General features: G+C 42.3%; 1 protein-coding gene across 2 annotated transcripts; it reads left to right on the top strand.

Moving 5' to 3' along the window:
- The first annotated feature begins 29,851 nt into the window (after positions 1-29,851).
- LOC126281732 (uncharacterized) lies at positions 29,852-92,496 on the top strand. 2 transcript variants are annotated; one of them, XM_049980913.1, is made up of 2 exons: positions 29,852-29,971; positions 91,494-92,496. In XM_049980913.1, exon 2 carries the CDS (start codon positions 91,514-91,516, stop codon positions 92,426-92,428), a length of 915 nt encoding a protein of 304 aa, XP_049836870.1. In that variant the 5' UTR covers positions 29,852-29,971; positions 91,494-91,513; the 3' UTR covers positions 92,429-92,496. The 2 variants fall into 2 exon arrangements, with proteins under 2 accessions (XP_049836870.1, XP_049836868.1); XM_049980911.1 differs by having other exon boundaries at positions 91,509-92,496.
- The last annotated feature ends 51,683 nt before the right edge of the window (positions 92,497-144,179 follow it).

Consider the following 144,179-nt stretch of genomic DNA (forward strand, 5'->3'; position numbering starts at 1 on the left):
TAGATTGAGCCTATGCATTCCCCTTTTCAGATTTTCTACCACTTTCAAGCGTCTGACATTCCATGTCCCGACTCGCAGAACGTTATTATTTAGTTCATTATTCAATTTTTTTCTCATGGTAACCTCCCGCTTGACAGTCTGCTACTATCAAATATGGGCCTTAATTTCTGGGAATGTAGGTTTGGAGCATAGAAATTTATGGTAGTGGAACATGGATTGCGAGAAATTCTGACAAGAAGAAAATCGAAGCAAAATGGTTCAAATGCTCTGAGCACTATGGGACTTAACATCTTAGGTCATCAGTCCCCTAGAACTTAGAACTACTTAAACCTGCCCGAGGCAGGATTCGAATCTGCGACCGTGGCAGTCACGCGGTTCCGGACTGAAGCGCCTAGAACCGCACGGCCACCGCGGCCAGCGAATCGAAGCATTCAAGATGTGGTGCTACAGAAGAATGTTAAAATTAGATGCACTGATAAGCAATGAGATGGCCCTACACAGAACGGCGAGTAAAGGAATATATGTTAACCACTAATAGTAAGAAGGAACAGGATGACAGGACACCTGGTAAGACATCAAGAAATAACTTCCATGGTAAGAAAGGGAGCTATAGAGGGTAAAAACTGTAGGGGAAGATTGGATACATAAACACCCAGAAAATAATTAATGCTGTCGGTTGCAAGCGCTACTCTGAGACGAAAAGATTGCCACAGGAGAACAATTTGCAGTTGGCCGCGTGATGCAAGTCATAACACTGTTGACTCAACAACAACAAAAAAGGAGCCATTCCGTTTAGTTTTGCAAAGGACCTTCATGCAGACAACACTCTCACATTACTGTTGGCAAAATAATTCTATTCATGCCTATTAATATAAAATCACGACTGCCTCCCTTCTCGATTCCCGCCAGCCCCATGAGAAAATATGCTCCCATGATCGCAACGGTGTGTTCTCCTAAAGTTAACTGTTTATCTGTTGGATATACCAATAAACATATCTATGCGAACAATATTATTCGAATGGTAGACGTCACACACTCTTCGGCTGCCAGTAATGGCTGGGCGAAGACCGAATAGTGTCTCGTAGAAGTCCCCCTTCCACGTTTTGTCTGTCCTCTGGGCACGTCAGATGGTTATGGATGCTAGTAATGCCAACGCTTGTTTATTATCACTCAGCGGTGGAAGGTGAGGATGCGATACAGTGGCAGTGCTGTATCAAACACAATGTCCGCTCCCGGTAGCTGAGTGGCGCCGGCACGGTAGCTCAGCGTGTTCGGTCAGAGGGTTACGTGCCCTCTGTAATAAAAAAACTGAGTTAATCGATCAACAACGAACTGAAACGGGTGTCTTTCGACGTCCGCCTAGAGCAGATACAACGAACTAAAACGAACAAAATGAGATTAAAAAAAAAAGTGGTCAGCGCGACAGAATGTCAATCCTAAGGACCCGGGTTCGGTTACCGGCAGAGTCGGAGATTTTCTCCACTCAGGGAATGGGTGTTGTGTTGTCCTAATCATCATCATTTCATCCCCATCGACGCGCAAGTCGCCGACGTGGCATCAAATCGGAAAGACTTGCACCCGGCGAACGGTGTACCCGACGGGAGGCCCTAGTCGCACATTTTATCAGACACACTCTCTAATTCTCGGAGAACTATGGAAAACTGGCAAGTACGCTTATTTACTTGTTGTTTATTTCTTTGGTTTAACGTTTATGTTACTTTGTGGTTTGTAACGTTGCTAGCTGCGCTTTGGTGGCAGTATAAAACTTTTGTTGCCTGCAAAAATGTGATTCTTAGCCACTGACAGTTAACATTGTAGGAGGCTTTCTCTAAATCAGTCAGGTAATATGAGATTTGGTACTCATAGGACCAATCACCATGTGGACTCAAAGAGGAATCCAAGGAGAGACGACGTCCTTCTTTTCATAAGGATCGGTAAAGCTGACATTTGTTGCTGAGTACGTCCATCTTGCGTAAGATAAGAGACTTCTGAGCTCAAACAAAGGCATATTGATAGTGATTTTTATCTATTGATGTATTTTTTTTTATGTTTGTGGAGTATGCGTGTTCTAAGATTTAGGGAGAGATGTCATTATAAAGTGTCCAAATTACATGAACTAAAATATTAACAGAGACATTAAAACATCGTAAACCTGCGACATGTGTGCAGAAGTAGCTAGCATCTGTCTGTTTCTCAGTTCAGTCCGGTAATGTTCTGGTCATACGGCCACTTAAATTATTGCCTAGATACCCATCTCTGCAGTAAAAAGGGCCTCAGTCTATTCCTCCGAGGGGCGCTATGTGGCCTCCCCAGCATCATATGGTGGTCTGTCGAGTTTGTGTGCTCTAATCTCTGACATGTGTGTATGAGCATTCGCTTGATATTTCTGCTGAAAGATATGTAGGTAAACAATGGACTGTCTACCTACTTTAACAATAAAATAAGTTCCCTTCGAAGAATAACGACAACTTTCTCACTAGAATTATAATCCACATCTATTAATACCAACTGGTAAGTGTCTCAGGCTTTCGCGCAAGGGAGTATTTTTTTATGTAACACACCACGAAAACCCGAAACGTATTATGAAACTGACAAATTACAATTATAAAATACATAGAACATGATTTACAATCATAGGTAGTTCCTGACTGCATATTGACATTATCGCTACATATTGCTCCACGCAGTCGACACCCAGTTTCGCACTGCAGAAAAAATGTATGTTTTCATGATTAAATTATATAAAACAACTACTCTGACAAAATAAAAATTCTCCCTCCATTGCTAAGAAGTACATAGTATCATCTCCCCCCTCCCCCTGCCCCCATAGTAGGGGATAGCAAATTGTAGAATGTTAGAAAAATGCACTTTATTTAAAAAGTTAATGCACATATAGTCACCTCCACACACCTCTGCAACTTGGCTCGTGAGAAACAACTGCCAGCAGCGTCAATGAGAGCATGAGTGAGATAGAAAATATTTCTATTTCACATGCCCACCCACATACGCTTATTAAAGTGTGAGGCGTGGTGCCCTTATATCACTTCTGTCTGGAGCCTGTGTATTAGGAGAACGACTCATGCATGCCCAGTGACAGACGGTCTGAAGTGGCTTCAGTCGAATGCGAAGTTCAATTCCCACCCACCACAGGGAAGTAGCGGACAGAGACATTTAAGAAACAGGAAAAGAGAACGTTTTGTGAATTGTTCTGTTTATTTCTTGAAGGATATTTTGTTTATTTATGTTTCTACAGTTTTGTATATGTTTTTAGCAGTGTGAATAATGCGTAAATGTGGTCTAAAGTAAATATGTGGATCATTGTTATATCGACAAACGCTGTACGAACTAGTGTGAGAAATTCATAAGACAGTGTGAACGCAAACTACGGGGAAGTTTGTATCGTAATATGTTAAGTAAGTTTATGGCGAAAGGAAAAGCTAATCCGAGTGCAAACGAAAATAGTTAATAACGTAAAGTATAAATAAAATATCAGAATGTAAAATATTTATTTCATGAAAAAAGTACAATTGGAAAATGTGTTACTTGTTGATTGGTTAGCCATGAATAGCACAGACTAACGCGGGAGAATAATATTTCTCCAACCACCGTAAAGATAATTGACCAGTCAGAACGAAGTATTCTTCGTGCGTCTTTTCTCTTGGAGACGGAGAATGCTTACAGCAATCTAAAAGTAAGAGTCCAACCGTTCAATCATATGGTCGTATGTAGTATGTTTTGTGGTTGGCAGGAGAGCCAACACCGTGTTACTAGAGGAGGCCGAAAGGCACGCGATTTAGCTCACGCAGGCTGGCGTGAGGTCTGGAATAGGACAAGGAAATTAGAATTTAGAAACAACGGACGTAGCTGGTGGAATACTTAACTTTAATCCATTAATGATGAACGTCGCTCTTGACGGTACATAGTTCACAATATCAATAGTAACTGATAATGGCGCCTTGCTAGGTCGTAGCAAATGACGTAGCTGAAGGCTATGCTAAACTATCTTATCGGCAATTGAGAGCCTAAGTAGGCAGTGAACCATCGCTAGAAAAGTCGGCTGTACAACTGGGGCGAGTGCTAGGAAGTCTCTCTAGACCTGCCGTGTGGCGGCGCTCGGTCTGCAATCACTGATAGTGGCGACACGCGGGTCCGACGTATACTACCGGACCGCGGACGATTTAAAGGCTACCACCTAGTAAGTGTGGTGTCTGGCGGCGACACCACAGTATGAGTCATGAATGAAGCTGTAGTTCGCCGATTTTAGTTTTTCTAAGTGCCTCAAAAGTGCTTTAAAGTGAAGGCATACATATTCTGGTGAGTTTTCTAGAAAGTGCGGATTTTGTAAGTAATTTTGTGTATGGGAAAAAACAGTCATTCCAGGTGTTGTATTGAGCAGATCGGTTACCAAAAACTTGAGTGCATTAGACATCAATAAACTTAATAGTTGGCGAGCATTTTAATTCTAGAACAATCCGTGTTTAGTAGCTGTTCAGATTTCTGGAAATACTTTACCATATACTTGCTAAGGTGAATGAAAGGGTTGGTGCATGGCTGTGTTAGAATCAGCATGAGCTTGGCAGTGAACCGCAGCACTGCACATGGTGCAACTATGGCGGGAAAACAGTTAGAAAGCCGTGTACATTGAATCTGTGGGTGAGAGAAATTTTGTGAAAGACCTCATTTTTAATGATCATTCTTAAGTGTTGTAGAGAAAATAGGATCCAGCTATTCATTATAAAATGCATGACAGTATATGGAAGAAGCAATACCTATTCAATTTCCTAAAATTGAAATTCAACTCACCTCTCATACTGAAACTAGGAAAATAATAAATCCACTCAAAAGTAAAGGTTCACATAGAACTGATGGCATTTCAAAAAGAGTACTAAAGGCTTGTTCGCAACAAATGAGTAGGGTTCTGAGCCACAGATGTAGTAGCTCTCTGAAAGAGGGCATTTTTCCAGATAGACTGAAATATGATATTGTTAAACCATTGCATAAAAAAAGGGGATAGATCTGATGCTAACAACTAGTGCCCAATCACACTTCTGACAGCTTTAGCCAAAATCCTTGAAAAAGTATTGTATTCAAGAGTAGCATCACATATTTGTAAAAATGAAGTACTATCAATATGTCAGTTTGGTTTTCACAAAGGATTTTCAATACAAAATGCTATATATACTTTCACTGATCAAATATTAAAAGCACTGAATAACCAAACATCACCCATTGGGATATTCTGTGATCTCTCAAAGCCTTTTGATTGTGTGAATCATGAGATTCTTCGACATCAGGTTAAGTATTGTGGTTTGAGCTGGAAAGTGCGCAAATGGTTTAATTGATATTGAACTGGAAGAATGCAGAAGGTTGAAATTAACAGTAAGTTTGCAAAAACCAGCAGAGTCCTCTAACTGCGAAGGGTTCAGTCATAGGTCCCTTATTGTCTTAATACATATTAACGACTTGCCACTCTATATTTATGAAGATGCAAAGTTAGTTCATTTTGATGATGATACAGGTATAGTAAGCACACCCAAAAAGCAAAAATCAACTGGGGAAATTGCAAATAATGTGTTTCAGATAATTACTAAGTGGTTCTCTGCAAATGGACTGTCACAAAATTTTGAGAAAACACAGTTTATACAGTTCTGCACAGTAAATGGCAAAACACCATCGATAAATATAAGCTATGAACGGAAGTCTGTTGCTAAGGTAGAATAAACAAAATTCCTGGGTGTATTCATTGATGAGAAATTGAATTCGAAGAAACACATTGATGAGCTGCTGAAACAGTTAGGATCAGCTACATATGCTATTTGGATTACTGCAAATTTTAGTGATAAAGATATCAGTAAATTATCCTACTGTGCCTATTTTTATTCACTGCTTTTATGTGGCATTATATTTTGGGACAATTCGTCATTCAGAGAGGAAATATGCATTGCAAAGAATATGTCATTAATAACCCATCCCAATCCAAAATAACAGCGACGTGCATGGCTACAAAACTAGAAGAAAGGACGATATTCACTATTAAGGATTAAATCTCATTTTGGGAAAAAAATTGGTGAATTATGCTGCCACAAAAATTTTGGGTCATTTGCCAATTAGTATTAAAAGTCTGACAGGCAGCCAACCAACATTTAAAGGGAAATTAAAAGAATTTATGAATGACAGCTCCTTCTAATCTATAGATGAATTCTTAGATATGAAATAGTAACTGTAAAAAAACTTTACAGTTAACAAACTTAAAATAAAAATAAACAAAGAAAACTGAAAAAATTAATTAAATATTTTGTGTAAAGAAAACGTATGTTAAAGTAACATGTTTCACATCAATAAAAGTGTCATATTCATGATCTATGGAATAAGGATTAATGTATGCATTTATCTAAAAGAAATGTGGAAAAATGATTTGAGGTCGTGAGAAAGCAAAGTGGATGGCAAGATATTTGAAGTTGAGAATAACTGCCAACAGTCTATTATAACTGTAAAAAGTGAATTAACAGATGCCTTGAAAAAAGTTGCTATTGGAAACAAACAAAGGGTAGATGTGATAAAAGAAAGTGTGCAGAAAGTAGAAGCCATAATAACGGCAGTAGAGTCTATTTGTGTAAATGATGAGAAATTATTAGACTGTAAAATTAGTGCTGAATATGCCAAATGTATGAATGAACTATGAGTAAAGTCTGTGTCTGACCGAGTAGGTGTGTCTCAAGAAAATGCTCTTCAGCTAACTAATCAGGTAGAAGAGGTTGAGCCGGCCGGTGTGGCCGTGTGTTTCTTGGCGATTCAGTCTGGTACCGCGTGACCATACGGTCGCAGGTTCGAATCCTGCCTGGGGAATGGATGTGTGTGATGTCCTTAGGTTAGTTAGGTTTAAATAGTTCTAAGTTCTAGGGGACTGATGATTACAGATGTTAAGTTCCATAGTACTCAGAGCCATTTAGAAGAGGTTGAAAATAAGTTGGATGAGCATAGCAACAGATTATGGCAAGTTGAAACTAACCTCAGACAAGAAACTAACAGTACTGGGCGCAGTTTTTAGTAGTACGTCTGAAATATCATATGTCGCTAACAGGCAGTCTTTACGTTTTGCTCCAACAGAAAATGTACATAAAAAAGAATTTTGGAATGACTTTGAAGGTGTTCTACCTAGTTTGCGGTCAGACAGACAAACAAATAGTGTAAATTACGTCTAAATTCTTGGGAGAGTCTAGAATTTGCAGGATTATCGCTACTGAACAGTAGGAGGTTCTAGATAAATTTAAAGAGCCGTTTTTTAAAAGAATACTTGGGTAAGGAAAAGCAAATTTAGGTGCTAAATAGCTTTTGGGCTGTGGAAATGTTTAATCCTAGAAAGGAAAGCGTAAGAAAGTTCGGATTTAAGTGGTGAAAAACTTCTCATATTTAAACAATAAAGTAGATCCAGAACAATTTATTGTGGGCTTGGAAGGAAAACTGCTCATGAACTGGCGAAAGAAAACTATTGCAGCTCCGACAGATGACGTTAATAAATTCGTTAGTTATTTCAAAAGATTTGAGAAGTTGTTGCATGGGGAGAAGCATGAAAATCGAAAGTCAGACCACCAAATAATGCAGAACAAAGGCAGAATGTAAACTTTAACAGAATTACTTTGTACCGTGGAAACAGTAGGAGCAGAGGTGCAGGGAGGTGGAGCTATCCAGCAAATGATAGGCGAGATAATGGGGAGCAGGTGCACAATTATCGATCGTATTCTCCGGTGCAAGAGGATGAAGTTGCACCAAGGCGACAGCAAATGGGGTTAAACGCAAGAAATGGTACAGGATCCCAGAGTCAGTTGAACTAAATGCCGTCTATCAAAGGGTTAGCCTTTACAAGATGGGAAGTAGAACTTGAAACTGCTAGCAAAACCCTTTGAAAACGTAGAACTGAACAGACTGCAATTATAAGTGAGGAACAGAAGAGGGTAGTAACAACACATGAAAGGAACTACATAAAAATCTGTAAATTTAACGGAGGTTTAGAGGAGTTTTTGGGCAGACATAAACAAAATAAGCACAGTATAGCAGCTGTCATTAGTGGACAGAATAGTTAGTATGGGGGTAAAAAGTGATGTGGGTAACCCTGCAAAAATCTGTCATTTCTGGAAACAGGGAAGGTTTTGATAGAAGAGAGGTTGTGAACGATTTGTTGGAAGAGGGTTCTGACACTAGCAATGAAAGGAAGGTGTTGAGTCTGCCAGTAATTAGTCTGGAAATGTGTAATGAAGAAGTACAGTGTTTAACAGGTAGTGGCAGTGATTTATGTGCTGTGAATAAAAGTCTGTTAGAATCGTTGCCAAATGGAAATCAACTTGTATTAATGCCAGTAATAGGGGTGCAGATAACTGTAAGTACAGGAAAAGTTGAATACCTGTTAAACAAGAAGTTATGTTACCAGTGAAAATAAATGGTGTGCAAGTACTCAATAAGTTCCTTATAATCAAATGGTTTAAATGGCTCTGATCACTACGGGACTTAACTTCTGAGGTCATCAGTCCCCTAGAACGTAGAACTACTTAAACCTAACTAACCTAAGGACATCACACACATCCATCCCCGAGGCAGGGTTCGAACCTGCAACCGTACTGGTCGCGCGGTTCCAAACAGAAGCGCCTAGAACCGCTCGGCCGCTCCGGCCCGCTCCTTATAATCCCTGATCTATGTACAAAAACGCTAACTGGAGTAGATTTCTATAACCAGTACAAAGGAAGATCAAAATTTAATGGAAGTGTAGTAATTTTTTAAAATAATTAGGAAAGCCGTGGTTGTACCATTTTTTTTTTGAAAAAATTATTTGACGAAAGAAGAAGTAGCCAGTGTACCAATTAGGTATTGTAGAAGGATGGTAGACGTAGAGTCTACAATGAGTATGGGGATGATGTGGGGGTTGACCCTAAGGAAATGAAGGTGGTTCAAGATAACATAGCGAGGCCTCAGAAGTGTTGCGACCTATGCAATGCTAGGTGTTAGATGAACACCAGGTGCGCGAGTTATTGACAATGCTATTTCAGTTTCTTTTCGTATAGTCAATCTTCCACTTCTGTCATTCTGAGCTGAATCTATCATCTTCAATTCGCTCTCTATCAGTGAAGGTAAAGTGTTTGAGAGCGTCAGAGGGCGTTATGGTGTCTTATGACGAAATTAGTTGTATGGTGAGAGAAATGGGGGTCCAATTGTAATGGATTGAAGTGATGACATAAGTAGCTTAATGAAGGTAAATGACATTAACTGGATGTGACAAGTACAGTTAATAAATGAAATTTTGATGATGGACACAAAAGTGTAGTGGTCAGGAAAACGCATGCTGTAATGGAAGTTTAACAAATATGACGAAAAATATACCTGGATAAAGCTGAAGAACATTTACTATGAAAGGAACATGAATGAATGTCGAGATCATGTATATATATTGTGAACGGAAAATTTTTGATTTGTGTTCAATAGTGGTAAGTATGTCTCATAAAATGTCTATAAATAATTGCTTCATATGAAATGTGTTTTTCACAATTAACTTTTCTCAAGTTGAGCTAAAGTAAAGAAAAGTTTAAGTTTTGTTTTAAATAGCACCTAGTTTTTTTAAAAAAACCTCCTGAAGTCTTCTAAAGCAAATAAATTCTTGAAAAAAGTATATTAGTAGATTTGAACTTTCTGAAAAAAAGTAATACTCTCTTAATTTACTTTTATTTGAAATTAAGTTAAGCAAAATATAAAATTTGTAAATAACTTCTTTTAATAATAAGTTATTGTGTATTGGGATATAAGTAAAGAAAGAAGTCTTAGACAGAACTATGATTTCAGGAACAACATTTCCTGTAAATCCTGGAAGGACTGATATGTGGAGAATGGAGTATTGTTATGGAAACTACAATGCAAAGGTGCCATAATCAAAAACCAGAGAAATGTATGCGATGACTTTAGTGATGTGCTTGTGTGACAAGGGAGGATAAAATACTATTATTAAATGGAAGCACACAACTTGCAGTGCCTTTAAATAAGAAAGCTAAAAAAAGGTAACTTCAAGCGACTTTTATGAAAAAGTTATTAAAGTGTTGAAAATTTGTTTTGAAAATTTGTATCAGTTTTGGCTACTAAGAAATGATTTTTCATAAATAAATTAAAAAATTAGGCTAGATTAATTGTAGACTGCCAAGTCTGGAGTAAGATGTTTGTAATTTTAGTTTATAAGAATGAGAATTTGTTGATAGATTTAAGATTGAAGCCAGGATCGATAATTTTGTTTAATTCTAAAATTTTTGGAAAAAAAATTTATAATCATAGGTGATGTGAGGCATGGCGCCTTTATATCGCTCCTGTCTGGAGCCTGTGTATTAGGAGAATGACTCATGCATGCCCAGTGACAGGAGTATTAGGAGAATGACTCATGCATGCCCAGTGACAGACCGTCTGAAGTGGGCTCAGTTGGGTACGTAATTCCAATTTTCATCCACCACAGCACAGTAGCGGACACAGACATTCAAGGAAAAGATCAAGAGAATGATTTTGTGAATTGTTCTGTTAATTTCTTGAAAGATTTTTTGTTTTTTGTGTGTTTACAGTTTTGTATATGTTTTAGTAGTGTGAATGATGTGTGAGTATGGTCTAAAGTTAATATGTAGATCACTGTTACACTGACAAACGCTGTACGAACTAGTGTGAGAAATTTTTAAGGCAGTGTGAACGGAGACAATGGGGAATTTTGTATCATAATGTATTTAACAAGTTTACGGTAAAAGTAAAGTTAATCTGAGTGCAAATGAATATAGTTAATAACCTAAAATATAAATAAAGTATCAGGATGTTAAATATTTATTTCGGGAAAAAGTACAATTTGAATGTGTGTTATTTGTTTATTGGTTAGTTATGTAAACTGCAGACTAACGCGGGAGAATAATATTTTTCTATTGGTCTTAAAGAAAACTGACCAATCAGAACAAATTATTCTTCTCGCATCTTTTCCCTTGGAGACAGAGAATACCTACAGCAGTCGGAGTCCAACCATTCAATGATACGGTCGTATGTAGTATGAGCTCCAAAGGAAGTTGTAGTTCACCGATTTTAGTTGTGCTACATGCCTCAAAAATGCTTTAAAGTGAAGGCATATTCATTGTGGTGTGTTTTTCTAGAAAGTGCGGATTTTGTAAGTAATTTTGTGTATGAGAAAAGACAATAATTTCGCGTGTCGTGCTGAGCAGGTCGGTGACCAAAATCATGAGTGCATTAGACACCGATAAACTTAATAGTGTGGTGATCATTTTCATTCTAGAAGTATCCATGGTTAGTAGCTTTTCAGATTTCGAAAAATACGTTACCATAAACTTGCTAACGTGAATGAAAGGGTTGGTGCATGACTGGTTTAGGATTAGCATGGGCTTGGCAGTGAACTTGTAATTCTCAAATTCAAAATATACAGAAGTTTTCTCAGTATTTTCATCTTTCATTCAAAATTAAGACCTTTTCCTGATTCTTAGAACAGTGACGTTGTATGCAACCTAGTGCGAGATCCAGTACGGTAGGTTTCTGCTCGGCTTTCCTACCCGTGATCTGCTGCAACAAGTTCACAGGTAGGTGCTGGTTTAATCCCAGAAAGGAACCACGGCACCGCAAGTGGTCAGAGGGAAGTAAGGGCCAGGGAACCTGGACACAGCCTCAGTAAACAGCAGCAATTCAGAAAAAAACTCTGACTGGTGCCCCTTTTGCATGACATTGTAACAGTAAATAGTAACAGATGTTTCTCAGCCTTGGTTCTGTAGAAAGTAGCCGACCCCAGTAAAGTGGCTGGCAGACTGATTAAACGAATAATCAGTCATCCATTTCCTTCTGTCATTAGGAAATGTAGTATTAAATCTGTGTTCTTGTAATGGTTATACATCCCCTACTGATTTATAACTGTAATTTCCTTATGACGAATAGACGATCAACATGCAGAACAACATAGAATTCCAGGCAGGTATATATTCCATAATACTGCTGTAAGTATCTGCGTTTGATAGTTTGTATAACCAATTATTGGTCACGATTAATCGGTCAGTATATACTTCTACAAAAGTCACCCATAATTGCCTTAATTCCCCAAAAGACGTTGGTCTGATGCGACATCAGTCTGTCTTAGAATTTTGGTACCTATCATCTTTGACACATCTAGTAATGGCTTCTTCTTTGTATGTGTATGGCAACCACTATAATTTGCACTTCCACCTTAAATATTTAAAAGTATGAGCAAAAAGAGCGTTGTACTACAACTCATTATCATTCATGATCGCCTGTAGTATGTACAGTTTAACGCAAGTCAATCATATTTACTTTGATTCTACAGAAGGTGGTGGTGTACATCCCTTATCAGTCAGTCTTAGTATTCATATATGTGTAGGACAAGCACTGGAATATATTTTAGCATAGCAATATGAACAGAATGTCCACCAACAACAAATGTTTTTTGGATATTATGATTATTCATACCAGTAGCAAAAAGCTTGGAGCAAAAAACCAAGATGACAACCCATCTGATATTTCATCTAAATGTGATTGTGCTTGCGGTCCAGTTTTATTGTTCCGTTTGTCCTATCATGTGGATATCCCAGGTACAGAGGTAGGCTGCAAGAGTGGACCTAGCAACGACAAGCAACAAGCATGTGTGTTTTGTATGCAGAGTGTTACTCTGCACACCTAACTGCATAATAAGGGACGAAATTTAGAAGCATATATTTTTTAAAGTATCAGCCCAATGTCTGTAAAATGTGGGATGCCTTACCTAATCTGAACGTATATATCTTCTGTAGTAATAAGCAGCTCAGAATACATTATTTTATATCAGTACACCAACAATTTGAGTTTGTGTAATCAATTTAAATGCTAAATAATTAAAAATAGAGATAGATAATACTTTGCATCTGATTCCCACCTCTCAAACACAGATTATTCATATGCAGTAATTACTTTACGAATGTGATGTGGGGTATAGATGGAAACTAATATGTGCATTTGTTGTGTACTTCTCTTATTTTTGTTGTGTTGTGTTGAGCCTTTTTTAAATGATAATATGGCGCTTATGGATAATATATGTATCATCTACATGAATTTATTACAGTTTCCATTGTAACACTGTTCTTGAACATCAACAAAATCCCCTTCATTGTAACAGTGTATTTGTTACTTTTAAAAACTAATAATTTATGACCGTTAAATGTTAAACATTAAAACCATAGGAAAGTGATAGGCACTTGGTAGCTAACAGATTATAGAGGGCTTGCTCTATTTTGTCGCTGATGGTGCACAATAAGACCCATCTGGTCTCAGTGATATACTGTCTCTGGTGGTGCAGAACTCTGTCACAGATGTATGTGTCCTGCAACCTGCCAGAGGTCTAGGTGGTCAGTCAACACTAAATATACCGATATATACAATAGGCCGTGATGTTGTTGGGCTGCAAAACAAAGTGAGATAATTAACGGATACCCTAATTGCGACTTGTTTGTCTAAACTGCAGCTGAAAGCCCACCCACACAACCAGTACACCGCCCCTGTAAGCACTCGCTGTTCTGTGAGGAAAACACGTCGCTGTAACAATTGTATGTAACCTCAAAACACCTCTTATAAGCGAGTATCTATTATAGAAAGAAAACACAATCGCGGCGATAATAAATGTGCTGTTTCCACGAAAATAGAAGAAGACCACTTTCTTTTAGTTTTATGAGGAAAATCGGAATAGTTTGAGAGCATTGGTCATGTTTAAATTACAAATTGTCACACACAAGGGCATTACATTGTTTTCAAACTGCATAATTATCAATATAGGACAGAATTTATGCAGCCATTCTTTTACATTCGAATTCAGGATACAATTCACATCTCTCTTTCTACCCCCTGCCTGCCGTTACTTTGCTACATCCAAAGAAGTAAAAAAAGAGCTACAGCACTGCTTCCGATTACAGGTGACCAAACTGCAGAGGATATGTTAGTTTATCTCACATCTCCTATACAAGCCAACCCTGCTTAAAATCGAAAAAAGCCTTCCATTATTTTCTGCAAAAACTACCAATCACTCTAGAATGTCCTTGTTATTTTGAAACGTTCATTTGACTACAGAAAACGTGAGAATTTAAACTCCAAAGAAAAAGCAAAGATCTGTGTTAATTGATGTCTTTCAATTTGATAGAGAAAATTACATTATTTGAGAGCATCCCAGGTGTTCAAATCAGAGTCTGCAAATATGAGGGTATTGAAAACAAATACCATATGTGCGCTGACATCTTACATATGCTGCTCCATAACTTGCCCGTAGCTACCTGTGCGTAAAATTTGTGACACACAGCAGACTATGATTTGCAATAGCAGCAGATTCTTGTGTCGTAGTTTTGTAAGAAATTTGGCCATCACAGAACAGCCTGTTTAACACAACCTACTTACATGTAGGGAAAAATACTGTCATTTATAGGTTCCACATTGAACTTTGAATAAATGATGGACCCGGCTTTATCTGACAGAGATGATCTGTTATTGTCTTTCCTTGCTGGGGGTCCATCAGCATAACGGTGACCAATGCTATGAAACGTGCAATAACGTACGGTCCGATGAAGCGCGGGAGGAGTTTTTTAGTAACCTTATCCACCTTGCTGCTCACGGCCTGAAAATTTGTTACATACACCGAATCTCCCAACTTATACGGGTTTGGCCGCCGCCCCTCGTCGTAACGCTTTGCGCGAATCTGATGAGCCTTAAGAATATTGCGCTTCGCCATTTTCCACTGATTCACCAGCTGCTGAGGCTCAATGTGCTCAGGTAGCAGATCCGCAATGAACCATAGGTTTCTCAGAGTGGTGGGAATCTTAAAGTTGAAAATGAGCTCCGTAGGAGTCAAATGGCTCTGAGCGCTATGGGACGTAACATATGAGGTCAACAGTCCCCTAGAACTTAGAACTACTTAAACTTAACTAACCTAAAGACGTCACACACATCCATACCCGAGGCAGGATTCGAACCTGCGACCGTAGCAGTAGCGCGGTTCCGGACTGAAGCCCCTAGAACCGCTCGGTCACCGCAGTCGGTCTCCGCAATAATCAACAAATGCGTTTCTTGCTTGGCCGTGTTAAACACCATTAGAAGCCACGGGAGTGTAAGATCCCAGTTCGCCTGGTCTTTACTCTGACAGGCAATTAATGCCACCCTGAGATTGCGATTTACCCTTTCGGCATACGATGGGTTCGAGTAATAGGGAGTCGTGGTCCCATGGGTAACGCCCATTCCCATGCAAAAGTTCTTAAGCTCTCATGAAGTAAAACATGTAGCACTGTCGCTAATCAAATACTGTGGAGGCCAAAACACAGTTCATTACCACAGAGTGCCCCAAAATTATTAATGCAAAATTCGGGGCATCCGGACCCCAACACTCTGCCTTTCTGTCCTTCTTGCTCGGTACTCTCCAACCCCCCTCTCCTCGTCGCCAGAGGTGCCACTTGCCGTCAACTCGGCTTCCCAGTATCTCTGGCGAAGCCAATATCGACCTTAACACTCGCGTCCGGAGCACACTCGTACCGAAAATCGCCACAACGCTGTAGAGTCCATGTTTACTACCCTTCATAAGCTGTGACATTGTCGCGAATAAAACAGCGACCCGTATATACAATAAGTTTGCTTTGATTTACGTCATTGTTTGTGACCATAAACGTAAATTAAAGGAAATTTACTTAGCTTCTTGCTTCGAATGATCTTTCCTGGGCCGAGCGGTTCTAGGCGCTACAGTCTGGAATCGCGCGACCGCTACGGTCACAGATTCGAATCCTGCCTCGGGCATGGATGTGTGTGATGTGCTTAGGTTAGTTAGGTTTAAGTAGTTCTAAGTTCTAGGGGACTGATGACCTCATAAGTTAAGTCCCATAGTGCTCAGAGCCGTTGTGATCTTACCTGTCATATCCCTGAATATTGACCTTTCCGCCTGGGACATCCTGTATAAATGATGTTAACAATATCAGATGTTGGGTGATCACTGTGAAGGACCCAGAGATGCCACGTACTTGGGTGAGGCAGAATTATCAGCAACTGACAGACTTTGAAATTTGTCTAAACATGGGTCTTACTTTGGCCAACTGATGAACTCGTGTAAAGTGGAGCGTTTATTTGTGGCAGTGACCCTGTTTGGGACTGCATGGGAAAGTCGGGACAGACAGAATCGTGATGTAGGTTCCTGTCGACCACGTCTGACCACCACAAAGGCAGAACGCTGTATTGTGCACCATGCAATCGCAACCCGAGTCATTTGCGCCTGCCATCCAGGAACACGTAATGGGCTGTTTACAACAATCTGCATCATCCTCCACAAGTGGCTGGACACTAGCAGCCAGACTAGGGAGTTACTGCCGCACACGTGGGCCTCCCTTAACACCACAGCTCAAACAGCTGCATTTGTAGTGATGCCTGGAAGCATGCACGGCTGATGAATGCCGTTGGTTTGTGTTCAGCGATGAATCACGGTTTTGTCTCACCTCAGATGACTATCCATCCGCAAGTATGGCGGAGACCATGCAAAGGGTCCCACTCTATCAATATTTAGGCGAGGTACAACAGTGTTATTCATGGTGTTACAGTAGGGTCAGCCATCGATATCAGTATCATTGTGCCACTTTCAACAGGGGAAGGCTCCCACAAACTGTCTGTGTGATCCTCTTGATTAATCGGGTTTCTGCCGGTTATTCGCGTCTTTCCTGCACGATATTTCAACTGCGTGACTTGCAGTCTTCTTCAGGTGCTGTCTGTTACTGATTCCAATGTGGAACGAGTCCGGCATTTATGCCTACGTTCTGCTAGGCGTTCCCTCTGCGGTCCGCGCCGCGTCTGGCGCTCTGTCCGTGGTGTGCGCCGACCAACAGCAACGGCTGTAGTGTTTTCTTCTAGTCGCGGCTGTTCCGAACGCTGTGCGCGTAGTTTGTGGTTATTATCCGTTGTCAATATAGCTGAATTAAGTTCTGAATGGCGTCCAAGCTATGCTAGACGTTTTATCTTCCGATTACCGTCATTTTAGTTCTTCCGCGATTTGTGACGTTCTCTTACCGTGCTTTGTCGTGTTAGGCGTTCCGTCCGGAGTTCGTGCCCGCCAGGAGCGGCTGCAGAGTTATTTTCTGGCCGATTGTACTCAAATAGTTGCTCGAGACTCGGAAGAGCGTCCTCAGATATTAAACAAATGATAATGAATTTTACATTTACGAGATGTAGGTATTTCAAATTGAACGAAAAAAAAGATGACAGCGGCGAGACTCTAACCATTCCACTATACATCTAATCTATATTAGTGTCTCAAATGTACCAAATACAGTCCCTCGGAGAACTTCGAAGACGATTTTGTTTCTGCAAATTTATGAAAAACATTAAGAACAACCTATTTCTCGGTACTTTTTAACCGTGTTTATGCTCATGTTTCACTACGGAACATCAAGCAGCTTCAGCCATTTTCACACCGCATATTAAAAGCGCGACAATCGGATCACATAAAAACTGCATTTGCATATTTGGCTTCTTTTCTCCGGTTATTGCATATTATATGCATTTACACGTTGCATATGTATTTTCATATTTGTCTCCTTTTCACTGGTTATTGCACATTATAACTAAAACCTACTGACGATGCATATTTTCACTCTTTGTTTATAATATTTTATAAATTTAGACGGGCAGTATCTAGTTCGATCTAGTTTTGATGTCTCTCAGATTGACCGTGATCTAGAACTGCGTTCAGTCGCTAACCGAGAGACCACTGCTTGGCAAAACCATTACAGAAGATGAACAGGAACAGGCAGAGTCAATGCTCCTGCGCCCGCGGCTCCGGTTAATACCCTCCTCTGTCACACCGTGCGCGTCGGCAACAATTAAATTAAGCCACGCAGCTTTTAGTCGCACGTCCATTGTTTCAGTTCAGCTTTCTATTCTCTTGTACACAGTTGAACCTGTTTACGAAGTGTAGTGTGTAACTTGTTGTGCGCCATGCCACATAAAAAAGAAACGTCGTTTCGTCGTTAGCTGACCTTCCTGGAACATTTACATATGAAGGAATTGTTTTCTATTGTCGAGTATGCAAGAAAGACGTCTTGCGAAATAAAAAAGTTTCAAGTAGACCAGCATTTCAGGACAAGCCTTCATGTCACAGGACTGCAGAAGAAAGGACCACGAGAACAGCTTCTGACAACAGCAAGTTGCAGTAACAGGGATTTGTCCAAAGGTAACCAAACACGTCGGCTTAACATGGATCTATGTAAAGCATTCATAGCAAGCAGTATTCTTCTTCACAAACTTACGCATCCTATCCTCAAAGGATTCCTGCGCAAATATTGTTTAAATCAATATATACCACATGAATCAACATTTCGTAAAAATGACTTACCGACAATTTACGTAAATGTTCTGGAAGAAATACACAATGAACTCAAGGACAGCATTATCTCTACTCCAGTTGACAGAACTACAGACACTTGTGGCCGTTACATTGCAAATTTATTTGTTGGTGCTTTAAAAGAAGAGAATTCTTCTTCCTATTTAGCGGGCTGCAAAGAAATTGAAAAATTAAATCAAATCGCCAGATTTGTGAATGAGGGTATTAGAAAAATGTTTCCCGAATTTTCTGCTGATGTAGGGGTGTTCGTGTTTATTTCAGATGCTGCTCTCTATGTGATCAAAGCAGGAAAAGCCCTCAGAGCATTTTATCTCAATTTGATTCATGCGACATGCTTTGCTCATGGAGTACATCGCCTTGCTGAAGAAGTACTTCCACGTTTCTGAATGTAAATAAACTGATTTCATCCAAAAGGAAGTGTTTCTAAAGGCTCCTGCTCACATCACGACCTACAAAGAAAAACTACCAAATGTGGTTTTACCCCCTGAACCAGTGGTAATTTGTTGGGGTATGTGGGTCGAAGCTGTGTTGTTTTACAATGAACATTTGGAGGCCATTAAATCAGTAGTAGCCGGCCGGGGTGGCCGAGCTGTTCTAGGCGCTACAGTCTGGAATGGCGCGACGGCGTCGGTCTCAGGTTCGAATACTGCCTCTGGCTTGGGTGTGTGTGATGTCCTTAGATTAGTTGGGTTTAAGTAGTTCTAAGTTCTAGGGGATTGATGACCTCAGAAGTTAAGTCCCATAGTGCTCAGAGCCAGATCAGTAGTAAACGACTTCAATAGCGCAGAGGCTTTGGCAGTTTGCCAGTGCAGGGAAGCTTTTACTGATTCCGGTGTTAAAGAAAGACATTGCTGTGATTAGCAATCATTTTTCCTATATACCTGCAACTATTAAAAAGCTTGAAACTCAAGGTTTGGCGTTGAATGAATCTATTCCGTTAACGAATAAAATTATTCTAGTGAATTGCCAGAGGTTTTCCCAAGAAAAAGTACAAAAAATTTGAAAACATTTGAAGCAAAACCCGTGCTTTGAACCCTAGTAACAAATTGATAGCTTTATTAACGGGACGGGTGAACTTTCACCAGAAACAATAAGCGCCAACATAGCACCATAATTCAGATACTGCCCAGTTACCTCAGTTGTTGTAGAACGGTCCTTTTCTGCTTATAAAAATGTTTTGAGTGATCGCAGGCACAATCTTACTGCCGCACATTTGGAACAGTACTCGGTCGTTTATGTTTACAATAGTAGAAAAATGTAAAACAAATTGTAAATGATGCTTGATCCAACAGCATTAATTAAAAGTTAATGCTGTTACTCACTCGCATGGCATCCCCTTGTTACCGGCAACAGCAGCAAAGAAGGAACAATTCTTGAAACACGATATGCATTCCCATTTTGCAAATTTTTAGAAAATAAACCAGACGGGTCCCCTTCCTAACATCAAACAGAAAGTATTCAGAAAACGATATCAGCGTTCTAAATGTTCCCCTTCTGCGCGTGACCGATGCCCCTCCTCCTAAATGATATGCACAGGTTCGACTTTGAGATATAATGCGCGCAGTAACTACCATGTTTTTTAAATTTTTGATCTTGCATATTTCGACACTTTTCATGCATTTTAAGTATATTTCATGCATATTTGCATGCATGTTTTAAGGTTTTTATGATGTATATAATCCGGTCTCTAGTAATAAGATATCTAATACATAAGTAGTACCTACTTCCAAGAGCGCAACACCACCAGTGTATGTGTGGTATGGCTTTGACCAAACACCACGTTTGTGTTTGTTTACATCAGGTTTAGTCTTATGATGAACAGAGTGTAGGACAATGTCTTGCCTTTCCTTTCGTTGTCTGCGTGCTGTTAAATGGGTTTCGGAATTCCTATGTTTATAATTTATTTCTCAGTAGTTTTAACTGTGCATGTTTACTTTCTCAAACTGGACAGACCGAATTACTACTCCATTCTTGAGAAATGTACGCTCCCTGTCATTTACTCACCCAACATTCTGCACATATTTACACACTGAGCAAACAAATCGCCTTCCCTACACACTAACCACTCATATTTCGTCATAAATTCTCTCCATGTATTGTCGTTCCAATAAACAGAATTAAAATAACAAGAAATTACTTCACATGATTAGCATTTTTCTTCAACACCTGTGCCGCTGCTACTATTCGTATATGAAGTAGATGGCCCATTATGAGCTTCAAGTTATTTCGAATCACACGTGCCATCTTCTGTAGCTGAAACCCCCAAACTAGATTTACTGAAAAAAACTACTATACTGCGTTTCATACTGAAATATTGCATCTTTCAATTACTCGCACTAAGGAAACGTAGTACCTAGAACCGAAAAGGTCAACAGAACTGTTCGCTGCAATGCCTATGACTTCACTGAAAACTGAACTACAGTACCCGTGCCTGCCGTGCAGTGGATAACGATGAACCCTAGAACGGTCGGACGAAAAATAATGTCAAGAACGGTCGGGCTGGGTCTGTGGGACCCAATAAATAAATCACTTGTAACAAATGACAAACAGTATGTTTGGATCAAATGTCGAATTTTTATTTTGATTAGGTACTACTACACGCTATAGTGACATTAGTTCAGCTTTCTGCATCTTACAACAGTTACTGTAAAAAAATTGAAACATATACATCTTGGTAGTACTAAATGTCAGTAAACTGAAAATACAAGTAAATTTGACTAAAATAAGAATATAAATGAGAGTAAGTTGTAGAAATAAGAAGTAAAAATGATGAAGTTTCGTTGTATAAACGGAAATAATGAATTTGAAGAATAGTTCATGAATTATCGTCCTCTGAAGTTATCACTTTTCAAAACAGTCGCCCCAAACCATTTCTGCATGCGCCAAGCGTAACCACAATTTGCAGACTTTGAAAAAGTATTTAGTTTTGCTGTCCTTGCATTTGAAGCATCTTCCCCTTTTCCCTGGTTGTGGATCTTCGATTATTCTTAGTTCTTCGGTACTGGAGAGGTTAGAGGCAAGCCTGCGAATATCGCGCGGGAGGTTTGGTTGCGTTGCGTGCATTGTCAAATATGGTGTATTCCTACTGTTCTGAGGTATTCTCGTCTAACTGATACATTTTTGCTGGTTTTGAACACAATGTAGCCATTGAGAGCTGCAATGTTCAACAACTGAAAAAAGAGACACAGAGACCACCGTCTTGTCCCTCTAGCAACAGTATATTCACCACACACAGCATCAACAGCGTCTACGATGCCCTTGAATTTGTTGTAGTACGTTATTATACTTGGATTTTTCTTTACAGCGCTGTCACTGTCAATTTCATCATCATGGTGCATTGACGACAAAAGGAGTACTGATTTGTTGCGTTTCGGTACATATGAAAGTAATGTGACATCTTCCTGAAATCCAAACATACTTGAGTACCCTTCTTAAGACTTTTTGGGTAAAAAGTCAAACGGAATTTCAGGCTTATTTTTGAACATACTAACAACAGTAATATTCTTTTCTTCTAATAGTTTTTTGACCATTGGGTAAGAAGTAAACAAATTGTTTATCGTCAGATTTCTTCCAGACCCTTTTATTGCGTCTACAAGACGGAAAACATTTACTGCCTTATTACTGACTTTGTACGGTCCTTGGGATTGTGCACCTGCATAAACTTCTAAATGTTTTACGTAGCAGGTTTTAGAACAAGCCAGGATGAAGACCTTGATCCCATACTTGGCAGGTTTTATTTGGGATATACATCCTGAACCTGCACCTGTCTCTGTGTGAAACGAGCATTTCGTCTAAAGTAACGTTTTCTGACGGAGCAAAATATGCTTTGCAGTTGGAGACAAACATATCAAGAATGGTTCTTGTGGCAGCAAGATTATCTTGCGCTTTTCTTTCTTCCCTGGTATGGATATTGTCAAACCTGATACAAGTCAAAAATCGGAACCTCTTCAGTGACATACGAGCTTCTATTCCATCTGCATTTCAAAAGTCTTCAATATTCATTTTACCGCCATGCAATGTTCCAGTTAAGTAAAGTAGGCCAAAATATGCCTTCAGTTAACCAAAACTGGTAGGCCTAGCCATGTTCGGTTTCTAACTGAATCAATATAGATATTGGTTGATTCAAGAACTGTATCAATCAATGCATTGCTAAAAAATAACTGCCATGACTCTAGCAGTGAATGTACATCCATCGCAGCTCGAATACTTCCAGGCAAATGCATTGCAATTATGTTGTGACGTCTTGTTCAAACGCTTTATGGGAAACACATTTTTCGCCATTTAGTTGCTTCATTCCTTCCTTTGTAATAGCGTATAGGTGACGTACCTGGGTCAGTTAGAGGGGCTATACTTGAATCAGTAATAGCATGTGCTTCGGTGTCGGCAGATGACTGAACGTCTTCCTCTTCATCACCACTTATTTCACTATTGCTGTCATGATAACTGTTTATTTCGAAGTCTGGGTCGGCATCAGAATCGTCTGCTTCAGTGTGATCATCATACAAAATTCTACAAATTTCACTGTAGGAAAGACTTTCTCTTGCCATGTTATACTGCAGACTACTGACAATGATAATTCGGTGTTAGGACATAACTTATAGTTCACAAAATAACTAGTTACTCAATGATACACCAAAATAAAAATGGGGTTGCACCGGCAGAAATCAGTTACGTAAATGGTCGGGCTGGGTCAAACAGACCCGCGCGCTTCTTGAAAGACTGCCAAACCATGACTAAACGAAGAAAAACCTTATTCACGACATAATGCTTTCTCTCGGATGTTTCACGAAGGTAGCAGGGCGCTCGAGTCAAATCAGCAACTATAAGAATATAAATTCAGAGAAACAAAAACCAGTCCGACCGTTCTAGTGTTAATACTGTAACAATCGCACAAACCAAAAGCACGCCAATGACTCGAAATTATAAATACACTACTTGAAATGGAAAAAAGAACACATTGACACCGGTGTGTCAGACCCACCATACTTGCTCCGGACACTGCGAGAGGGCTGTACAAGCAATGATCACACGCACGGCACAGCGGACACACCAGGAACCGCGGTGTTGGCCGTCGAATGACGCTAGCTGCGCAGCATTTGTGCACCGCCGCCGTCAGTGTCAGCCAGTTTGCCGTGCCATACGGAGCTCCATCGCAGTCTTTAACACTGGTAGCATGTCGCGACAGCGTGGACGTGAACCGTATGTGCAGTTGACGGACTTTGAGCGAGGGCGTATAGTGGGCATGCAAGAGGCCGGGAGGACGTACCGCCGAATTGCTCAACACGTGAGGCGTGAGGTCCCACAGTACATCGATGTTATCGCCAGTGGTCGGCGGAAGGTGCACGTGCCCGTCGACCTGGGACCGGACCGCAGCGACGCACGGATGCACACCAAGACCGTAGGATCCTACGCAGTGCCGTAGGGGACCGCACCGCCAATTCCCAGCAAATTAGGGACACTGTTGCTCCTGGGGTATCGGCGAGGACCATTCGCAACCGTCTCCATGAAGCTGGGCTACGCTCCCGCACACCGTTAGGCCGTCTTCCACTCACGCCCCAACATCGTGCAGCCCGCCTCCAGTGGTGTCGCGACAGGCGTGAATGGATTGGTGCCAATGATGGTCGTATGCGTGTTTGGCGCCGTGCAGGTGAGCGCCACAATCAGGACTGCATACGACCGAGGCACACAGGCCGAACACCCGGTATCATGGTGTGGGGAGCGAGTTCCTACACTGGCCGTACACCTCTGGTGATCGTCGAGGGGATACTGAATAGTGCACGGTACATCCAAACCGTCATCGAACCCATCGTTCTACCATTCCTAGACCGGTAAGGGAACTTGCTGTTCCAACAGGACAATGCACGTCCGCATGTATCCCGTGCCACCCAACGTGCTCTAGAAGGTGTAAGTCAACTACCCTGGCCAGCAAGATCTCCGGATCTGTCCCCCATTGAGCATGTTTGGGACTGGATGAAGCGTCGTCTCACGCGGTCTGCACGTCCAGCACGAACGCTGGTCCAACTGAGGCGCCAGGTGGAAATGGCATGGCAAGCCGTTCCACAGGACTACATCCAGCATCTCTGCGATCGTCTCCATGGGAGAATAGCAGCCTGCATTGCTGCGAAAGGTGGATATACACTGTACTATTGCCGACATTGTGCATGCTCTGTTGCCTGTGTCTATGTGCCTGTGGTTCTGTCAGTGTGATCATGTGATGTATCTGACCCCAGGAATGTGTCAATAAAGTTTCCCCTTCCTGGGACAATGAATTCACGGTGTTCTTATTTCAATTTCCAGGAGTGTACATCTTTGTAGTACTAAATGTCAGTAAACTGAAAATACAAGTAAATTTGACTAAAATAAGAATATAAATGAGAGTAAGTTGTAGAAATAAGAAGTAAAAATGATGAAGTTTCGTTGTATAAATGGAAATAATGAATTTGAAGAATAGTTCATGAAATATCGTCCTCTGAAGTTATCGCTTTTCAAAACAGTCGCCTCAAACCATTTCTGCATGCGCCAAGCGTAACCACAATTTGCAGTCTTTGCAAAAGTATTTAGTTTTGCTGTCCTTGCTTTTGAAGCATCTTCCCCTTTTCCCTGGTTGTGGATCTTCGATTATTCTTAGTTCTTCGGTACTGGAGAGGTTAGAAGCAAGCGAATATCGCGCGGGAGGTTTGGTTGCGTTGCGTGCATTGTCAAATATGGTGTGTTCCTAGTGTTCTGAGGTATTCTCGTCTAACTGATACATTTTTGATGGCTTTGAACACAATGTAGCCATTGAGAGCTGCAATGTTCAACAACTAAAAAAAGAGACACAGAGACCACCGTCTTGTCCCTCTAGCAACAGTATATTCACCACACACAGCATCAACAGCGTCTACGATGCCCTTGAATTTGTTGTAGTACGTTATTATACTTGTATTTTTCTTTCCACCGCTGTCACTGTCAATTTCATCATCATGGTGCATTGACGACAAAAGGAGTACTGATTTGTTGCGTTTTGGTACATATGAAAGTAATGTGACATCTTCCTGAAATGCAAACATACTTGCGTACCCTTCTTTAGACTTTTTGGGTAAAAAGTCAAACGAAATTTCAGGCTTATTTTTGAACATGCTAACAACAGTAATATTCTTTTCTTGTAATAGTTTTTTGACCATTGGGTAAGAAGTAAACAAATTGTTTATCGTCAGATTTCTTCCAGACCCTTTTATTGCGTCTACAAGACGGAAAACATTTACTGCCTTATTACTGACTTTGTACGGTCTTTGGGATTGTGCACCTGCATAAACTTCTAAATGTTTTACGTAGTAGGTTTTAGAACAAGCCAGGATGAAGACCTTGATCCCATACTTGGCAGGTTTTATTTGGGATATACATCCTGAACCTGCACCTATCTCTGTGTGAAACGAGCATTTCGTCTAAAGTAACGTTTTCTGACGGAGCAAAATATGCTTTGCAGTTGGAGACAAACATATCAAGAATGGTTCTTGTGGCACCAAGATTATCTTGCGCTTTTCTTTCTTCCCTGGTATGGATATTGTCAAACCTGATACGAGTCAAAAATCGGAAACTCTTCAGTGACATACGAGCACGAAAGATTTCTATTCCTGTCCCATCTGCATTTCAAAAGTCTTCAATATTCATTTTACCGCCATGCAATGTTCCAGTTAAGTAAAGTAGGCCAAAATATGCCTTCAGTTAATCAAAACTGGTAGGCCTAACCATGTTCGGTTTCTAACTTAATCAATATACACTCCTGGAAATGGAAAAAAGAACACATTGACACCGGTGTGTCAGACCCACCATACATGCTGCGGACACTGCGAGAGGGCTGTACAAGCAATGATCACACGCACGGCACAGCGGACACACCAGGAACCGCGGTGTTGGCCGTCGAATGGCGCTAGCTGCGCAGCATTTGTGCACCGCCGCCGTCAGTGTCAGCCAGTTTGCCGTGCCATACGGAGCTCCATCGCAGTCTTTAACAATGGTAGCATGCCGCGACAGCGTGGACGTGAACCGCATGTGCAATTGACGGACTTTGAGCGAGGGCGTATAGTGGGCATGCGGGAGGCCGGGTGGACGTACCGCCGAATTGCTCAACACGTGGGGCGTGAGGTCCCACAGTACATCGATGTTGTCGCCAGTGGTCGGCGGAAGGTGCACGTGCCCGTCGACCTGGGACCGGACCGCAGCGACGCACGGATGCACGCCAAGACCGTAGGATCCTACGCAGTGCCGTAGGGGACCGTCTTCCACTCACGCCCCAACATCGTGCAGCCCGCCTCCAGTGGTGTCGCGACAGACGTGAATGGAGGGACGAATGGAGACGTGTCGTCTTCAGCGATGAGAGTCGCTTCTGCCTTGGTGCCAATGATGGTCGTATGCGTGTTTGGCGCCGTGCAGGTGAGCGCACAATCAGGACTGCATACGACCGAGGCACACAGGGCCAACACCCGGCATCATGGTGTGGGGAGCGATCACCTACACTGGCCGTACACCTCTGGTGATCGTCGAGGGGACACTGAATAGTGCACGGTACATCCAAACCGTCATCGAACCCATCGTTCTACCATTCCTAGCCCGGTAAGGGAACTTGCTGTTCCAACAGGACAATGCACATCCGCATGAATCCCGTGCCACCCAACGTGCTCTAGAAGGTGTAAGTCAACTACCCTGGCCAGCAAGATCTCCGGATCTGTCCCCCATTGAGCATGTTTGGGACTGGATGAAGCGTCGTCTCACGCGGTCTGCACGTCCAGCACGAACGCTGGTCCAACTGAGGCGCCAGGTGGAAATGGCATGGCAAGCCGTTCCACAGGACTACATCCAGTATCTCTACGATCGTCTCCACTGGAGAATAGCAGCCTGCATTGCTGCGAAAGGTGGATATACACTGTACTAGTGCCGACATTGTGCATGCTCTGTTGCCTGTGTCTATGTGCCTGTGGTTCTGTCAGTGTGATCATGTGATGTATCTGACCCCAGGAATGTGTCAATAAAGTTTCCCCTTCCTGGGACAATGAATTCACGGTGTTCTTATTTCAATTCCCAGGATTGTAGATATTGGTTGATTCAAGAACTGTATCAATCAATGCATTGCTGAAAAATAACTGCCATGTCACTAACGGTGAATGTACATCCATCGCAGCTCGAATACTTCCAGGCAAATGCATTGCAATTATGTTGTGACGTCTTGTTCGAACGCTTTATGGGAAACACATTGTTCGCCATTTAGTTGCTTCATTCCTTCCTTTGTAATAGCGTATAGGTGACGTACCTGGGTCAGTTAGAGGGGCTGTATTTGAATCAGTAATAGCATGTGCTTCGGTGTCGGCAGATGACTGAACGTCTTCCTCTTCATCACCACTTATTTCACTATTGCTGTCATGATAACTGTTTATTTCGAAGTCTGGGTCGGCATCAGAATCGTCTGCTTCAGTCTGATCATCATACAAAATTCTGTAAATTTCACTGTAGGAAAGACTTTCTCTTGCCATGTTATACTGCAGACTACTGACAATGATAATTCGGTGTTAGGACATAACTTATAGTTCACAAAATAACTAGTTACTCAATGATACACCAAAATAAAAATGGGGTTGCACCGGCAGAAATCAGTTACGTAAATGGTCGGGCTGGGTCAAACAGACCCGCGCGCTTCTTGAAAGACTGCCAAACCATGACTAAACGAAGAAAAACCTTGTTCACGACGTAATGCTTTCTCTCGGATGTGTCAAGCAGGTAGCAGGGCGCTCGAGTCAAATCAGCAACTATAAGAATATAAATTCAGTGAAACAAAAACCAATCCGACCGTTCTAGTGTTAATACTGTAATAATCGCACAAACCAAAGGCACGCCAATGACTTGAAATTATAAGTAGGTCTACCATAATAATATCACAGCAGAGGGCCAAGTCAAGAGCCGGCATTCGACGTTGTGGCTGGATCATTGAAGACTGTAATATCAGCATAAAGAAGTTGGAAATGATTTTATTTTACTTATATTTTATCTTACAGATTAAGGTTTCAGATAGCAGTCAAGTTTTGTTGTATTATTTGCCTTAAGGCGCTCGCGCAATTTGAAGCAACGTTAGCGCTCGCGCAGCGGCATTTACACCGCCACGAATGGGTATTTGTTTTCGAATGCCCATACATAATTACACCGGGCTATAGTGCCAGATCATTCAGTGTGAAGAACACGCTCCGTAAGGTGAGCCGATAGGTAACGAAGTATTACCTGACAATCGAGCGCGTAAATAGTTACATGTTCAAGAGGCGGTGTAAATGCCTACCACGCGAGCGCGCGAAATGTTGAAGGATACATCATCACGGAGACGAAGAAGGGAATTTAGTATTTTCAGACATTACTATCACTCACGAGATGTGAGCATCTAAAGGCGAGTCGACATCGGATGTGCAACGCCGCGCAGCCCCGCTCAGGCAGGCGCAGAGCAGCACAGAACTGCCCAGAATGGAGCAAAGTCTTTGTAGGTGCCCAATGTGTGTCAACAATAATGCAAAACGAGAAATTCTGTGCAAACAGAGCGCGCAATTCCTTTGTTGTTCCGACATTGTACAGGACTGTACATTGTTCTGTAGAGCGGCGCGGTTTGACGTCCAAACTGAAAGCACTGCACCGAACTTCTTCTTGGGTTTGAGCGGATGCCCAACCCCAAGCGCCTGATGTTCATTGTTCTTTGTTATTGCGTTGTTTGTCTGGGCCATTTATCAGTGCTCAGTTGACTTCACAGCTAATATGTTCTATGAGTTATAACTCAGAATTAACGATAATTTAATTTAGAGATACGACGAAAGAGAATTAATTTAAAAAGAAAATATTCTCCACCTAAAACAGTAAGGAGACGGTGCACCCCTCGGAAAAAAGTGTGGGGCGTTGGTTCCCCGTCCAATACGGCCCTGGGTTAGCAGCTGACTCTCACATTGCTAAGGCAGTTAGAGCGCTGGGATTTTGTCTGTCGTTTTTCGTGGTGGAAGCCACTCTTTCAATTCCGTTGATTCGAAACTTTACCAGCTGTATCCCAGTGGTGACGTACAGCTCTACCTATCCACAATTCTTTGAACATGAAAAATACGTAAATAAAAAACAGAACTAGCTGAGGTTTTACAACAAACTGAGACATACGATGACCGTGTATTAAGAGGGAGATATAATAGATTTTGATAACTCAGGTAAGCTTCAGAAAATCTAAATCGGTATGTTCTGATGGGAAGCCAAACCATAGCCGGTCAAGCACTAACTTCCGTGTCACATTGCTTTGTTTTTGAATGTCAATTACTGATATAGATTTACGGCGCTCAAGAAGTTTATTTCGATTCCGATCTTCATTCGAGATAGTCGTTATCTGATACTGGGATTCCCCGGTATCACCACTTAACATTCCTGATAAAGCTATCAGTAATAACGCTTCACGTATATATGGAATAAGCTACAGTTTTATACTCAACGGTAGACTTTCTGTTTGATCCCAAAAGCCAGATTTGGTTTCTTGTATCTTCCATCGTTGGTGCACCAGGTCTGCGAATATCAACAAACAATACAAAGGTTAGTCTTATACTTTGTATGAGCTAAAATTTAATTCAGTAGACGCGAAGTGAAATATGAAAAGGAACATTCTCTGAAGCTAGCGAGGAAAAGTTGGTGATCTGTGGCTACTTTAATTAATATGTATGAATAGTTTAAATGTTCCGCAAGAGTTCCTGATGCTGTCTAACTGTACAGGGAAGTAAATCGGTATAGAGAGCGTTTCGCCTAAGGAAGAACACCTATTTTATTTACTGAACTGTTCAAGATACCGAAACGTTGTTTCCGACAAGTGACAGCATACAGACGCCACGTAGTTTTGTTACGTGTTTAACTCTATTATCTCGGGTATAAAACGAGATACTGAAGCTAGTATGTTGAATTTTTTTCGTACGTTTCCGAGAAATGTTCTAATTTGAGAGGTAAGGCAGCCGGAATCAGCTATTCTCATGTAAACTCCGCGAGACTCCGTCATTAAATGCCGCCAGTTACCTTATATCATTTGTGTGGAACAGTGGTATGGAAACTGTCGAGCTTTAGACATAAAAGACAACTTAAAACAATTATCTGTCAATAATTGTTATTTTCTCCCACAACACGTTTCCAGGGCTTGCACCCTTGTTCTCAGGTGGATCGATGAATTACATTACATTTTTTTTGTTCGATTTAGTTCAAAAAATGGTTCAAATGGCTCTGAGCACTATGCGACTTAACTTCTGAGGTCATCAGTCGCCTAGAACTTAGAACTAATGAAACCTAACCTAAGGACATCACATACATCCATGCCCGAGGCAGGATTCGAACCTGCGACCGGAGCGGTAGCTCTTCTCCAGACTGTAGCGCCTAGAACCGCACGGCCACTCCTGTCGGCTTCGATTTAGTTATCTATTTTGAATTTCATTTAGCTACAAATTAGGTATAGCTTATTATTTATGATTTCAAAACCTTATCCTGTATATATAGCGAAGACAGATTTATTTGGGGTGTTGTATCTAGATTAGGGTGACCAAATTATTTTCGGTGGAAATCGGGACACATTCACCTGGGTGCCAATGGACACCTCATTCCACATGTACCCAGGTTTCTTAATTTTAAATATTAATGTTTTGTTGATACATTTTGTTAACCCGATTATTATAACTAATAAGAGGATACAAAAGATTGATATAATCTAGATTATCTGTACAATTAATGACATTTAATAAACGTATATAGTAATAAAGAAATGTATTACGATTTTACAAATTTTACAGTCATTCAACTTTTATTCAATTAATATTAACATGAGCTTTAATATTACTGAGCACTTGTAGATGGAATTGACTGTCCTTGGAGAAAAGCGTATTTTTCACTGCCTCCACCCTTCTTGATCATGTCTTTGTTTTTTGAGACACAATGATAAAACTCGGCACAATCCATTTTGTAGTTGTACAGAATCTGCAGGATTGCTTCAAGAGAGTCCACCTCCATTCTGTTTCTTTCATCAGTCCACTGTATATTAATGAACGAAAATATTCTTTCCACATTGGCATTAGGAGCTGCGCTTGCAAATAAATACCTTGCAATTATTACCAAGTCAGAGTAATGCTGAACACAGTCACAGCTTTTTTTTAAAAAAACTCACCCACTTCTTATGACTTTCCAATGGTTTTTTTCCCACCATTCCACTTGTGAAGACTTCCTTCAACAAAATTTGTCAGTATGCCGAACTGATCAAAGAGAATGGAATCATCGATTTCAATCTCTTTACTCTTCAAATAAGAAACTGTCTCTTCAACACTTTCCCATTTTGGCACTCTCTTCAGTAACATCCAATCAAACACCAGCGATGATGGTAAGTATGAGGCACTCCACTTGCTGAGATATTCTACATAAGTGTCATATAACTAGTTAACTTTTTCTCTAAAACTCCTTTCCGCTGTTTCTGATACTTCTGCTCTTCTAAGGACAGATTTAAAATGGAAAGAAATGAACTGCTGTTCTCTCCTCTTAGTAACAGTTTCCAGAGTATTTTTCAGAACATCATTTACCTCTATTACACTTTTCGTGCTTCCCTCAATTTCCTTTATCCCATGCTGCAAAGTGCTAAGATGACTGTGAATGAACTATAAGTAGGCTTCACTTAAAGGGTTACTGAAAAACTGAACCAATATTTCGGGGGCTTTGTCTTCATTTAGGAAAAAATCTTTTAACGGTTCAAACAGGCGGATTACTCTTTCAGTTGCTGGAAACAGTGATAACCAGCGAGTTTTCGAGTGACACATTACATTCATGTATTCAGTTCCCACATAATCACAGAACTCCTTGAGCCTCTCTGTTCTAACAGTATATATGTAAAAGTGTGTGTATACACCTTCATGACGATAGTTTCAACATTACACCTTAAACTGTCAGCAGATGTCTACACGCTATTGTGTAAAACATGTGCAGCTCACCCTATGCCTTCAATGTTTTCATGCAATGTTGCCTTTAATTTAGTAAATACGTTGCATTTGTCTTTTTAAACCACCAAAGTTTGTGTTGGTGTTGTCTCCACAAAATGCCACACATTTATTTTTCCCAAGATCAAACATTTCAATAGTATTCATACAAAATCTTGAAATTTCGTCAGATGTTTCATTAGGTACAGAACTCACTTTCAAAAGTTTGGTCTGAATTCCCTGATTAATATCGAAAAACTGAACAACAAACGGAAATATTTTAGTGGCCTTATGATTGCTGGAATCAGTGGATATTCCGTAGAAAGAAGACTTTTTGATGTATTCAAGGCTTTCCCTTACTCACTGGGGAGCAATAACTCCTTTCACTAAGGTTGACACTTTAGTTCTTGCTGAACTGAACTTTTTTGCAATGGAAGAATCATCAAAAATAATGGTGTTATCTTATTAGTACAATCACTAGATCTGTAAGTTTGGTGATGTTTTACCTTGTGGAAGGCTAGTGTAAGCTCGGCTGCTCGAACTTTCGTATTTTCACTTGACTGATGTTTCACAAAATAATTTTGTAGAGTTTTACTACAGCTCGGTGCACTGTATCTGTTAATGTGTTTCTTTGACCTGATGTGATCAACTATGTCGGAACGTCCACCATGACTTATACTAATAAAACAGTTACATACGGAACATTCTGCTTCGTAATCAAAACGACCTTTTTTAATGAAATTCCATTCCTTGGAATAACAGTCACTTAACTTGCAGGCACGTTTCGGCATTGCGTTTCACAATGTTGCAGCAATAATACCACCAATATGAGAAAAAACTATTGCAGTTTGTCTGACAAAACATCAACTACTACATTGTTCTGACAATGAGTGTGTGAGTCAGTGACGCGACAATTGGACGGTTTCATAGCACTGTTACAATAATACACCTTGCTACTTGTTGGCCACAGTACCGCTCAAAGTAAATTATTGCCCGAGTGTATCAATAATGATACTGTGAATACTAGTATGGGAAAATGGAGGTTTTAGACAAATAAGCTAAAATATATTAATTTCTTGTGTTGTATTTCCTTTAATAGAGGGAAATCCCAAAGATTTGAGAAAGTGTCACGAAATGTATTTAAAAACTGAATTCCGTGACTTTTGAGCGTCCCGAAATAAATTTTCGGGACACAGGAACACAGGGATGAAAACCGGGACAATCTCGGTTTTCCGGGACGTTTGGTCACCCTAACCTAGATGCAATTATATGTTCCTTAAATTTAATTTGGAAGCTTAGTCCGGTAGGACCAACATACTGCACTGATTGAACATTCCGCTTTAACTTGTAGACACCTGAATTGGAAAATTTCTCTTTATTGCACTTCCCCTTGTGCGGCAGTCTATTACGTATTTTTGTTACTGGCGGGAAAAGCAACTCTTAACTTATATAGTCTTAACACATTAACAATTTTCTGTGAAACGTCACCAATGTAGGGAATGCATATTGTACTGTCCTGGTATCTGCCTGACAGTTGTTCATATTTTTGTTAACAGGTGGGCGTTGAGATTTCGAGGGGAGAGTACATTGTTATAAGATTTTTGAGGATGTCATTATTGACATTATGTATTGCTGCCAGATTTCTCAGTCCACCGTCCACTTGGACATAGGTCGTTTGCCCTATGTATAAAATGGTGGGAAATTCAAAAACTGGTGGGAATTCAGAATTTGGTGCGAAATTCAATAATATGCGAGTTGGTATAAAATTCAAATGATAATCAAGATGGCTGACCAAGGATACAGTTGCAGCTGTATCAAGTCAGAATCCAAGGTTCCAGCACATATGGCTCTCCAGCAATACTAGCTCAGTCTGCACTGTTGCCAGGCTTTATGGGTTTTCTCCAGTCTTCACGCCAGTATGAGCTTATGTGGGCTGCTATTCACTGGCAAGTCCAAGCCTGCCTGTTAGACAAACGATTTCTTCCTACAGCTGTTTGAGCCTGTTTCCAGGATATGTAAACATGTTTGTCAGCCCACAATCTGAATTTGCCTGCTATTTTTTTAGAGACATCAGTCTTATATCTGCTTTCATGTAGCCCACTACGAATTCATCTCATGTGCGAATCTTTTCATCTCAAAGGAGCATTTGCAATCTACATGCTGAATCAGTTGTTGGATGTGTCTCAGTCTCTATCTTCTTGCAGAGTTTTTACCCTGTACAGTTTCTTCTAGTGCCATGCAAGTTATTCCATGATATCTTAAGAGACGTCGTATCATCCTGTCCCTTCTTTTTGTCAGTGTTTCCCATATATTCCTTTCCTTGCCAATTCTTTGGACAACTTCCTCGTTCTTTACCGTATCAGTCCGACTAATATTCGACCGTCTTCTGTAGCGTTACATCTCAAATGCTTCGATTTCCTTCTTTTCCGGATTTCCCACAGTCTATGTCCCACTATCATTCAATGCTGTGCACCAAACGAACATTCAAATAAATTTCATCCTTCTTCCTACCTTCAGCTGTCATGGGTTACTGTGCCTCCTAGTTAGAAGAATTCCTTAACTTTATCTACTTCGTTAACACGTCCTAATGTTTCCTTTCTCGCTGTACTCATGTCTGCTACTTCTCACTATCTTCATCTTTCTCTGATTTACTCTCAATCCATATTCTGTACTCATTAAACTGTTTATTCCATTCAGAGGATCCTGCAATTCTTCTTCACTTTCACTGAGGATGAAAATGTCATCAGCTTAGCTTGTCCTTGATTCCTTTCACCTTGAATCTTTGTACTCTTAAACTATTCTTTTATTTCCGTCATTGCTTTTTCGATGTGCAGATCTTACGGTTCGGGTGGAAGTCTATATCACTTTCTTACACCCTTTTGATCCCGGCACTTCGTTATTGGTCTTCCACTTGTTCCCCCTTGCTTCTTGTACATATTGTAAGAGTACCCCTCTTTCCCCTTTAGCTCACCCATAGTTTTCTCGGAATTTCGAAAACCTTTACCGTCTCACCCTGTCGAGCACTTTTTCCAGGTGGACAGATCCTGTGTCTTGATTTTTCCTTAGCCTTTCTTCCATTATCAACCGCAAATTCAGAATTGCCTCTTGGTGTGTCTTCTTTCCTAAAACAATATTGATCATCCTTTAATATATCCTCACATTTTCCCACTCTTCTGTACATTATTCTCTTTAGCAGTTTGGATGTATGAGCTATTAAGCTGGTTGTGCTGATAATTCACGCACCTGTTGGATCTTTCAGTCTACGGAATTGTGTGGACGATTCTACACACCAACGTGAATAATAATTTTGTTGCCACTTCCCCCAACTATTTTAGAAATTCCTATGGAGTGTTATATGTCTCTTTTGTTTTATTCGTTCTCAAGTCTTCCAAAGCTCTTTTAAATTCTGATTCTAATACTGGATCCCCTATCTCTTCTAATCGACTCCAGTTTCCTCGTCTATCACTCACTCTTTCCCCTCTTTCCACCTATCCGTCCTCTTCTCTGCGTTTGAGAAAGGAATCCCCTTTGTATTCCTAATGTTGCAGTTGCTTTTAATTTCATCGAAGGTTGTTTTGACTTTTCTATATGCAGAGTCAGTCCTTCGAACAATAATTTATTTTTCGTTTTCTTCACATCCTTCATGGCGCCATTTCACCTTAGTTTCCTTGCTCTTCTTATTTGTTTCACTCCTAAGTGATTTATATTTCGGTATTTATGAATTTCCCTGAACATTTTTGTGCTGCCTTCCTACCCTTTTAAGAGATGTCCAGTCTTCTTCAACGGAAAAGCCTACTGAGCTGTCTATTATCTCAGTATACTTCAAGCGTATCTCTTCGTTCCTTCGTATTTCCATATCCCATTTGTTTGGGCATTGTTTCTTCCTGACTAGTCTCTTAAACTTCAGCCTACTCTTGATCATTACTAAATTGTGATACGAGTCTATATCTCTTCCTTGCCTTACGATCCAGTACCTGATTTCGGAATCTCTGCATGACCGTGATGTAATCTAACCGAAATCTTCCTGTATCTTCCTATCTTTTCCAAGTATACCTCCTCCTGTTGTGGTTCTTGATCAAAGTATTCGCTATGAATAGATAAAATTTACAGCAGAAATTTCATTCCCAGTACCAAGCCCGTTTTTTCCCTTAATCCTTTCTTCTACTCCTTGCCCTACAACCGCATTCCAATCCTCCATGACTATTAGAGTATGATCTCCCATTATGTACTGAATTACTCATTCAGTAGCCTCATATACAGTTTCTCTGTCTCTTTGTCTTCGGCTTGCGACCTCGGGATGTATACCTGAACTATTGTTGCCAGTGTTGGTTGGCTGTAAATTCGTAAAAGAACAACTCTATAACCGAACTGTTCACACTATCTCACTCACTGCCTTCCTTTCTAGTAATAACGAATCTTACTCCCATTATACTATTTCCTACTGCAGTTGATATTACCGCATACTTATGTGACCAGAAATCCTTGTCTTCTTTTCATTTCGCTTCACTGGCTCCCACTATATTTAGACTGAGCCTTATCATTTCCATTTTCAGGTTTTTTAGCTTCCCTACCACGTACAAACTCGTAGAGCGCTACCCTTCCGTTGGTTATTCAGTCACTTTCTTTTGGTCACCGACCCCTTGGCAGTCCATGAGATGCAAATGAGGCACCAGTCCGGAATCTATAGCCGATAGAGAGATCGTCTTGACACTGCTTCAATTACATGGCACATGTCCTGTAGATACACATTATGTGTCTTTAATGCAGTGGTTTCTCTTGCCTTCTGCATCCTCATGCCGTTGATCATTGCTCATTCTTCCACCCTTAGGGGTACTTTCGCACCCCAAGGGCAAGAGAGCATCTTGAATCTCTGTCTGCTCCTCCGCCCTCTTTCAAGAGGCCATTGGCTGAACGTGGGTGCCTTGTTATACCGGAAGTTTTCGGCCGCCATTGCTGATGATTATTATTCAAAATTTAAGCAACCCGGGACCTACTTTCAATGACATGAAACACCGCTTAACATATTTTCGTGCATGCAAGTAGACATTTAGGGATCTGCAGGGCCATTTGCTTATAGCAATAATAAAATTTAAAATTGCCTCTGGATTTTGTCCTGATGTCATACATACTGCTTGTCCCTAAGTTAAAATCCATTAGTGCTACATTTTAATTCATTTCAATTGATTTAAATAAATTGGAGTCCATTGCACTTAAGTTTAAAAATGTTGTCAGCCCAGTTGTCCAAAGTGTAGGAAATTGCCACGCTGACGTGAAAATTTCAAAATTTCCCCCTCCACCCCTCTGACATTATAATTTAAACAATTTCCTCTATCCCTGTCATCGAATATTTAAATGGAGCAATGTTAAAAAAATTCAAAATTTGAAGTTTTAAAGTAGTGGAAAATTCAAAAATACAGTCACTTAATTTTAAAAGTGGTCGGAGACTCTCTGTTTATCAGAACTAGAGGCCATATCATAACTTTTGAAACTATACAGCTTACTGGTGCACCCCGTATTTTAGTCAGACACTTGCCACTGCTGTGTCTGTAGTAGGATAAAGTGAGATGAGGGCAATTGCATCTTTATTTAAATATGTTCTGCAGTGCGCTGCAGAAAGTCACATGTAGAAATTTTACAACCACTACTAACACTACTACTACTAGTACTACGGCTAGCTGGGAATTTATTGGAATCTACAGGGTGTTACAAAAAGATACGGCCAAACTTTCAGGAAACATACCTCACACACAAAGAAAGAAAATATGTGTACATGTGTCCGGAAACGCTTACTTTCCATGTTAGAGCTCATTTTATTACTTCTCTTCAAATCACATTAATCATGGAATGGAAATACACAGCAACATAACGTACCAGCGTGACTTCAAACACTTTGTTACAGGAAATGTTCAAAATGTCCTCCGTTAGCGAGGTTACATGCATCCACCCTCCGTCGCATGGAATCCCTGATGCACTGATGCAGCCCTGGAGAATGGTGTATTTCATCACAGCCGTCTACAATACGAGCACGAAGAGTCTCTATATTTGGTACCGGGGTTGCGTAGACAAGAGCTTTCAAATGTCCCCATAAATGAAAGTCAAGAGGGTTGAGGTCAGGAGGGCGTAGAGGCCATGGAATTGGTCCGCCTCTATCAATCCATCGGTCACCGAATCTGTTGTTGAGAAGCTTACGAACATTTCGACTGAAATGTGCAGGAGCTCCATCGTGCATGAACCATATGTTGTGTCGTATTTGTAAAGGCACATGTTCTAGCAGCACAGGTAGAGTATCCCGTATGAAATCATGATAACGTGCTCCATTGAGCGTAGGTGGAACAACACGGGGCCCAATCAAGACATCACCAACAATGTCTGCCCAGACGTTCACAGAAAATCTGTGTTGATGACGTGATTGCACAATTGCGTGCGGATTCTCGTCAACCCACACATGTTGATTGTGAAAATTTACAATTTGATCACGTTGGAATGAAGCCTCATCCGTAAAGAGAACATTTACCCTGAAATGAGGATTGGCACATTGTTGGATGAACAATTCGCAGAAGTGTACCCGTGGAGGCCAATCAGCTGCTGATAGTGCCTGCACCCGCTGTACATGGTACGGAAACAACTGGTTCTCCCGTAGCACTCTCCAAACAGTGACGTGGTCAACGTTACCTTGTATAGCAGCAACTTCTCTGATGCTGACATTAGGGTTATCGTCAACTGCACGAAGAATTGCCTCGTCCATTGCAGGTGTCCTGGTCGTTCTAGGTCTTCCTCAGTCCCGAGTCATAGGCTGGAATGTTCCGTGCTCCCTAAGACGCCGATCAATTGCTTCGAACGTCTTCCAGTCGGGACACTATCGTTCTGGAAATCTGTCTCGATACAAACGTACCGCGCCACGGCTACTGCTCCGTGCTAATCCATACATAAAATGGGCATCTGCCAACTCCACATTTGTGAACATTGCACTGACTGAAAAACCACGTTCGTGATGAACACTAACCTGTTCATGCTACGTACAGATGTGCTTGATGCTAGTACTGAAGAGCAATGAGTCGCATGTCAACACAAGCACCGAAGTCAACATTACCTTCCTTCAATTGGGCCAACTGGCGGTGAATCGAGGAAGTACAGTACATACTGACGAAACTAGAATGAGCTCTAACATGGAAATTAAGCGTTTCCAGACACGTGTCCACATAACATCTTTTCTTTACTTGTGTGTGAGGAATGTTTCCTGAAAGTTTGGCCGTACCTTTTTGTAACACACTGTATAGTACGAATCTATTGGTACTACACTATAGTGGCCTGCACGAAAATAGGTCTTCAAGGTCATCTCGCCGTCTTACAGCATTGCCAGTTTATTTATAATGATAATTTGAAATGTACGTAAAAGTAAAAAAAAAAAAGAATGTTGGGCAGTTCTATTTTTAGCCTTCAATATGATGGAGTGCTTATACTGAATTCACCACAGGGCATATTGTTTGAATGTACTGAATGAATGTTGTAATACAACAGCAGTCACTAGCATTGAACCAATTGATCCACATCGACCACACATCTTTAAGAACAACTGTAACACGTTTTGAAAACTAACACCACTGTAATTGACTGCGTGCTAGAATGGTTTGAGGAGCACTCGCAGTGATGTCACAGCCATCAGATTCGTTTGATCTCAATAGATCGGAATCGTTATTGGGGCGTCATCTCTAAACCTGTAATTAACGTGATTTTTATGTAAACATACATGCTAGATACCTCAGGGAGGAAACCACTGTAGCGCTGATTCACCTGCATCGCTCCCTCTGCCGGCAGTCGTAGGCTTGCATGTGGCACATGGCGCAAATATTAACACTAAGCCTCTCTTTCGTGACCTTGGCCAGCGAGAGACTTCCATTCCAAGTGTGTTCTTGATGGAATCACATACTCATTAATAAAAAATGATTTTGAAATCTAGCGGAAACGTGTGATGTCAGTATATTGACGTGCGAGACATTTGCATTCCAGTATAAGGAACTATGCTGTACTTCCAGCAGGATGGGTGTCTGTGAAACAAGGACCGAATTGCGCTATGTTGGTCTGTTAGTTTAATACACACATATCTCTTACCACGTGTTTCACAGTTGTAAGAGAGAGATTGTGTTGAACTGTGTTCTGCTCTGTTAACGACATTAATACAGCCGTTTTCTGTTAATTTGAAACATAAAACTCTTCTGCCCTGCACATGTCTATTTCTGTCAAGGAATTCGCTTTTATGAAGTTGGTCAGCAAGATGTATGTTGACAATTGTCGTCTTTAAAAGTACAACTGTTTAAATGACAAGATGGCAACTTGCAGTAGACACTGCTTAAAATAAAAGCATGTCTGAAAAATATGAGCACTGTGCACAGTATCAGTCTCCAGATTTCCAGAGAACTGAAACGTATATCACCAGCTACATGTGCAAAGGTGCTAGGAAAACGTCATGTACTATAAAGGAAATAATGTGGAAAACGCTAGTACGATCAGTTTGTAGGGAGTGCTTATGAAGCAAGCACGACAACAGATATTGGACGAAATCAAAGGCACCCTGCTAGGATCATAACAGTTATGTGCATTCGAGACGAAAGAGGGATGGTATGGGCCTAGTCTGACGCGAAATTCACAGTTTTAGTTATAAATTTCATTGATTTCGGTACAACATTCGTTGATTTCAGCATAAAATTGACGTGAAAATTCAGTTATTTGCTGTAGATATATAGGCTGTCTCCATTTGGAAATGCTTTCAACACGTCTGGCATTATGTATGCAACGTGAAACACATAGAGAACAAGGAACACTTACATGTAAAAGTTCTGTGACATGGCTGCTGTCATGTTTAGAAGGTGTCTGTGATGATGTGACAATGAACAAAACCAAGTGTGATGTCACGGGATCTGCTACAGGACTCTCGCCAATGCTTCTCACTTCACTAGTGCCTAATGTGCGATAATTGCGTACATGTTTCACCTAGGCCATAAATATCATTGTATCAATTCAAGAACGTTAATAATGCTATTGATGTGTGAACTGACAACAAATCATATGAAATATCATTCTCTCCTACTACACTCGTGCTCATAAATTAAGGATATTGCTGATACATGGTGAAACAACACTCTGCTGGTTTAAATCACCTCGGGGGTATGACCATGCGGAGCATTTGACCTTCGGTCGTCGCACGATGGCGCTGGCAGCAGTCCACATACGCAGAGGTGTGTTGGTGTATGTCAGAGTACGGTGCAGCGAGTATGCGTGCAGACGTTTCAGACCTGCTTATGGTGACTGTGTGTTGAAAATGTCTCAAAGAACACATATTGATGACGTTATGAGGACTTTAATACTAGGGCGACTGGAGGCTGGTCAGACACAGCAGGTTGTAGCACGTGCCCTCCGTGTGCCACAAAGTGTGATATCAGGATTACAGCAACGATTCCAACAGACAGGAAACGTGTCCAGGCGCTACAGTACGTGATGTCCACAGTGTACAACACCACAAGAAGACCGATATCTCACCATCAGTTCCCGCAGACGGCTACGGAGTACTGCAAGCAGGACCTTACTGCAGCCATTGGAACAGTTGTCTTCAGACACACAGCCTACAGACGCCTGAACAGACATGGTTGATTCGCCCGGAGACCTGCAAGGTGCATTCCACTGACCCCTGGTCACAAGAGAGCCCGTAAAGCCTGGTGTCAAGAACACAGTACATGGTCATCGGAACAGGTTATTTTCAAGGACGAGTCCATGTATAGTCTGAACAGTGATTCTCGCCAGGTTTTCATCTGGCGTGAACCAAGAAGCAGACCTTAATGTCCTTGAAAGACAGCTGTATGGAGGTCGCGGGTTGATGGTGTGGGGTGGGATTTGATTGGTGCATGTACACCCCTACATGTCTTTGACAGAGGAACTGTAACAGGTGAGATGTATCGGAACGTCATTTTACACCAGTATGTCCGCCTTTTTAGGGGTGCAGTGGGTCCCACCTTCCTCCTGTTGTATGATAACGCATGGCCTCACCGTGTTGCCATCGTGGAGGAGTACCTTGCAACAGAAGATAGCAGGTGAATGAAGTGGCCTACCTGTTCTCCAGGCGTAAACCCCATCCAGCACGTCTGGAATGCTCTCGGTCGACGTATTGCTTCACGTCTTCAAACCCCTACGACACTTCAGGAGCTCCGACAGGCACTGGTGCAAGAATGGAGGCTATACCCCAGCAGCTGCTCGACTATCTGATGCAGAGTATGCCAACCCGTTGTGCAGCCTGTGTACGTGTGCATGGTGATCATATCCCATATTAATGTCGGAGTACATGCACAGGAAACAGTGAAGTTTTGTAGCGCATGTGTTTCGGAACGATTTTCTCAACTTACCGAGGACTTACAGATCTGTGTCATGTGTGTTCCCTATGTGGCTATGCTATTAGCGCCAGTTTTATGTAGTACCACGTTGTGTGGCACCACATCTGCAGTTATCCTTAATTTATGAGCATGAGTGTATACTGATACCTGTTAACACTGAAACACCAAGAAGGATAACACATAATAAAATTTCACTCATTGTGTGCATAAAATATAGTAGGAATAATACACGATTAAATCTGTTGCTGGTATGGGATGTGTGAGGTGCGAAATTTAATACACAGAGCTGTCATATCAGGGAGCAAAACTGTTTTAACCCGGCAGGGCAATGAGTCAAACTGAGCTTGGAGACAATAATGGGTAGGCCGTCCCAGACAGGACAGGGCAAGTCATCGATAACGTTATGTTCAAACTACTTCTTGGTTGTAACGAAACATGTGCACAGGTGCGTTATCTTGTTGAAAAATTAGACTTTCGCCTCCTAGGCCCTCATACATTTTATTCAGTTTGTCTCTAGCATCTCGGTGTACGTGTTGGAGTTCATTCTATTGTTCAGTGAAGCAGTGCGTGGTTCGGTTTAGCACAGAAAGCTGCTGACATCATAATACTTCCACCACGAAAATTTCTGCTCATTCTTACTTGCTGCTCTGTTCTCAGATCATGCCAGTACACTAAAATCCATCCGGTCCATCTAAATTAAACTTCTTCTCACTGAAGATCACTTTCCCCATTCTGAAGTCCATGACGTGCGTTTTACAGCAAACTCCAATCTAGCCTGTATAAGTTTGGGTATTAGAGCAGGTTTCTGCTGTCGTTTCTCGAATGCGAGATGTTTGTCACGTGACAAAATTTGTCGTACACGTCTGGTAATAACGGTTTGTGGCCCTCGCTTTTTGCGTAAGTAACCGTTTCAGCGCATTAAATAACTTTCTACTTTCCCCTTATTTTCCGTTCCCGTATAGCCCGCCCAGTCTAACGAAATTATAGTCATTGTACTTTAACGGTTCAGCTTCTTGGCTATTTGACACACAGAGAGTCCCCTTCCCTTGTACGCACCAATTTTTCTTGTTCATCACATGATCACTGTTTTCCGTGGGCAATTGTCACAATCGTGATTAACGCGTATGTACACAACACGCTCTGTCACTAATGGTGTGTGTTTGCTATCTGCAGTAGAGACCCATACGCACATACCGGCACCGTGCACAACTGACTGCCTTTATACCATGTTCCTCCCTCTGCCACCTGAATCGTTGATCCGTTGCTGTATACTGCACGACGACATAAAACGCGATACCACTTGGCTGCGTTTGTCAGTCTACTGCATATACACTGTGCACAAGTATTCAGTGTACAACGTTAATGTTCCTTCAAATATTCACGCCCTCATACTGGTTTCCGCTACTATATGAGAGTAAGATCGGGAGAGTACGCCGGCCACGACCACCGCCTAACACCTCCCGTATCGAAGTAGGTCAGGATAGTATGGGCAACATGTGGTCTGGCGTTAACTTGTTGAAAGATAACGGCACGGATATCTCGAAGATTGGACACATCCGTCAGCCTTAAGAAATCAGAAGCGTAACGGCTGCTGTCCAAATTACTGGCTATGCAAACCAGGGGTGATTTTGTTGTATACACAGCGGCACGCCTTACCATCCGGCAAGGTTCCAGGTCTGTATAACGATGATTAAGGAAAACTGAGAACGTTCGCCCTCTTGGAGCTTTCACATACGCACATGTAAATCGTGATGCTGTTTGAAAATCCGCTCGTGGTGTGAAATGCGACATGGTGGTACACCATTGTCCAATGTTCTCGTTGGGCACGCCACTGACAGCATATCTCTGTCTGCTGCCTGGTGCTCCAGACCTCATCACGCTGTCTTGCTGCGAAAAAGCCCACTTCCTGACTCAAGGCACGTGAAGTGACTGGTCAGTTTTCCATGGCCAAGCAAACAATAATAGTGCTTCAACTGTGTTGTATGTACGGGATGAATCGCGTAACATGTAACACCCCCATTCATTTCGCGAAGGGTTTAAGAATGCCTTTTGACTGTGCTGTAATTTCGCGGCAGAACTGAAGTCCTACCCCACTTGGCTGATGGTGTCAGGACTGAATGGTCTGCTTGCGGCGACAGAGGACGTGTGGAGTATGAAAGCAGATATGGACAGCGCCCCTGCTTCCGTGGAATCAGCGAGTGCTCCAACGATGGGGAGTCTTCTGTGTCGCCGGCCAGGGTGGCCGAGCGGTTCTAGGCGCTACAGTCTGGATCCGCGCGACCGCTACGATCGCAGGTTCGAATCCTGACTCGGGCATGGATGTGTTGATATCCTTAGGTTAGTTAGGTTTAAGTAGTTCTAAGTTCCAGGGGACTGATGGCCTCAGAAGTTGTCCCACAGTGCTCAGAGCCATTCGAACCATTTTCTTCTGAGTCGCAGCGGACTAGCTAGACCTTGGAGCCATCGCTGGGGAAGACAAAGGGCGGTAGGTAATCGACAACACTTAGAGAGCGACATTGAATGCACCGGGAGCGAGCTCTCCTGTCTTGGCTTGGTCTTTGTTTGGTCTGCGCCTCAAAGTGGGTTGCAGGCAGTGGAATGCTGGAGCTTGGAGCAGGGGCACTGGACGCAGCTGACTGACAAGATGTGGACAATGGCTCCAAGGGTGCGGGGGGGAATGCCATTTGGTGTTGTCTTGGTTCTGAGAGGTCGTTCCTGGAGTCTGTTAAGAGCAGCGGCATAGCCTGGACTGGTCCTGTACTCCTGCAGAGCTGAGTTGCAGGTGGCAGCTGACAGCACCAAGGAACTGGGAGCAAACACATGAATATTCGCCCGGACAGTGTTTGCCTAATTTCTGAGAAGACTGCATCTCAAGTGGTCTGACGCGACTGTGACTAGTGCTAGGTGCTACGTAGAAGACGTTGCTCAAGGAAGCTTTCAGGCCTCGAAGTGCTCAGTTAACTATCCCTGATACTTGTGGATTCCATGGAATGCCACAGTGACTTTGTTTGGTTGTGCACTAAACTAAACTCCGTCCGAATAGGCCTTGGAAGGCCCAACGGCACCGACCGGGCGCCGTGTCATCCTCCGCCCATAGGCAGCACCGGGGCATGTGGTCAGCACGCCGCTCTCCCGGCCATATGTCAGTTTACGAGACCGGGTTGTGGACTAGTTGTGCATTGAAACTGTGCAGATTATTGCACACTATTGACTGGCACACGATTGGAGACGCACTATCTTTCGCAGACGGTAAACTTGCCTACTTTTTCTTTCTTGTTGCATTTTATAGGAACACCCTGGGTCAGATTCGTATTGATGCCATTAAGACATCCTTCCTTAAAGTCTTGGGTGTGATATCCTGATACATTTCCAGACTGATGTTTAGATGTGTTAAAGGCTTCTTATAAGTTCGCTACTTTACATTATTCATTATGTTCGAGGACAGGTGTGAATGTGCAAGAAAGATGGCTGTCAGTTAGTGTATAGTTTAGTTCAAGCTTTGACTGCGATGTATCCCTTCGATTATTACATATTATATTCATCCCCCTCCCCTGAACCATGGACCTTGCCTTTGGTGTGGAGGCTTGTGTGGCTCAGCGATACAGATAGCCGTAGCGTAGGTACAACCACAACGGAGGGGCAGCTGTTGAGAGGTCAGACAAACATGTGGTTCTTGAAGAGGGGCAGCAGCCTTTTCAGTAGTTGCAGGGGCAACAGTCTGGATGATTGACTGATGTGGCCTTGTAACACTAACCAGAACGGCCTTGCTGTGCTGGTACTGCGAACAGCTGAAAGCAAGGGGAAACTACAGCCGTAATTTTTCCCGAGGGCATGCAGCTTTACTGTATGGTTAAATGATGATGGCGTCCTCTTGGGCAGAATGTTCAGGAGGTAAAATAGTCCCCCATTCGGATCTCCGGATGGAGACTACTCAAGAGGACATCGTTATCAGCAGAAAGTAAACTGGCGTTCTACTGATCGGACCGTGGAATGTCAGATCCCTTAATCGAGCAGGTAGGTTACAAAATTTAAAAAGGAAAATGGATAGGTTAAAGTTATATATGGTGGGAATTAGCGAGGTTCGGTGGCAGGAGGAACAAGACTTTTGGTCAGCTGAATACAGGGTTATAAATACAAAATCAAATAGGGGTAATGCAGGAGTAGGTTTAATAATGAATAAAAAATAGGAGTGCGGGTAAGCTACAACAAACAACATAGTGAACGCGTTATTGTGGCCAAGACAGACACGAAGCCCACGCTTACTACAGTAGTACAAGTTCATGTGCCAACTAGCTGTGCAAATGATGAAGAGATTGATGAAATGTATGATGACATAAAAGTATTATTCAGATAATGAAGGGAGACGAAAATTTAATAGTCATGGATGACTGGAATTCGATCGTAGGAAAAGGAAGAGAAGGAAACGTAGTAGGTGAATATGGATTGGGAGTAAGAAATGCAAGATCAACCCACCTGGTAGAATTTTGCACAAAGCACAGCTTAATCATAGCTAACACTTTGTTGAAGAATCATAAAAGAAGGTTGTATACATGGAAGAAGCCTGGAGATACTGGAAGGTTTCAGATAGATAATATAGTGGTAAGACAGAGATTTAGGAACCAGGTTTTAAATTGTAAGACGTTTCCAGAGGCAGATGTGGACTCTGACCACAATCTATTGGTTATGAATTGTAGATTACAACTGAAGAAACTGCAAAAAGGTGGGAATTTAAGGATATGGGACCTGGATAAACTGACTAAACCAGAGGTTGTACAGAGTTTCAGGGAGAGCATAAGGGAACGATTGACAGGAATGGGGGAAAGAAATATAGTAGAAGAAGAATGTGTAGCTTTGAGGGATGAAATAGTGAAGGCAGTAGAGGATCAAGTAAGTAAAAAGACGAGGGTAGTAGAAATCCTAGGGTAATAGAAGAAATACTGAATCTAACTGATGAAAGGACGAAATCTAAAAATGCAGTTACCGAAGCAGGCAAAAAGGAATACCAACGTCTCAAAAATGAGATCGACACAGAGTGAAAAATTGCTAAGCAGGGATGGCTAGAGGACAAATGTAAGAATGTAGAGGCTTATCTCACTAGGGGTAAGATAGATACTGCCTACAGGAAAATTAAAGAGACCTTTGGAGAAAAGAGAGCCACTTGTATGAATATCAAGAGCTCAGATGGAAACCCAGTTCTAACCAAAGAGCGGAAAGCAGAAGGTGGAAGGAGTATATACAGGGCTTTACAAGGGCGATGTTCTTGAGCATGTACATGAAGATGAGATGGGAGATATGATACTGCGTGATGAGTTTGACAGAGCACTGAAGGATCTGAGTCACAACAAGGCTCCGGGAGTAGACAACATTCCATTAGAACCACTGACATCCTTGGGAGAGCCAGCTCTGCCAAAACTCTACCGTCTGGTGAGCAAGATGTATGAGACAGGCGAAATACCCTCAGACTTCAAGAAGAATATAATAATTCCAATTCCAAAGAAAGCAGTCGCAGACAGATGTGAAATTTCCGAACTATCAGTTTAACAAGTCACGGCTGCAAAATACTAACGCGAATGCTTTACAGACAAATACTGACCCTAAGACTTATCTTAGAAGATAGATTAAGTAAAGGCAAACCTACGATTCTGGCATTTGTAGACTTAGAGAAAGCTTTTTACAATGTTGACTGAAATACTCTCTTTCAAATTCTGAAGGTGGTAGGGGTAAAATACAGGGAGCGAAAGGTTATTTACAACTTGTACAGAAACCAGATAGCAGTTATAAGAGTCGAGGGACATGAAAGGGAAGCAGTGGTTAGGAAGGGAGTGAGTCAGGTTTGTACCCTATCTCCGATGTTATTCAATCTTATATATTGAGCAAGCAGTAAAGAAAACAAAAGAAAAATTCGGAGTAGGTATTAAAATCCATAGAGAAGAAATAAAAACCTTGAGCTTCGCTGATGACATTGTAATTCTGTCAGAGACAGCAAAGAACCTGGAAGAGCAGTTGAACGGAATGGACAGTGTCTTGAAAGGAGGATATAATATGAACATCAACAAAAGGAAAACGCGGATAATGGAATGTACTCGAATAAAGTAGGGCGATGCTGAGGGAATTAGATTAGGAAATGAGACACTTAATGTAGTAAATGAGTTTTGCTATTTGGGGAGGAAAAGAATTGATGATAGTCGAAGTAGAGAGTATATAAAATGTAGACTGGAAGAGGCAAGAAAAGTGTTTCTGAAGAAGAGAGATTTGTTAACATAGAGAATAAATTTAAGTGTCAGGAAGTCGTTTTTGAAAGTATTTGTATGAAGTGTAGCCATGTATGGAAGTGAAACATGGGCGATAAATAGTTTGGACAAGAAGAGAATAGAAGCTTTCGAAATGTGGTGCTACAGAAGAATGCTGAAGATTAGATGGGTAGATCACATAACTAATGAGGACGTATTGAATAGAATTGCGGAGAAGAGGAGTTTGTGGCACAAAATGACTAGAAGAAGGGGTCGATTGGTAGGAAATGTTCTGAGGCATCAAGGGATCACCAATTTAGTATTGGAGGGGAGTGTGGAGGGTAAAAATCGTAGAGGGATACCAAGAGATGAATACACTAAGCACATTGAGAAGGATGTAGGTTGCCGTATGTACTGGGGGATGAAGAAGATTGCACAGGATAGAGTAACATGAAGAGCTACATCAAACCAGTCTCTGGACAGAAGAGAATTATCTGAGGCGTCGAAACCTTCTCTAACATCCAAAAGTAAACAAGTGGGACTGTAATTTGCTGAAAAACGTATATTGTGGACTACAGAATGGGGTAAAGTGACCTTCAGTGAAGAGAAGAAGTTTGATTTAGATGAATGAGATGGATTTCGTCTATGTTGGCATGATCTGAGAACAGAGCAGCAGGTAAGATTGAACAGAAACTTTGGTGGTGGATGTGTTGTAATTTGAGAAGTTCTCTATACAAAAGTTAAATCATGCATTGCTTGGCTGAATACTACAATGAGCTCTAACATGTATACTGATTTGACAGAGACGGAATTGATTAGGATGTATGAGGACCTAGGGAATGAAAGTCTAATCTTTAAACAAGGTAATGCATCTGTGTCCGCTACAACCAAAAAGTGGTTTAAGGGTGAAGTAAGGAAAATGCAACATTGTAAAGGAGTTTGGATATGACAGTGGACCAGCTCTAACTTGAAGTCTGTGCCGAAGCTGTGTGTGGCAGTCGACTGACAACATTTTGAGAGCGGCGTTGGATACATAAAGAGTGTGTTATCCATTGTTGTCTTTATTGCAGATTGGTTAGTTCTGGAGTTTTGTGTCGAGCAGCAGGGTGGTCAGAGCTGGAATGCATATACTGACAAGCCGAGGGATGGCTGCTGCCTATGCCGCGATAGCGGCACTGAATGCACTGCAGGTGCACAGACCAGTGTTGTCTTGCTTCCTGGGTGATTGGTTCCTGGAGGTTTGTTGTGAGCATTGGAACAGCCAGAATTTGGATTCAGGGTCATGAGGGTTGCTGAGAGGCAACATAAGAGCAGTGGCACCAGTGCCTGGTGGACGAGCTGTACGGTCCTGTCTCAATTCCAAATAGCCCATCCTGGAGTCTGTCACTGAGCAGTAGTATACTTGTATCACAGACTGGAAGCATACACTTATGCTGGCCGAGCTGGATAGCAGTCGGTGGCTGACGACAATGATAGACTGTCGCCAAACACATTGACGAGTGACTAAGCCAGTGTTTTCTTGGGTCTCAGGGGTGCACAGACGTAACGGCTGTTAGCGCTGTGTGCCGTGCTCAACGTAGCTTTCAGGTCTTACAGTGTTCAATTAAAAGTTCTTGATACTTATTACAGATTCCATGAAGTGCCACAGCGAATTTGTTTCTCTGTGTGCCAAATGCATGTTGATACTGTGCAGCGAATTGCTCACTATTGCGATTGCGTACGCACTCTCACTAGCACACAGTTACGTTGCCTATTTTTCTGTCTTATTGTTAGTTATTTGTGGCAGAGCCTTGGGGCAGACTTCTATTGATACTATTAAAACATCATTTCTTAAATTGCTAAATTCTTGGGAAATGTGTCCTGATGCCTCTCGGCATTGATGTTTAGATATGTTAAGTGCTTATCATAAGCTTACTTTTAACATTATTTATACTGTTGGATTATGTACGTTTGCTACGGTCAAGGTTTGTGATTACTGTAATAGTTTAGCTGAAGCGGTGCTTGTGGTGTGCATTGTTGGTTATTAAATATTGTATGTATCCTGCATAATTTGTGTTTTAATTGTGATGTTACAGGGTGTTTAAAAAATGACCGGTATATTTGAAAAGGCAATAAAAACTAAACGAGCAGCGATAGAAATACACCGTTTGTTGCAATATGCTTGGGACAACAGTACATTTTCAGGCGGACAAACTTTCGAAATTACAGTAGTTACAATTTTCAACAACAGATGACGCTGCAAGTGATGTGAAAGATATAGAAGACAACGCAGTCTGTGGGTGCGCCATTCTGTACATCGTCTTTCTGCTGTAAGCGTGTTCTGTTCACAACGTGCAAGTGTGCTGTGGACATGGTTTATTCCTTAGAACAGAGGATTTTTCTGGTGTTGGAATTCCACCGCCTAGAATACAGTGTTGTTGCAACAAGACGAAGTTTTCAATGGAGGTTTAATGTAACCAAAGGACCGAAAAGCGATACAATAAAGGATATGTTTGAAAAATTTCAACGGACTGGGAACGTGACTGATGAACGTGCTAGAAAGGTAGGGCGACCGCGTATGGCAACCACAGAGGGCAATGTGCAGCTAGTGCAGCAGGTGATCCAACAGCGGCCTCGGGTTTCCGTTCGCCGTGTTGCAGCTGCGGTCCAAATGACGCCAACGTCCACGTATGGTCTCATGCGCCTGAGTTTACACCTCTATCCATACAAAATTAAAACGCGGCAACCCCTCAGCGCCGCTACCATTGCTGCACGAGAGACATTCGCTAACGATATAGTGCACAGGATTGATGACGGCGATATGAATGTGTGCAGTATTTGGTTTACTGACGAAGCTTATTTTTACCTGGACGGCTTCGTCAATAAACAGAACTGGCGCATATGGGGAACCGAAAAGCCCCATGTTGCAGTCTCATCGTCCCTGCATCCTCAAAAAGTGCTGGTCTGGGCCGCCATTTCTTCCAAAGGAATCATTGGCCCATTTTTCAGATCCGAAACGATTACTACATCACGCTATCTGGTCATTCTTCGTGAATTTGTGTTGGTACAAACTGCCTTAGACGACACTGCGAACACCTCGTGGTTTATGCAAGATGGTGCCCAGCCACATCGCACGGCCGACGTCTTTAATTTCCTGAATCAATATTTCGATGATCGTGTGATTGCTTTGGGCTATCCGAAACATACAGGAGGCGGCGTGGATTGGCCTCCCTATTCGCCAGACATGAACCCCTGTGACTTCTTTCTGTGGGGACACTTGAAAGACCAGGTGTACCGCCAGAATCCAGAAACAATTGAACAGCTGAAGCAGTACATCTCATCTGCATGTGAAGCCATTCCGCCAGACACGTTGTCAAAGTTTTCGGGTAATTTCATTCAGAGACTACGCCATATTATTGCTACGCATGGTGGATATGTGGAAAATATCGTACTATAGTGTTTCCCAGACCGCAGCGCCATCTGTTGTTGACAATTGTAACTACTGTAATTTCGAAAGTTTGTCTGCCTGAAAATGTACTGTTGTCCCAAGCATATTGCAACAAACGGTGTATTTCTATCGCTGCTCGTTTAGTTTGTATTGCCGTTTCAAATATACCGGTCATTTTTTAAACACCCTGTACCTTGTTACTCTGACGTTATTGTGGTATTGATTTGTTTTTCACTAGTTGAAGATTCCTATGTAGCTGAGATGGAGCATCGTTGTAAGTTGTGAGATTTAGTGGGATGCAATTGAAACATTGCAAGTGACTGCCCTTAGTATGAATCTTTGTGGGTTATACTACCATACTATGGTTTTGTAAAATCTCCGTTGCTAGTCAATAAGCTTACAGAGTGTCTTTGACTTCGTGTACCTCCATCGTTTAAGCACGGTTATTGTGAGTGGCCTAAAGGTGCTGACAGAGAGAGTGGAGTTGAGATGTGTACATGACAAGGACAGTTGGAAATGAAAAATTTACGAAGTTGGTGTGACATTTAATATTTATGGTGTGGAATTTTGTGTTACCGAATGGTGAACGATAAACAATTAGAGTTGAAATCTAAATCTGTTCTTGATTATTTAATGTCATGTCGTACGCAAAGTGAATTTGATTTGGGAAAATGTTTGGAACGAGAGTAAAGTAGCTCCTGTATTAAGTGGGTGATTTGTAGCTGGTACCGCTACAATGACGGAGCTCTTGACTTAATAAACTGCGGAATTTAAAGGAGAGAAACATGGCCCATATATGCGAACGTGATATTGGTCAATACAGATATTAATGTGGATATGTTTGTTTGGATTAAGGATAGGAGGTTATTACACAATAATCAATAGTAAAAGATAATTGTAACGACGACAGTTTTGTTTATCATGGCGACAGTAGTGTCGAAAGATGTGTGCAGGTGTCTAGTGGGGAACAACAGGGTGTAAATCAGCAAGACTGTGATCGTAACTCTGAGGAACTGCAAGTGGTTCCCAAATGGGATATCTTGGTACACTTACCTGATAATTTTGGAAGCACGTAGACTCAGTTAATTCTGAAGCAAGTTCTGAATCTAAAATCTGTTAAGTTAAATCTCATATGAAAACCAAGTTCGAGTCAGTTAAATATGAGATGCTGCCTGTTAAGTTTGAGTTAAATTCCACTAGAGACAAGTTCAGAAAAGGTAGTGAAGCCATCAGAACCGCATGTGACAACACAAATAGTGAATTGGAGGTTAGAGCAGACAAGCAAATAGGGAAGATCGCTAACGATTGTCATAATAAGACAGAAGTATCAGCCAAGCAATTTTAAGTTGTTGGAATGTGTGTAGAAAAACAAATCAAAGAAGTACAGAGTCATTGTGATATGAATCATTATGTGATTAGGCTAAAAGTAAGGAAACTGTCCCCGGAGGTAGAGAATAAGTACATGAATGTTGTAAAGCATGTTATGGAGGTATGTAGGAAGGAAATTAGTAGTACTATTGCTAGTATTAGTAGTGCAAGTGAGCATGCCGAAGGGTTGCTTTGGCACTGTAAAATCGTTTTTAGATTTTATCCTACCAGAAATGAGAATCCTGTACAGTTTTTGAAAGATTTTCATACTATCTTACCCAAGTGTTGGTTGAAAATGGTTCAAATGGTTCTGAGCACTATGGAACTTAACATCTGTGGTCATCAGTCCCCTAGGACTTATAACAACTTAAACCTAACTAAGGACATCACACAACACCCAGTCATCGCGAGGCAGAGAAAATCCCTGACCTCGCCGGGAATCGAACCCGGGAACCCGGGCGCGGGAAGCGAGAACGCTACCGCACGACCACGAGGTGCGGACACCCAAGTGTTGCTCACACAAAGAAAAACTGTCACTTATAAGAAGTCATTTGGATAGTGAGGCATATAGCTGGGTCGCTGAAGTGGCAGAGTTACGTGAGCCAGTTTCGGAACTGAGAACCAATTTTTGACTGAGTTTTGGCCTAATGATAAGTAGCAATCCATGCTGAGGGATTTCTGGGGAAGAGAGATATACAACCCTCAGATATGTACCTTACAGGCCTTTTGCCAACAGTGGCTTAATAAAAGTAAATACCTTGACAATAAACTGCATGCTGGAACTATTATTCTGGGTCTTGACAATGAATTGCATAGCCAGGTGAGGCAAATGGTAGTTGTAGTATCTAGGGATAATGTCGAGAAATTTATTAATTTCCTGGAAAGAATTTAGAGAATGTACCCCAACAATGGCCCAAGGAACTACGATAGATTGAAGGAAATGGGTGATAGAGGCGAACATGGAATAAACTTAGTAGAAGTGAGTCACAGAAATGGTAGACAGAGGATGTCGACTGGTGGGGTAACATTCATGATAGAGGATGATCACCAAATATGGACAGGAGTGTTGAATATTTAGACAGAAGTGAAGGACAACTTCACCTGGGAAACAGGGATTAGCTCTTGCTTGGAGTCAGGCAGCAGTGACATTGAAAAGAGAGCCCAAATAAAATGAAAATTGGGAGGACGATACAGGCAGTACAATACTGGTTGGAAGGGAAGTGGAAATAAAATGGAAAGTTCTTTTGTAGGTAAAGGGGAGGAATAGTCAGGGTCAACGAGAATGGGACTAACCAGGTAACTGAAGGTGTAGCTTTAGATGAAGGAGAGAAAGGGAGATGAAATAGAGCAGACTGCTGAAAGCTGCTGGGGAGTATGTACCAGCAGGGGTTCTGAGATGGGACTAGATATAAAAAGCAATGTGGTAAACATAAAGACGTCGGTTAATTGAAAGCGTGGTCCAGTGAGAACAGAGAGGAAGAATATTTGACACAGGAGTGTGATGTGGAAGAGGAGAGATTGTCTGAAGGGGAAGAAGGAATGGAAAGTGAAGATGGAGAGGAAGGTGAAGGTATTATAAAGGAATCTGTGTTTCATAAAACGAAGCGTTAGTAAATCTGAATATGTTGGTGATAAATCAATCATGGACAAAATAATAGTGGCAGGCCAACTAAAACAATGTTGTAATCTGAATCTGTTGAACTGACTGCAAAGCTATAAACGATATGTAAACTTGAATGTGACGATAAGCAGGAGATAGTTGTGTGTGGTGTGAGACAGCAGGTTAGTGCCAAACTATCAGAAGGTTGTTGGATGAAGTAAATGAGAAGAACACAGTCATTCGGCTTGGAATAGTGCGTGAATGGTTAAAGAGTTTAATAGACACAAGGAATAAAATTAATGCTGTACCAGAAGATTACCTTTACCATTTCAAAGAGAAAATTAGGGCTGGTTGTACTAATGCCTCAGAGATTAGGACTAGGTAATTAAGTGCTTTCAAGGGATATTCTCCTTTTGGTGGATATGCAAGCCATTGCCGTTCAATTTCACTTTTAGTTTTCTGTATTGCTTCGTATTCTCCTGCTGTTGTATGTATCGGTCAGCGTAGTTGCTACTAATAGTCTTCCTAAAAGTAGAAAGAAAAGACTGTAGTGACTGAAAACTTAGTAATACCAAAATTGTGTTACAGAGAAGCCAGTACAAATAGTACAGGAATTAGATACAGTGTGTGTTGACTGATCTGCCTGACACTGAGTAGTGTGGATTAATTAGCTGCCAATAAATTATAAGAAAGTGTGAGAGACGTTCTGAAAATAAGTTTCGTCATCGGTCTGGAAAAAGAAAACGGGACACTAAGTGACACAAACAACCGCCATATGAATCCACACCCCTTGCCAGTTCAGTCGGGAGGACGAGGTTTCAAATCCACATCCGGCCATCCTGTTTTAGGTTTTCCATGATTTCCTTGAATCGTTTGAGGCAAACGCTGGGACTGTTTATTCGAAATTGTGTGGTTGATTTCTTTCTCCATCCTTCCATTATCCGATCTTGTGGTCCCTCTCTAATGACCTCGTTGTCGATGGGATCTAAAACGCGAATCTATTTCTCCCCCTCTTGCTGCTTCAGAAGAAGCGTTACTGGAGAAGAAATGATGCAAGTGCAGAGTTCTGAAGAGGAGAGAGCAGCAGTAGACTGCCATGCCTGAGCTTATTCGATTAACATCAAGATGTCAAGCGGCCATGTACTGACAGTGTGGTCGCCAATGGAAGTATGGGCTGTTATCCAGTATGGATGGGCACATGGGACTAGTGTGTCCATCATCCATGAATGCCTACAGACCATGTATGGTGAAGAGGTCATGTTCATCAAATCGATGGTTGCTTGTGTTGCTTGTTCAGAAAAAGTAAGGCAGAGTGTGGAGGTTGAAGGTCGAAGGGAGCATCCCTCCTCATCCACGAATAAAAACAACAATGAAGAGCACAGGACATGATGTTAGCAGACAAGCGCTTAGGGCATCAAGTTCTGCAAGAGTACTTGATTCAGACTGATTGCACAATGCTAGAAATACCTCAATGTAGGTGGCGACTATGTCGGAAAATAGTGAAAGTTGTATAGTTCATGATGTCATCATGTATTTGTTTTTGGCAATAAATTTTCTATATGGGACACAATAACGAAACTTATTTCTGGAATATCCCTCAAATGTGGTGCAGTATGTTAGAAGTAAAAACTTTGAAATATTAAGCTGATTTCATTGGAGAGTGAATCAAATGACAACTGAGAAAACTTGAGGTTTTTTTGGGATTTTGATATTAAGGAGGAATATGTACATATGTGATTGTTTTATATGTACTGTATTAATGATGTTGGTAAATGAGGAGGTATGAGGAGATACTTACTTGTGTTGGAGGAAAAGCAGAGGGTTACAAGGAAGGCCCAGGGGGTGAAATTTATGATAACTGGTGACGTAAGTTGTAGACTGATATGACTGTTAGGTTAATTTTATGGGAAACCTTGATAAAATGTAGAAATAAAAAATTTTATAGGGGTGAAGTGTGTCTCAGTGCTGAAACAGATTTATACAAGGAAAAAGAAGTAGATATTCAATTGAAAGTGATTAGGAGAAAGAAAAGGTAATATGATAATGAATCAACATGCATCACTTGAGAGATGTTTGAAATGGAATGAATTTTACTGAATAGGACATATGGTATAAGAAGGGGGGAGGGATTCCTTTGGAGATAAAGTTGGGAAATCCTTGAAAGCAGGCATTGTTTTGGAAAGATGACAGAATAGCAATAGCAATCTTTCTCCATGCACACTTTATAGTAATATAATGTACTAAAGAGTTAAATTTATGTAAATGTATTGGATAAAACATGTACTGAAGTGTTGAGGCAAAATGATATTTCATACAGCATTTCAGTAACTTACTTTGATAACATATATTGGAGACAAGTGATGATGTTTTCTTAAATAACAGTGAGGGTTAAGGTTTCAGTACATGTAGCTAAATGCACCTGAGAGTTAGGCTATGATATTTTATCAATTAGCAAGTTAGTGGAGAGTTCAGTTTTGATGAGAGTCCAAGTTGGTTTATCGTAGCAGAAAGGACTGCCTAAATAATGACAAAATGAATTTTTGTTTATTGTTTGTTTCAAATTTTTGTGTGTAAATATCAAAGTGGAAGCCTTCTAGTAAGATAAATATGGGTAGCATCTGCCTGGCTGACTCAATCATTTCCTTTAGTAAATTGTAACGAATTTTGTAACTAAGTTTGTGATAATCATTAGTGTCCACACATTTCTTTTGCAAACCTTCCACCGAGCGAGGTGGCGCAGTGGTTAGCACACTTGACTCGCATTTTGAAGCACAACAGTCCAAATCCGCTTCCGCCCATCCTGATTTAGGCTTCCATGATTTTTCTAAATCGCTTCAGGCAAACTTCGGGGTGGTTCTTTTGAAAGGGTAGGGCCAGCTTCCTTCCCTATCCTTTCCTAATCCGATGGGGCCAATGAACTCGCTCTTTAGTCCTCTGTCTCCGGCCACCCACCCACCCACCCACCCAACCAACCAACCAACCTTTCCTAAACTGAAGAAGATGGAAGTGCACGAGTTAGTTTTGGAATTTCATCTGTATATGCAGTTTTATTGGCATGATTTACTTACCTGTTCATTTGAAGGGATTTACTCTGTCTCTGAGTGGTTAAAAGGTCCCAACTCATTAAATGCCAGTAACACTGGTGGTACTGTTTAAGAAATGTCTGGCTAGGACAAGAGAGATTTCTATTCATCTGTGTTAGCAGATACTGATGCCAATGTTTGTTTTTGCTGTTTGTATTTCCTGTTTTTGGACTGCTGGACGGGGTGTGAGACTTAAATTCAGTGGAGAGCAAGCGAGTAGCACAATACCGATGACATGGAGGAGGCAACTAAGAACTCGTGTCTTCCAGACCGACGAGTTTCGTCGTATTGAGGGAGAAGAGATCCGTAATGGATGGACTTAGTTTATCCCTTTCGCAATGCCTTGTTAAATTTCACATTATTATTTCCAAAATAAATTTTTCTTGAAAGCAAAGATGTACGTTGCTTATACTTTGGGTATGCGTATTTGTTAGATGAAACATAAGGAATGTGTAGAAATTTAAACACTGATAGGAAATTTTATGATATTATTTAAAGTTTTCTTTGGTATAAGATACTAATTTTTTTCATTGGTGTGACGTGCTATTTTTCAGTTATATGACATCTGATCTGTGGACTGTTAGAAATATGTTTATTTGCACTGACTTCTGAAGTCTCCTATTTGCAATAGTCCTAAGTAAAAGTAAGTAGGGGGCAGTGGAACATGGCAAGTTGTTGCTGCCATTCTGACTCTAAGCATGTAATATTACTACGATAAGGACAGTTGGAAACGAAATTTGACGAAGTCGGTGTGCAATTTGTTATTTGTGGTGCTAAATTCTATGTCGGCGATTGGTGAGCATTGAATAACTTGAGTTGAAACCAAAATCTGGGCTTGATTATTCAATGTCGTGTCGAGTGCAGAGTGATGACGAGCAGTGAACCACATTTTGGAAGGGGAGAAGCTAGTTCCAGTCTTAATCTGCTAGTCTGCACAATGAAGAGTGATTTGGTTTCGCTGTTGGCTATTTATCGGCATTGCTGTGTCTCTCACTGAGCGATTTTTCGTGTTATTATCTTGGATGTTGCTATTGTTGAATGAGATCCAGTAAGGTTTGTCTTGTAATTGTTCTGCTCTTTTAAGTAATTATCTGTGGGACCATTTTACTTAATATTTTAGTGATTACATTCCATAGTAGTACTGTTAATAAATGGTATCACTGCTAAATTATAATTGCTCCTTTATAGCTCCCAATTGGATTTACTCAACAGGTTATGTTGCTACTAAATTCCATAGTATCATGAGATTATGCAATGTAGCATGAGATTTTATTGTGTGTGTTTGCGATTCGTCTAGTTTTGTGTCAGCTGAGATACTAAAGGCATCCTGCTATTTTTGACAGAACGACTTTCTTTTTTAAAACGCATTCGAAAGTTCTTGAAAAGGTAAATACTATTACATAAATCTTGCTAATGTTGGCAATGAAATGTACTGCATAAGAACCAGAAAAATTTGTTAAATTGAAATGAACTGTGGCCAGAATAGGCTGGGGCTCTCGTGCCAGGCTTCGTCGTTGTATCACGCATTTCGCCTCTTTACTTGTTTCCATAAAAGTTGTTCAGTTAAACATCGATACATTCACACTTTTCTTAAGCCACTTCTCATATGACAGATCTTAGCATGTACATTGCCTGGCAAAAAATGTGAAGGATCCAGGAGGGAAGCAGAAAATTAAATAAAACTCCACAGGCAGAGCGGCTGTGTGATATTCTTTTAGTGATTACAAAATCAAGTAGAATTTACAAAGAAATTTGCCGTATGAGTAGTTATCAGTATGATGTTGCGCTCCCTCTAGCCTGGACGCAAGCAATAATTTGGTTGGAAGGGTCTCAAAAAGCTGTTGCGTCCTCTGGGGCAAGCTGACCCAGAACTATTATAACTGTTCCTTGACATTCTGGATATTTTTATTCGGATGGAGTTCACATTCGGCCTGGTCCGACAAATGTTCTATCGGGGGCACATCTGGGGATCTTGCTGGCCACGAGAGTACCTCAGCATCACGCAACGGTTTATGGAGACATGGTCCCCGTATGAACGAGCTTTGTTGCGTTGAAAAATTGCACCGCGATACTGTCACTTGTGAGGTAAGACATGAAGACACAGGATGTCTGTGTTGTACCACTGTAGCGTCAGAGTTTCCTCAGTCACTACCAGCTATGAGGTGAAGTCATAGCCAACTGCTCCCCGCAAATCGGTAGCAGGGGTAACACTGCTGTGGCTCTCCAAAACATTGAAATAGTGGGACCTCTCTCCAAGTCGGTGTCGTACTGCTCACCGATGGTCATCCAGGACGGTGCCGAACCGTGATTCATCGCTGAATACAATGCGATGCCATCCGTCAACACTCTATGCTTACCAGTCACGGCACCGCCATTTGTATTAACAGCTTCCCACGTTGGGACGGTAATCCCCTAGTGCAACCGCTGCTAGTCTCCCACCAATGCTTCAGGATGGCACAGAATGCTTCAGGGAGTCCATTACTTGGTGCAGTGAGCCTCCCTTATGTAGGTCAGGCAGTACCTTGGTAACTTGTAAGCACGCCTTACATTCCTTTGCAGCACAGCGGAGTGCCCCGCAAATTAGCAAACTAACCAAATAGAGACTCATAATGGGTCCCTTAAAAACTGTTAGGTACTGATGACCCTCACACGAGTATGGGGCTTTTCTGTATTTTCACTGAACATCTGATGTACATATCTTACCGGACCTGGTACAGAGAATTGCAGCTCCAATCATTTACAAAAACGCTGATAGTATGTACATGTAAGAAGTTATGTAGACATCCGACCATGCCTTCTGGGTGCTTCTTTTTTGCCATGCAGTGTTATTCAATTTAGAAAATCGTAGCTGACCCTGTATCTATGCAGTATAATGTAGGTCATAAAGGGAATATATTTCACCTTGGTAGTATAGGCCTAAAATATAAATTAAAATTATTATTTATTGGTGACTCCATGGAGTGCTGTGTATTATCTGTCAGCCCCTTTTTTCTTTTTCTCACTAGACATTCGATGGCTAACAGTCTCATCTTAAGGTAGATCGATCGATTATATTAGCCTACATTTGACTTTGCTGGTTCTGCCAATCACCTGTTTCATTTTGCAACAAATAACAATCATAAATTTTTAACAATTCAATTAATTATCATTTATTCTAGAGAAGCTGCACGACCATCAATGGTATCTGTTATTTCGAGAACAGTTACTTATCTTCATACATGGTTAAAGGGCTACCCGGTCATTGGCCTTCGTATGTGAGAATGCCCACAGATTGCCCTAACTCTTGCGGAAATCATCACCTTAGTGTGCGCGACTAGTGAATGGATGGGCAAATATCTATTATGTATATTACGTGTGTAGATTGTGGACATTTGGGAATGTGGGTCTCACGGGAAGTGTGCAAGAGATAAGTCCCTGCAGTCGCGCTATTCATCTGTGTCCTCTGTGGTTCGGTGGCTCTGTGTCCTCGCTCTGTCAAGCGCTGGTTGGCCTCTTTAATAAAAAAAAAAACTGAGTAAAAGGATCAACAACAAACTTGAACGAATGTCATGTGACGTCCACAACGACCAAATACACGATCAATAAAGAACAAAATGCAAAAAAAAAAAAAAAAAATGTAACCAGGAGATACCGGGATCGAGCCCCGGTCGGGGTACAGACTTTCAGCTGTCCCCATCGAGATATATCAACAACACCTGTCGGCAGCTGAGGGTTCCAATTAATTATCATTTATTCTAGAGAATCTGCATGGTCACCAATGGTATCTGTTCTTTGGAGAACAGTTACTGTCTTCATAAATAATAAATCAACCTAGAGTACGTTTCAGAAGAAATAACACTGACATCACAAAAATATACACTTCATCTTTAGACATAGCAAATCACGAAAGTATGCAACATAAACAATCGAGAGCTTGCACAGGTGTCGAGATACAGTGCCTCGTAAGTCAAAGGGCATTCACTATCAGCTTGCACTGCGAATCAAACATGCAGATAACAAATGTAAAACTGATTGTTGAAGTATTCCCAATGTAGTGAATATTCTATGAGGTTTTGGGATTGGAGCCAGTACCGTGAACTAGCAGTCTCTAGTAGCGGACACCTGAAGATGACTGAACGGTTAGCAGCGGAAATATTGTGGTAAGAAGGCAACATGATTCGACTGCAATCCTGAAACCTCATAGAAATGTAAAAGAGTTTGAATTTTTTATCTCATCACTTAAGAATTCCGTTATTGATAAAAATAAAAAATATAAAAAACTTATAAACTTATATTTCAGCATATTTATTGTTAATATTTAGTAAGGAAAGGAATAGATGAAATAAAAGTAGGTAGAGACTGAGTGTTTGAGGACAGAGTGCATTGTTGCCACATTTCCAATTATGTCATTGATTTCATCATGCATTGGTGCCAGACTTCCATCTTCCTCCTCCTACCTCTACCCTCTGACATAGGCCGAAGACCCTATGTCTTGAATGGCTCTGGCTCTGAGCACTATGGGACTTAACATCTATGGTCATCAGTCCCCTAGAACTTAGAACTACTTCAACCTAACTAACCTAAGGACATCACACAATACCCAGTCATCACGAGGCAGAGAAAATCCCTGACCCCGTCGGGAAGTCTTGAATGATGGCATGTTCGAAAATTACGGGGAATTTCAAAAGTAGGCGAGAAATTAAAAAGTAGCCCATTTGTGTTTTCCCCCACTCCTATTATGTCACTACAAAAGTAGGGCTGTTGTCCTAAGTGTGAACTGGTGAGACATTAAAAAATCCAAAATGGTGCACTGTCCTGCTGGTGGAAAATTAAAAATACAATTCAATATGACCCACTAGGAACATTGCCACGGCTCTGTGACGTCAGAAACCAAAATGGGGATCCAAGGTGGCTAACTAGGGACACTACCACAGGTTGCAGTGTTGCAGATTGTCTGGATTTTCTGGATTTTTTCCAGCCCTTATGCTAGTTTGAGCCTCTACAGGCTGCTATTCAGAACCAGAACAAAAGTTATTTCATTTCCATGCAGGTCAAAGCCTGAGAGTTAGAAGAAAGATAGTTTTATCCGCTAATCTGAGCTTTTAGCTATTCCCAAGATATGTAAAAGTGTTTTCATCGTACAGAAAGTAAACAGTTTGAACATGCCTGCTAATTATAGCTAACCAGCTTTCAGTGACATCAGAAACCATTAAACAGGTTTTTCCCCAGCCACACAGAAAAGCTATTATTCACTCAGACATGAGGCGCTCTACATTGCTTTTTATTTACAGAAGTCGTGGTTGCCAGATCACTTGCCCTGAGTGTAGAATTCAGGATCCTCACTGGGTTTTCCCTTGATGTCACATATACCACTTCCCCTAAGTTAAAGTTTGTTAGTACTACAATTCAGTTCCATTGAATTCAAAAATTGGGAGCTTACTTTCCACAGATTTAAAAAATGTTGTCAGACCAGCAGTCTATAGTTTTAACAATTACCACTCTTATGTTAAAGGTTAACTACGTCCTCCTTCCTATCACTAACACCATATTTTAAAAGATTCTGCTGCTCCAGTTCTAACATATCTAAAATGTTGGGATACTTAAAAAGTTCACAATTCTAAATTTTAAATGATAGAAAATTCAAAAGTCAACTTACCTTAAGCTGCAGTCTGTACAGCAGTTCTACACTTGTCACTGCTGTGTGTGTAGTAAAATAAGGAGCCATGGGGACAATCACATTCTTATACAATAATATTCCACAATGCTCTGAAGAGAGCCATATGTAGACAATGCCTAGCCACCACAGTTGATGAGAACACGCATTGCAGTCTAACTACTAGACAATGCACAAGAACGTTGCTACACCAGGCCCTGGTTTGCCATTGCCAGCTGGCCACATGCTCAGGCAGATTCCAGTAAGTGCCTGATGTCCTTTCACAGCAGCACCTTATTGAAAAGCAACAAAGGAACATTTCCAAGTATAAATAAATTATCTTGATGAAACTTGGTGGATGTATAAAGGGGGGGGGGGGGGGGCAGAAAAATGCAATACATATTTTTTGGTTTGTGCCCTATTTCTCTCTTACAGGGTAAAACACAACATGAGAGGTAATTTCACATATTAGGTTTAGAGGGAATATATTCCAAAACAATGGTATATAAAAGCTGTTTTCACACAAAAAGTCGATATGAAATAAATGTTTTCAAAAACTATATAAAATGTTCAAATGTATGTTAGTTCCTAAGGTCATCGATTCCTAGACCTACACACTGCTTAAACTAACTTCAACTAACTTATACGAAGAACAACACACACACCCGAGCCTGAGGGAGGACTCGAACCGCCAGCGCCAGAGGCCGCGTAATTCGTGACATGGCGCCTCAAATCGCGAGCGTTCCCCGTACGGCCTCAAATACTATACAATCAGCTTTTGAAGTTAATCGAAATTTTGCAAAATGCCCTATGACCATTAATTAATTTCGAAAATGAAAACTTTTGTACAATATAAGTTAAAGAAACTTTCAAACGACATACGTCCATGTGTAACAAAGTTGGTTTCTGAAATACTATGTTTGGAAAGCAAGTTGTACACAATATGCTATTGGAGTACTTTAGACATGCCTGTTTTGAATATGTAAACATATATTTTAGTTATATTTGTCTTATGTTTTAACATGTTGTTTTACTTCTACATTTTTAATTCTTTGTTTTGTTTTTTAGTTAACCATTTCACATACATGTATCATGATGATTAAAAATAATATGTAGCTGATTATTGCTCCACAAAATCATTACAATAAGAATAATCTGTCAAGGAATGCTAAAAACATAACTTTTCTTTAAGCCAATGCACATAAAATGAACGAAGTTTCTTCGTGTAACATACACGATAGAGAACACTATATAACACAGATTTCAGCACGATCCTGATTTGTATCAGGCATATACATTATGCCTTCAAAAGTATCCGGACACCTGGATGAAAATGACTTATAAGGTCGTGGCACCCTCCATCGGTAATGCCGGAATTCCACACGCTGTTGGGCCACCCTTAGCCTTGATGACAGCTTCCACTCCGGCAGGCATGCGTTCAGTCAGGTGCTGCAAGGTTCCTTGGGGAATGGCAGCCCATTCCTCACGGAGATCTGCACTGAGGAGAAGTATCGATATTGGTCGGTGAGGCTGAAAGATGCAACCGCCATCCCTGAATTCCTCTTCAACAGTGGGAAGCAAAAAGGTAAGCCTGTGCTCTGATAGTGCCAAGCAAAACAACAAGGGGCGCAAGCCCGCTCCACGAAAACACGATCACATCATTACACCACCGCTTCCGAATTTTGCTGTTGGCATTACAAGCTGGCAGATGACGTTTACCTGGCATTCGCCACACCCACACCTTGCCATCGGATCTCAACATTGTGTACCGTGATTCCTCACTCCACACAACGTTTTTACACCGTTCAATCGTCCATTGTTTACGCTCCTTACACCAAGCGAGGCGTCGTTTGGAATTTACCGACGTGATGTGTGGCTTATGAGTAGCTGCTCGACCATGAAATCCATGTTTTCTCACCTCCCGTCTAGCTGTCACAGTACTTGCAGTGGACCATGATGCATTTTAGAATTCATTTGTGATGGTCTGAATAGATGTCTGCCTATTACACATTACGACCCTCTTCAACTGTTGACGGTCTCTGCCAGTCAACAGACGAGGTCGGCCTGTACGCTTTTGTGCTGTACGTGTCCCTTCACGTTTCCACTTCACTATCACAACGGAAACAGTGGTCCTATGGACGTTTAGGAGTGTATAAATCCCGCTTACAGACGTACAACAGTCCGTTAGATCCGCGGAGTGCCCCATTCTGCTCTCTCACGATGTCTATTGACTACTGAGATCGCTGATATGGAATACCTGGCAGTAGGTGGCAGCACAATGCACCTAATATGAAAAACGTGTGGCTTTAGGGATGTTGTGATACTTTTGATCACAGTGTGTATCGGTCCATTGGTAAGCCGTGGTGAAGAGAATTAATTAAGTACTAGTAACTGCAGCTCGATTACATTTTTCCTCAAGTGGAGATTGCCATTACGAGTGTTGTGGTTGGCAGGAGAGCCAACCGTATGGTTAAAGGGGGCCGAAATGCACGCGTCTCTGCTCACGCAGGCGTCTGGAACATGATAAGGGAATTAGAATTGAAAAAAAAAAAAACGGACGTAGCTGGTGGAATACTTAACTTTAATCCATTAATAACGAACGTCGCTCTTGACGGTACATGATTTACAACACCAATAGAAACTGATCATGGCGCCTTGCTAGGTCGTAGCAAATTACGTAGCTGAAGGCTGTGCTAACTATCGTCTCGGCAAATGAGAGCGTAGAAGTCAGTAAACCATCGCTAGCAAAGTCGGCTGTACAACTGGGCCGAGTGCTAGGAAGTCTCTCTAGACCTGCCGTGTGGCGGCGCTCGGTCTGCAATCACTGATAGTGGCCACACGCAGGTCCGACGTATACTACCGGACCGCGGCCGATTTTAAGGCTACCACGTAGCAAGTATGGTGTCTGGCGGGTGACACCACAACGAGCATTCAATAAATCTAGGTCTGACAGTCTTCTCACAAAGTTCATCCAACATGAAAAGCTGTATACATCCTATGGCTGAGCCTCTTCTGTTGAGGCTTTTGGGATCAATAGGTTTTCAATCAACATAATAGATGTATGTGAAACGATAAACTAAAAAACAAACCAAAAAATCATGAATGTGAAAATTAAAATAACAATTTGAAACATAAAGCAAATATAACTGCCGCGCGGTGTGGCTGCACGGTCTTGGGCGCATTGCTACGGTTTGCAGGGCTACCGCCGTAGGAGGTTCGAGTCCTCCCTAGGGCATGGGTGTGCGTGTTGTCCTTAGCGTAGGATAATTTAACTTAGATTACGTAGTGTGTAAGCCTAGGGACCGATGACCTCAGCCGTTTGGTCTCAAAGGAACTTATCACAAATTTCCAAAATTTTTCCAAATATAACTTAAATTATAGTTAGAGCGGTAATGAATGTTTACATATTCAAAATAGACGAGTCTAAAATACTACAACAGCACACTGTGTACAGCTTAGTTTCCAAAAATGGCGTTTCAGAAACCAACTTAATTACACGTGTATGTTTGTGGTTTGAAAATGTCTTTAATTTGTTTTGTAAGAAAAGTTTTCATTTCCTAAATTTAATTAATGATCGTAGGGTATTTTCCAAAATTTCCAACAATTGCAAAAGTTGATTATACTGTTTTCGGGAACGTTAAAAACATATCAACTTTTATATGTATAATCTTTTTCTATACTGTTGTTCCCAAGATATTCTCTCGAAACATAATTCACCAAATTACCTTTCCGGGTGCGTTTTACCCCTTAAAAGCCAAACTGGGAACAAACAAAGAAATACGTATTACTTTATTTTGCCGCTCTACACAATTGCCAAGTTTCACCAAGATCGTTCTTACGTACTTAGACACTGTATTGTTCCCTTGTGACTACGATGGCGTAGCGCAGTCACAATGAATGCCTCCACCACAATCGTCTGTGGCCGTTGCAATGCATGTACCTGCGTGCAAGATGTGCAGAATGTTTCTGTCGCTATACCACGTCATGAGTTAGCAATGCAGATAAAAACCTTGAGTTCGCCCCGGACAATACGTCGCATCATAGTCGGCCACATGGTTTCTCACATAACGTTACTCTAAATTTAGAACTGTACGATGTCAACTGTCCCGTGCGCTTTTACCGCGGCCAGTGCTGCGCGAAACCCACCCTAGTCGCGTTCGCTTACTGCGTTGTCATCGCGATGCCTTTTTTCTGGCAGGTTGGGGCTTGCAAGTCTATACAGAAGCAGGCATAGAGGTCTCTCAGAACGATATGCTGCCTATTTCGCGTAAGGACAGTGAAGATAAGAGAAATCAGTGTTCCTACGGAAGCATACTGTTATATACTCCTCACTCTACTTACGACTGGAACAGACCTGAAATCAATGAATATTTTATCGAGTACACTCAATTTAGCGTTGAAATAGCGTTTATAGTACCGAAATCAATCCATTTTCAATATAACGCACGGAATTTCTCTGTCAAATCTACTCCTCTGCTGTTGAATATGTACATCGAGAAAACGAATATAGTTACTCAGCGAAGAGGTGATGATGCGTCACGTGACGTGTGCTGGCGGAGTACCTTTAAATGATATTAAAGCGTTGTCCGGGGGCATTTTGTTCTCTGCTGCCATGGATATAAGAAGAGATTTATCTGAGCAGACTAATTAGACTACTGTGAGTCACTGTCATGGCTGCACGTGTCAATAGCGTCCGCGATGAATGGCGGCTATAACGATGTGTGAAAACCGTCACTAAAAAGTTCACAGCCGAGAAATACCACAGGGTTGAAGATGTCTGCATACTGTAACAGTTCAGCTAGAACAGTTGCTTGTGGTGGTCCTAAGTCAACACCCATGCTGAGGCGAGGCTTTGTTGAATTGTCTCCACCGTAACAAAGCTGAACTGGTTGTCGTTATATCTCTCATGAGGAGACATCACCAACTTGATCTCAACCGATAAGGAAAGAAAACCACACTTGCAAGATACAGTATAAGCCCCAGCAATCGATCCCACTCGAAATTTTTTTCATAATTCTAACAAAAGGCAGTTATGACCTTCTGGATGTCCAACTCTGAAACATGCTACCGCACCGGTTGTCACTCACTCCGCCCCACGGCAGCTGCTTAGTGCCCGAGTCCTTAGTACTACAGAGCGGAGTAGGAAGTTCGTGAAATACTGTTTTCATACTAGTGATAGGCTATGTTCATGCTGTCAAACTGAGCGGTTTCTAACTGGTAGTGTTTGCTGAGATTTCTTTGCTTGGAAAAATTTCATGTTTTTATTCACAAATTCAGTGTAAATGAATGAAAGGAATGACAGTGTCATTAAAGAACAAGTGCAGCGTTCTTTAACCACTAACAGCGCTCTTTCTATTATTTTCTGTGCATTTGAAGCTGGCACTGTTAAAGTGAGTTACACGTGCAGGAGACGCACTACTCTTCAACATGACTGGCAAGATTATATTGTAAATCGAAAATCATTAACTTAATTTCACGATAATGCTTCATTTTCTTATGTTTATTCAATTTTATTTTGAGGCACATGTATAGCTGCCAAATATCAATATGAGAATATTGTTAAAACGATATTGAAACAAATGTTGCACCAGGCTGATATATTACAAACTCATATTACTTCTTATTTTTTGCTTAGAATAACATATGTTCTCTAACAAGATTTCGAAACACCTCCCCACTCCTGTTCTCTCGAATTCTCGCGAATAGGAGGGCTCTGGTTGTCACTCCACTGTACAGTACTTCGTGCTCAGGCATTAAGCATCCGTAGTGCGGCAGAGCGAGTGACAAACAAACAGTTCACCCAAACGTCAAAAGGCGTATGAGTAATTTCAGAACGTCATACCTGCCTACTATCAGGATTAGGGCCCAAATTTTCGCTTGGGATCGATTGTTAGGGTTGATATCTCGCAAGTGTGTTTTCTCCTTCTCTCCCCCTATCCTTAAAATACGAGGTCAGGTTGAAGCTATGGGGTATCGTCTCAGTTGTGCGACTGGATTCGTGATTTCCTGTCAGGAAGGTCGCAGTTCGTAGTAATACACGGCAAATCATCGAGTAAAACTGAAGTGATATCAGGTGTTCCCCAGGGAAGCGTCCTGGGACCTCTACTGTTCCTGATCTATATAAATGACCTGGGTGACAAACTGAGCAGTTCTCTTAGATTGTTCGCAGATGATTCTGTAATTTACCGTCTAGTAAGGTCATCCGAAGACCAGTATCAGTTGCAAAGCGATTTAGAAAAGATTGCTGTATGGTGTGTCAGATGGCAGTTGACGCTAAATAACGAAAAGTGTGAGATGACCCACATGAGTTCCAAAAGAAATCCGTTGGAATTCGATTACTCGATAAATAGTACAATTCTCAAGGCTGTCAATTCAACTAAGCACCTGGGTGTTAAAATTACGAACAACTTCAGTTGGAAGGACCACATAGATAATATTGTCGGGAAGGCGAGCCAAAGGTTGCGTTTCATTGGCAGGACACTTAGAAGATGCAACAAATCCACTAAAGAGACAGCTTACACTACACTCGTTCGTCCTCTGTTAGAATATTGCTGCGCGGTGTGGGATCCTTACCAGGTGGGATTGACGGAGGACATCGAAAGGGTGCAAAAAAGGGCAGCTTGTTTTGTATTATCACGTTATAGGGGAGAGAGTGTGGCAGATATGATACACGACTTGGGATGGAAGTCATTACAGCATAGACGTTTTTCGTCGCGGCGAAACCTTTTTACGAAATTTCAGTCACCAACTTTCTCTTCCGAATGCGAAAATATTTTGTTGAGCCCAACCTACATAGGTAGGAATGATCATCAAAATAAAATAAGAGAAATCTGAGCTCGAACAGAAAGGTTTAGGTGTTCGTTTTTCCCGCTCGCTGTTCGGGAGTGGAATAGTAGAGAGATAGTATGATTGTGGTTCGATGAACCCTCTGCCAAGCACTTAAATGTGAATTGCAGAGTAGTCATGTAGATGTAGATGTAGATGTTAACCCTAGTTTAATGTGGTACGGTGTACTCTACCTATCTTCTCGCTTTGTCGTTGTCATCTGTATCATAGTTTTTGTCTGTGCGCTGGTGTATAGATGGCACAGTACAGAGTGTAAATTTTAAGTTGACAAACCGGAATAACTCGAAAAATAAGCTTCACACGAATAAAAATGTCTAGAATCCAAAGTTGATTATTTTCGAGGGGGACATCTGCTGGTGCTAAAATTAGCCTGCCATCCCAGCCCCTTGGGGGTGGGGGCGGGAGGAAAGTTTAAAATTTCAAATGGGAACCTACATTTTTTATTGCAGAATCAGATTCTACATAAAAAACTACGTACATTTTGTCTTAAACATTTGTTTTGTTTCTTGGTAGTTGGCGCTTTAATTCAAGGAAATCCGTGCTCTCATTTTTGCGTGGAAAATGGTTACGGATAAATGAAAAATACTTATTTACTTCGTAAACTTTGATTTGCTAAAACTAAAACTCTCTCCGTCTCTCCCTCCCTCCCTCCCCTCCCCCACTCTCTCTCTCTCTCTCTCTCTCTCTCACTCTTCACATGGCTTGAGGTTTGATAATTAAAAGTTGTGTGGCCTCATGACCACGAAACAAAGTAAACTCATCCGAATCTGCGGAAAAAATTAATACAGTATTTGGGTCAACATCTATAAACTCTAATTCCTCTCTCTCTTAAATTCCCCACCCCACCCCTAGGGGGCTGGGGTGTCGGGATAATTTTAGCACCAGCACATGTCCCCCCTCGAAAATAATGATCTTTGGATTCTACACATTTTTCCATGTGAAGCTAGTTTTTCGAGTTTTTCTGTATAGTGTGTGATGTATACACTGCCAGCGGAAAAATAATTAGTTGTTCCAGTTCACTCAAGATTTATTGCTGCAACAGTGCATACGGAGTGCATCAAATGATTACTTTACGGATCGATAGCACAAGCGGTTCTAAGGTATCAGGTATTACCCCATGCTGGAACACCCATATTAGTACGTGGTGTAGCCTCCATGGAGGCAATGCAGGCGATGACTCGGGCATCCAGTCGATTGTACAGTCGGTGAATATCATCCTGGGATGTTATACCACGCCTGCTCGACCTGTTGACGTAGTTGTGTAGGAGCTATTGGTTGACACGTTACATGAGTGGCTTCTCGTCCCAACATAACCAACATGTGCTCGATTGAAAACAAGTCCACAGATCGTGCTGGCCAGGGAAGTTGCTACACGTCTTGCAGAACACGGCTGGCCGGTGTGGCTGAGCGATTCTAGGCGCTTCAGTCTGGAATCGTGCGACCACTACGGTCGCAGGTTCGAATCCGGCCTCGGGCATGGATGTGTGTGTGATGTCCTTAGGTTAGTTATGTTTAAGTAGTTCTAAGTTCTAGTACTCAGAGCCATTTTATTTGCCGAACACGTTGAGTTTCACAGGCAGTGCTTGGGCAAGCATTAACCTGTTGAAACAACTCATCGCCTTCCCGTTGCAAGAACGGCAAAAGAAGGGTCTAGCAACATTCTGCATGTACCGAGTGCTGATTAGTGTTCCGCACAGAAACGCGAAAGGTGAAAAAGAGTTGTAGCTTATTGCCCGCAGACCATAAGGCCTGGGATGGGGAGTACGTTTCTCGGGCGAATGCACTGTACGAGACAGCACTCAGCGGGTCTACGTCATACGCCCAAATGACCATCACTTGCGTTTAGGCGAAATCTACTTTCATTGCTGGCGACCACGGCGTGCCCTTCCATCTTCCAAGTGCTCCTCCGACGGTATCAGTCGCGCCGAGCACGTCGATGCTGCGGTGTCAGTGGAAGACAAGCTAGACGTGTGCATACCTTAGGCCCACTGTTAATACCCGCTTCGCGACAGTTCGTCTGGACACGTCTGAGCTCACAAGACCTCTTCTCTGAGCTGTGGTAGCTGTGCGATCTGCGACGATTCTGCCTTGGGTCTGTGCCGCGTGGACGCCCAGAACCTCGTCTACCAGAGTGAGAATGTTTACGTGACCACTGATACGAGCATTGTTGCACAACGGACGCAGAAAGTTCTCCAAAAGAACCATTCCACCATTCGGAAGGCCCCAATTTGACCCCTTTCAAACTCGCTCAGTTGGCGGTAGCAAGCACGAGCGCGTCTCTATGGCATGCTTGTCTGCTTGCTTCATTTTTTATTAAAGCGCACACACAGATGGCAGTCTGGTAGCTACCAATACACTATCTGTCGGCGAATTATGTTGAAACCATAACCAGTACATCAACTATCCCCTAGGTGGCATATGTCGCCGTCAGATCAAAGTCGAAGTCGTCTTTCCTGGTGTATTCATTTTTTTGCTGGCAGTATATTCTCCAGATATCTCACCAACTGAAAACGTCTGCTCAATGGTGGCCTAGCAACTGGTTCGTCAGAATACGCCAGTCACTACACTTGATGAACTGTGGTGTCGTGTTCAAGCTATACCATCCAAGCTCTGTTTGACTCAACGCCGTTATTACGGCCAGACGTGGTTGTTTTGGGTACTGATTTCTGAGGATCTATGCACCCAAATTGCGTGAAAATGTAATGACATGTCAGTTCTACTATAAATTATTTGTCCAATGGATACCCGTTATCATCTGCATTTCTTCTTGGTGTAGCAATTTTAGTGGCCAGTAGTGTACTTTCTTCTTTATTCGAGAGAAGTTTCTTCTTTATTCAGTCAGAAGACTGATTTGACGAGGCGCTCCACGAACTTCTTACCTGTGCCATCCTCTTCATCTCAGAGTAGCGTTTGCGACCCTACGTCCTCAATTATCTGCTGGATATATTCCAATCTCTGTCTTCCTCTACAGTTTTTGCCCTCTACAGCTACCTCTAGTACCATGGACGATAGCCTCTGATGTCTTAAAAGATGTCCTATCATCCTGTCCCTCCTCCTTGTCAATATTTTCCACATATTCCTTTCCTCTGAGATTCTGCGCAGAACCTATCATTCCTTACTTTATCAGTCCGCCTAATTTTCAACATTCGTCTGTAACACCATATTTCAAACTCTTCGATTCTCTTCTGTCCCGGTTTTCTCACTGTCCATGTGTCACTACCATGTAAATTCCGTGCTCCAAACGTATATTCCCAGAAATTTCTTCCTCAAATTAAGGGGTATGTTTGATACTGGAAGACTTCTCATGGCCAGGAATGCCCTTTTTGCAGGCGTTGTCTGCTTTTGATGTCCGCCTTGCTTCGACAGTCATTGTTTATTTTGGTTCCAAAGTAACACAATTCCTCAACTTCATCTACTTCGTATCCATCAATCCTGATGTTAAGTTTCTCGCTGCTCTCACGTCTGACACTTCTCATTACTTTCGTCTTTCTTCGATTTACTCTCAATCCGTATTCTGTACTCATTAGACTGTCCATACTATCCAGCAGATCATGTAATTCTTCTTCACTTTCACTCAGGATAGCAATGTCATCAGCGAATCGTGTCATTGATATCCTTTCACCTTGAATTTTAATTCGACTCCTGAACCTTTCTTTTATTTCCATCATTGCTTCTTCGATGTACAGATTGAACAGTAGCGGTGAAAGACCACATCTCTGCCTTATACTATTTTTAAACCGAGCATTTCGTTCTTGGTCGTCCACTCTTATTATTTCGCCTTCGCTGTTGCATGTATTGTATATGACCCGTCTCCCCCTATAGCTTACCCCTACTTTTTTCAGAATTTCGAACATTTTGTACCATTTTACATCGTCTAACGCTTTTTGCAGGTCGACAAATCTTCCTACCATTATTAACCGCAACGTCAGAGTTGCCTCTCTCGTGCCTTTACCTTTCCTAAAGCCAAACTGATCGTCGTCTAGCGCATCTTCAATTTTCTTTTTCATTCTTATATTTATTATTCTTGCAAGGAACTTCGATGCATGAGCTGTTAAGATGAATGTGTGATAATTCTCGCACTTGTCAGCTCTCGTGTGGATGATGCTTTTCCGAAAATCAGATGGTATGTCGCCAGACTCATACATTCGACACAGCAAAGTAAATGGTAGTTAGCTTGCCACTTCCCCCAAGGATGTTAGAAATTCTGATGGAATGTTGTCTACCTCTTCTCCCTTATTTCATCTTAAGTCCTCCAAATCTCTTTTGAATTCTGATTCAAATACTGGATCCCCTAACTCTTTTAAATTAACTCCTATTTCTTCTTCTATCACATCAGACAAATCTTCCCCCATATACAGGATTTCAATGTGTTCTTTCCACCTATCCGCTATCTCGTCTACTTTTAATAGTGGAATTCCCGTTGCACTCTTAATGTTATCACTCTTACTTTTAATGTCAACGAAGATTGTTTTGCTTTCCTGTATTCTGAGTCAGTCCTTCCAACTATCATTTCTTTTACGATTTCTTTACATCTTTCATACCACCATTTCGCCTTAGCTTTCCTGCACTTCCTATTTATTTCATTCCTCAGCACGTTGTATTTCTGTATTCCTGACTTTCCCGGAACATTTTTGTAATTCCTCCTTTCATCGATCAGTTGAAGTATTTCTTCTGTTACCCATGGTTTCTTCGCAGTTACCGTTTCTAACATTCTGCGTGGAGTCTGTTTGTTCTATATCGTGTCTCCCTACCACTTTCGCTCTGAGCGTGTTTTTTAAGAAATTGACTAGTTTGAACCTGGGACCTGTTGCTGGTAAGGAGACGCCAGACCACACATGACATGTAGAGTTCAGAAGAGTTCAGTGAGACTAGCGATGATATAACCAAATACTTAATGATTCCAGCGTGAGCTCCACTGCACTCCCTGTAAAAAAATCTTAATACTAACTAAATTTAGTGGAATGGGTTCAAGGCTTTCCAATTTTTAGTAAGCTAGTAAAATAAGGTCAAAAAAGCGGTTAAGTTTACCACTGGAAATTTTATTCTACTCACAAAACATTGTTTATAAATTGCACTATTGATAAAAGGAAATGTTTTAATACAGGATGGTAAAAACCAACTGCGTTCAACAAGAATGTGAACGAATATTCCCTGAATGGGTTTCCAAGTTCAACAATGGATCGAAGGATGACCTATGCCATATCACATCTATAATCTAGGTTTCGCCCCCCCCCCCTCCCCCCCCCCCCCCCCCCCCATGAACCATGGACCTTGCCGTTGGTGGGGAGGCTTGCGTGCCTCAGTGATACAGATAGCCATACCGTAGGTACAACCACAACGGAGGGGTATCTGTTGAGAGGCCAGACAAACGTGTGGTTCCTGAAGAGGGGCAGCAGCCTTTTCAGTAGTTGCAAGGGCAACAATCTGGATGATTGACTGATCTAGCCTTGTAACACTAACCAAAACTGCCTCGCTGTGTTGGTACTGCGAACGGCTGAAAGCAAGGGGAAACTACGGCCGTAATTTTTCCCGAGGGCATGCAGCTTTACTGTATTGTTAAATGATGATGGCGTCCTCTTGGGTAAAATATTCCGGAGGTAGAATAGTCCCCCATTCGGATCTCCGGGCGGGGACTACTCAAGAGGATGTCGTTATCAGGAGAAAGAAAACTGCCGGCCGCGGTGGTCTCGCGGTTCTAGGCGCGCAGTCCGGAACCGTGCGACTGCTACGGTCGTAGGTTCGAATCCTGCCTCGGGCATGGATGTGTGTGATGTTCTTAGGTTAGTTAGGTTTAAGTAGTTCTAAGTTCTAGGGGACTAATGACCACAGCAGTTGAGTCCCATAGTGCTCAGAGCCATTTGAACCATTTTTTTAGAAAGTTCTAGGGGACTAATGACCACAGCAGTTGAGTCCCATAGTGCTCAGAGCCATTTGAACCATTTTTTTAGAAAGAAAACTGGCGTTCTACGAATCGGAGCGTGGAATGTCAGATCCCTTAATCGGGCAGGTAGGTTAGAAAATTTAAAAAGGGAAATGGATAGGTTAAGGTTAGATATGGTGGGAATTAGTGAAGTTCGGTGGCAGGAGGAACAAGACTTGTGGTCAGGTGACTACAGGGTTATAAACACAAAATCAAATAGGGGTAATGCAGGAGTAGGTTTAATAATGAATAGGAAAATATGAATGCGGGTAAGCTACTACAAACAGCATAGTGAACGCATTATTGTGGCCAAGATAGATACGAAGCCCACGCCTACTACAGTAGTACAAGTTTATATGCCAACTAGCTCTGCAGATGACGAAGATATTGAAGAAATGTATGATGAAATAAAAGAAATTATTCAGATAGTGAAGGGAGACGAAAATTTAATAGTCATGGGTGACTGGAATTCGAGTGTAGGAAAAGGGAGAGAAGGAAACGTGGTAGGTGACTATGGATTGGGGCTAAGAAATGAAAGAGGAAGCCGCCTGGTAGAATTTTGCACAGAGCACAACTTAATCATAGCTATCACTTGGTTTAAGAATCATGGAAGAAGGTTGTATACATGGAAGAACCCTGGAGATACTAAAAGGTATCAGATAGATTATATAAAGATAAGACAGAGATTTAGGAACCAGGTTTTAAATTGTAAGACGTTTCCAGGGGCAGATGTGGACTCTGAGCACAATCTATTGGTTGTGACCTGTAGGTTAAAACTGAAGAAACTGCAAAAAGGTGGGAATTGAAGGAGATGGGACCTGCATAAACTGACTAAACCATAGGTTGTACAGAGTTTCAGGGAGAGCATAAGCGAACAATTGACAGGAATGGGGGAAAGAAATGCAGTAGAAGAAGAATGGATAGCTTTGAGGTATGAAGCAGTGAAGGCAGCAGAGGATCAAGTAGGTAAAAAGACGAGGGCTAGTAGAAATCCTTGGGTAACAGAAGAAATATTGAATTTAACTGATGAAAGGAGAAAGTACAAAAATGCAGTAAATGATGCAGGCAGAAAGGAATACAAACGCCTCAAAAATGAGATCGACAGGAAGTGCAAAATGGCTAAGCAGGGATGGCTAGAGGACAAATGTAAGGATGTAGAGGCTTATCTCACTAGGGGTAAGATAGATAATGCCTACAGGAAAATTAAAGATACTTTTGGAGATAAGAGAACCACTTGTATGAACATCAAGAGCTCAGATGGAAACCCAGTTCTAAGCGAAGAAGGGAAAGCAGAAAGGTCGGAGGAGTATATAGAGGGTCTATACAAGGGCGATGAACTTGAGGACAATATTATGGAAATGGAAGAGGATGTAGATGAAGATGAAATGGGAGATACGGTACTGCGTGAAGAGTTTGACAGAGCACTGAAAGACCTGAGTCGAAACAAGGCCCCCAGAGTAGACAACATTCCATTGGAACTACTGACGGCCTTGGGAGAGCCAGTTCTGACAAAACTCTACCATCTGGTGAGCAAGATGTATGAATCGGGCGAAATACCCTCAGACTTCAAGAAGAATATAATAATTCCAATCCCAAAGAAAGCAGGGGTTGACAGATGTGAAAATTACCGAATAATCAGTTTAATAAGCCACAGCTGCAAAATACGAACACGAATTCCTTACAGACGAATGGAAAAACTAGTAGAAGCCGACCTCGGGGAAGATCAGTTTGGATTCCGTAGAAATACTGGAACACTTGAGGCAATACTGACCTTACGACTTATCTTAGAAGAAAGATTAAGGAAAGGCAAACCTACGTTTCTAGTATTTATAGACTTAGAGAAAGCTTTTGACAATGTTGACTGGAATACTCTCTTTCAAATTCTAAAGGTAGCAGGGGTAAAATACAGGGAGGGAAAGGCTGTTCACAATTTGTACAGAAACCAGATGGCAGTTATAAGACTCGTGGGGCATGAAAGGGAAGCAGCGGTTGGGAAGGGAGAGAGACAGGGTTGTAGCCTCTCCCCGATGTTATTCAATCTGTATATTGAGCAAGCAGTAAAGGAAACAAAAGAAAAATTCGGAGTAGGTATTAGAATCCATGGAGAAGAAATAAAAACTTTGAGGTTCGCCGATGACATTGTAATTCTGTCTGAGACAGCAAAGGACTTGGAAGAGCTGTTGAACAGAATGGACAATGTTTTGAAAGGAGGATATAAGATGAACATCAACAAAAGCAAAACAAGGATAATGGAATGTAGTCAAATTAAGTCGGGTGATGCTGAGGGAATTAGATTAGGAAATGAGACACTTAAAGTAGTAAAGGAGTTTTGCTATTTGGGGAGCAAAATAACTGATGATGGTCGAAGTAGAGAGGATATAAAATGTAGACTGGCAATGGCAAGGAAAGCGTTTCTGAAGAAGAGAAATTTGTTAACATCGAGTATAGATTTAAGTGTCAGGAAGTCATTTCTGAAAGTATTTGTATGGAGTGTTGCCTTGTATGGAAGTGAAACATGGACGATAAATAGTTTGGACAAGAACAGAATCGAAGCTTTCGAAATGTGGTGCTACAGAAGAATGCTGTAGATTAGATGGGTAGATCACATAATTAATGAGGAAGTATTGAATAGGATTGGGGAGAAGAGAAGTTTTTGGCACAACTTGACCAGAAGAAGGGATCGGTTGGTAGGACATGTTCTGAGGCATCGAGGGGTCACCAAGTTAGTATTGGAGGGTAGAGTGGAGGGTAAAAATCGTAGAGGGAGAACATGAGATGAATACACTAAGCAGATTCAGAAGGATGTAGGTTGCAGTAGGTATTGTGAGATGAAGAAGCTTGCGCAGGACAGAGTAGCATGGAGAGCTGCATCAAACCTGTCTCAGGAGTGAAGACAACAACAACAACAATCTAGGTTTAAATTAAGTTTCACAAAAGAGAAAACTATCAAAATGGTCTACAGTGACCCTCAATTATCTTTAATTACTTATCTAACTTGTCGTAAATTACAGTGGATGATGTGGCTTCTCAATAACTATATAACAGAAAAATCTTCGCGTTTCAGATTTTTACTTCAAGTGGCAAATGTGAACACCATGAGCTTTAATTGACGATCGACACTAGTATTACGCAAAAAGGGTGTGTAACAGATGAGACTTCTGCAGTTCTGATTGAAGCTTTATGTCCTGTTATGCGGCATCGCGTGCGTTCATTACCTTGTCGGTGTTCGTCAGGGGCCGGCTGGCAGCACAGCTCCGCTCACCTCGCCGTCTCGGAAGCAACTCCTCCTAACTTCTCCTTACTACAATTTACCGAAGTTGGTTTAAAAAAACTATCTGGCTGTGTTTTCATCTGACCAAGCAGGGTCTCAATGTTAACCTTAAGCTCCGCCTACAAAAATTCTGTCTATCGAATGAGAAACGTTAAACTTTTTGTGGTGGGGCAATGTTTTTAAAGTTTGCAACGTAACAGAGACACAAAAAAGTCTCACGCTAAAACTTGCAGCTGGTGTGGTCCTTTGAGTGTTATCGTAAGATCTATACTGTTCTTCTGGAGGGCTCTAGCTTTTAACATGGGCTGGGGAGTGGTCCTAGCGGTTAGCTGGCTACGTGGGTGTCCGTCCTTTATCGCAGGGCCTTCCAGCTTAACACGGTTCTGCTCTCGGCTTCTGTTCTCGTTTCTCCCCTCGGAACTGCGTCTGTTTCACGGTGGGAAGGTATGACCCCTTTAGGGGTAGTTTCCCACCCCAAGGACAAGACAGTGCCCTGAACCTCAGTCCGCTGCTACGCCCTCTTTGACAAGGGCGTTGGTAGAATGAGGGTGACTTCTTATTATACCTGAAGTCTTGGGCCGCCAATGGATGTTTTGATTACAAATTTTTTTTTAAAATAATGCCTTCTTCGGCGAACTTCAACGCTATAACATCATTCGTCGTAGACGCTTGTCGTTGGCGGTTCCTTCTTCGAAATCAAAGCATCCACCCATTCCATGTGAAGAAAAACACTGTACCTCTGGAGAGTTACAAACATTCAACGTAGAATGTTCAAATTCCAAAGGAAGCCACAGGCGACGAGTAACTAAAACCTTGTGAAGGTTCTTTCTTAAAACATGTCCGTTCAGGGAGAAAAATCACAAGTCAGTCTGAAGTCATAAAATGAGGAAATAAAAAGAAAAGAAATTATTGCCTCTTCCAAGTAATAAACGAAGTGCATTACTTCTTTGACTTAAAAAAAGAAACATGTCTTCTGTAGTGCAATCACTGTCACCGACCCATCCGAATCCCAGGCTCGAATCCAAATCAAAGTCCGCCCCCGGTAGCTGAGTGTTCAGCATGACAATGCCAATCCTACAGGCCCGGGTTCGATTCCAGGCTGGGTCGGAGATTTTCTCCGCTCAGGGAGTGGGTGCTGTGTTGTCGTAATCATCATCATTCCATCCCCATCGACGCACAAGTCGCCGAAGTGGCGTCAAATCTAAAGACTTGCACCCGGCAAACAGTCTACCCGATGGGAGGCCCTAGTCGCACGACATTTGTAATAAAATCAAAGTGAAAGGGAAAAAAAATTTCATATGTGTCCTCTTCATTCCATTCAATGTAGTATACTCAATGTCAATTATTCAGTGCCTTCGCGTATCCATGTTGTAGCGCTACCATCAGAAAATTAGCAAAACGATCCTTGTAAGTCTGGAGCCGGCGAACGTGTAGATGTGAATCCCTCAAGTATGCTGAGTAAGTAAACACATCCTTCACTTGGCAGTCGAGGATGGCGAAAACCGTGTGGCTTATGAGCCACACCATTGTGACGTGCTTCGCTCGAGATAAGGGTTTGAACCCTGGTGCAAGAACATCGGTGAGCGTCACGTTCAAGGGGGTCATCCTGTTAATCAGGGCCACCCTGACCCGGCATTGTTCCCAGACGGCCGATACATGTCGACATTCGAAACGGTGCTCTCGTGTGTCAGGAATTCCACAAGCCCCGCAGTTGGGAGAGGGGAGCAGGCGAATTTCCGATAGACGCTGATTCTTGGCCGCCGTATTGTTAACCAGTTTGCACCACTGCGATCGGACGCTGGAGGGCTGAGGGCTGAATATTAAGCCATACTTGCCGCTAGCTGGTCGTGGGCAAGCGATGTACCAGCTTGTGAGGGGGTGGTCTCCCAACCGCTGCTGCGTAGAGGCGGCGAACACTCCTATTCCTGCCCAGTGCTGTGTCGATGACGTATCTCCGGTGCAGGTGGTATGCCTTGATGTAGCCCAGCTGATAAGGGATGCCTGCCACGGACTCTGGTGCGCTCTCTGAAGGCGGCCGGTAGGCGGCGAGCAGAGCCGCTGTCGTTCCGTCTAGACCAGGTCAGGCCAGAAATTCTGCACGCGTGCGGTGCTCCTGCACATGTGCAACTTCCGGGTCACAATGTGCACGCCGCAGCCGTCAGCGTTCATGTAATGCATGTTTCTACGCACAGATGTCGCTTTATCCACTTGCTGGGATACTCTGTACCGGCGCATTCTAGTGCTCTTTCCACAGCTTGCAAGCCAACCATGGGAAGGTATTTCGCGTATTAAATATTTAAAATATAGTCACAGTCTACTCATTGAGACGCCTACTTTTATGTTAACAGTTTAACCCAGTAAGACAAGTAATACTGTTAACAACCGTGGGTTTTTATTAAGGCAGGTTGACTGACGGCACGTAAATACGCGTAATATTTTTGATCTAGTATTTAAGAAAGAGAGCACTTAGCGACTTCACCCCACCCTCACTTCCCTTGGCCTCACCATTGACCGTCACCTCACCTGGATCCCTCATCTCCACTCCATCCAATCCAAAGCCCACAACTGCCTCCGACTCCTCAAACTCCTCTCTGGCCAGACATGGGGTTGCACCCCTCTACAATCCTCCACACCCACAAATCCTTAATCCGTCCCATCCTGTGCTATGCCAGTCCTGCCTGGATATCTGCCCCTCCCCCCCCCCCCCACCAAAATTCCCTCCAGATCCTTGAGCATCATGCACTCCACCTCGCCTTCTGTATACACCTCCCGTCCCCCATGTGGATCCTCTATGATCTCATTCCTTTCCCCCAACTGCTCCTATTTCTTGAACATATCCGCATCCTCTACACCTCCCGCCGCCTTGAACCCCCTCACCCCCTGGTTGCTCCTCTCCTCTCCCATCCTCGGCCCCTGCCACGTCTTCACTGTTGTATCCCCCCTACCCTCCATCTCTACACCCTACACCTCCTTTGCCAAGGTGGCTTTCATCAACTCCCCCTCCCGGATGATGCCCTCTCTCCCTCCATTCATCCCTCCTATCAACTCTCATCTTCAACCCCCTCCTTTCCTTCGTACTTTCCCTGGGCTCCCTCTTCCTCCCCCTTCCACCCTCTGTTTTCTCCCCGCTTAACCTCTCCCTATTTCCCTTCTCACCCCCCCCCCCCCCCCCGAGTCCTTTTGTATTCCCCTCCTCTGCCTTCCCCATTCCCTGCTCGGCGCCCCCCACCCCTCTGATGGATCCTCATCCTCCATTGGCTCCTTTCCCCCCTCCCCCTTCACTTTTCCTCTCCTTCCCCCCCCCCCCCTTTGTTTCCCCGTCATCCGTCCAGTTTTCCCCCACCTGCTCTCGGCTGTGGTATGTCATATTTGTGCCAACTTTTTAGTATAGTGTTTAAGTGATTGTTCAGTGTTGTGCGCCTTTCCACAGTGTTGCGAACAGAAATCATGCTGTCGCTGGGTGTGCATTTTTTATCTCTTGTGAACAGAAACCAGACTGTCGCCATGTTTTTTTAATTGTCTGTCTATTATTTTTCTGCTTCCTGTGTATTTTATTCGCATCATCAACCCCGTGTTTTATGTTTGAAGTCCCAGAATTTTCTGCCATTTTACCTTAAGTCGCCGATTTTATCGCCAACTGTTATTTTTTATTATCTTCATCTTTTTAAAACAAATTCTGTAGACTGAAGAGCGGCGTAATAAGCTGCTGCCTGCCCGCCCCCTTCAGGAAGCGAAAACAAAGCAAAATAGCGACTTCCAACGAACCCTATTCATGATTTCAAATAACATTAAACTAATGCAAGGTTTCCTATAACTAATTCTCGGTGCACTCAGTTACACCGACATAATTTCTGTCTCACTGACCTTTGAACAGAATGATAACCGCAGACCTCTCGATGATCACCTGTTATTTCAATACCATTATTTCTATATCTTTCATCAGTTCCGTCTGCAATCTGCATAATAACCGACAATTAGATGAATGTTATGTTTTATCGACTTCAGCTGAGCGTAGCCCTCAACACATTAAAAAGAACCCCTAAATGTAAGTATACATGGGAACTTCGTACTGGCCTAACGGAATCAGTACGGTCTTCCGCTGATTCAACGCGGCACCTGACGCGCATTCATACCGCCACAACAAGGGCCGGGTTGTAAAGTTAGTTCGCCTCCACGCGGTGCACCCTGGGTAACGCTAAATGAACTAACAGAACTGGCGGCAGACCGAACGAAGAATTCCTGCCACACATCACAGTGAAATAGAACGACAGACAAAGCAGTATGCAAGAAACATACAACGGTCCTTTTAGGGACCAACTGACAAAGGATCTCGGACCATGCATCCGAATCTGCCATTTCAACATTGAGGGCATAATCAGAGCAAAATGTCAAGTACTGGAGAGAATTGACCTGGTAGCCATACAGGAAACTCATGCTGAAAATAGAGTCCAACTTGAAGCTTGAGGAAGGATACTGGGATAGTGTCTTGAAAGAGCGATGTGTAACATTCGGTACGTGTTTGCCAGTAACTTGCGTCACTACTGTCTGACTGCGCCGCCTTTCGCAACATCGGTTTGGCATGCTCCGCCCACCATTCGACGGAGGACCCATAACTTTCAAATTGGACCAAGCTCTGCTGCCACGCAACACGCATCTCAGCACGGAGTCCTGCGGCACTCAAATAGCTTGTATTCATTTTCCAAAATGCCGGAAGAGATTTTGGGCTGCAGCACTGCAGCCTCAAAGTATACACATAACCACAACGATCACTCATCTCGACAGGTATAACATCGGCGGTGCATAAAGCGTTTGTCAGGACTCGGGAGACGTAAATTCTATCAATTCTGCTGGCCTGCGTGAGTATCAAACACGCAATCCCTACACCAAGGATTTGACAGTGACTACCTATGCCCATAAATTCAGATGGAATGGCTTCTTGTCGAATTCAATTGCGAACACATATTGAGTGACCAGTTTGACGGCCATGTCACCATAGTCTTACCAGTAAAAACCGGACCTAATTTGTCATGATCCTTACGTGAGTTTTACAGAGAAGGTATCGTGGCAGAATCGTCGCACACTTCTCCTCAGAAAGAAATTCTCTAAATTTACTCTTGGGGGTTTCGTGGGATCGACAACGTTTTCCCGTTAGTATTTCGTATGGTATATGCTCACTGATTTCGATTCTCTGAGTAGGACCGTGTTTCAGAATTAGTACGAAATTCTCTCATGCTCACTTGTCAAGGACATCAAAAGGTAGAGCTGTAATAGCGTTAGCAACATGAATTTCGCATCGTATACAGATAAAACGCACTTTTCCTAACACATTCAAATAAACTAAAGCCTTCATTTTCCTTCTCCACTACCAATTTTAAATTTTTGTCCTATTTCACATTCCTTATTAGAACTATCCTTAAACATTAAAACTATTGACGACTTTGTGAAGTTTACCAGTAATCTTCTAATCGGATACTATCGAGTTCTTTCACATTTTTACTGGCATAGTCTTCCATTATCCACATTTAAGGAGATATTTTATTATGTTGATTGATTCTTCCGTCACAGATTACTAGAACAAGTTCATTATTAGAAAGAAAAAGCATAAAATAATAGACGTTCTACAGTAATAACGTACACCGCCTGATAAAAATTGTGAAGCACCCAAAAGATGTGGTCTGATGTCAGCGAAACTTCGTACATCTACATTTCTTCGGTGGGTGTGTCAATAATTAGTCTCCTTGACAGACAGAAAGGCTATAAAGTTCTTCAAAAAAGAAAAATTGAGAATATTTAATAAAATTATTCTGCTTTGTATGAAATACATTGAATGATGGCGAGTGCATACAAATATTTAAATTATCTTACCTGTAAAGTAGCAACGGTGGAACGGGATATATTCTGGTCTCGCACAGAAAAAATGCAAATATGCTAGCTGCAGGCTCCGCTGTGTGAAGTGCTGGCCATAATACTTTGGCTGATAAATTAAAACGTTTAAGAAAAATCTAAGTTCTTTGAAAAACATATAACCTGGAATAACCCGGATAGGGAAGCGGTACTGACTGTGGTGAATTACTAATACTATTTTTTAAGGAAAATTATAGTGCAAGTTAAGTTTTTCTTTTCAAAAACATTTGAAATTGAAGTTACACTGGTTAGAATAATATGACATATTTACTAATTAAGCCACAACCAATGAGATTTTTTTGCAGCAATTATTATCCAACCTCACTAAACCAGCATAAATACAAATCAGAGAATTACTTATAGCTCTGTTAATATATCTTAAAAACATTAGAAAACTTAAATATCTACATAGCCTTTTTATCAATCAGTTTACGTACATTCCGGAGTTACTCAACAATTACAAATTATCAGCCAACTCGTAAACAATAACGCGCTGGCATAAGATAAATTATATTTATTTAATTTCTTTACCTTGCTTATTAGAAGATTTCTGTTTACATATTCTCGTAATTCCTACATTAATCTAACGCTGGCTTCACAGAGCACTCTACAAAAACTGCCTACTCCATCGTCTTCCGCTCACAACCGTGCGCGAAGAGCTTACTCCAACGCTATGTCTCAGACCAGAAGCAGTTATCTTTGGCTGTGTGGCAGTGCACAGTCAGCGATCCGCTTTATAAAGGCCGTCAGACACACATATCGTTTGTAACACAATAGTTTCACTTTAGTTCACATTAGTATTATTATTGTATTCGGGTGCCACATAGAGGTGTACCCCAATAGACTCCATTCAAGACCACCAGAGTACGGTATTGTTGCTCGCGTTTAGCGCTGTTACCAGGTCTGGTGACGTATACCACATGGAGTGAGCGTCAGATGTTGAGTGGTTACTCTTAAGAACGCGTTGATGCCTTACTGTGAGTCTGCGTCTGGCCAGCCGTCGAATCGTGCGGCATCCAGATCTGTGGGGTATTCACATGGGACAGTGGCCCGATGTTACCTGCAGGGAATGTGACGACATGCATACTCGTCGTCAAGGTTCTTACTGACCACCAGGAAGAATCGTCATGTGTACACTAAGCACATGGTAACCGATTCACATTTGCGTCTGTCATCCAAGAACAAATAGTGGACTCCCTGGAACGGCCTGTCACATCCTGTAACATTATGAAGATGGCATCTGTTCTTTCGGACATGTCCGAAAGAATAGATGCCATCTTCATGTCGTTTAAGGCTAACCGGCTGATGAACTTCTTCAGTGCGGATGCACACGATTTGCCTGAACTCTTACAGGCCTTGGTGCATTGTCTGCCGCGAGTAATGGGTGCACTACGAATGTAGTGTATGAACTATAAGTTGAGAATGTGAGCCTCACTGGGAGCGTGCCGACGATAAATCCCTGCAGCCACAGTCGCACTATCCTCTGTGCCCTCGGTGGCTCAGATGGACACCGGCACGATATCTCAGCGCGTTCGGTCAGAGAGCTGGTTGGCCTCTGTAATAAAAAAACTGAGTGGAAGGATCAACAAACGAACTTGAACGTATGCCTTGTGACTCCGCAACGACCAAACACAACGACGAAAATCTAAAAAAAAAAAAAAAAAAAAAAGGATGGATAGAGCGTCTGCCATATAAGCCGTAGATCCTGGGTTCGAGTCCCGGTCGGGACACACATTTTCAACTGTCCCCGTTGATGTATATCACCGTCCGTCAGCAGCTAATGGTACTGATTTAACTGTAATTTCCTCTGACATTGGGTGGAAACCAGCAGCAGCAAGACCAGGAGGTTACCACCCATGCGCAGGCTGTCGGTAACACCACAATACGAATGGCTGCGATTGGAGCTGTTCTCTGATTGGCAGCATGGCTGCTGATGACGTCGTCGTATTATGTTCGGCAATAATTCGCGGTACTGCACTAACCTGAATAAACATCATTGGCAAGTATGGCAGGTCCACACTCGGGTTCCCAGGTTCGATTCCCGCCGGGGTCAGGGATTTTCTCTGCCTCGTGATGGCTGGGTGTTGTGTGATGTCCTTAGGTTAGTTAAGTTTAAGTCGTTCTAAGTTCTAGGGGACTGATGACCTAAGATGTTAAGGCTCATAGAGCTCAGAGCCATTTGAACCAAGTATGGCACGGAGTTGGGGAGAGGTCTCATTGATCTGATGCTTTGGTGAGCCACAAGTGCCGTTGCCTCATGGGGAGTCATTGCCACTGCTGCTTGTGATTAAGGGATCTCTGATGGCACAACGCAATGCATTTTTGTACAGGGCAATGCTCACCCAGACATGGCACGGTTCTGTATGCTTGATGCTGGGAATGCCCTGGTGGCCACAAAGATTCGCAGATATGTCGCCGACTCAATAAGTGAGCGATTTGCTCGGGCGTCGACAGCTTCCCAGTGCCATTCTCCATGATATCAGGGACCATTTGCAACAGTTGTGGGCCAGCCAGCGACAGGAGAGGATAAAGCGGCTTTAGGACATTCTCCTCAACACCCGTCCAGGCCAGGGGGATGCAACACCATACTGATAATTAGGCTCATATTGCCAAGATCTTCATAAATCTGACTCGATTTTCTAATCACTGAAATACCATCACACACCCTCTCAACTCTCGAAGCTTAATTCCCTTTTTCTCCTCCGCTTCTGGATACTTCACCTTCTTTGCTAGGCAGTGTAACGGATTTTTTACTTCTAGACCATGATTGTAGTATGACTGACTATACTCATCAAAGAGGATACAACGTAAATGATATCATTAGCTATGATTCTGAGTCAATGATACCACTATGAATGATACTCTTCACCCTTTTTCTCCATCGATGATATTTTTATTAATAGTACACTACGTGGTCAAAGGTATCCAGACACATGGCTGAAAATTACTTACAAGTTCGTGGCGCCTTCCATCGGTAATGCTGGAATTCAGTATGGTGTTGGCCCACCCTTAGCCTTGATGACAGGTTCCACTCTCGCAGGCATACGTTCAGTCAGGAGCTGGAAGGTTCCTTAGGGAGTGGCTGCCCATTCTTCACGAATGCTGCACTGAGGAGAGGTATCGATGTCGGTCGGTGAGGCCTAGCATGTAGTCGGCGTCCGAAAACATCCCAAAGGTGTTCTATAGGATTCAGGTCAGGACTAGGTGCATACAGGGTTGCTATTGTCGTGTAACCACTCCGCCACAGACCGTGCATTGTGAACAGGTGCTCTATCGTATTGAAAGATGCAGTTGCCACCCCGAATTGCTCTTCAACAGTGGGAAGCAAGAAGGTGCTTAAAACATCAATGAAGGCCTGTGCTGTGATAATGCCACGCAAAACAACTAGGGGTGCAAGCCCTCCTCCATGAAAAACATGACCACACCATAACACCACGACCTCCGAATTTTATTGTTGGCACTACACACTCTGGCAGATAACGTTTACAAGACAATCGCCATACTGACAACCTACCATCGGATCGCCACACTGTGTACCGGGATTCGTCGCTCCACGCAACGTTTTATCACTGTTCAATTGTCCAATGTTTATGCTCCTTACAGTAAGCGAGGCGTCGTTTGGCTTTTCTCAGCGTGATGTGTGGCTTATGAGCAGCCGCTCCACCATGAAATCCCAGTTTTCTCAATCCCCCCAGCCTAACTGTCATAGTAATTCAGTGGATCCTGATGCAGTTTGTAATTTCTGTCTGATGGTATGAATAGATGTCTGCCTATTACACATTACTGCCCTCTTCAACTGTCGGCGGTGTGTCAGTCAACACACAAGGTCGGCCTATACGCTTTTGTGCTGTACGTCTCCTTTCACGTTTCCACTTCACTATCACATCGGAAACAGTGGACCTAGGGATGTTTAGGAGTGTGGAAATCTCGCGTACAGACGTATGACACAAGTGACACCCAATCACCTGAACACGTTCGAAGTCCGTGAGTTCCTAGGAGTGCCCCATTCTGCTCTCTCAAGATGTCCTTTGACTACCAATGTCGCTGATATGGAGTGCCTGGCAGAAGGTGGCATCACAATTTACCTAATATGAAAACGTATGTTTTTGTGTGTGTGTCCGGATACTTTTGATCACATAGTGTATATTCCGCACCTTCCAATTGTAATACCTTTTAAAGCTTTTCTCGAACAGTCTTCTATCTTATTGATATCCTTAACTTAAAACAAACTTGTATGTAGGATTTTAGATTGTTTCACATCTTGTACACCTTCCCTTCCATTAACTGTAATTGGCTGAGATTATTGTAGCACTCCTCTTCCATTTCATCCTCACATACCGAAAAACACACATTTACACACGCACGCGGACACACACACACACACACACACACACACACACACACACACACACACACACTGTTTTTTCGAAGTTTAGTCTCAATGATTTTCAGTTACGTTAGCATTGCACTTCAAAGATGACATTTACTCCGTGTGTGCTCCTCATTATCCATGTGTTATATCTTTTCCGGCGCTGGTCGGTAGTGCCGTATCGTCTTTGACGACGATACAATACTGAGTCATAGTCTGATGATGATACTGTAAGCCGAAACCTGATTATCTAAATACATTAACAGTTCAGAGCTTCACAGTGCTCTTCTTTCAATTAAAATTAAGAGGTAATATTCATTACATCAGACTGAAATACTGAGCCATTCTAGTTTTCTTCATGCAGTGATAGTACATTGCTGTTGGCAAACGTGTCGACAGCTAACAAACTGAGAACTGATGCTATTTTCATTTCGGTCGGACGTTCGTTGTCTATTGTTGTGACCCACCCATTTTCGTGTCGTACTTTGCTTTTGATGTTTGACAAGTTTCATGTCATTTACATCTGTAGCCTTGTATTGTATTGTGCTTGTATTTGTATTTTAACTGGGGACCTATGGAAAGACGGAGAGGCTCCGTCCCCGCCGCAGCGGTCCACAGCCCCACGACGACTACTGCAGCCCACTTCAGCCCCCCCCCCCCCCAATCCCCGCCGCCCCGCACCAAACGCAGGGTTCTTGTGTGGTTCGGCCGCCGGTGGACCCCCCCCCCCCCCCCCCCCCCCAGGGAACGTCTCACACCAGTCGAGTGTAACCTCTATGTTTGCGTGGTAGAGTAATGGTAGTGTACGCGTACGTGAAGAACTTGTTTGCACAGATATCGCCGACATAGTGTAACTGAAGCGGAATAAGGGGAACCAGCCTGTATTCGCCGAGGCAGATGGAAAACCGCCTAAAAACCATCCACAGACTGGCCAGCTCACCGGACCTCGACACAAATCCGGCGGGCGGATTCGTGCCGGGGACCAGGCGCTCCTTCCCGCCCGGAAAGCCGTGCGTTACACCGCATGGCCAACCGGGCGGGCCCTTTGTAGCCTTACTTCGTGGTGGTTCTTGTTTTTCAGAGAGGAGACTCAGGTTGTTTGTTGACAGGCGACATGCTGCTGTGGGCCTTTGAGGTGGCGCTGTGTGTGCTGGGGCCCTACTTGACGGCCACGGGCATCATCCGGTTGGCCTCTGCAACGCCGTCTGCTGCCTTTCGCATCTTCGACGACAAAGGCTTCCCGTCTGTGACTCCCTATGTGATCTGTACCACCGTGGGGATATTTTTCATCGTCTGCGGCGTCGTCATACACTTAGTGTACGTAAGAAATGGAGAATTAAGGCCAGAGCTTGCCATGGGTACCTTCACGATCATGGCGGTGGGTCTCTTCTTTACGGCTTACGGCATCTTCTTGCTGGCTTTGGAGAATGATCCTACTATAATCGACGCGTACCGCGCGTTCTTCAGTGTGTTGTTCGTACTTCTTTGGCTTGCAGTACACTCTACTACAGGTGACCTGGTACCGAGGCCGTTGACGGTGACGTTGACCTTCCTGACGACCTGTGTGGCCGCCACATGTGTCATCCGGCTGGCGTGGGTGGTGGCGACCTCCACCCTCCGTCGCTGTGGCTCTGGCCTCGACGCCGTGTCGTTAGTGCTGGCCGACGTGTGGGACGCACTCTTAGGGGTGTTGTTCGCGGTGCTGGCGCTCGGCGTGCACTTTGGAACAGATGACAACCAGCCGCGTGAATTCACAGTGACGCTGAGCCTGATAGGGGCCTGCCTCATGGCCACAGGCATCTACCAGCTGGCCTGTGACATGGCGCCTGCGGTGACGCACGCGTACCGTGCGCTGTTCGGTGTGCTGCTCACATTCATCGGCCTCCTCTTGATCGTGGTGCACGATGCAGCTACGTATTCTGGACCATGGTGCCAAGCAGGGTTTCCCAGTACTGTGCAACAGAGTCCCACCTCACCAGAATGGCATTTTTTAAATTGTTTCTCAATTCACCGTACTGTTCATAGTTAATCTGATCCTGTGATAAACTTGCCTGTGATGGATACCTTAATGTGGTAAATGCATTTTGATTCCTTTCACACTTGTTGTTCGTTTATTTATGAACTACATTTCGATGGCCTAGTGATTACCGGTATAAACATCTGTTCACGTATCTGTGGTTGAAGATTTGAATGGCGTTCTTGGGAAATAGAAACTGAAATCATAGGAAGGCATGCTCCGGTGTCAAAGGGTTGGGGGTTGGGTTCGGTTGGGTTATGTTGCTTGGGGGAAGAGACCAAACTGCGAGGTCATCGGTCTCATCGGATTAGGGAAGGACGGGGAAGGAAGTCGGCCGTGCCCTTTCAAAGGAACCATCCCGGCATTTGCCTGGAGAGATATAGGGAAATCACGGAAAACTTAAATCAGGATGGCCGGACGCGGGATTGAACCGTCGTCCTCCCGAATGCGAGCGGAGTCAAAGAGTGGATAACATCGCATTTAACAGACTAAAAAGCCAAACAGATTCTGTTAAGGCCCTGATGAGAGCAAGCTAAAATCTTCTCTCCCTGACACATTGATGATGGTGACATAAATGAAAAGTTGGTGATATCCATCAGTGCTTCAGAGTAGTCGCCTTACCAGCATTATATGCAAATGGATAGACTGGATGATTCTGACTTCATACAATTCTCTGTTTTCTATGGTTTATAACGGAAAGTAACGCTAATAACCGCGAATTCTGCGCCTTCGATCACGGCCGCATTTTGCTTGTCCTTGTATTGGTTACGACCTTCGAGGTAGAAAACGCAATCGACTTTTCCTGTGATGTCGTATAAAAGAGTACTGCAAATTTACCGCCGTCATTTCGCAGCATTACCATCCACTTAACGTGATTGTGTACCCTTTGGAAGTAGCGTCTGCACGTTGCAAGAGCTGAACAACAGAAACAGCGGGGGTGTATCCGTGTCTTTGACTACAAATTGGTTCAGCTTTGTGTACCACAGAGAATGGCGGACACATTTGCTTTAATGCCCCTGCGTAAGTTGGTAGGTAGTACCAGTTCCGGTGGACTCTACAGTGTTGCCAGGTTGCTGATGATGTCATTGATGACATCATGCACTGTTGCCCAATCTCCAATCCCCCATTCCTGCTCCCACCCCCTCTGACATACGCCAAATACCCTGTGTACAAAACGGTGGGCAATTCAAAGTTTGGTGGGAAATTCAAAAATAACCCAACAGGTTTTCTCTAAATCCAGTTATATCACTGTAGAAGTAGAGCTGTTGTCCTTAGTATAAACTGGCACTGAACACAAGATGGTGCAAGCATGTCACTTACGCTGAGTACAGATTTGAAGATGGCCACTGGGTTTTCCCTGGTCACACACCATTCTCCGCCTCCATTCTGGATTTCTCAGCTCGTGGATGAAGGTTTAAGAAGTAGGTCACTTGTGATAAGTACAGAATCCAGCATGTCACCTGGGATTTCTCCATCAGCCCTATAAAGTCACAGTTCAAAATGATGACCTGCTGTATTCTGGGACAGCAAGCATTGTTCTGTTTTAAGTTTAAAATATTGGGAAATTCAGAAATGACCAATAGCCCAAAGAAGTGTCATACAGTATCACCTCACTTCAAATTCAGTTCAAAAATCAGGAGCTAGCCCAGTTCCCCATAGTTTAAACAATTTTTCCTCTAATGTTAAAGTCTAAATGGTTCAAATGGCTCTGAGCACTATGGGACTCAACTGCTGAGGTCATAAGTCCCCTAGAACTTAGAACTACTTAAACCTAACTAACCTAAGGACATCACACACATCCATGCCCGAGGCAGGATTCGAACCTGCGACCGTAGCAGTCTCGCGGCTCCGGACTGAGCGCCTAGAACCGCTAGACCACCGCGGCCGGCTAAAGTCTAAACAACTGCCCCTCTGACACAGCAGTTTAAACAATTACCACCATAAATTTGGAACTGACTTGTCCTAAGTCTCTGGCATTTAGTTTTAACAAATTCCCTCCCACACTAATTTCCATAAGTTTAAAATGATAGGACATGCAAAAAATCGGTAAGTCTAAAGTAAAGAAAAACGAATGGCGAGAATACAAATGGTTTGACGATAAGAACCTGTATGAAACATTATTCCAAATTATTAGATGAATGCGAGTTTCATGACGTCACCTGCATTGGATATAAATGTTTATCCAGTTGTGACACATGAAAATCTGTGCCAGATCAGGACTCAGACCCATGTTTCCTGCTTATCATAAGTGGTCGCCTTAACCATTTCAGCTATCCATTTACTCTTATCGGCCCAATAAAAACCTCCATATGTCACTATTAATTCCTTATATCTCAGTCTTATGTACAGTCGTGGACAGAACGAACGAGACTCCTCGCCTTTTCGTTATGCTGATCCGCACATCTTTAAAGTCTGCTACACAGCATAACAGTCAAGGCGACGAAGTGCTACCAACATACTATGCACAGGCGTGAAACTGACAAACTATCCGAACTTTGTCAAACTGTTTTAAGTCATGTAAGACTATATTAATACTGATTAGTGTGTTAAACACAACACCTAAATATAAGATATAAATGAAAAAAGAAACGCTAATTAGTATGAACTGTACTAATAAAAATGAATTTCAGCTTATCGAGATAACACAACTGTTCTAGTAAAATAAAGTACCCCAGATCGTTACGAATTAGCAAAATATTAACCGCATTCGGCCGCGAAACGGTTTGTGTCAACTTTCAGACGAGTCATAGTGGGTTACCGTTGCTGACCTACCATGAAAGCGTGCAAATTTAGCAATGCGTGAAGATTCATAACGAAATTCAGTTAAAAATCATTCAGTGCCACACGTAAGTCAATTCAATTACTGACAGAATCGGAAAAAGGAAGACAGTAACAAGTATGAAATTCTACAAGAGTTTCATATTGACATACACAGGGCGCCAGTACAGAATAAATGTTGCACTAAAACGTATTGGGGGTGCGAGAATTTCTTAAAATTGCTTTACTGATATTCTACCTGCCTCCATCGAGATTAGAACTGAAAAGAAACCAGACCTTCCTTTCACTACGCTAGCAGACAACCCAGGCAAACAGCCCTCTATTACACCCCAGACGTGAATAAGCCGGCAATTTCACAATGAAAATGGCAAAATGATCTGCAGTTTCTGTTGTATAGAGCTTTCTGTACTCTAAAACATGAATTTTCTACCTTTATGTCAGCGCTTATGTGATAATCTTTCGGGATGTTTATCGAAATAGCAAAATACTGTTATTAGCGAGTAACGGCAACTGGTTCTACATCACGCTGGTGACTACTTTGAAGGACAGTAACAGGTGCAAACATGTAACTCTTTTGTATCGGTTGTGAATAAATAGTTGCCACTAAGTTCCAACCATCGTATAGTCTTACAGGTGATTGAAAACATTCTGACAAAGTTTGGATAGTTCGTCAATTTCACGCCTGTGCATAGTATGTTGGTAGCACTTGGTCGCCTTGCCTGTTATACTGTGTAGCGGACTCTAAAGCCGTGCGGATCAGCATAACGAAAAGGCGAGGTATCTCGCTCGTTTTGTCCACGACTGTACATCTGCCGTTAAGCTCGCAAATTGCTTGATTCCTGCTCAGGGAGAACGACTTTACCACAAGGAATCGAGACCATTTTTACGCTCCATTTTATGATACATACAAATGATATGACAGCAGCTTTATGACATATTATTCCAAATTATTTGCTCTATAGGGCTCCGGCTCAGACTCGCACAGTCATCAAGAAAGAGCTGGGCAGGATGCAGTTAAGATGAACAAGCTATGCTCAAAGGCTGCAAGAAAACATCAATAGCAATAACACATTTTATGTACTCGAATTGTTGTCCTGCCAATGCAGAAAACGTCGGGTGCCGGCGGTTACGTCCGGGGCGGCCGTCGACCCGTGGAGGCCGTCGACCAGTGGAGGCCGACGGGCTGCGGCTCTATGTATCGAACTCCGAAGAGCTCTCATCGACGTCGAACGTTTGCACTCAGTCACGCCCCAAGATCCACCTGAAGTATTTGCTGATACCTGTTTAGGATTCCTGTTTAGGAGATAGATGCCAGCAGCATCTCTGTTGGCCTCAGGAACGGGATGAGCAGCGGCAGTGGCCATCCCTCTCGATGATGGATGATGGACAGCAACCTGGTCATGCTAGTTACGTCTCCACCAGGTCTGCAGGTGGCGGCGGACTCCACGCCCCACCAGGATTGCCTTCGAAGTTGGTAACGCAGCTGGCAGTAGCATCGTCCTTCCAGCCAGCCTTCCATAGACGATCAAAAACAGCTAGGTGTGCCGAGGATCGACCGCCATAGCCCCCACCCGTCTTACTGGATAGCTGCAACTGCCACAATGGCTGAGACCAGGTACTGGGCAGTCGGAAATCCACACTCAGCAGTCAGACATTTGTTAAGAAAGGTGGGGTCTTTATGCGGGCTCCTCTTCTGTGCTCTGCGGCGCTAATGATGCAATGACATCATGTGTCCTGGTTTGCTTTCGCTGTTAGCTCTCCTAGAGACATCAGACTTTCCCAACTTCAGGTTTCAGAGGCTCTTTTTCGCAGATTCAGCATCTGAATTCTTACTGTTGTGCTGTATCTAGGCCTCCTCTGCTTTGTCACTGGTATGACGGTATCTCTCGGCTTCCATGACGTCACGATGCTTCGCTTGCAGACTTGGACGCTCGGTCGTTCCGTTGTGCTGCAACAGCTTTCATGTGTGCAGCAACCTGCTCAGCATTTCCCCCTAGCTGGTGATCTGATGGTCACTGACACAGACGGTAGGACTTCCGGGAGCTGCCGAGGTAGAATTGTTAGTGTCTGTTGGGGATAGTATCCTGGGGTGTAACATCTCCCCCTTCCTTCAAAATTTTCGTCTCTAATTTTTCAGTTTCGAGTACCTCTGATATGCTCATCCTACACATTTTGCACCAGTAGCTACACATTGCACAATAGGAGTTATTCTTCCATTACCATTCAGCTAATTTACATGAAATTGAACGCTTCGTACGACAAATCGCTAACGTACGTCTTTGCAGAAGTCATTTCTTACACACTAACACAGTGTTTCGTATAATTACAAGTTCATCTGTTAGTTTACTTGTAATTTCCTTACTATGCCTGAGTTTTATTTATAAACCAATCAACCGGTATTTGGCACACAGGTAAATTGTGCAGTGTATTCACATTTGTCTAAAACAGAAGTAGATTACACGAATCACAGTCGGAACCACTACAGCAATGGTAGACGTTAGGTTTCTAGTCGTGATACTCTGATGTCTGTTGCGGTATCCACGTACTTTACAGAACATTCACAGGTCCGGAGTCTGAATCTGGGTCTGTCACACGGTTTTAATCTGAAACGAAGTTTAATATCTACATTGTTGGACGAACCAACTACTGAGGACCGCAATGAATGCGGAAATCGTTATCACTACGCAAGCCATCTGATTAACATGACTGCCGACAAAAGCCACATTAACCTCTCTGTCACAATCCGGCAGAGAAAACGACACTCGGTGTCAAGGAGCCGCATATCACAGTCGCGCCGGAAGCATTTCCGATTATGATGACAAGGAATTAATTTTAAATAATCTTTTGCCTGTGTTGTTATGATAAAAAACAAGTTGTGAAGCAACTAATAATACTCTTTTGACAAAGACTGGAATGTTAATTATGTCAAACCTCCTGGTTGTCGGACTGTGTGGCGGGGAACCGTCAGGTTGGTATCCCAGTGCTGTTCGGATTGTCTCCAGACACGTCTTCGTCCTGGAATTTCATCGACTGGAGTGGAATCGTCTTCAGTGAAGAGTCCTGCTTTGAATTTAGTCTCTGTGACCAGCAAAGATGTGTCTAGAGACGACCCAGACAGTGGTAGGGTACCAACCTTACTGTTGCCCACCACATGGCTCGACAAACAGGAGTGATGGTCTGGGATGCCACTTCATTTCACAGCAGGCCCCCTTTGTTGTCATTCGCGGCACCGCCTACAGCACAGCGGTACGTCGATGATATTCTACGTCCCGTTTTGTTGCCCTCCATGACAAGCCATCCTGGGTGCCCACACACAGAGAGAGTTTCTACTGCTTGTTTCCATACCTGCCAAACCCAGCCTTGTCCAGCAAGACCGCCAGATCTCTCCCCAGTGGAGGAGATTGGGAGCATTATCGGCAGGGTCCTCCAACCAGGTCGGGATTTTTGACGATCTAACGCGCCAATCCTAGGAAGTTCTGGTCTTACGTTAAATCAGTAAGTGGCTCGAAACAGCATATCCAGACACTCCGAGGTGATGATGGCATTGAAACAGAGGATGACACGCGTAAAGCTGAAGTACTAAACACCTTCTTCCAAAGCTGTTTCACAGAGGAAGACCGCACTGCATTTCCTTCTCTAAATCCTCGCACAAACGAAAAAATGGCTGACATCGAAATAAGTGTCCAAGGAATAGAAAAGCAACTGGAATCACTCAACAGAGGAAAGTCCACTGGACCTGACGGGATACCAATACCATTCTACACAGAGTACGCGAAAGAACTTGCCCCCTTACTAACAGCCGTGTACCACAAGTCTCTAGAGGAACGGAAGGATCCAAATGATTGGAAAAGAGCAGAGGTAGTCCCAGTCTTCAAGAAGGGTCGTCGAGCATATGCGCAAAACTATAGACCTATATCTCTGACGTCGATATGTTGTAGAATTTTAGAACATGTTTTTTGCTCGAGTATCATGTCGTTTTTTGGAAACCCGGAATCTACTCTGTAGGAATCAGCATGGATTCCGGAAACAGCGATCGCGTGAGACCCAACTCGCTTTATTTGTTCATGAGACCCAGAAAATATTAGATACAGGCTCCCAGGTAGATGCTATTTTCCTTGACTTCCGGAAGGCGTTCGATACAGTTCCGCACTGTCGCCTGATAAACAAAGTAAGAGCCTACGGAATATCAGACCAGCTGTGTGGCTGGATTGAAGAGTTTTTAGCAAACACAACACAGCATGTTGTTGTCAATGGAGAGACGTCTACAGACGTTAAAGTAACCTCTGGCGTGCCACAGGGGAGTGTTACGGGACCATTGCTTTTCAAAATACATATAAATGACCTAGTAGATAGTGTCGGAAGCTCCAAGCGGCTTTTCGCGGATGATGCTGTAGTATACAGAGAAGTTGCACCATTAGAAAATTGTAGCGAAATGCAGGAAGATCTGCAGCGGATAGGCACTTGGTGCAAGGAGTGGCAACTGACCCTTAACATAGGCAAATGTAATGAATTGCGAATACATAGAAAGAAGAATCCTTTATTGTATGATTATATGATAGCGGAACAAACACTGGTAGCAGTTACTTCTGTAAAATATCTGGGAGTATGCGTGCGGAACGATTTGAAATAGAATGATCATATAAAATTAATTGTTGGTAAGGCGGGTACCAGGTTGAGATTCATTGGGAGAGTCCTTGGAAAACGTAGTCTATCAACAAATGGGTGGCTTACAAAACACTCGTTCGACACATACTTGAGTATTGCTCATCAGTGTGGGATCCGTACCAGATCGGGTTGACGGAGGAGATAGAGAATATCCAAAGAAGAGCGGCGCGCTTCGTCACAGGGTTATTTGGTAACCGTGATAGCGTTACAGAGATGTTTAGCAAACTCAAGTGGCAGACTCTGCAAGAGATGCGCTCTGCATCGCGGTGTAGCTTGCTCGCCAGGTTTCGAGAGGGTGCGTTTCTGGATGAGGTATCGAATATATTGCTTCCCCCTACTTATACCTCCCGAGGAGATCACGAATGTAAAATTAGAGAGATTTTAGCGCGCACGGAGGCTTTCAGACTGTCGTTCTTCCCGCGAACCATACGCGGCTGGAACAGGAAAGGGACGTAATGACAGTGGCACGTAAAGTGCCCTCCGCCACACACCGTTGGGTGGCTTGCGGAGTGTAAATGTAGATGTAGATGTAGATGCAATTGGACAGAATCTTGCACTGTATCCCTGAGAACGACATCCAAAACTCTGCCAATCAATGCCATGCCGAATGACTGTCTGCATAAGCGCCAGACATGTATCATCGCGTAATTGACTTGTTCAGAATTGTCGGGATCTTTCTCTTGAATTAATCATCCAGTTTTTCTGAATTTATAATTTTTTGTCTGTATATGTACGTCGCATCTAGCGAATTCTGTCCCATCCAGATAACCCCTTCGTGGAACTTTATATATAACATTTGCGAAAACAAGCTTACTTTTTTCTACTACAGTATTACCAAACGATGCACTTACTAGTTGACAGAACAAATAAGGAGGAGGAGGAGATTAGTGTTTAACGTCCCGTCGGCAACGAGGTCATTAGAGATGGAGTGCAAGCTCGGGTGAGGGAAGGATGGGGAAGGAAAGTGGCCGTGCCCTTTCAAAGGAACCATCCCGACATTTGCCTGAAGCGATTTAGGGAAATCACGGAAAACCTAAATCAGGATGACCGGAGACGGTAGTGAACCGTCGTCCACCCGAATAACAAATAAGGAAGATACTGGGTTACTGACTGTGCAACGATTACACTCGTTCTGAAAACAGCGTGGTTTTCTCGAACTTATGTCTTACTGTGAGTAGCATCTGATTCCGACGACCTACACACGTTTACTAGTATCAAATGAAGAATATCGTTACATACACGATCGCTGACTGCAGGAGTGCTCGTCAACAGTAATCTTATACTTCGAATATCAGATATGTTATTTTAGGAAACCTGCAAAGTTTTTCTCAAGTTAATAGCCTGTTCGACCCCGTGAATTTACAATCGGTCTTGCTCAGTGATAAGGTTTATGGACTTATTCAATTTATTGTAGGTTTTCTAAAAGAACGTTACTGTTTTAGGAAACTCAGAATGACAAAAAACAGGGAGGTGTTAATCACATATTGCAAGAGCGTCAACATCCCAGTAATTACATACTTGTCGACTTTTGATGTACATTGCATCTACATCTCCGAGAGTCATTCAATAATTAAAAAGACAAATTGGTCTGGGGGGAAAAGGTGCTACTACGGCAAGTTTGTTACTTTTGTGGCTTTAAGCTGGTATCAATGAAAAGAGCCCTGATCAATGATGTAACAACATTTGAAACGTCCCCTTTTGAACAATTTATGCAAGGCTGGTCTATGTGAAACGTCCTCTTTGAACAATTATACACGACTGTGCTTAAACTGACACACAATATTTTTTTAGCGCAACGCAATCTGACTTCCGAAAGTCCCTACGAAAGAATGGCCCTGACTAGCATTAAGCTATACGTTTCACAAATCACTTACCTCACAAAAATCTTCGTTACTCAAGCTACTGCAATACAGCGAGCGCCACTACTGCCAGCTAAATAAAAGATTCAAACTACTGAAGGCACTAACTACTGATAGGCATAGTTAGCAAATGAAAGATTTTAATAGAGAACAAACAATGTATTTACCTCACTAGTCATAATATATATAGCAGTTCATGACACCAATTCTTACAAATTTCAAAACTCCGCCATCTCTCTCCCCACGTCCACCAATGCTGGCGGCTCACCTCCAACTGTGCAACACTACGCGCTGTTAGCATCCAGCTGCCGCTGCCCAACGCTACAATGGCAGACAACAATGCAGACTAAACACAGACTGCACACGGCACAGCCAGTGATTTTTTCATACCGAGCGCTATGTGGCGTTACCAATAAGAAAACCTAAACAGCCCACTTACATAGCCCCCATGCTCCCCACAAAAAATTTTTACAAATTGTTTTGGGCAGTGGCCAATAATGATTTGATAAAATTTTTCATAACTACTTTAACAAAGATATCAAATACACACACTTATTGATACAATGTTGGTCAGAAGCTAAAATTTTCTCACAGTCCATAAAGACAGTCCTGATCGTTCATCACAGTAAAATTGCAGTGTTTTTTTCAAAGTCTGAGCAATAAAAGAAATTGCACTTGGAAGTAGTGGATTTCTAAGCAGTCTTGAAGAAGTAGTGTTGTCCTTCCAGCAAAAAGACAGTGCTGACTCTTGACATGCTGACAAGTAATGGGCCACAACAGAGCAAACCCACAGCAGAGTCAGTCGGAGTTTTGAAGAATATTGGTAGGTAGGTCATCACAGAGCAGACCCACTGTAGTCCTGGTAGAGATTACTATTGGTGGGCCACCAGAGATGCAGACCCATTGCAGTCCTTGTAGAAATAATGGTATTGGTGGGTCATCAAAGGTGTAGACCCACTGTAGTCCTTGTAGAGATGGCCAACAGCCATCTGCTTGACTGTGCAGGCGCACAATCACCTTTGAACAATCTTGCGGATAATATAGCAAGTCCATAACCACCACTTGTGCACTCACAAAAATTGTTTTTGAAATGTCCTTACAACCAGCAATGCTGTTATCCAGTCCCTTACTGAATTATTAACACACGTGCAAACACTATCAGTCCCTACTTCTCACATATTGTCCATATACTATGACCAACAGAAACATGTGCAGTGAAATGTAATTTACAAGTTACTTAATTTGATGAACTGGTGTCAATTACAATTTTATAACATAAGAATACAATAACAAAGGTAAAAATACATCTTTAAAGAACATAACACTACAGATAACATTTGCAGCAGTATAGGCTTTACAAAAGAATCGAAATAGCAAATACATCAGTGTTACAAAAATTACGACATAAGTACATACATAAAAGATCAGAATAACCTTTGAAACATCAACTTCACACATGAGCATTAGAACAAAACAGAATAAATAATGTGTAAACATCTTTACAAAGTAAATAACATGTTATTAATGCAAATTATATTAGGGTTTGTTTTACTGCAGTATTTTGCAAACAAAACTTTCTTTACTTCTCGGAGATCTCCCTTCATTCTTCATTATTTCCAAAAAGTCATATCGAAGCCTGCTTTCTGTATTATGCTCACATCCTCTTTCAAAAATAGTTTTTCTCCACTATACACTACTTTTTTGGCCAAACCATTTTCTTATAGCTTCTCAATGCATTTCTTCCAGTTCATCATAGTTAGTTTCTTATATAGTCTACCCCCTCTTAAGCTAACTTAAATCTACTGAGCTCAGATGCTAAACTAAGGGACGAGGCAATGCAGCAGCACAAAACAATTTACACAAAAAGCAATGATAAAAAAATGGAAATTGGCAAAAAAAGGCAGCAATATTACAACTAATATAAGGCAATGCGCAGCAAACAAGAAAAATAAATCAGTAATAACATTGGCTTAACCTAGTAATAAAAAGTGACATTCAGTAGCACTATGAATGGCAAACAGCCGCAGCAAATGCTATAACTTATATGTAAACATGACAAAGCTCAAGCAGAAAAAAATGTACACTAAAGACAACAATGCAGATACGGACAATGTCCATTCACATCTTAAAGTCTATGTAATTAAAGTGGTGCACCACAAAAACTTATTGTAAAAAAATGTTACCGTGTACTTGAAAAGAAAATTTTGTATTCAGTTACTGTGATTAATCCCTTCTTATTGTTCTTTCTATTCAAAGTGCTCCTTTTTCGAAGAATATGGATCATAAAATTATTATTTAATAGATCTGTTGGCAGAAAGTGTTCACATTAGCAAATGCATTTAATTTTATTTTATAAAATCAATGATGCAACACAGCTGGAAAACAGATATCAAATGAAATAAGCAACTATGGACAAAGCATAAAAATATCATTCAATAGACATTTCATAAGTTAGTAGAATTCTCTCAACTCTCGTAGAAAGACGTTTGTTATAATCAGGTGTCAGATGTAAGTATCTTTCTCAGTAATGAGCGTGTCGTATTTGCGGTGCTTTCTACAAAGGAATGTCAATAGAGAGGATAATGGCCCTTTTTTTTACCTGTGCCTCTGAGAGGCACACACTAATGGCTTTCTTTTGTCAGGTGGTTGTCGCGCAGCTGGGTGCCCACGACGCATTACGTGCAGGTGGTCACTTAATTGTCTTACCGAAATATTTACGACACCAGTTTCCGCTACAGTGGCTGTCTCATATAAAAAATTTCACAGGTCAAGCATTTGCGTTACAAATATGTAGAAACAAAATCCTGTAAATATAACAGTGTCCAAAAAATTTTTGCGGCCTTGTGATACATTCACGCGTATACACACATTTCATAACTCTTAAAGTACAATTCTTGGTTTTCAACATCCTTTTTCAGAAACCAGAGTCCCTAACCACTACTCATTATTCCTTACCTTATTCGTCGACACTTCTTCAATATTTCATCATTACAGATACGTAGCATAATCAAATAACTCATATAGCATCAGTTTATTGATCATAAACATACCGCTACAGCGTAATACAGATAGTCATTGTAATAATATCATCATAACACCACAGTCAAATTCTCAAAATCCCGTAGCTTCCTCCAATAATTTCAAAACCTAAAAAAAAAAATCTCTGCTCATGTCAAAAGAGTCATCTGCCTCAAACGTACTCTAAAAATCGTGATCCCATACCAAATACATCATTCATAGCTCTCATAGTATCACAATGGTTCTGAAAAAATATGAACAGTTCACAAAGTACAGACAAAATACAGTTTCGTAAGTGTGAAGTTATCCAACTGTGTAATTACGTAAACATCTGTCACTGATGTAGTAAAATGAATGTTTGTCTCTCCCAGTTAAATGATCAGATAGCTGTGTAATTAATGTGTTAGAGAAATACGGTACCGATGTGTAAAGTTGTATAAGCAAATACGATATTAGCTAGGGCTCCTTGTGCTTGCCACACACATGGTACACAAAGTAAGCGTGTACCCCCCTGAGGATTAATGTAATTATATCCTCAGGTGTTACAGATTACAGCAATGGAATGAAATGTATCACGGAAAACTTTCTTTGTAATTCAAATATGTTGAAAAATAAATGGTTTAAGTACAAACTTAATCACTCAAATGCATGTCCTGTAGCGCTAAATGTGCATCTTGCTGCAAGACATTCTCTGTGGAAGTGTCGTAGTTATTGTCCTCCGAAAGCTAAGTTCTGCAGAAGTCAATGAACTTACCTCATGATAAACGAAATTGAAATGCTTTGCGTATAGATATCTTAGTTATTACGCTTATTGCCGTGATGAAGTAAGTACTGTACTGTACGTATCGTGGTGCTACAGAAAAGGCAGTCTCATTGTAGCTATACCACAAAGGTTACTACTAAAACATGTTTTCCTTTCCAGAAGAATTCAGAAAAACTGTGCAGATATAAAACAGATACAGTGCAAAAGCAACATTGTAAATTGTCACTCATTAGTAGCGTCGTGATAAAATCGTGTAGCTGTCACATAAACTAACCACTGTATCGTCTGGTATCTCACAGAAAGTACTTTAAATCCAGAATGTATTTTCAAGTAAACCAAAATGTTGCATTAAAATCTCATTAGCAGTACTGGTAAATGTTCTAAGTATGTGAGCCTTATGGTCGTTACGTAACCGTGCCACTAACAAGCAAGAATGTACACACACACAACAACACTGTGTCGTCTGTTCACAATAACAATGCACTCGTAAATACTGTCTAAATATGTTCCGTAGGTTCTAGACTGGATAGTAAACTTCAAACATTGTTGCATGTTAACAGTTTCTAAGTGTGACAAAGCATACTAGAAATGTGAAGTGAAATGTTTTATGGCAAAGACAAAGTTAAAAGGCAGATTATATTTCAATAAACCGTTTTACATGTGAAATGTGGTGTAAACCTGTACTCTTCCTCAGTATGCAGCAAATCAACTTGAAGTCAATCATCATGTGGTATACGGCAGTAAAGAACACTGGAATTTTGCTCAAGGTTAGCTTATGTTATTTTTCTCTGAGCCAGCCGGCGCACGCGGCTGCCTGCGGTGCGAGTCATTGTCTGGTTTGTTGGCGCGCGTCGTTATTGGGATTAGGAGGCCTAACTTCTACAAATTCATCTTGAGGAGGAGGCCCTGCCCTGTTTGAAGCTCGCCAGTTCTGATGCAATTCAGGTCTGTCGTTACGATCATATCGTCTGTCGTCATGTCGGTAGATCCTGTAGTTTCTTTCTTGTCGGTTAAGTGGTGGAGAATTTCTCCCTGAATCGTAACTGCGCGCTGGACCCTTGCGTCTGAAATTATTCTGTCTCCCGTGATAATAATAGTTCTGGTTGCCAAGTTGTCTGTTTCTATGATTGTCTCTGTCATATTCATTACTACGGAAATGCCATCTTTTTTCTCTGTAACTATTACTCTGCCAGTGGTTGTCATATGGGTGGTGTCTGTTTTGGTCACGATTTACGTTGTAAGAATAGCCTTGTCGTGTCCAGTTATTATTTCTGTCATCGCGGAATTGTGACGAATGTGATCTGTAATTGTAGTGTCCCTGTTTTCGCGTTCCGCGATTTTCAGTAACAATTTCCAATTCTTGTAACAGTCCCTGAAAAGCTTCAATGTCGTCTTTGCAACGCCCTGCCAAAATAATATTCCTTAAATGTTCCGGCAATTTCATTAAGCAAATGCGGATGAGTTCTGAGGGGCTGTATGGGTTTGAAAGATACTTATTCTTATGTAACATGTCTTAAAAATATTTGACAAGACTGGAAAATTCAGATTGTTCGAAATGTTTCATCATCATGATGCCATGTTTTACTCGGTCTTGTGTGGCTTGGGACCAATATGCTGAGAGGAAGGCATGGTGAAATTCTCCTTCACTGTGGCAATCGTGAATGACCGATCGCATTCTTACAGCTGGTTCATTCTCTAAGTAGCCACACATAAATTCTAATCTGTGCTCTAGTGACCAGTTGGGAGGAAAACAATGAGAGAATTGATGGAGCCACGCTTGTGGATGAATGTCGTTGCCAGAACTCTTAAATGTTTTGAATTTACGTGTAGTAATGAACAGCTTATAGTCAAAATCATCGTGTCGGCGGGTAGCATGTCGTTCATTGTTACGTCGTGTCGGCAGTTCCATCTCAAAATTCGGTGCACCTTGCCAATTTCTTTCATAATTTTCGAAGTGCCCTGTGTTATTATTTTGTGGCTATTCCGTATTTCTATGTCCCTCTTCCCGTATTGGAGGGCAAGTGTCCTCTGAAATACGTAATTGTTGTATTACCTGTGACAGCTGATCTTGTACTTCCCGGATTTCTCTTTGGTGTTGCGTACTAATTTGATTCAGACTTTGTTTGAATTTCCTAATTTGTTCGTACTCTTCTGTGTCATTAAAGACTACCGGTTTTGTGTCATTCAGATTATCATCTACCTTCGTAGATAAATTAGTGAACTGATCCGAAAGTTCGGCTACTTTCTCCGATAGTGAACACATTTCCTCAGTGTGTTTTTCTGAACCAAGTTTCAGAGTGTCCATTTGTGTTGAAATCGAATCTACTGTGTCCTTTAAGTTTTCCTGAGTTCTTGCAAGTTGCGTAACCGAATCGGTGGATGCAACTGAGTCCATTTTAGCTTGCAAGGTGTCGTGATTTTCACGAACAATAGTTTGCAATTCTTTTATGGCTGCTTCGTGATTCTGTAATGCATTTTCATGCCGCGAAAAAATGGGTTGGAAATGCTCACAAATTTGTGTTTTTACGTCATTACAGATTTTTTGACATTTCGATTCAATGTTATGTAACTCAGTAGTTAAATCGTCACGTGTTTGTTCAAGTGTGGTGTCTAACTTCCGAAGATTTTGTTCCATTGTGTCTCACTTTTGAAGATTCTGTCCCATTTGTTTCTGATTTTGTTCAAGCGTTGTGTCTAACTTTTGAAGATTTTGTTCCATTGTGTCTAACTTTTGAAGATTCTGTCCCATTTGTTTCTGATTTTGTTCAAGCGTTGTGTCTAACTTTTGAAGATTTTGTTCCATTGTGTCTAACTTTTGAAGATTTTGTTCCATTGTGTCTAACTTTTGAAGCTTTTGTCCCATTTGTTGCATTAATTGTAATAACAATGCACTGGTGTCTGAAACATGTTCCTTAGTCCTATTCGGCAATGCATTTGCACCGGCAATATTCGCAGTTTGAAAAACAGAAAATGTGTCTTGACTTATTTGAGAAAACGGTGAGGACGCAAAACCTGAATCTACAGTATTTGCAATATTGTGTCCTGTCATTTCGGAATCCTGAGGCGAGCTGTTGCCAACCGATCGATCGATAATGCTTCCCTGTTCACTAATTGTTTCACTGCCTACACCATTATTTGCAACCCGCTCCATTTCCCTATGCACAATTACCAAGTTACTACTTCGAACATTAGTTAATTCATTACATGGTGGCGCTAACACACTGCTTTCGTCTTCACTGTCATTTCTCAGTTTACTTTGGAGCCTAGTATTACGTTTTTCACACGCCATTATTGTCACAATATTTCACACGACAACACAGAAAAAAACACAATTTGAAGAGCAAAATAAGAAAACACATTAACATATCACTGAAAATAATAACTAGTTAATTGAAAGCGCAGCTGCGAAATACTTGGTGCAAAGTTACATGCGTGCCACACCTGTTTTACTGTACAACAATGAAAGACTGCAACTACAAAGGAGATTCTCTCTACAATTACGCGCTAGCAATAAACAAAATCTACACTAATTACACAAACTACAAGAAAAAAATCAGAAGATTCCAGTGAGGTATCCTCGGCTAAGGGTCGACATATGAAACGTCCCCTTTGAACTATTTCTACAAGACTGGTCTATGTGAAACGTCCTCTTTGAACAATTATACACGACTGTGCTTAAACTGACACACAATATTTTTTTAGCGCAACGCAATCTGACTTCCAAAAGTCCCTACGAAAGAATGGCCCTGACTAGCATTAAGCTATACGTTTCACAAATCACTTACCTCACAAAAATCTTCGTTACTCAAGCTACTGCAATACAGCGAGCGCCACTACTGCCAGCTAAATAAAAGATTCAAACTACTGAAGGCACTAACTACTGATAGGCATAGTTAGCAAATGAAAGATTTTAATAGAGAACAAACAATGTATTTACCTCACTAGTTATAATATATATAGCAGTTCATGACACCAATTCTTACAAATTTCAAAACTCCGCCATCTCTCTCCCCACGTCCACCAATGCTGGCGGCTCACCTCCAACTGCGCAACGCTACGCGCTGTTAGCATCCAGCTGCCGCTGCCCAACACTACAATGGCAGACAACAATGCAGACTAAACACAGACTGCACACGGCACAGCCAGTGATTTTTTCATACCGAGCGCTATGTGGCGTTACCAATAAGAAAACCTAAACAGCCTACTTACACATTGTGTTGTTTATACATTTCAAGATGGCGAATCCGCTTGAAACGTCCACATTGGTTGAACAACGTTCTCTTATTCGTTTTTTACTTGCTGTAGGCGAGAAACCAGTGAATATATATTGTATAATGTCTAAAGTTTATGGTGAAGGTTGTAGGAATAATGCAAATTATTACAAGTGGGTAGAGCAGTTCAAAAATGGTCGCAACTCAGTGACTGACGACTACCGTTCTGTCCGACCAGTTGCAGTTTCAACTCGACCACTTGAAAATCGAACTGATGGCATTATTCGTGCCGACCGCCGTGTGACTGTGGAAATGATAGTTGATAAGGTTACAGTTAGTACTGTTACAGTTCATAACATTATCGGCAACAAGCGGAAGTACTGCAAAATATGTGTAAGATGGGTCCCAAAGGACTTGAGGCAGCTACACAAGGAAACAAGGTAAGACTATGCAGAGAGCTAAAGAAACGTGAGCACCTCCTCAAAAATTTTTTAACTTGTGATGAAATTTGGGTTCACCATTATGAGCCACAATGAAAAAGCCAAAGCATGGAGTGGAAGCACACCCAACTCACCTGACAAGAAAAAATTCCAAACTCAAGCATCAGCAGGAAAAGTGGTGTTGACGGTATTTTGGGATGCCGAAGATCCAGTTTTTTGACATTATCTCGAAGAGCAGCGTACAATGAACTGCCAATACTACACAGATTTGCTTTTAAACAAGGTGAATTCAGCCATGAGAGAGAGACGTCGTGGATCTCAGAGGAGAGGTGTGATTATTCAGCAAGACAACGCACGTTCTCATATTGCTCAACTAACCTGTGAAACCATCGACAAAATGATCGTGGAAGTACTGCCTCATCCTCCATACAGTCCTGATTAAGCACCTAGTGCTTTCCATTTGTTTGGTGCACTGAAGGAAGCATTACAACAGAAGAGGTTCCAGGACGACGAAGACGAGAGAAAGTTTGTGGGAAATTGGTTCAAACACTAAGACAAAGAGTTCTTCGCAGCCGGAATAAAAATGCTTTTAGCCCCTTGGAACAAGTGCATAAATGTTCGAGGGGATTATGTTGAAAAGTAGTTCTAACATCCTGCGTGGTGTCTGGTGTTCTATATCGTGTCTGCCTACCACTTTCGCGCAACGACGCTCTGAGCGTGTTTTTTAGGTAATTGACTAGTTTGAACCTGGGACCTGTTGCTGGTAAGGAAACGCCAGACCACACATGACATGTAGAATTCAGAAGAGTTCAGTGAGACTAGCGATGATATAACCAAATACTTAATGATTTCAGCGTCAGCTCCACTGCACTCCCTGTAAAAGAATCGTAATACTAACTAAATTTAGTGGAAGGGGTTCAATGCTCTCCTATTTTTTGTTAGCTGGTAAAATAACGTCGAAAAAGCAGTTAAGTTTACCATTGGAACTTTTATTCTACTCACAAAACATTGTTTATAAATTGCACTATTGATAAAAGGAAATGTTTTAATACAAGATGGTAAAACCAACTGCGTTCAACAAGAATGTGAACGAATATTCCCTGAATTGGTTTCCAAGTTCTACAATGGATCAATGGATGACCTATGCCATAACACATCTATAATCTAGGTTTAAAATAAGTTTCACAAAAGAGAAAACTATCAAAATGGTCTGCAGTGACCCTCAATTATCTTTAATTACTTATCTAACTTGTCGTAAATTACAGTGGATGATGTGGCTTCTCAATAACTATATAACAGAAAAATCTTCGCATTTCAGATTTTTACTTCAAGTGGCAAATGTGAACACCATGAGCTTTAATTGACGATCGACACTAGTATTACGCAAAAAGGGTGTGTAACAGATGAGACTTCTGCAGTTCTGATTGAAGCTTTATGTCCTGTTATGCGGCATTGTGTGCGTTCATTACCTTGTCGGTGTTCGTCAGGGGCCAGTTGGCAGCACAGCTCCGCTCACCTCGCCGTCTCGGAAGCAACTCCTCCTAACTTCTCCTTACTACAATTTACCGAAGTTGGTTTAAAAAAACTATCTGGCTGTGTTTTCATATGACCAAGCAGGGTCTCAATGTTAACCTTAAGTTCCGCCTACAAAAATTCTATCTATCCAATGAGAAACGTTATACTTTTCGTGGTGGGGCAATGTTTTTAAAGTTTGCAACGTAACAGAGACGCGAAAAAGTCTCACGCTAAAACTTGCAGCTGGTGTGGTCCTTTTAGTGTTATCGTAAAATCTGTACTGTTCTTATGGAGGGCTCTATCTTTTAACATGGGCTGGGGGTGGTCCTAGCGGTTAGCTAGCGACGTGGGTGTCCGTCCCTTATCTTAGGGCCTTCTAACTTAACACGGTTCTGCTCTCAGCTTCTGTTCTCGTTTCTCCCCTCGGAACTGCGTCTGTTTCACGGTGGGAAGGTATGAAATTTAGGCATTCTTGTGTTAGTCTGTGGTATTCCACTTGCTCACACGTTACTCGTATTACTTTGGTTAATTTAATGTCACGATTTATTCGGAGCTATGTGACATACTACTGGATTTGCTTATCATGTCAGGGTTTTCATGGAAGGTGTTGGATTTGCCTGACACCTTACACAGAAAAAAATATTGTTTTGTAAAAATAAACGCTTTTTCTGCACCCAATTTGTCTCTCTAATTACTGAATGACCCCCGTACATGATTACTCTGCTATTCACAATTAATTACCTGGCAGAAGGTTCATCGTAGTACCTTAAATTTGTTTCTATACCCTTCCACTCTCGAACACCTCGAGGGAAAAACGCTTTGATTTGTATTTTTTTCTACGTTGATCATTTATCCCCATGTGGGTGATCACCAACATAATATTTTCACACTTAACGAGGAAGTCGGCAACCGAAATTTCATGAAAAGTTCCTGCCGCAACGAGAAATGATTGCTATCCCAATTCGCGTATCATATCCATGGCACTATCTCCCCTATTCCGTTATAATGCATAAAGAGGTGCCCTTCTTTGAACGTTCTCTACGTCGTCTGTCAATCCTACAAGACGCGGATACCACACAGCACAGCAGTACTCCAGAAGATGGCGGACAAGCGTAGTGTAATCAGTCTTTGTCGTAAACCCGTTGCATTTTCTAAGTGTTATGCCAATAAGTCGCAGTCTTTCGTTTTCTCTTCTCACAGCATTATCTATGTAATCGTTCCAATTCATGTTAATCGTAATTGTAAACCCTAAGTATTTACTTGAATTTACAGCCTTTAGATTTGTGTGATGTATTGTGTCACCTAAATTTAGAGGATTTCTCTTATTACTCATGTGGATGACTTCACACTTTTCACTATTTAAAGGCAACTGCCATTTTTTACACCATACGGATGACTTGTCTAAATTATTTTGCAATTGGTTTTGATCATCTGATGACCTTGCAAGCACCATATGATAGCACCATATGTAAACAATCTCAGTGGGAGCCCAGATTGTCTCCTAAATCGTTTATGTAGATCAGGTACAGCAAAGGGCCTACAACACTACCTTGTGGAACGTCAGATTTTACTTTGTCTTACTCAACGAATTTCTGTCGGCTACTACGAACTGTGAAATTTCTGACAGGAAATCACTAATTCAGTCGCACAACTGAGGTGATAGTCCACAGGCACGCAATTTAATAAGAAGTCGCTTGTGAGTAACGGTATTAAAAGCCTTCTGAAAATCCTAACATATGAATTCAGTTTCACAGTCCCTGTCGATAGGACTCATTACTTCGTGCGAATAAAGATCCAGCTGCTTTTCACGAGAACGATATTTTCTGAATCCTTATTGGTTGTTTGTCGATAAATCATTTTCTTCGATACCATTCTTAATGTTCGAATATAGTCAGGCCAGTTCACAAGAAAGAAAACGGGAGTAATCCGCTAAATTACAGACCCATGCCACTAATACCGATTTACAGTGGGGTTTTGGAAGTTGCTGAAAATCTACGATAGTGGCATAGGCCTTAATTTAGCGGATTATTCCTATTTTCTTTCTTGGGGATTTGTGTGCTAGTGCAGCTTCCTTGTATTTGGGTAGGGATCTTTGACGAACGAGCGGTTGTATATGATTGCTAAGTATGTAGCTATTGCAAGGTACTCTGCAAGAATCCTGTGTACAATCTGGACCGGAGGTTTAGGCTATTTCACTACGCCTAGGATATCTAATTTTAAGTTATTTGTGTAGGCAGCTGTTCTTGATTCGAATTCTGGAATACTTACTTCTTTGCTGAAGGAATTTCGGAAAACTGTGTTTAGTAACTCTGTTTCGAAGGCACTATCATCAGTAACAGCGCGCAGTGAAGGTATTGATTGCGTCTTGCCGCTGGTGTACTCTACATTTGAGCAGAATATCTGTGGTTTTTGTGTCAAACAGCGAGACACTGTGGAAACTACGAAGTTAGCACTAAATTTCGAGCTTCTGCAAAGCTTTGCCACTCTTGAGATTTCCGCATTCTTTTCAGTTCGGTATGCTTTTTTTGTTGGTTCTGTAGCAGTGTTCCGACCTGTCTTGGGTACCATGGAGTATTAGTATCATCTCTTTGTAATTTATTCGGTATATATCTCACAATCGCCGTCGACACAATTTCCTTAAGGTCTACGCTTCGATTCGAAGGAGTGGATATTGTCTCTTAGGAAGACGTCAATCGAATTTCTATATGCTTTTCTAAATAGACGTGTTTTGCGTCTATTTTTGCCGAGTTTGGATGTTACGGTGTTTAGTCTCGCTATAACAACCTTGCGGTCACTAATCTCTGTATCCGTCATGATGCTACCTATTTGCCCATTATTATTTGTTGCTAAGAGGTCAGGCATGTTTTCGCAATCATTTACACGTCGTGTGGGCTCCTGGACTAATTGTTCAAAATAATAAAGCAACTAGTACGATTTCGGACAACGTTTTATGCCTACCAACGACTACAAACTTGTATTTTCGCCGACATATCGACGATACATTCAGGTCACCACAACTACAGGGTGTGTCATCACGCAGGACGCCCGGGAGGCGTCCGCGGACCGCTCGGATCGTTTGCCGGCTGTCGCCGCTGCGTCTGCCGCTTGTCGTTATGCGTAGTTCTCGGTCACTAACACAGGGTGGTGCAGGGAAGCGGGAAATTTCGAAATAACGCCATTTCCATGAACAAATTCGTAAAACTAGTAATTTATTAACGAAAGTGAATGTATTCAGTATGCCATTATTCAGTATGTCTGTACAATCAAAATGTCCAAAAGATTCTCTTTACTTTTTAAAGGTGACATCGGAAAGATGTGCTCCCATTCGGCGTTCACACTCTCTGCCTCTCTGTTATGAAAACTCTGGAATGCGCGGTGTAGCAAATCTTGGGGAATGGCAGTGATTTCGTTTTCAGTGTTCTCCTTCAGTTCAAGGATTGTTGCAGGACGTGTACGGTACACCTTGCCTTTAAGATATCCCCACAGGAAGAAGTCCCACACACTAAGATCAGGGGATGTCGCAGGCCATGCAATGTCACCGTTACGTGAAATAATGCGTCTTCCAAACAATTGACCAACTGCTGCCATCGATTGTCGAGCAGTGTGTGACGTGGCTCCGTCCTGCTGAAACCACATGTTTTCGACGGTAAGATTAAGCGAGTACAGTCTCGGTGTAAAGAATGTTTGAAGCGTTTCAACATATCGAGCGGATGTTATGTCACTGCACTACCATCCTCACATTCAAAAAAATAAGGGCCGATAACACCATGACGTGATACAGCACACCATATTGTGACCTTGGCGCTATGTAGCGGTCGCTGGTGAAACTCACAAGGGTTTTCTGTGCCCGATAACGAAAATTCTGTTTGTTCACGAATCCGTTCAGGTGGAAATGGGCTTCGTCTGATATCCATAAATTACCAAGGAAATTCGCGTCCTCGTTGATTTTAGCCAATATCTGGCTACTAAACTCCATAGTGACGCTGAGTCTCGTTCATGTAAGTGTTGCACAATCTGAAATTTATAGGGATAGAAGTCTAATTCGTGCAGTATTCTTTGTAAGCTTCGTCGCTTAATCCCTATCGAAGATGCATGCTGTAAAACGGAGCGGCGAGGACTTCTCTCGATTGCAGCTCTAGCAGCTGCAATGTTCTCTGGGGTACGTACCGTTGGAATGCCACCTGGAGGTTTCTTTTTTAAGGCAGATCCTGTTTCTTCAAAATTACGCACCCACGCACCCCATCGCATACGCAGATGGGACACGTCCATGACGTCCAAGCTGGTAATGCTGTCGAAATGTTCTCTGCGCGGCAGTCGCACTATCACCATTTTCGTAAAACGCTCTCACGGCTACTGCACGTTCCAAACCAGTCCAGTTCTCCATGATTACTAAGTAGCAACACGTCCACATCAATTGTGCAAAGTTTCGAACATCTGCCGGCGCTACAGTGCTGCCAACTGTAACGTTTAAAATTTCTCGTTCCGCTGCGCCACCCTGTACTTAGCACGTGTCCCATACACTGTGCGACTTAGTGTACTGGTGTTTCCTTTTGAGGTTTTTTTGTCAAGTTTAATCGCTTCCGATATTATTGCTAGACGTCATTATTGCATCTGCGCCGAGTTCGGGGCTTTCCCTACTTGTATGTCGCTGGACTCTCTCCTCAAACAGAAACACCGTGCGCGTGTCTTCTGTAATGTGCGGCTGAGTGTTTGGGTATTTTGCTTTGAGTTTCCTGTCGAGTTTCCATGCGGTATGGTATACACGAAATATCAACGAGTGTTTTTGTGTTGAACTACGCAAAAATAGAATCGTATGTGGAATGTCGACTTGAATTCACACGAAAATTTCCCATTGTGCAAACCCAAATATTCGACGATACGCAGATTAGTGAAGAAATTTCAAGAGAGTGAATCTGTGTTGTACAAATGGAGGCCTACAGGACCTAGTGTTTTAAAATAAATTATACGAGATAGGGGAGGCCTTGGAAACAAGTTCGAGAAAATCTCTGTGCCGTTTGGCACTTCTGACTGGTGTGTCAAAGCCATCTGCTCACAGGGCTGTGCACAAACTTAAATTCAAACTATACGAAATAACGCTAGTGCATCAGCTGAGGAACTCAGATACTGTTTCTCGACATCATTATGATAACTGGCTGTTACAACCTATGCACGGCAGGGAAGTTGGTCCTAAGGTGCCTTTTCTCGGACGAAGCATGACTGCATTTGTCAGGGTACATACACTCCTGGAAATTGAAATAAGAACACCGTGAATTCATTGTCCCAGGAAGGGGAAACTTTATTGACACATTCCTGGGGTCAGATACATCACATGATCACACTGACAGAACCACAGGCACATAGACACAGGCAACAGAGCATGCACAATGTCGGCACTAGTACAGTGTATATCCACCTGTCGCAGCAATGCAGGCTGCTATTCTCCCATGGAGACGATCGTAGAGATGCTGGATGTAGTCCTGTGGAACGGCTTGCCATGCCATTTCCACCTGGCGCCTCAGTTGGACCAGCGTTCGTGCTGGACGTGCAGACTGCGTAAGACGACGCTTCATCCAGTCCCAAACATGCTGAATGGGGGACAGATCCGGAGATCTTGCTGGCCAGGGTAGTTGACTTACACCTTCTAGAGCACGTTGGGTGGCACGGGATACATGCGGACGTGCATTGTCCTGTTGGAACAGCAAGTTCCCTTGCCGGTCTACGAATGGTAGAACGATGGGTTCGATGACGGTTTGGATGTACCGTGCAATATTCAGTGTCCCCTCGACGATCACCAGAGGTGTACGGCCAGTGTAGGAGATCGCTCCCCACACCATGATGCCGGGTGTTGGCCCTGTGTGCCTCGGTCGTATGCAGTCCTGATCGTGGCGCTCACCTGCACGGCGCCAAACACGCATACGACCATCATTGGCACCAAGGCAGAAGCGACTCTCATCGCTGAAGACGACACGTCTCCATTCGTCCCTCCATTCACGCCTGTCGCGACACCACTGGAGGCGGGCTGCACGATGTTGGGGCGTGAGCGGAAGACGGCCTAACGGTGTGCGGGACCGTAGCCCAGCTTCATGGAGACGGTTGCGAATGGTCCTCGCCGATACCCCAGGAGCAACAGTGTCCCTAATTTGCTGGGAAGTGGCGGTGCGGCCCCCGGTCCTCGCCGATACCCCAGGAGCAACAGTGTCCCTAATTTGCTGGGAAGTGGCGGTGCGGTCCCCTACGACACTGCGTAGGATCCTACGGTCTTGGCGGTCATCCGTGCTTCGCTGCGGTCCGGTCCCAGGTCGACGGGCACGTGCACCTTCCGCCGACCACTGGCGACAACATCGATGTACTGTGGAGACCTCACGCCCCACGTGTTGAGCAATTCGGCGGTACGTCCACCCGGCCTCCCGCATGCCCACTATACGCCCTCGCTCAACGTCCGTCAACTGCACATACGGTTTACGTCCACGCTGTCGCGGCATGCTACCAGTGTTAAAGACTGCGATGGAGCTCCGTATGCCACGGCAAACTGGCTGACACTGACGGCGGCGGTGCACAAATGCTGCGCAGCTAGCGCCATTCGACGGCCAACACCGCGGTTCCTGGTGTGTCCGCTGTGCCGTGCGTGTGATCATTGCTTGTACAGCCCTCTCGCAGTGTCCGGAGCAAGTATGGTGGGTCTGACACACCGGTGTCAATGTGTTCTTTTTTCCATTTCCAGGAGTGTAAATTCTCAGAGCACTCGGCATTGGAGTGCTGAAAATCTTCATGAATTACGTTAACAACTTGTACATGATGTGAAAACGGGAGTGTCGTGTACAATTAGTGCAAGACGAGTTATTGGAACAATACGATCAGACAGGTATGTGAATAATATACTGCATCCTTTTTTTTTCGAGAACTAACATCTAACGATAAAATGCACGGTTATTTCATGCAGGACAATGCAAAACCACACATCGTCAATGCTGCTATGAGAGCAAAACGAACTGTGTTTGATGGTAGGGCTCCTCGTTCTCCAGATCTAAATCGCGTGATTTTTGTCTTCGGGGAACGTTAAAAGACAAGGAGTATGCAAAAAAGCCCCCAAACACTCGCAGAGTCGGATGACAAGGTTCGGATATTTATTTCCCAGATTTCGGCAGCCGAAATTCGTCGAGTTCGAAAGCCTCTGAGCACTATGGAACTTAACTTCTGAGGTCATCAGTCCCCTAGAACTTAGAACTACTCAAACCTAACTAACCTAAGGACATCACACACTGCCATGCCCGAGGCAGGATTCGAACCTGCAACCGTATCGGTCGCGCGGTTCCAGACTGTAGCGCCTAGAACCGCTCGGCCACCCCGGCCGGCAAATACGTCGAGTGTTTGTCAATGTGTTCAGGAGATGTCAGGCTGCTCTCACCACAGAGGGACATCATTTGAGCACCTACTGTAAATAAAGGTAAGCTTAAGTTAATCAAAGGGCAACACTGTTTATGCTCAACTCAGGGCAAGTGCGCACGCAGTCGACTACGGTACTGCGCGAACTGCGGGACCCTCCCGGGCGTCTTCCGTGGAACACCCTACGTTGATGTCTGAGTGGGGTATCTATTTGAATTGAGACTGAAGTATCTTTGAACCGTTCAGAAACTGTGTCATCTGAGTCAGGGAGTTGGTAAAAGGAACCAATTATTAATTTATTCCTGTTGGCATACGTAATCTCTACCCATATTAGCTCACAGAAACTATGTATTTCAGTTCGCCACAAGGTAAATTATTTCTGAAAGCAATAAATTCGCCAACACCAGCTGTATTTACTCTATTCCTTCTCACCATCATTCGGTACTTTGTAAAGATGTCTCTACATGTGGGTTTTTGAAATCTTAGAATATTAAGCGGTAATCAACATGTTGAAGTTAAAGAACTTTTTAGTATTTTAGCTTTGGCTTTGCATAATAATTTCTTAAGTTTGGTGTTGAAGTATCGAGGCAACAATAGGGTCTGGGTATGGGTTGCTGCCAGCATGCATTTTTATGATTATTTTTATGTCGCATTTTGAGACCAACTTTGTTAAGATGCATATGGATGAGGCTAAAAAGGTTATATGCTGTAATTGCTTTGCAGACAGTGTTTTGTACTGTATGTGGATAGTGGAGAAAAGTGCAACAATTTGCAGATGAAACTGAGCGCATTCTAATGGTAAATTAGCTTTCCAGTCCAACATCAAATTAAAGGGACTTCACCATAGTCAGATTTCAATATCACGTTAAATGGAAATATGTTAGAGTATGACACTGATGTGTTACTGGCGCGAAAATCAAATTTGGAAACTTGCATAGTTTCTTTCTCACAGTCACTGTTCATGGTGGCGCCAATTCTTCGTATTGCGTGTGATACACATCTGAAAAGAATGCATAGATTTAAAAATAAAATTGGCTCCTGAAGATTTTACCATTTACGAGCCGTAGTAATTTAACACCACCATCAGTTTTGTGGGGCTTGTATCTGACAGAAGCGAGAGTAGACATTCACAGATCATAGACAATGGACGGATCATATGTAATTTGAGTTTGTTCAAAATGATCGGAAGTCACTGTTAAATGATCCGGAAGTAATCTCAGGGACGCAGTTTTTTTGTAGCAGAATGAAATCGATGGCTGAACGCGAAGTGCATTCGGAACATTGCTCCTCTTTACTATGAGCAGCTGAGCTCGTAGTTCCAGCTAGCTTTCTGAAGCACATGTTACAAAAAAATTATAAATCGTGGACCACTTAATAAGTTTGGCAGGGTACATTTCTTTTTAAATGAAACATACATATAATCCATTTTTAACATGTTTAATTATAAATCAAAACTAGTTCTACTACAGAGAGACTTAGGCCCGTTTCACACTGGGACGCCGGTGACGGTCGCCAGTGATGGGCTTTGGTGAGTGGTGAACACTCTCTGGATCATTGGTGTCCGACATCGCAGGTATTGCCAACTGATTAGTTAGCGAAATGAACTCGGACAGGGGTAGCAACTAAATTTTTCTAGCCTTTTATGGTCCGAAAAATAAGGTATTAAATTTGAAAAAAGAACATACAAGTTGCCAATTTTGTTTTTCTAATCCATGCTTTTCTCATTGAAATCAGGCTCAAACTTCCTTAGAATTTCTTGTCACGCATTCGTTTTCATCACTTCGTTGCTATAGTCATCGCTTTTTACATCCCAAATAGCAGGACGACTTTCTACTTCACTTACAAAATCATCTGTGTTAATCAAATCTAAACTCATGGCTACAATGTGTACAGTATAATGTACAATGAATGGTTCACGTCACTGTCTCAGAAATGACTGCCTGTCGGTTGGTAAATCTGCAACGCTGTGTCTGTGATCCGCGTTCCAGTGTGAAAACACCTATTCAAACTAATGCACGTCTGGGGGTGACTGCTGCAAACACAGTGACCTTGTCAGTCATATGTGGCGAGGGGGAGCCACTGCTCCGTCGCAGTGCCTCGGTGAGGCAGGGAAGCGTCCCAGTGTGAATGTATCTCTGTCGGTGAGCATTGCTGGTGATCGTCACCAATTTCCCAGTGTGAAACGGGCCTTACATAACATACGCCTGCTCAGTTCGATGGCGACAAGAGGAAGGCTGAGAGGAGCTTCGTTCCTCCCTTGCATTTTGGTATAAAGTTGTTGTTGCAGTCTCCAGTCTCAAGAATGGTTTGACGTAGCTCTCCATGCTACTCTATACTGTGCGAGCCTCTTCATATCCGAGTAACAACCTATATCCTTCTGAATCTACGTATTGTATTCATCTCTTGGCCTCCCTCTACGTTTTTTACCCCGCACACTTCCACACAATCTACACTTGTGGTCCCTTGATGTCTCAGAAAGTGTCTTATCAACCGATCCCTTCTTTTGGTGAAATTGTGCTGCAAATTTCTTGTCTCCCCAATTATTTTCAGTACTTCGTTATTAGTTATGTGATCCACCCATCTAACATTCAACATTCTTCTGTAGCACCACATTTCAAAAGCTGCTATTCTCCTAGCTAGACTGTTTATCGTCCATGTTTCACTTCACATCCACACAAACTTTCAGAAAAGACTTCCTACCACTAAAATCTGTATTCGATGTTAATAAATTTCTCTTTTTCAGAAATGCTTCTATTGTCATTGCCAGTCTACATCGCTTCTTAATGTAATTCCGTCAGCATCATCTGATTTATTTCTATACATTCCATTATTCTTGTATTGGTTGGTTGGATGGTTTGGGGGAGGGGATCAAACAGAGAAGTCATCAATGTTATCGGATTAGGCAAGGGTGGAGAAGGATGTCGGCGCTGGCCTTTCAAAGGTACCATCCCGGCATTTGCTTGAAGCAGCTTAGGGAAATAACAGAAAACCTAAATCAGGGTGGCTGGACATGAGTTTGAACCGTTATCTTCCGGAATGCAAGTCCATTGTGCTGACCACTGCCCTACCTCGCCCTGTTATTCTAGTTTTGTTTTTGTTGATCTTCGTCTTTTATCGTTCTTTCAAGACAATGTCCATTCCGCTCAACTGTTCTTCCAAGTCCTTTGTCTCTGACAGAATTACAATATCATTGGCAAACTTAAAAGTTTTTATTGCTTTTCCCTGAACTTTCATTCCTGTTCCAAATTTTTTCTTTGGTTTCTTTTACTGCTTGCTCGTTGTACTAAAAATCTAAACTCCGCCCGAACAGTCCATGAAGGCCCAACGGTACCGACCGGCCGCCGTGTCATCCTGAGCCTGGAGGCGTCACTGGAAGCGGATATTGAGGGGCACGCAGTCAGCACACCGCTCTCCCGGCCGTATGTCAGTTTACGAGACCGGAGTCGCTACTTCTCAATCGAAAAGCTTCTCAGTTTGCCTCACACAAGGGTTTAGTGCATCCCGCTTGCCGACAGCGCTTGGCAGATCAGATGGTTACCCATCCAAGTGCCAGCCCAGCCGACAGCGCTTAACCTCGGTGATCTGACGGGAGTCGGTGTTACCACTGCGGCAAGGCCGTTGACGTGCTCCATGTACAGATTGAATAACATTGTGGATCCTTTACAACCTTGCCTCACTCCGTTACTGCTTCCCTTTCATGGTTCAAATGGCTCAGAGAACTATGGCGCTTAACTACTGAGGTCATCAGTCCTCTAGAACTTAGAACTACTTAAGCCTAACTAACCTAAGGACATCACACACATCCATACCCGAGGCAGGATTCGAACTTGCGACCGTAGCGGTCGCGCGGTTCCAGGCGTAGCGCCTAGAACCACTCGGCCATCCCGGGCGGGCTCCCTTTCATGCACCTCAACTAACTGCTGTCTGGTTTCAGTATAAGCTGTAAATAGCGTTTCTCTCCCTGTATTTTACCCCTGCTGCCTTCAGAATTTCAAAGAGAGTATTCCCGTCAACACTGCCAAAAGCCTTCTCCAAGTATACAAATGCCATTGCCATGAACATAGGTTTGCCTTTCCTTAACCTACTTCTAAGATAAGTTGTACGGTCAGTGTTACCCCATAGGTCGTTGGCTTCTCCCGGTTTTTACCTTCTTCTGTAACGAATTCGTGTTAGTATTTCGCAACCATGACTTTGTAAACTAACAGTTCGGTATTTTTCAAAGCTGTCAGCAACTGTTTTCTTTGCAATTGATATTATTACCCCGCTGTTGTAAAACATATGAATATATTGTTCCTATGATTCGTTTCACCCACAGATAGTGTTTTCTAATATTTTTGAGTTAAATTAACAGCTCATACACGGTTTCATAGACAACATGAAAAATTTCTTTCAAAAATAGAGCACATTTGTGCAAGGACATCACTTTGAGACGTTTTCTACCTTAAAATAAGATTACTTTCTTCAAGTAATGCTTCACGACCCCTTGAAGGCTTTAAGTTTTTCTCGTACAATTTACCTTTAACCCTTTGACGAAACCTTAAAAAATGTTCATTAAACTGAGTTCAGTTGAGAAAAATGTCTTTTGATTGCAATATCAGATCATTATTTATACTAGGTCCTCTTACTTTTAAAAACGAGGCCGCAGGTCCCATTGGCCGCAAAATGGAAACCACTCTGAAAATCAGAAATGTTTTATTTGCAGCCGTTGGGTACACCTTCCAGCTACTTCTCTACATAGTCCCCGCTCTAATTTAGATATTTGTCGTAGTGTTGTACCAACTTTCCAACACACTCGTCATAGAAGGTAGTCTCCTGCACTTCCTGCCAATTCTCTATGCTAGTCTACAGCTAGGTGTCTGGCCAAAACGTCGTCTTCATAGCCAGCAGTTCACGTGAGCAGAGATGAAATTCAGGGAGAGTCAAATACGGGCGCTATTGTGGGTGATCAAACACTTCCCATCTAAAATGCTGCAGGAGCATCTTCAATGCCCTGCTGAGTGCGGCTGAGAATTGCCATGCAGAAGGAAACGCATGACAGAATGTTATGCGGGCTACATGACATCAGGAAAAATCTCGCACCAGACCCTCATACTTGGCGGGAGGCACTATTGTTTTAAGAATCTTTGCGTGCTCAGAACTGAAAAGAGCGACGTGACGCTATCGATGGGCATACTAGAGACACTGCCCAGCGTATCTGTGCAAAGCTTCATCGGATTTTCAATGTGGTTTCCATTTCGCACCCCATCGGACCTTACTTTCCGAATAGCCCTCGTATTTGCTGTGACAGCAGTTCATTACTTAAAGTTTTCATTTCAAAATAAACTGATTTCTGTGTGCACATGATAGTTTTGTTCTATATACATTGTTACTCGTGTATATAGAATTGGTTTGAAATTCAAACAGGCACTCAACGGCGCATTCTAACAATCAGTTCTTGTACCGAAGTCCAGCATTGTCAGAGGCATCCTTTTACTACGTTTGCACTGATGCAAACATTATAGAAGTTGTGTCCGGGTTTGCAGCATCCCGCCGACTCACAGGACACTGTATTTACAAGTTCATCATTTGTTTCAAACCCACCAAAGCTGGGCAGAGGTGTGTGACTTTTACTGTGCACCTTCACATTATCTTTTCGTTCTTTTGTTTCAATACCTTCACTTATGTTACTTTCGTGACATACTTTGTGATTTTAAAACGTCTTTGTTTGTCCTTTTTTCCGAAAGCACATTTCTTATTTACATCTTCCATGTGTTAACACACTACACTTTGATATTTGTGAGGAACTAGTACTGTGTTTGTTATCATAGCAGATCGTAATAATTATTTACAGGATACAGTTCATTGCACAAGTTTTTCGTCTCCTTAACAATTATAGGATACAATTTATATCTTTCATGGTGAATATTTACGTATTTATAGTTCTCCAAATGTGGAACATTGCGGTCAGATATTTTAGTTTTAGCCCAATATTCTACATTCTACAATTATTTTTATAGAAAAGGTTAGGACACAGATCGGCCAACACAGTCATACAGGAATCCTAAGAGAATAGAATGTCTACATATTCACTTCTTTGTTCTTTGCCGAATAACATATATCACAATTTGAAGAGAAGTGTTTTTTTTTTTTTTTTTTTTTTATATGAAGCATGTGAATGAGGCTGGAAAGGTTGCATTCGAGAAACGTTATGAAGATAGTGTTTTTATATTGCATGTACGTGTGGTGAAGTAGAGTGCAACAATTTACACAAAAAACTATATGCATTCCATGGGAGAATTAGTTTTTCAGTTCAACATCATATTGAAGGGACTCTACCCTAGTTAGATCTGAGTATCATCTTAAATGGGAATATATTAGAGTATGACTGATGTAGAAGAGAGCCCACCACTGACTTTATCCTACATGCAGCTTCTAACCTTCCCCTTAAGCATATAATTGCTGCCTTTTTTAGATTCCTCCATGGCAGATTACATAATGTTATGCTTGATTCTAAGAGTTATGATAGGAAACTGCAAATAATTAGATGTGTTTCCAATGGGATGGTTAGTCTGTAATCATGTAACTGCAAATAATTAGATATGTTTCCAATGGGATGGTTAGTCTGTAATCATGGTTGACAAAACGCATAAGAGAATAAATGTGAAAGTGGCCAAAACACAGAACGACAAAGATATTAGGTTCTCTAGGATGCTGTATCTGGCTATGTGTCTAAGAACAATAGAAGAAAACTGTTGACAGCTAATATTGTGATAATATCACATTTTATTATGGAAATAACTGTGTTAGATACTGTGTTGTGTGGGAACCAAAGACATTGCATAACAAAAGCTAACATTATCGTTGCATATCTCTGATTTTTTTACTTTCTCTGTTGTTCAATGTATTGTTCATGACACTGATTATGTTCTTGGCCTGAGAAAGAAGAAGGGAACTTGTAATTATTACACATTAGAGCTCAACAGTAAGAGTAAAAGTCGTATTCAAGGAAGAAGTAAACGACTGCTTATCTGTAATAAATAAATGTATTACTTAGTCAGTCTAATTAGTATAGAAAATTTCAGCTACACTACATCGATATGGAGTTGGAGACACACTGGGGAGATTGGAGAATGAACCTGCAAATAAACTTGGCATTAGTAAGTGGGTACATTGGGTGCACTCAGGTGGTCTTTAATAATCCAAACATTTTTCAACAAATTAACTAATTTATAATTTTGGTTAGTTTAATCAGCTGATTAAACTAATTTAAAAACCACATGAATTTACCCAATTTACCCACTTACTACAAACTTTGAGTGCACAAGAATTAATTTAATTTAATTTAATTTAATTTAATAAATAAGAGAACTTTTAAAAAGAGATTAACTCTTGGTTTCTGCCCTCACAGCGTCTATAATCCCATAATGAATCCGCTTAATTCAAACCAATTATTCAAAATCATGAAATTAGGTATAATTATTTTTAAGTGTCTTCATTCCTTAATATCTACATTTGATATTCCCTTCTTAGAAAAATTGCAGACCGCCAATTAATAATTACTTTCAAATATATGTGTGGCACAACATTTTTATATTCGCTATCAAGCTCCAAACATATTTTATCTCCGTACCAAGTACGAAAATATTTACAACATGTAATGCTATACAAATCATTTGTGTGGATCTTTTTAAAAATAATTACAACTGCTAATTTTGTTGGGTTCTTCCAAAAGGGTTCCATTTCACAGAAGAAATATTTATTAATGATTTTAAAAACTTTATGATATTGCATCATAATTTTCAGGAACAATATTTTTATCACATTGAATTGAGAATTTTTTTAACTTCTTTGTTGACTATATTAATAGTATTTACATCACTAGTTATTTTGTTGTATTCTAATTGTATTTTATTCTTTACTTCACCCTCAAATAATCTTATCATAGATTCGCTATTCAATTTTTGAAGATTTTCATAGTTTAAAGTGAATCCCCATACCTTTATAGCCTGTTTTTCCACCGTTTTTCTCATAATAATTACTTTTAAATCCTGTTGAAGCCCAATTTCTAATCGATTTCTCTTCCTCTAATTCATCTGTCCATTCATCTAACATATAACCCGTTTACACAGTATTTTCAAGATTATCAGTGTATATTACACTGTCGATTTCAAAATAGACAGCTGCTTTTTGTGTTTTATCTAACATCTTGTACAACCTAAGCCTTGCGTTTAATGTAGTGAATGGTGCTACAAAATATTGGTAGGTGTGTAATTTTCCACATAATAATTTTTGTAACAGTATTTCATCCGGACGATTTTGTCACTTCTGAAATGCTCCATTGTACCACCTAGCCCAACAAACACACATATTTCTGAAAAAAACGGTGCACATTCGGTAACAACAGGAATCTGGAAAACTCAAAGGAGTTAATAGACAGAATCAAAAAATACATATACCAGACACAGCAACCCTCATATCATTCGATGTCGTATCAATGTACACTTGCGTTCCAATAAATGAAACAATCAACATCATCGTACAAAGATTAAAACAACAAGGAAACATAGCATACACACACATCAATGAAATAACAACCGTACTCAAGACCATAACATCACAAAATTATTTTGTATTCAACAAAGAATTTTATTGTCAACACGAAGTACTGCCAATGGGAGCACCAATCAGTGGCCTCCTAGCTAATATATTCATGAATTACCTGGAGAACATGATCTTCAGACACATAATAAAACCAAAGAACTACGAAATTATGTACTGGTACCAATATGTCGATGACATAATATGCCTGACTGATGAACCACATACACACATAGAACAGCTACACAATAAAATAAACAACTTACACCCAGAAATTAACTTTACATTAGAAACAGAAACTAACAACACACTACACTTTCTAGATCTCACCATACAAAAAACAAACAACACGCACAACTTCACAATATTGATGAAATCGACGACCACAAGCACTAGCATACATACCTGTCAAACCACCCATTGACACATAAGCATGCAAACTTCAGATTCATGCTCCACAGGTTAAACAGAACACCCATGAACAAACAGAACTACATATAAGAACTAAACACAATAAAACAAATAGCAGTAGAAAATGGTTACACTACCCATATGGTAGACAAGTTAAATCAAAAAATAAGCAAACAGTGCAAAAATGAACACAATACACACACAAATATCCTCACCCAGCACAGAACACAAAACACAAACAATGACCACACACAAGACACAACAGAGTAACAACACGCACACAAAACGAAATGTCACATACTCACCTATAGTAACAAGATTATTCACAGAATAGGCAATATATTAAAGAAACAGGGACTCCAAATAGGATAAAGGATGGAGAACACAACACAGAAAAAGATCAGAACACAAGAAACACCCATGGATAAATTAACAGATCAGGAATATATGAACTCACATGCAACACTTGCCAGTCAGTGTACATAGGACAAACATTCAGAAACTTCAAGACAAGGTATTCAGAACATTTCAGAGCTTTAAAAAGCAACAGCTTCCATAGCACATTTGCTGACCACCTTGTAGCCAACTATCACCACCCAACAATAGAAACAGACCTAAGAATACTAAAACCTAGCCACAGCCTATACACCAAACAGACCATTGAGGAAAAGCTCCATATAGAGAAGGTGATGGCAGAAGGAAAACAGGGCGTAAACGAAGACACTACACTCTGCAAGGGCACTCTATTTAACACGTTAAAGGAACTTTACAAATAAAAACAGCACAAACAGATAGAGTCTACACAAACACACACACACACACACACACACACACACACACACACACACACTGTTTAAAATGTATAAACTAAAATTTGCAGAGGCACACCATTTACACACAAAAGGAATACCATATAAAAGCCAACACACACAGCTAACAAGCCCACGGAAAACACACACACACACACACACACAAAGATAAAATCAATCAAAATTGAAATTTGGCTCCGAACTCTCTGGTGAACAAATGAACACTGACTGGCCTGGGACACATAACAAACCACAATCACACTGTGTTCTGGTGCAGTGAAAAGTGTTGTACTAAGTTATTTGTGAAAAATACTTGTTATAGTTACGTGTGCATCATAGTACCTCAGCATTATGCGGAGAATGGTAGTACTTGCCGAACGAAAACGTAAGTAAAAACGAATATAGGCGCGAAAACATCGCGAAAAATTGAATTACATCCTAGAAGATAGCATAACTCCGAGCAAACAAAAAAAATTTCTCATCGACAAGCTACCTGTAGTAATTAACAGACAAGTGATCCAGAAAATTCATGCACACCAAATTTATAAAAAGAAACGATCTGTTGTTTGAACTAAAAATGCACATAATTTTATAATCATTTAACAAAAACGTTCACATTGCAGAATAAATAAAAACGAAAACCCACGGATTATGGCACAATACTGCCGAAACATGTTTGGGTACTGAGAAAAACTATGTTTTGCATAACTGGCGGACCTCACACCCAACAAACTCACTATTGCTTACCTTAACTTGGTGCATAAGTTCACTCCTTTTATATTTTGCATGTTGGAATTCCAGTCGGTATGGGTTTATTTATCTATTGTCATTTCTTGTTTGCAGTTCACTGTTGCTATATGAGTTTACTTATAGTCATTTGTGTCATTTGGTAATTGTGAGTGGAGCTGTGGATGCCAGAAAATCTGCCAAGATGGGAAATCGGAACCTTTCCGACATATTCCCCCATTTGAATTCAGTAAACTGGTGACAGGAGCGGAGGCAGCCAGAAATATTTGCGTCGCTTAATGAGATGATCTCATTGGACAGAGCACAGCAAGAACCTGGTTTACTCGTTTTAAGGCGGACCGTTTCGACATTAGTGACTCTCTACGTTCAGGAAGACCTTCAGGGTTTAATGTAGATCCATATCACTGTACTCTAGAATTGGTAGATGTTATGAACCATGATCATTCCACCATCGTGCGACATCTACATGCAGTGAGGAAAGTTAAAATATTGTTTGCGTGGGTACGGCCTGCTCTAAGCCAAAATCACAAAAATCAGCAGGTGACCATATGTGCATTTCTGCTTGGAGCTCGCCATCAACTGGCTTTGAACAACATCAACCATACCTATCCTCTATCGTTAAAGGTGGCGAGGGGAAATAAAGCAATGGTTGAGCCCAAACAAAGCAGAACTCCGGGTGCAAAGATCCGTACGCTTCCACAAAACATACTGTTGTGCATCTGGTGGAACATCGATGCTGTAGCTTACTACAAATTGTTTTCCCGATACGTAACCATCTCTGTTGACATTATTGCCAACAGCAAAGACGTCTTGCAAACGCAGTTAATGAACAAAGACAAGGAAGACTGCGCGAAGCGATGCTGCTCCACGTTTATGCCCGCACACATTCTGCTAGACTGACAAAAACACTAGGTAGAGTGGGGTGGGACAGTCATCTCGCACCTATCTCGTTCAGCTGTCTGGCGGCCTCAAATTTTATTCTTTTCCGATCCCGATGGAACAATCTTAAAGCAACTTCCGGATGAAAATGGATTCCAAACATGGATCGACAGTTCTTCACCTCAAAGCCACGTGAATTCTATAGTCTCGCAGTCGCAAAGTTTCTGAGCGTTGGTAGACTGTCGTAAATAGTGAAAGAGAATATACACGACCGGCCGGGGTGGCCGAGCGGTTCTAGGCGCTACAGTCTGGGACCGCGCGATCGCTACGGTGGGAGGTTCCAATCCTGCCTCGGGCATGGATGTGTGTGATGTCCTTAGGTAGGTTAGGTTTAAGTAGTTCTAAGTTCTAGGAGACTGATGACCTCAGATGTTAAGTCCCATAGTGCTCAGAGCCATTTGAGCCCAGAATATACACACAAACAAAGTTTTGCATCATCCCGTTTCCCAGAACTCCTGAAGATAGACGTTGACTGTGGATATTGTATCATAGACACAGTCCCTTTGACTGCTCAGAGATGTCACTAAATTCGCCCAAAGATGTAAACAATCGTGCATGAGCAGCGCCTATTACACGGAGGGGGGTCAGACGGCCGACCAGTTCCAGTGACTCCACCAGGCAAGAGCTACACGGCTCGAGTTGTCTGTAGTTCATGCATACCTAGACGGTCAATATCGCGGTTCTATTGCGTCCGCATTGTTACTTTGTACCAGGAAGGCTCTCAAGAATGGAAGTGTCCAAGCATCTCGGAGTGAACCAAAGCGATGTTGTTCAGACATGGAGGAGATACAGAAAGATAGGAACTGTCGATGACATGTCTCGCTCAGGCCACCCAAGGGCTAATACTGCAGTGGACGACCGCTACCTACGGATTATGGTTCAGAGGAACCCTGACAGCAACGCCACCATGTTGAATAATGCTTTCGTGCAGCCATACGACGTCGTGTTACAATTAAAACTGTGCGCAATAGGCTGCATGATACACAGCTTCACTTCCGACGTCCACGGGGAGGTCCATCTTTGCAACCACGACACCACCCAGCGCGGTACAGATGGGCCTAACGACATTCCAAATGGGCCACTCAGGATTACAATCACGTTCTCTTTACCAATGAGTGTCGCATATGCCTTCAACCAGACAATCGCCACAGACGTGTTTGGAGGCAACCCGGTCAGGCTGAACGCCTTAGACACACTGTCCAGTGAATGCAGGAAGGTGGAGGTTCCCCTCCTGTTTTGGGGTGGCATTATGTGGGGCCGACGTACACCGCTGGTGGTCATGTAAAGGCGCCGTAATGGCTGTACGATACGTGACTGCCAACCTCTGACCGATAGTGCAACCATATCGGCAGCATATTGGCGAGGCATTCGTCTTCGCGGACGACAATTCGCGCACCCATAGTGCACATCTTGTGAATGACTTCCTTGAGGATACAGACATCTCTAGACTAGAGTGGCCAGCATGTTCTCCAAACATAAACTCTATCGAACGTGGCTCTGATCACTAGCGAACTTAACTTCTGAGGTCATCAGTACCCTAGAACTTAGAACTACTTAAACATAACTAACCTAACGACATCACAAACATCCATGCCCGAGGCAGGATTGGAACCTCCCACCGTAGCGGTCGCGCGGTTCCAGACTGTACCACCTAGAACCACTGGGCCACCCCGGCCGGCCCATCGAACATGCCTGGGACAGATTGAAAATAGCTGTTTATGGACGACATGGCCCACCAACCTCTGTGAGGGATCTACACCAAATCGCCGTTGAAGAGTGGTACAATCTGGACCAACAGTGCTTCCGATAGTACACCACGACGATTACAGACAAGCATCAATGCAAGAGGACGTGCTACTGGGTATTAGAGGTGCCGGGTGTACAGCAGTCTGGACCACCACCTCTGAAAGTCTCGCTGTACTGTGGTACAACACGTAATGTTTGGTTCTCGTGAGCACTAAAAAGGGCGGAAATGATGATTATGTTGATCTCTATACCAATTTTCTGCACAGATTCCGGACCTCCTGAAATAGAGGTGATACAAAAGTTTTTTGAAGTGTGTATTATTGATGACCCTATACTTAGCTTTGTTGCATATTATTACTGACTGAAATTTATTATGAGAAATACGTACACGATGCAGATGAACGAAACTTAAACATTCAATTATCCATACTTCTACAGCAGCTTTTAATCATCAACATGTCAGATTTAGCGGAGCTACAAAATTTCATCGTATTAACACTGTCAGTGTTGCAAACGAAAACACAACGTGTCACGTAATGTGCATTGGCAGACTAGCATCAGACAGGTACTAACATTCCACTAGCGGTCATTTCATCCTTTGGTGCATGTAGTCCGACGTAAATGAGAAGTGTTACACCATCAGTATAATGTCAAAAAGCTACTGAAGTGATACTCCGCTATTTTCGCACCTGTGGGATGTTGTTGTTGTTGTCTTCAGTCCTGAGACTGGTTTGATGCAGCTCTCCATGCTACTCTATCCTGTGCAAGCTTCTTCATCTCCCAGTACCTACTGCAACCTACATCCTTCTGAATCTGCTTAGTGTACTCATCTCTCGGTCTCCCTCTATGATTTTTACCCTCCACGCTGCCCTCCAATGCTAAATTTGTGATCCCTTGATGCCTCAAAACATTTCCTACCAATCGATCCCTTCTTCTATTCAATTTGTGCCACACGCTCCTCTTCTCCCCAATCCTATTCAATACCTCCTCATTAGTTACGTGATGTATCCACCTTATCTTCAGTATTCTTCTGTAGCACCACATTTCGAAAGCTTCTATTCTATTCTTGTCCAAACTAGTTATCATCCATGTTTCACTTCCATACATGGCTACACACCAAACAAATACTTTCAGAAACGACTTCCTATACATAAATCTATATTCTCTTCTTCAGAAACGCTTTCCTTGCCATTGCCAGTCTACATTTTATATCCTCTCTACTTCGACCATCATCAGTTATTTTACTTCCTAAATAGCAAAACTCCTTTACTACTTTAAGTGTCTCATTTCCTAATCTAATTCCTTCAGCATCACCCGATTTAATTTGACTACATTCCATTATCATCGTTTTGCTTTTGTTGATGTTCATCTTATATCCTCCTTTCAAGACACTGTCCATTCCGTTCAACTGCTCTTCCAAGTCCTTTGCCGTCTCTGACAGAATTACAATGTCATCGGCGAACCTCAAAGTTTTTACTTCTTCTCCATGAATTTTAATACCTATTCCAAATTTTTCTTTTGTTTCCTTTACAGCTTGCTCAATATACAGATTGAATAACATCGGGGAGAGGCTACAACCCTGTCTCACTCCCTTCCCAATCACTGCTTCCCTTTCGTGTCCCTCGACTCTTATAACTGCCGTCTGGTTTCTGTACAAATTGTAAATAGCCTTTCGCTCCCTGTATTTTACCCCTGCCACCTCTAGAATCTGAAAAAGAGTATTCCAGTCAACATTGTCAAAAGCTTTCTCTAAGTCTACAAATGTTAGAAACGTAGGTTTGCCTTTTCTTAATCTTTGTTCTAAGATAAGTCTTAAGGTCAGTATTGCCTCACGTGTTCCCCAAAATTTCTTCCTCATGCGAACTGAATTTTAGTATATTCAGTATAGTAGAAAGCCATTCCTACAGACGAATAATGATCTGACTACATGACGGTTATTTATCATAACGTGACTGACATCTTTCATGTGTGGATAGCAACCCAGCAAACCCGCTGGATCTGCAAGTACAGCTTCTCTCCATATTTTGGACTTTGAGAAAAATCAAATCTTTGACCTGAGGAACATGGAGGCGTCATACAGACAGGTCGCCCTTACGAACGATTACACTACGTATAGTTCATATTAATAAATGACACAGATTTGCTATGTCCGCGATCATTAAGAATGTTGTGTGAATGAAACATCTTGATCGCTAAATAAACTTCCTTACTTATTACACTGTTTCAGCTAGTGCCATCATCAGAAATCATAAGAAATTTTTGAACTTAGAAAACAACGTTCAGGGTCAATGTTAAAACTAATGCCTAATAATGACGTCAACTAAGGTGTTCGTAGAGGCTCCGATCGGGTACACGTTTTAATACTGACACTTTGTATGAATGCATGGTCTATGAATTAATTAAATCTACTCGATCTCCCAGCCACATCATGTGGTTAAAATCTCAACGAGCTTTCTACCGAACTCTCCTCGGCCATTGTCAAGAGTTTAATGACTGCCGAGTCGCCGTCGCCTAGCCGTTGTGTACCGCGCTGCTGGCTGTAATGTAACTGGTGCCCTCTTCCTCTCAAATGCGGAAATATCTTCGTCCCATGTCAGTCGCACCCGCTTCAACCTCCCGATGTCTGTGTACCAGGCTGTGCTGAGCTGCAAACCGCCGTCCTTATTGATGGTGTTTTCACATATTTTTATTTCTATAACTTATTTTATAACGCTGTACCAAAAGCACTTCGTTATCAAGATGTTTCGTCAAACAGAAATCGGTGGCAGTTTTCTGAAGCGTCTTCTGATACGGCTGCATTTTGAGGATAGTGTTAAACGTCTCTCGTGTTCCTCCAGCGTTGCTGCACAGTGCGTACTGCTTGCCTGAGGTAATAGCATCCATACACTCCAGGCGTTCTGAGCCATACATCGTCCTTCACTGGCCTAATGTATTTTTGCTGGGGCTTAAACACTGATGAAATGTTGTCTCTCTCTTCAGGAGCCAGCTAATCTTTCTCAGCACTGTGTCACTGAACGGCAAAAACGCAAATTTCCTGCCCTCTTCCTTGGTGGTGTTTTTCCTGCCCATCGCACCAGGAATAGCCTGGCAGTGATTGTAGCCATTTCCCCGGAAGGCTTTCCGTCGGTGAATTAGTTCTAGTGGGAGAATTTCAGCGTCTGAGGCGACTTTAGTACGATAGACTACAATTTTCAGAACGCCATCTTTTTGTATTGGATGGTGGTGGCTGAGAGCGTGTGTGTAGCTTTCCTGTAAATACTGTTGCTGAGGTGCCCAATGGTTTTCTGGGGAACCACGACGCCAAGGAAGGGCAATGTTCCAAGTATCTCTGCTTCCATGAACTGAATGTGCTCATGGATGTCATTAAGCTGCTCTAGAATTTCTTCCAGTTTTTTATGTTCATGGGGCCCGATCACAAAATTGTCGTCGACGTAACGATAAAATCAACTTAGCTCAGCTGGAACCGTCCTCAAGGCAACATCCTCAAATTTCTTCATACAAAGTTTGCCTATGGATGGAGCTAACGGACTTCCCATCACCACGCCATCCGATTGCTCGAAATACTGGCCGGCATATAGGAAATACGAAGATGTCAATGTGTTCTTAAAAAACCCTACAATCTTACTATTAAATAACTGAGAGAGGAGATCCACACCGTCTTTGAGAGTAATACAGACGGATATGGAGACCCAGTTAGAATTCACCACTATATCACTTTGCCCAAGATGCACAATACACAGTGCCAGGAAAGATTAGGTGGCTGCTGAAGAGACGCAATATCTCATTAGTGTTCAGGCCCCCAGCAAAAATACGTCAGCTCTTGAGCCCTTCGATTAATCATCTAGGGTTAGAACGCCTGGAGTGTGCAAGGGACCACGTCAGTGTGGCTGCAACAACGCCTGCCAAACAGCACGCACTGAGAAGCGACGTCAGCCCTAAGTGCTTATGGCTACGCTATCATAAAAGATCAACCGTGACGGAGCATGCGTTAGAAAACCAGCACCGAATTCTGTTCGACGAAACATCTGTTCCTGTGTGGATGAAGGGATTTTGGACAGCATTATAAAAGTAGCAGTAGAAATAAAAGTATCTGAAACCCCCCTTAGTAAGGACAGTGGTTTGCAGCTCAGCACAGCTTGGGACCAGGTCATTGCGAGGTTGAAGCAGGTGCGACGGACGCAGGAAGATAACATTACCACATTCGGTGAGGAAGAGAGCACCATTGACGTTACAGCTGGCAGCGCGGCTGTGTACAGCGACCCCACCGCGACTCGGTGGTCATTTACCACCTGACGATGGCCAAGGACAGCTCAGTTGAAAGCTCGTGGTATTACATACACCTGGCACAACTGGAAGCCTTGTAAATAGGCTGTTTAGGTTTTCTTATTGGTAACGCCACGTAGCGCTCTGTATGAAGATCACTGGCTGTGCTGTGTGCAGTCTGTGGCTAGTTTGCATTGTTGTCTGCCATTGTAATGTTGGGCAGCTGGATGTTAACAGCGCGTAGCGTTGCGCAGTTGGAGGTGAGCCGCCAGCAGTGGTGGATGTGGGGAGAGAAATGGCGGAGTTTTGAAATTTGTAAGACTGGATGTCATGAAGTGCTATATATATTATGACTTTGGAACACTAGTAAGGTAAATACATTGTTTGTTCTCTATCAAAATCTTTCATTTGCTAACTATGCCTATCAGTAGTTAGGGCCTTCCGTACTTTGAATCTTTTATTTAGCTGGCAGTAGTGGCGCTCGCTGTATTGCAGTAGTACAAGTAACGAAGATTTTTGGTGAGGTAAGTGATTTGTACAAGGTATAGGTTAATGTTAGTCAGGGCCATTCTTTTATAGGGATTGTTGAAGATCAGATTGCGTTGCGCAAAAAATATTGTGTGTCGGTTTAAGCACAGTCATGTATAATTTTTCTAAGGGGACATTTCAGCCTGAGAAGACTTTATTGACAGTAAATCTTGTTTCGCATGTTCAAGTTTCTTTTGCTATCTGATGATGGCAGTAGCCGAAACGGTGTGTTAAATAATTTTTCAGCTATCAAGACGGTTTTATTCACATTGTAGTGTTCAACTGATTCTGACGAGTAGGTAGATGTCAACAGCCGAAATGAAGGCATAGCTCATAGCGAATGTTTCACCAAGAGCCGTTCGGTACTTGTTACTGGGTGTTGGGTTGAGGTGTCGAGTTTACATCTACTTTTTACTGATGATGCCACACCACAGACAACAGACACTTGTATCATGTAGAGCCAAAGTCAACTGGGCCATTGACTGACATTCTGTGGTGTTCATCAAAGTGTCTCGCTTCTGTTTGTGGTTGTCTGAACAACTCCAGCTTGTCCATAAACGTCCTGATGAAGCATCACAGGAAGCAGTGATTCTTCATCTGCTAGAATCATTGCATGCAGACCTATTGGAGATGACGACAGGGCTGACGAAGAAATCTGAATGCTGGCCAGTTTGTGGCAAGAATGGTAAACCTTGTTTCCGCACCCTTCATGACCAGGGTACCAGATGACATATTCTAGTAGGATAACAAAAGATCTCACACCGCAGTGCACACCACAGATGCCTTCAGGAATCTTCGTTTAATATCCCCTCCTACAGCGGGTATGGACAGCAGCGGCCGTCCAGAGGTATCACAAGTTGCTAACAGCAAACTCACTGCAGCCAGCCACACGAGACAAAACCATTGTTTCACGTGAGCAGTGCCACTAACTTAAGCTTGACTGGGGGCAGCCTTAGCACTTCTTCCATACTGTGTGAGGAGTCTAGTCAGTTCTCATATCGTTATGAGGGCTGTCTGGTTTTCGCTAATGGTATACATCCAGTGTATAACTGACAATGACTGTTGCTATATTTACTATTTATGTATACAGATCAAGAGGAGACTGGAAAGTAAAGATCCTCGACTGGCCTGCACAGTCCCCTGATTTAACACCTGCAGAGATTGTTCGGACCTCTATGGAAATACGTATGCCTTTAAAAAATAATATTGTATTATATTATATTGTATTGTATGTTAACCGGGGACCTAGAAACGACGCAGAGGCTCCGTCCCCGCCGCAGCCGCAGTGGTCCACAACCCCACGACGACTACCGCAGTCCACTTCACCCCTCCGCCGCCCCACATCGAACCCAGGGTTACTGTGCGGTTCGGCCCCCGTTTCCCCAGGAAACGTCTCACACGAGTGTAACCCCTATGTTTGCGTGGTAGAGTACTGGTGGTGTACGCGTATGTGGAGAACTTGTTTGCGCAGCAATCGCCGACATAGTGTAACTGAGGCGGAATAAGGGGAACCAGCCCGCATTCGCCGAGGCAGATGGAAAACCGCCTAAAAACCATCCACAGACTGGCCGGCACACCGGACCTCGACACAGAACCGCCGGACGGATTCGTACCGGCGACCAGGCGCTCCTTCCCGCCCGGAAAGCCGTGCGTTAGACCCAACCGGGCGGGCCAAAAAATAATATAATTTAAGTAGAAATAATTAACCTAGTACAAAATTTGGATTTTAGAAGGGTTGCTCGGCCGAGAAAACTGTTAACACATTCATTCGCCGAATATTACAAACCCTAAACAATTAAATATTGCCAGCTGCTATTTTTTCTGGTCTTTCCAGGCGGTTAACCTGTAGATCACATTACTCTTTCATAAAACCTTTACGTTTTATGGAATTGATAACTCTGGATACAACTAGTATGAATCATACTTAAGAAACAGAATGCAAAAGCTTCTGTTGAGAAATTCAAACAATACTGGAAGGAGAGTGACTTGTCAGAAATCAGGAAGTGAATTCCAAAGGGATCAATTTCGAATCCACCGTTATTCTTTGTATATGTAAATGACCTATGTTTAATGTTCAACAAACAGAACGGGCAATTTTTTGCATCCAATACTAGCATTATAATAAATCCCATTAGAGGGAAATCAGCAGAAGATATTATTAATGATATTTTTCAAAGAATTATTAAGTGGTTCTCTGTAAATTTTGAGTAAACTCAGTATATTTGGTTCTGTACAACAAAAAAAATAGTTATACCAACAGTTGATGTAGCACACGAACAGGAATAAGTAAATATGATAGGATGCTCCAGACTTTTGGCTGTACGTACTGATGCGAACTTGAAATGGAAGAACCATATTACTGAGCTTCTCAAAGAATTAATTTCAGCTACTTTTGCTCTTTGTGTAATTGCTACTCTTGGAAACAAATGAAACACCCTCGAAATATAATTTGCATAGCTACACCGAGTAATGTCCTGTGGAATAATTTTCTGGAGTAATTCATCACACCGAAATAAAGTCTTGATTGCACAAAAGCGAGTGACAAGAGAAAATTGTAGTGCTGAACTGTCGTCGTTTTATGGGATCTTTTTCAAGGAATTAGGCATTCTAACTGCTCTATCACAATACCTATATTCGCCAATTAAATTCGCCATAAATATTCCATCACAATTTGAGAAGAATGGTGATGGTCACACCTACAACACTAGGATGTGTATGCAGAGTGAAGTGACAAATGAAAATTTGAGCCAAGGCCAGGATTCGAACTTTGGTCTCCTGCTCACTGGGCATGTGTACTAACTACTATGCCCCTTGACATAGTGGCTTGCACAACTGCATAGACCACCCTGCTGTGCATCCCCCCTCAGTCCAAATTCCTATTTGCACCTCGACCCATCTGGTATTTCTACTAACCCAAACAGCATTATACATGTTCTCAAACTGTAATTTAATAGTAGTTACAGTTAGGGAAATGACAAGTGGGCTGAGGTGGAAGTGAGAATTTGGACTGAGGAGGGAGGTGTCCATGTCGTCGTGCAAAGCCTCTGTGCCAGGGTGGAGTAGCGGTCAGTGCATCTGCCTAGTAAACAGGTGGTCTTGGTCCGAATTCCGGCATTGCTTCAGTTGCATATATACTCTATGTGATCAAAAGTATCCGGACACCTGGCTGAAAATAACTTACAAGTTCATGGCGACCTCCATCTGTAATGCTGGAATTCAATATGGTGTTGGCACACACTTAGCCTTGATGACAGTTTCCACTCTCACGGGTATACGTTTAGTCAGGTGCTAGAAGGTTTCTTGGGGGAATGGCAGCCCATTCTTCACAAAGGTATCGATGTCGGTCGGTGAGAAAAGGCACGAAGTCGGCGTTCCAAAACATCCCAAAGGTGTTCTATAGGATTCAGGGCAGGACTCTGTGCGGGGTTGTTACTGTTGTGTAACCACTCCGCCACAGGCTGTGCATTATGAATAAGTGCTCGATCTTGTTGAAAGATACAATCGACATCCCCGAACTACTCTTCAACAATGGGAAGCAATAAGGTGCTTAGAACATCAATGTAGGCCTGTGCTGTGATAGTGCCACGCAAAACAACGAAGGGTGCAAGCCCCCTCCATGAAAAACACGACCACACTATATCATCACTGCCTCCGAATTGGCACTACACACGCTGGCAGATGACGGTCACCGGGCATTCGCCATACCCACACCCTGCCACCGGATCGCCACATTGTGTACCGTGTGAATCGTCACTCCACACAACGTTTTTCCACCTTTCACTCGTCCAATGTTTACGCTCCTTACGCCAAGCGAGGCGTTGTTTGGTATTTACAAGTACGACACTGCAGCCCAATTTACCAAAAAAGACCAACAGGAAGACCAACAGATGGACCAAGACAAAGACCACTGGACAGTTGGGACAGAAACTTAAAAGAAGAAAGCCCGACTGCACTGCCGACGGGATTCTCAAGATTGGCAGAAATGGAAGACTCTGAAGGGACCTGATGATACACGCCATCTCAAAGAGGCCATATCGCCAAGGGATCGAATTGGCTGATGATGTTGATCATCTACACTATCTGATCAAAAGTATCCAGACGCATACACTGCTGGCAATTAAAACTGCTACACCAAGAAGAAATACAGATGATAAACGGGTATTCGTTGGACAAATATATTATACTAGAACTGACTTGTGATTACATAGATATTGAGAAATCAGTACCCAGAACAACCACCTCAGGCCGTAATAACGGCCTTGATACGCCTGGGAACTGAGTCAAACAGAGCTTGGATGGCGTGTAAGAGGTGCTGCTGCCTTGCAGCTTCAGCGCGACACCACAGTTCATTAAGGGTGGTGACTGGCGCATTGTGACAAGCCAGTTGCCCGGCCACCATTGAGCAGACGTTTTCAATTGGTGAGAGATCTGGAGAATGTGGTGGCCAGGGCATCAGTCGAACATTTTCTGTATCGAAAAAGGCCCGTACAGGACCTGCATCATGCGGTCGTGCAATACCCTGCTGAAATGTAGGGTTTCGCAGGGATCGAATGAATGTTAAAGCCATGGGTCGTAACACATCTGAAACATAACATCCACTGTTCAAAATGCCGTCAATGCGAACAAGAGGTGACAGATCCGTGTAAGCAATGGCTCCCCTTACCATCACGCCGGATGATACGCCAGTATGGCGATGACAAATACACGCTTCCAACGTGCGTTCACCGCGATGTCGCCAAACACGGATGCGACCATCATGGTGCTGTAAACAGAACCTGGATTCATCCGAAAAAGTGACGTTTCGCCATTCGTGCACCCAGGTTCATCGTTGAGTACACCATCGAAGGCGCTCCTGTCTGTGATGCAGCGTCAAGTGTAACCGCAGCCATGGTCTCCGAGCTGATAGTCCATGCTGCTGCAAACGTCGTAGAACTTTTCGTGCAGATGGTTGTTGTCTTGTAAACGTCCCCATCTGTTGACTCAGGGATCGAGACGTGGCTCCACGATCCGTTACAGCCATGCGGATAATATGCCTGTCATCTCGACTGCTAGTGATACGAGGCCGTTGGGATCCAGCACGGCGTTCCGTATTACCCTCTTGAACCCACCGATTCCATATTCTGCTAACAGTCATTGGATCTCGACCAACGCGAGCAGCAATGTCGCGATAGGATAAACCGCAATCGCGATAGGCCACAATCCGACCTTTATCGAAGTCGGAAACATGATGGTGCGCATTTCTCCTCCTTACACGAGTCATCACAACAACGTTTCACCAGACAACGCCGAACAACTGCTATTTGTGTATGATAAATCGGTTGGAAACGTTCCTCATATCAGCACATTGAAGTTGTCACCACTGGCGCCAATCTTGTGTGAATGCTCTGAAAAGCTAATCATTTGCATATCACAGCATCTTCTTCCTGTCGGTTAAATTTCGCGTCTGTAGTACGTCATCTTCGTGGTGTAGCAATTTTAGTGGCCAGTAGTGTATTAGTGGACATTAATGTAAAGTGTTTCCACCCTTTCCCTTTATCGTGGCTTCAACTTTGATGGGGCATTTCAGTGAGGTTTTTGATTGACTGTGGAGGAATGGCAACCCATTCTTCTTCATGAGCCAAAAGCAGAGAAGGTAGTGATGTTCATGATCCATTGGATTCAGGGCAGGACTCTGGGTACGCTAGTCCGTTTCAGGGACGTTAATTTCCACAAACAATTGCCTTACGGATGCTGTTTTATGAAAGGATGCATTGTCAACCTGATGCAAACAGCCACACCTCTAGTCTGTTTCTCTACTGTAAGCAGTACCCAGTGTTAAACCCACCGCATTTATCGCTTTCTTAAGCGTAATGAGGGGATCACACCCGAAGTACGAATACCACCTCCTCTGTACTTTACTGTTGGCACGTAATTTGCTGGCAGGTAACGTTCTCCTTCGGATCGGCGTAGGGTACAGCGTCTACTACTACCACTACTACTACTGCTAGTATCACGTGAACCTTGTCCCGTGGCTACGCAGGGTCGGCCATGGTTAAACGGATTTGGCATGTTAATGGTAAGTGGTGGCCAGATGCCCTTCCTGCCGCCATCCTGTACCCCCCAGCACGGAATGAGTGTACCCCAACTGTCTGTGTCCAGTGTCAATCGTAAAATAGCAGTTATTCACCTAGCAGTATGTGGAAAACCGCCTAAAAACCACATGCAGGCTGGCGCGCCTACCCTAGTCCAGGAAGCAGCGCGTTAGCGCGCTCGGCTACCCTGGCGGGTCGGCGTAGGGTACAGCGTGATTCATGAATCGAAATAACTCCATTCCAGTCTTCCACTGTCCAGTGAGGTCATTCTTTTCATGACCTCAGTCATCGTTGAGGATTACCTACAGAAATGCGTGGCTTACTAGGAGCTTGTCCACCACTGTACCATATCCTCTTTAACTCCCAATGCACAGTCAATCTGCTAGCTGTACTGTTGGTAGCGATTCCTTCCGCTGATGTCAAGTGATTTGCACACACGACCTCGGCAATATTCGACAGTCCCCACCCGTCAGTACATGAGGTTTAGCGGTGGGCGTCCTTTCGCGTTTAGATTTTACAGTCACATCACCAATAGACGACTTGGGTAGCTTTATAAGCGTTGAAATATCCATGATGGATGTGTTACTCGGGTAACATCCAATGACTGGTCCACGTTCGAACCACTGAGTTCTGCTGACCGACAAATTCTGACGTTACTGCTTCTCTCCTGACAACACAGTACTCCCCGCCTGCATTACATACTGTTTTCCGGATGCTTTTGATCAGACAGTGCATACAGAAGGCTTAAAAAGGAAGGATAAAATTTTATAATATTTAGTTTAATCATTAATTTCTGAAAACGTTCCTCGAATTTAAAGATTGCTTGCTGTATACGAAATACATATAACCGTTGAATTGCAGTTCTCTAACGTTATTTCCTATCGGCCATAAACTCATCGAAAGACAACAATATTCCCTAAGGTACATGTTTAATTTTGATGCTTTCTGAATATGCTGTATGCATTGATTGCATTATATTTACTGCCCAGGCTTTCTTTAGAGGCTCTGAAATGAGTGCAAAACAGGTCATGACGTCACTG

The sequence above is a fragment of the Schistocerca gregaria genome, chromosome 7 (assembly GCF_023897955.1).
Source record: "Schistocerca gregaria isolate iqSchGreg1 chromosome 7, iqSchGreg1.2, whole genome shotgun sequence".
NCBI classification, from domain to species: domain Eukaryota; kingdom Metazoa; phylum Arthropoda; class Insecta; order Orthoptera; family Acrididae; genus Schistocerca; species Schistocerca gregaria.

Bases quoted from the DNA above. Each gene is read 5' to 3' on its own strand.
- LOC126281732 (XM_049980913.1), top strand. From the start codon at position 91,514: ATGCTGCTGTGGGCCTTTGAGGTGGCGCTGTGTGTGCTGGGGCCCTAC.